Source organism: Oreochromis niloticus, linkage group LG12, assembly GCF_001858045.2.
Source record: "Oreochromis niloticus isolate F11D_XX linkage group LG12, O_niloticus_UMD_NMBU, whole genome shotgun sequence".
Taxonomy (NCBI): Eukaryota; Metazoa; Chordata; class Actinopteri; order Cichliformes; family Cichlidae; genus Oreochromis; species Oreochromis niloticus.
Window position 1 is genome coordinate 1,836,612 of NC_031977.2, and position 144,179 is coordinate 1,980,790.

General features: G+C 40.6%; 3 protein-coding genes across 7 annotated transcripts; 1 reads left to right on the forward strand and 2 right to left on the reverse strand.

Annotated features, from left to right (window-relative positions):
* The first annotated feature begins 21,640 nt into the window (after positions 1 to 21,640).
* On the forward strand, positions 21,641 to 94,579 carry adgrd2 (adhesion G protein-coupled receptor D2). Of its 3 annotated transcripts, XM_025896990.1 has the most exons (25): positions 21,641 to 22,097; positions 22,306 to 22,363; positions 22,455 to 22,679; positions 22,763 to 23,392; positions 24,932 to 25,054; positions 25,794 to 25,888; positions 26,929 to 27,219; positions 37,421 to 37,532; positions 44,254 to 44,388; positions 44,512 to 44,620; positions 62,984 to 63,089; positions 63,183 to 63,238; positions 63,387 to 63,513; positions 63,678 to 63,781; positions 64,010 to 64,112; positions 66,722 to 66,875; positions 72,343 to 72,476; positions 73,615 to 73,730; positions 75,698 to 75,818; positions 86,607 to 86,648; positions 86,767 to 86,820; positions 86,914 to 87,061; positions 89,249 to 89,307; positions 89,398 to 89,428; positions 91,699 to 94,579. In XM_025896990.1, the coding sequence occupies exons 1-25, from the start codon at positions 22,053 to 22,055 to the stop codon at positions 91,704 to 91,706; spliced, it is 3,186 nt and encodes a 1,061-aa protein (XP_025752775.1). In that variant the 5' UTR covers positions 21,641 to 22,052; the 3' UTR covers positions 91,707 to 94,579. The 3 variants fall into 3 exon arrangements, with proteins under 3 accessions (XP_025752775.1, XP_019221496.2, XP_025752774.1); XM_019365951.2 differs by lacking the exon at positions 91,699 to 94,579 and having other exon boundaries at positions 21,643 to 22,097; positions 89,398 to 91,068; XM_025896989.1 differs by lacking the exon at positions 91,699 to 94,579 and having other exon boundaries at positions 21,643 to 22,097; positions 24,935 to 25,054; positions 89,398 to 91,068.
* Positions 30,750 to 35,217, reverse strand: LOC109204599 (uncharacterized). 2 transcript variants are annotated; one of them, XR_002064104.2, is made up of 8 exons: positions 34,681 to 35,211; positions 33,780 to 33,975; positions 33,541 to 33,692; positions 32,972 to 33,059; positions 32,682 to 32,881; positions 32,220 to 32,426; positions 31,818 to 31,986; positions 30,750 to 31,656 (listed from the first exon to the last, which is right to left on the reverse strand). XR_002064104.2 is itself a non-coding variant. In XM_019365952.2 (8 exons), the coding sequence occupies exons 3-8, from the start codon at positions 33,558 to 33,560 to the stop codon at positions 31,565 to 31,567; spliced, it is 741 nt and encodes a 246-aa protein (XP_019221497.1). In that variant the 5' UTR covers positions 33,561 to 33,692; positions 33,780 to 33,975; positions 34,681 to 35,217; the 3' UTR covers positions 30,750 to 31,564. The 2 variants fall into 2 exon arrangements, 1 of the variants encoding a protein (XP_019221497.1); XM_019365952.2 differs by having other exon boundaries at positions 32,717 to 32,881; positions 34,681 to 35,217.
* A 1,291-nt stretch (positions 94,580 to 95,870) lies between the features above and the next one.
* Positions 95,871 to 112,781, reverse strand: nr5a1a (nuclear receptor subfamily 5, group A, member 1a). 2 transcript variants are annotated; one of them, XM_025911872.1, is made up of 8 exons: positions 112,518 to 112,781; positions 111,870 to 111,937; positions 110,936 to 111,054; positions 110,456 to 110,597; positions 109,274 to 109,929; positions 101,870 to 101,989; positions 100,825 to 100,972; positions 96,644 to 97,769 (listed from the first exon to the last, which is right to left on the reverse strand). In XM_025911872.1, the coding sequence occupies exons 2-8, from the start codon at positions 111,931 to 111,933 to the stop codon at positions 97,516 to 97,518; spliced, it is 1,503 nt and encodes a 500-aa protein (XP_025767657.1). In that variant the 5' UTR covers positions 111,934 to 111,937; positions 112,518 to 112,781; the 3' UTR covers positions 96,644 to 97,515. The 2 variants fall into 2 exon arrangements, with proteins under 2 accessions (NP_001266489.2, XP_025767657.1); NM_001279560.2 differs by lacking the exon at positions 111,870 to 111,937 and having other exon boundaries at positions 95,871 to 97,769; positions 112,518 to 112,761.
* Between the last annotated feature and the right edge of the window lie 31,398 nt (positions 112,782 to 144,179).

Here is a 144,179-nt window from a genome sequence, read left to right on the forward strand (position 1 = left end):
GGTCTCAGAATTTATCAGGGTAATGAAAGGTGATGCTTATTTTGCTTGAGCACGCCGTGATGAGCAGCAGATTTGACTCTGAGTTGTGTTTGTGATGATCAGTGCTTGTAGCTCTCTAGGTATGATGAGGACTTAATTAGCTGTTTGTGGATCTGGCTGCCACAGATTGCATTGTGAATTGCAGCGATGACGCTGGGGCAATGAGCAGGCTAAGTGCAAACCTCTGTTCTCATAATTGCACATCTGTTTTCCGTTGCTTGCTCCTGTAATTGCCTCCTCCTCAGTCATCTCTGCAGAGGCCGGCTGCAGGTGACTGCGGGTGAAACGAGACCAGGAAACCTGTCTGCTCTCTGATCAGCAGAGACAGGCAGGGAAAACTGGGATGGATGTTTTGACAGCTTCTCCTGGGCACAGACACACATACACAGAAACAGACACACACACACTGAGTGTGACTGGAGATGCTCAAGTCTTACACCAGAGCACCACCTAGTGGCTGATGGCTTTCCATCTATCCCTCTTGCCCTCTTTCTGACACACATACTCACCTTTCCTCCTCTCCTTTGTCTCGTTAACTCATTTTTCAGAATAAATTTCTGGCTTATATTTTGTGTACTAAAACAACATTGATAGAGCCAGTGATCCACTAAGAACATTTCTCTTCATAAATGTATTTTATCCATCCAGTTCCTGCCGTCGTTGGGGGAGAGGTGGGTAAACTTTGGATAGGCTGCCAGTCCACAACAGCAGAAACAATAGAAAACTGCAGAGTTCCTGATTCAGAGCTGTTCAGAACTGCAGTCATAATGTTGTATAGCATTTTATGAACTACTGCTGTACATCTTGTTATGATCTGAATGACTTTCTTTTAGTTGTTGTTTTAAAAGTTCTATTACAAAAAGCTTGTTTTTGGAAAACGGTCTTCACTTACATGCACAGTATATTGAAAATGTCCAGATATTTTTAAAAAACAATAAACAATACAAATACAGTTACAAAGATATGTGTAGGTATTTGCACAAAACTGTGTATAACTGATTCAATTATTAAATGCAAAAAAGCGTTAGAGCGAGAGACACAGATATTACATTAGATATGCAAATACACATTTTTACCTTGGTTTACCACATGGTGGCACTGTGGCAAAAAGAAACATTATCAACCTCATATAAGGACTGACACACACACACACACACACAGTTTGACAAGTTGATCAGTGTCCACTTTATGCATGACACTATTTTCAAAAAATGCTTCGACAAATGCATTAAATTTATATTTATTTTACTTTTAATTTGATATATGACAACTAATTTGATCAAAATCACATATTTTAAGTTGGCTGTGAAAGAAAATGAATTAATAATGATTTGAGTCAGTGGAGGCATACATGTGGATGTAAGACAATAAATAACACCACCTTTGGATATTCATTGCTGTGTCATTCATGATACAGCACTCTAATGTGTAAAAGTGTGATCAGAGAGATGCCAGCTCTGTTCTAGGATGCCCTCTGGACCCAGTGGAGGTGGTGAGTGACAGGAGAATGGGGGCTAAGCTGTCATCCCTGTTGGACAACATCTCCCACCCTATGCATGAGACTGTGACAGCACTGAGCAGCTCCTTCAGTGGGAGACTGCGGCACCCACGGTGTGGGACGGAGAGATTTCGCAGGTCTTTCCTCCCCACTGCTGTCAGACTCCACAATAAAGCATTTAACTGATCAATCACACACATCCACAAATGTGCAATAACACAATGTGCAATAATCTTTCTGGCAACCGTTGTATTTTTCACTCTGTTGTATATAACATTTGTATTCTATTTTTATCCTATTGTATATTTTACTCTATTTATTCTACTGTATATATTATTCTATTTTTATTCTATTCTGTACAGTTGTGTACTGTATTTATTCTTTTTTATTTTTTTTATTCTAATTGTCCTTCATAACTTTTGCACTGTCCACTTCCTGCTGTGACAAAACAAATTTCCCACGTGTGGGACTAATAAAGGTTATCTTATCTTATCTTATCTTATCTTAAACCGATGTGAACCTAAATGAAGGGAACAATGATTCATAAAAATACATCCTGATCACATAAAAAGAGACGTAAAGGTACAGCTGCTGTATTTCACAAAGAGAGAAGAATAAGCTTTCACTCACAGATGGAGAAAAATGTAAGAAAAGGCAGGAAAGGAGAGGAAGAAGAGAGGTTACATTTAAAGGTAAAGACTGCTCAGTCGCATGTGATAAACTGGAGATTTAAAGCTTACATGTAATGTGTTCATTTTTAATCAGATATTGGGTCTGTGTATGATGTAAAGTTGTGGTTTTTTTTAATAGTTGTGTATTTTTCATATTGTGAAAGGTTTGTGTTATTCAAAGTTGCCATTAAGATACACAACAGTTTAGTGCAGCATAACCATTTTAGCTTACTGTACTGTGGCGACTTTACAGTAAATCTGCGTTCATGGTCAGAGTTAGGCTAGATAAATGTTTATGCTATTTATTATACGTTATTATAAACAGTATACTCCAGTGAAGGGAATTAAAATCTGCCAAGATAACTTGTAATATATTCGGTTACATCCTGTTGAATACAATTGTGTAAATCCACGAAAACTCAGTAAAAACTGAGACCAGTTAAAGTCAGAACAGCACCAGCACAGGTCAGCTGATCAAAGTCAGTAACCACAGAAAATCTACAGAAGCTGACAGTAGAAATTACTGTGATCATTTCCCACCCTGAGCCACTACAACCCCCAGCTGTACTCACTGTTCTGTTTAGGTGTGGAGGAAAAGACAAAAGAGTTTTGTAATCCCATGTATTACAATTACTTCATTATTACAAGGTTCAGTTTGCACAAAATAGCTGGTAAACTGTCCTTTCTTTCTAACTTTAAGTACATTTAAAAGCACATTTTTGCTTTTACTTGAGTAAAAAAGCTGAATCACTACTTCAGCATAAAAAAACAATGTCTGTACTTTTGCCACCTCTGGTTATATTTCACACAGAGTGGATACAAAGCACCTATGATAGTTTGAAGCAACTTTCACTTGTTAAAAAAAAAAAAGCTTTTGATAACATTTTGTCACACATGTTTTGATGTGTTCTTAAAAAACATTTTTGCCAAATGAAACACACGTGATGATTTTACAGCAGTTTCCCCAGTGAAGCAAACATCCCTGGATAAGTCATACTTTTTTCTTTTTTTTTTACTTAAACAAATGTGGTATGTTTTTCACTTTGCACTTTAACTGCACTAAAACAAATATTGTAAAAACAAAGACATCTTGATTATCTGTTAACGTAACATTTTGTTGAATGTGTTTTGAGAGGCATTGTGAAATGAACGTATTGTTACTTTATCAATAAATGTGTTGTGATGGGGTATTGTCGTCACCCCATCAGCGTAGGGCTTTGTGGACATCTACGATAAAGGTAATGAATTGAGAACGAGGCAGCGTAGAAGCTTCAAATGGATACCACAGGTGCATCTACTCAAAATCTCAGACAGTTTCTAATCGCAGTGACCTCGACCCAAAGGTCAGAGTGTTTTTTTGAAAATCTTGTGAATGTGATAATAGACCTGTGCACGAGAAAATGCTAACTTCTTGTTTTACGACCGGATATAGGTTTGTACATTTCCCATAGCTTTATTTTGCTGTCAATCGCTACTGCAAAGGTGGACTCCAAAATCATGTCCAAAACACGAAAACGGAAAGATTACGTTAAGTTACAAAGAGCAGAAGGTGGGAACACTCACCATTACTGTGTCATAAAAAATCAAATGATCAATTTTGACATTTGAAGAGTGTAAATCGATTGGTTGTTTACATCACTCAACACAAGCAGAACTGCATTACAAAATCAGAAGACACATCGTCCACATTCAGAAGCACATCTCTGTATAGTGACAGTTCTTATGATTTAAACAGGCAAATGTTCAGCATTCAAACTACACGTGAACAATAGTCAAACCAGATGTTTCCCCAGTTATGTTGATATCAGCTAGCCAAGTACACACCTACACAGCATGTCAACAAACCATGAAAAAAAGCCACAGAAAAAAATAAATGAATGATTGCTGGTAAGTGACGTACCTTCAATATTACAGCGGTCCCTCGCTATGGCGCAGCTTTGCAGTTTTGTGGATTTTTTTTAGTGCACAAAAAGAGAAAAGTGTGAAAATGTTCATGTCTGTCTGAGAAAAGTGTATAAAGTATGTAGTGAGGGGTTTTACAGCCTTAAAACATCTAAAATAATTGTAAAAAATAAAGTTGGCTACTCACTACTTCGATTTCACCTATCGCTGGTTTTTTTAGATCATAACACCCGCGAATACTGAAAAATATAAGATTTGAATCCTTTCTCTCTTTTGCTCTGAGGCACGGGGGAAAAAATATTGACAAGACAATGAACAGATATATTCAGTAAATGCCCAAGACATCTTGAGAAATGTAAATCGCCACTTGATTCATCCATTTGGTTGACTTGTTTTGGAAAACCCGACCGTAAACAAGGAGCGAATATCACACCGGAAAACGAAGCGCTATACAGGAGTTTCCCCACCGGAAGTAGCATATGCTAAGGTGCACATAGGGGGTGTCCAAATTCATAGGCTGCATCCTCCTGAGGCCGCATTTGTAGACCGATTACGTCACAGCGATGCCACGCAGGCTGTCCAAATTCGTAGACTCCTCCGAATACAGCCAACAAATGCGTCCTCCTTTTCCCCGAATTTGGAGGATGGGTCGGCCGCTACTAAGTTTTAATATTACTCTTATTAGTCTTTCTAGGTCACAAAATAAACTATTAAGATATTTTCAGGTGAGAATTTAGCTGTGTAGGCTTCAAATATCTGCTCGGTTTATCAAGATTGCAAAAGTGCTCCCACATTTTCGGAGACGTCTGTTACCCACCAGCTCGATAGCTAGCCGAGAGCTCGAGGGTCACTGAAGCCGCCGAGAGCGGCACAACTCCCGGCACATCATTTTCAGATCACCGCGGACTTTCGCTCGCTCAGGTTAAACGTAATATATAAGTCACTTAGACAACCTAAAAATGTTACTGTTTGGCTTTTTTCAGTGTTTTATTTGTTCGTGAGTAAATCGGTTTGGCTGAGATTAAAGTTATTAGATCAGATTAGATAAAATAAAACTTTATTAATCGTCGGGTGGGTTCCTCCTTGGTTTTCACACAGCTAAATAAACGTCAAACAGAAAACTGATTAAACAGAAGTATGAGATGGTCGAGAATTTACACCAGTGTCCTGTTATATTTTAGATAGCAAGGATCAGACGGCCGAGTTTATTAAACTCCACCGAGACAGCGGTGACACAAATCTGAAGGCTAGACCGTCCAATTTCACAGCCGCTTGCTTACAGCCTACCCGACCTTCTGAGGACCCGGCCCACGTCGACCTTGAAGGACGGGTCCTCATCAGGATGCAGCCTATGAATTTGGACACCCCTATAGTCTATTTCAGAACAAGATGACGTAAGATTTTAAATTTTGTTAGTTTTCCTGGAATTGTCTAACTTATTTACTTTTTAGGACTCAGATACATCTCAAGTACCGTATTTTCTGCACTATAAGGCGCACTTAAAATCCTTTGATGTTCTCAAAAATCGACAATGCACCTTATAATCCAGTGCGCCTTATGTATGAATTCTGGTTGTGCTTACTGACCTCGAACCGATTTTATGTGGTACACAGCGCTCAAAAATCTCTCAAAAAATGTTTTAGTACGACTTTGGTAAACTACAAAGCCACACCGCTTGATGGATTGTCGGAGCATTACGGCTACCGTAGTCAGGAGCCTCACGGAGTAATATGGGTCGCACATGTCAGGTCCAGCCTTCAGGTCCCAAAGTCAAACAAACACTGCGGCATCACTGAGAGTTAAAAACTGTCTAAATTCTTTCATCTTTAATAAAATTATCAGCGTTGCTGCTATACTAGGTGTAATAATTAAATTTAACATCCAGGGATCCATGAAAACAGAATTTATTAAATTTAACGGAGTTAGAAGTTAGCAGGAAGTTAGCTCGCTAGCTTCCACCTAAACATGATCTCGCATGTTCTGACTGAGAGATTTCTGAATAATTTAAACGTAAAGCTCTGCTATCACTTCCAACATAAATGAAGACAGGAAACTAAACAGCAGTGACGTTTGTAGGGTTACTGAAGTTTGGCTAGCTATAATGATGTGCTACATGATCGCTAGCGACACAGCTATGTTAGCATAACATAAACACAGTGAAGCTGGAGGATGAACGCTAACTTTTTTCCCACTCGATAAAAGTTAACGTGAGGGTTCCCGATGGTTAAGGACAAATGCAATCTCATGGCAGGATGCTGTAAACGGACCAAACTTCAGTCAGGAGAACAACTGAGATAATCCATCCACAATACCAGGTTAGTCATTAATATACTGCAGCAACATGGGAATAGAGCAGCTGCGAGAGAATTCACCATTAATGAATCAATGATACAGAAGTGGAGGAAGCAAGAAGAATGAGTTGAGTAAAGTTTGACCTATCTGACTGTTTTGTTTTGCTTAATGTGCCTTATGGTCCGAAAAATATGGTATGTGGTTTAACATAATGAACATATAACTATACAGGTTAGTAAAATAAACTGATGGCTGTCTCTGGCAACACAATAAAAGGTGGGGTTTTTTCAACAGCATTTATTCATTTTTTTTATTTTTATTTATTTATTTTTGCAATGATTATGAGGTCATATCCTTGAAGAGTTTACATGATTTCTCCAGTGTGTTAAAAATGTTCATAGTTGTTCCCTTCATCAGCTTCCTCAGCCTATTTGTTGTCCCTCTCAGTAAACTGTTAATTGTGAGTCTCACAAAAAGTTATGTGGTACAAAGCAACTCGTCAACAACTTCCATAATCTACAACTTGTCTAGCTGATGGAAATAGCTTCATAAGCCAGGGCAGTAATGGTTAGGTTATGTCCCCCAGAATGACCAGTGGCACATCTATTTCCCCAAAATCCAACGTCCAGGGTCGTAACAGTCTGTTCTGCTCTTAGTCATAAAGTGACAACATTTATATACCAAAGCTTCATGTTATTATCTGCTAAACCTTATGAAATGACAGAAGTTGTGGCGGTGGTGGTGCAATAATTAGCACTGGTTCTTTCTGTGCAGACACTGCATGCTCTGCCCGTGTCTCTGTGGATTCTTTCTGGGTGATTCATCTCAGAGCCCAAAGATGTGGGGTTAGATTAACTGGTAATTGTTCATTCACTGCAACTTTATTGAGTAGGGTTAAATGCAAAGTTTTGATTTGGAATGATTTTCGATTTATTTTTAGGTTTATGTTAGTGTGTATTTGGTTCCTACTTTTGGAACTTGGCCTACAAAGCCAACTTCCAAACAGTTGTAATTCTAAGCAATCACAACTGTTCTAAGTTGCAATTGCTCAGAACAGTCATGTTCTAACACTATTTCTCAGATGCAAGATGAAAGTACATACTAATGTTTCATTTTGGCAAACTGATGTTACCAGTGTGGAGCTCACTTTCTTGTTCTGGGTGGATAGAGGTTGGTACAGCTCAGCATTGTCCCCTGTGAGCTGCAGTCCATTTCAGTCCAAAGACAACACAACTAACTCCAGAGTCGCTCATTCCTCTCTGCCTCTGTCATTCTTTTTGTATCTTGCCAACACCCTCTATCATTTATATGGCTGCTTTTAAAGACAGTCTCCGTGGCGACGGCGTGACCCCTGCTGCTGCTCATCAGTAGTGTGTCTGATTGATAGCCAGTGGGTGGCCATAAAGGCTATCTGCCGTTGCGAGATTAGCCCAGACAAACATGGCCACTAACCAGCCAGAACTGATTACTATGGAAAATTCCGCCATCTTCAGTCTGCAGATTTACGAATATGTGTCGCCTGAGCCTTACATGTGGTTTTATGCTGTTTCAGACTACGTTTCAGCTGTTTCATTTGAATAGAAGCACCATAAAGTACAAGCAGAAATCTCTTTTGGTTTTTTTGTAAAACGGTCTTCCCTTCACAGCCTGCTCTATTTTCACTCATTTTTCTTACAAGGTGCAGGTTTACATGCTGGAGTCATCTTCATCCCAGAGCAGGTGGATGAAATTAAAACAGAAGGAGCTTGAGGGGGTTGTCACAGCATTTCTGTCCTTCCTCTGCTGGGCCTGTTCTTCTGAGAACAGCCTTCATCTTCGCTCCATATGTAGGTCGTTGGTCTTTTGTGTGTGACATTGTGCGCCCACCAAGTGTTTGACGTTTCCATACCTCTCTTACATTCTGTGGGTTGTCATGGAAATGCACTGGGGGCAGCAGCAGCAAAGTTACAGTGGAGGAAAGAGTGAGCAGTGGGAGGAGGTCAATTAGTCCGGGCCTCTTTTGTGAGCCTCTGCTGGCCTGTTGATGAAGAGCGCTCTGACTAGAGATGTTGTTGGCTTCGGGAAAAAAGTAACTTGGAAAAACCCAAAAACTGGGGTTCAACTCTTAGAGACAGTCACAAGGTATGAAGACGTTAGATTTATGTGGCTTTACTAAAGCAGAACCCAAATAGCCCTTTCCTGAATGCTTCTCTATTGAAGTGCAGTTTCTTGGACTATTGTGTTGATTTGGCTCTGGTAAAAAGAGCTCTGAACAACTATTTACACACTAAGCTCATAGTGTAAAGAAAACACTCTGTATGCATAAACACACTAAGTGCTCTCACTCCAGCCTCCAGATAGGTTGCAATTATGTCTGCACATATGGTAGGAGAATATATATTTGAAAGGTTAAGTGTGATTGTGTCTTTTTGTGAAAAATAATCTTTTATTGTTGTAAAGTAGGTCAGGGTTGCTTTTATCATGTGGTATTGCTCTGGGATGCACAAAGATATGCCTTAGCATCTCTTGCTCTGCATTTCTGTAGACTGCCACTGGTTTTATGACCCAGTTTGCTGGATTGCAGCTGACCCACTCTCTGTTTTCGCCAGCTGCCAAGTTTACTAGGAATTTGCTACACTATAACTAGAGCTGAGGAATATAAAGAGTTTGCTTCTTTCCTGCTTTTTTCTAAAGCTTGGGTATTCTACTGTCTTAGACTTTCAGTCGTCAAATAATGTATTTTGTTGTTTTCTAACATTCAGACTCTTGTAGTTCTTTCTGTGAGCTACAGCAAACCAAAAGCATACAACCTAAAAAAAAAAACTGTGACAGTGAATGAAAACAATAAAGTTGTGGTCTTGGCAGCTAAACATAGAGCTAAATCTTAGGTTAAAGGCCTACTGGAAGTGGGAGGTTGTGTAATGAGTTTTATTTTTTTACTTTTTTAACCTTGTGAAATTGCACTATAACATGTGGTCTGAAAGAGACATTCAGCAGGAAAATATATGCAAATTAACATGTCAAACGCTACTTAGATTTCAGAAATAGGCTTCAGAACTTAACTTAGAGGCACCACTCTAAGTTTTTTAATATCATTAATAAATGTTCAGTTAAATGACATTAAGAAGCAATTAGTGGCTACACATGAACCAATGCAATATTTGACCCCTACATTGAGGGGATCAGGTGCCTCTATTGTTTTATGGTCAGCGTTTTCCTATCATGGTTTAAATCTGGGGAATAGTCACTGAAAATTAGTACAAAGTCTTTCTGAGAGGGTGCCTTTACAGTCTAATAAAACATTTCTTTCTAGATTTTTACCAGGGTCTATCCTGGGCCTTTATCTGCTCTGGAGCCTCCTCCCAGTAGGACATGCCCAAACCACCTCAACTGGGTCCCTTCAATGAGGACGACCAGGAGCTCCTTCTCGAATGACTGAATTCTTCCTCCTATCTCTAGCCAACCTTTGGAGAAAGCACGTATCCCTTGCTTGCATCTGTGATCTAATTACCACAAGTAAAGGTAGGAGCCAGTGAATCATCAGCTTTGCTTATCTCTCTTTACCACAACAAACTCTGAGATACTTAAAGATATCTACTCGTCCTTGACCTGGAGTGGGAATTCCATCCTTCGTGGCCTCAGACTTGGAGGTGCCAATTCTTATTCCCACAGTTTTACACGTGCCTGTGAACTGCTCCAGTAAGAACTTGAGACCACCGACTGATGAAGCTAAAAGAACCAAGTCATCGACAAAAATCAGAGAGGAGATTCTGAGGTTTTTACAGTGAAAGTCTTCCGCCCGCTGTTTCCACTTTATACGGTTGTCCTTAAAAATTATACATATGTATTATTGTAGGGTCTATCTTACAATATAAAACGTGATTGTTGTTGTAATTTGGCTCTGTATAAATAAAACTGAATTGAGTTGACTGAGACCAAGACAAATTATCAACATAATCTGTGACAAGGTGGAGCCCTGTCAAAGTCCAACATCAACTGATAGTAAATCTGATTTATTGCCAGCCATCCGAACCAAGCTGTTGCCGGGTCGTTGCAACAAGTCAGACACGCCATAGTCCCAAAGCACCTCCCACAGAATCCCCTGAGGGACATGAATGCTTTTTCAAGTCCACAAAGAACATGTAGACTGGCTATGCAAACTTCCATGCACACTCAATTATGCTTGAGAAGATAAAGAGCTGATCCAGTGTTTCACAACCAGGACCCCATTTTCCTCTTTAATCGAAGATCAACTAGTGGACATCCTCTCCAGCACCCTGGCATAGATCATCCCACAGAAGCTGATAAGTGTGACCCCCTTGTAGTTGGAGCACACTTTCGAGTCCCCCTTCTTAAAGACAAGAAGTACCACCCCAGTCTGCTAATCCAGAGGCACTGCCACAGATTTTCAGTTATTCTCTAATTATTTAAGGCCATGCAGTACATCAGTAAACTTTTTTTTTTAGCTTTCTTGGTCGCTCTGTAATTCCAGTGCATTAAAGTAAAAAATAAAAGATGTAAAACTTTTTTAAATTAATTTGGTCAGTTCCCAACGTGATTGGGTACAAAAAGAGAGAGGGAGTTCCTCAGAAGTAAGGTTAGACAGAGGTTCACCAATGTGCAATGGATAAATAAAATAAACATCTACAAACTTATTATGAATATCTCATTATGTACAGTACATAACACCATCAAATGATTGTGAGAATCTGGAGAAATCTCTCTGCATAAGGGACAGGGCTTAAAATCAGTATTAGATGTGTGTGATCTTCAGGCCTTCAGGTAGTACTGCATTAAAACAGTCACAGAAATCAATACATGGGCTCAGGAGCACTGCCAGAAAACACTGTCTGTGACCACAAGTGGTCGTGCAATCCACAAAAGCAGTTTAAAGATGTATCACACAAAGAAGGTGTAACAGGGCGGCCCTTAGCGGCTGGAAACACAGTGAGATGGACCAAGGCAAGTGTAGTGGAACAAAAAGTATTTATTTGCTGTACAGCTCTCCTTACAACAATTAACTGGTCGAGCTTCTTCACAGCACAATCAATCCTTTCTAATGGCAACTGGCAGCCTTAAATATGTTCAGCTGTCACAGACTAAACCATTCTTCCACTCTCAGGTAAATTCTTAAATCCCAACCTTCCACCACAGTATACAATATAGCAATTAGAATAAATAAACACAAATACATTTCACATTTTTATATTAATAAATATATCACACTTTAATTTTACACCAAACCCAATATTTTAAAAACCCAGAAACCCAAGCACAAAAAGATTCACCACACTCTCTTTACCAATGGTCTCTCCCGGAACCTTTAAATGGTGTCTGGACCGCCAGGGAAACATTTGCCCAAACACCTTGAAGAGGACACAGGCAAGAAAGGTGAGTAATCATTATCTTACAAACACTTATTTGCACCACTTTTATTCCTAGATTTCACACACACACACTTGCATTAGCTTTCCTTACTGGTCAGCCTTAATCACAATCTCAATCACCATTCTTTTTCCCTCACAGATAACCACCACATTCCTTGATGAGGAGCAGCTGTACAGGATCTGAAACAAGGCTACCAACTGATTTTGAAATTCCCAATAAATAGTCAATAAACATTTAAACTTCTTGTGTGCAAATGTTTTACTGTGCAAATCCATGCTTAAAGTGCAATGCTAAATAAAGTGCTTGATAAGGTGCTTTTAATAAAGTGAAAGGTGTGCTCTAAAGTGCTATACAGATACTATATTTATTTATATTATATTAAGGGAGTCCTCTTCCTTACAGAAGGTATGTGTGAACATGACACAGAAACGCCACCATCTTCTCTGAGCCAAAGCTCATTTGAAATGAATTGAGGGAGTATGGAAAACTGTTCTGTCATCAAACAAACTGATATTGGAAACTCATTTTGGGGCCACAGTTGGTTGACAGGCACAGCTGACTGTTTAACCTCATGCAGTAAATCAGTCAGCTTCAGACATCGTGTTTTTAACGTTCTCGTTTGGCACTGCATTCCTAGTGCACAATCCAAGTCTCCTAACAAAGGTAAAGACCATTTACAAGCCCAGAAAGCTTAAATGCTGTGTAAAACGTATTAAAAAGGATGCAATGATTTGCAAATTTCATAAACCCAACATATTACATTTTTAAACTGAGACATTTTATTTCATGAAAAATATTAGATCATTTTGAATTTATGGAGGAAAATTTAAATGCAGTAGCAACTATTAACCAAAGTAAATGGTACAATTACAAAGCAAATGGCACTAAAAACAAACAGCTTTTTGGTATTGCAACATAACTGGGTATTGAAGGGAGAAAAAAAAAAAAAAGGCAAAAGTGATACTTACTCAGAATATAGGCCGAGAGTCACCAATTAGGAAAAAATAGATACACAACATAAACATCACATTGGGCAGATTAACTGTAATTTTAAACATTTGATGTTTTCCATATTCTGTTATAAATAAAATATGTATTCATGATATTTGCAAATCTTTTTTTCGTCATTTTTTCATGTATATTTTACACAACCTTGGGTTTTTAGGTCTAACAATAATTATAAAGCTGAGAGACGACACAGAACCTGTTGTGTGGGGCTGAAGTTTAGTTCAAAGGGCAAAATGAGTCACTGAATATTTGTGACTTAAAATGAACTCGCTGTCACTGCTGTCACATTCCACCATCAGTCAAAGAGACATTTTATTTAGTCAGATGTTTGTCTTGAAGTTCCTTTGATGGTAACAAAGTTAGTATTTTCACATCGCTTCACTGGATTGGTTGATTGGATTATCCATGGAGACATATTATGTTTTTTAAAATACAGGTTTCAAATTTGCAAGAACAAACAGCAAACATGGCTTTAGTGTGTGTTGGTTTGTACAGTGATAGGCTGAAATGTTGTTGTTTGTTTGAACTACGCCAAATAAACACAAACATTCCTAGACCCGAGGTGTCCTAGCTATTGTCTAAGTATTTGAGTTACACCAGTGTCAGAAACGTTGATATGATTGAAAAATAAGGCTTTTGTTCAGTTCGATAAACAGGTGACAGGAAAAAAAAAAACATGAGTGAGAGCGATGTACAGGAGGAGACTTTGTTCCTGTGGACTTTTGTCCAGTTTTTCACACTGAGTTTGTACCTGTGTGGAATACTAATGGCTAGCCTTACTGTGGAAACTGCATACAGGGCATCAGGAATGTTCTGTCTTACATTTGAGCACATCAGTGTCTCTCTGTGAGTTTGTCTAGATAGGTGCATGTAAAGGCAAATTAGGCAAGATGATTGGGCAGGTAGTCTGGTTGTATCCACTATCTGTCATGTTATTGGTGACTGCAGTTCTGAATGACACAATGGCTACAAAGAAACCAGAATAGCTGAGAATCAAAGCAGCTAGGTTATAAACAAAAATCTGTCATATTTAAATTAGAAGTAAGTTCATGAGCCAGAGTATCCATTGCAAAAAGATCAAGCACTATTACAGTGGGGGAAATAATTATTTGATCCTCTGCTGAATCTGTATGTTTTCTTTCACAAAAAGAAATGAGCCGTCTCTTTTATGGTAGTTTCATTTTCACTGAGAGAGAGAATATCAACCAAAACCAAAAACACATGACATAAAAGTTATACACTGATTTGCATGTCAGTAAGTGAAATGAGTATTTGATGCCCAAGAAAATTATATGACTTAGTACTTGGTGGAGAAACACTTCTTAGCAAATATAGCAGTAAGGCACTTGTGGTTGGTCACCAGATTTAGACACGTCTCAGGAGGTATTCTAGCCGATTCCTCTTTACAAACACTGTCTACATCATTTAGGTTTCTTGGCTGCCACTTGGCATCTCAACAGTTCAGTTCCCTCCACAAATGTTTCAGAATCAGAATATTTTATTGATCCCTAGGGGAAATTATTTTTGGTTACAGCAAGGGCGTAGATTTGGTTTTGGCATTGGTGGGGACGGATGACTCAACCACCGAACCCTGCCCTGTTTCTGTTTTTTTTTTTCTTCCTTTTTGTCTTTACTTCTTGATTAAAAATAAAGGAGAAATATACTTGCCTACATATGCTATTCTACATGCCTTTAAACCATTTAAAATTACAATTCATAGTTTTATATGTGAATTATATGTTAAATTACTATTAAACAAATGACTAAGTATTTTAGACTTTAGTTTACTTCAGCCATATTCCATATAAATCAGGTATCATACAAAAAAAAAGCTTCAAATACAGTCATGACAATAAAAGGATATGACTTTAAGGACTTAACAACATTACTTCAGTTATAGTACACCAACATCTCTGATACATTAGCACTAAGGGAACACTGAATGACCTGCTGGTTTTTTTCCATAAAACTACTCATCTAAGATTACCACAAACTAAAAGATCTCGCAGCAACATTATGCAACATTTTAGGCACTCTTGCTCCGATCAAATCATTGAGCTGGGATTTTTTTTTCTAAACATGAACTACTGTTACAGCAACAGACATGGACTACTGGTGTCCCACACAACAACTCAATGTCCACTATGTGAAGGAGCCAAACACATGCCTTCTCCTCTCGTTAACTGAGATAAACTGCTGGCATATTGGTTTTACATCTATACTGTCCAGTCTCTCCTGGTGGACATACAGCAGCATTGTTTAATCTCATTTGAGTCATTGTTGACCATAGCCATGTTTTTAGTCTTCTGAGAGCACTGAAGCTTCTTTCAGTCTCAGTACCTGCGTTTTATCCTCAGATTAAAATTATTCTGTGCTTATCTATGTGCCTCACCTTTGGCCCTGGCTCTTCCCCTCTGACTGCACTAGGACATATTGCCACTTGATAAAATAACACATTGATTTGAGCCATATAAAAAGTGAGACATGTCAATTCAGATTCTTTGTCAAATGTACACTAATGAATCATTTTACATCAGCAGCCTAACAATTGTCATGATAATAAATACTAGTTAATCTATAGCACCAAATCATCAGTCAGTCACCTGTGACCTCGCCTCTTCACCTCTGTCCGAGCTACAACATGGCAGAGTTCGGTGTTTCTGTCACTTTGTGCAGATCTTGACTCATCAGTAATGTTTGTAGGGTGAGTGCATTTTTAAAACAATTTGTGCAAACTGCACTACAAGGTGGAATATTTGCAAAATCATGACTACCTCATGATATATTGTCTCAAAAATTAACCCTATGAATATGTCAGTGACATTAGGATGAAATTATTGTGTCACCAACATTTTAACGTTAGACATGTAATTTTAACAGCCTCTGTAAACTAATATCCTGGCTTGCTCGAGGCTGCCGTTTTCTCTGACAGTTACAATCAAAATTAGAAATGTTACTCTGAGACTGAGATAACTAACAGTGCTGCCTGTTGTTCAGTTAGTTTCCAAAACACGTTATTCATGGTTACATACAATTTTAGACTGATGTGGGCCAAAGCCTGACATAGCCTGTAACGTTATTAGGACAGACACATTTTATGAGTGAGCTTGACTTTAAGTGACTTACAGGTTTCTTTGAAAAATACTTTCTTATATCCAGGTTCTTCCTTTGTGCTGCCATCCTCCTCTCCTCCTTGCAGGCTTACCGCTGCTAAAACTAAACAGAGCTCCCTGAAAGGCACAGCCAATCACATTGGCCATATTTGTCACATGAGGTAGGACTCCAGTAGAGAACGTAATTTAACTCTTTCTGCACTGATGGGTGAATGAGACACTGACAGATCGGTTTTATTTCTTTCTATCGGGTTTGTTTTTCTTTACTCGGAGAGATCAAATTATTGGTGGGGACGATTCAATAATCGCTGGATATTGGTGGGGACATGTCCCTTCCGTCCATGCCAAATCTACGCCCATGGGTTACAGTGCTCCAGTATAAACAAACAGTAACAAAGACAGACAATACACTAAGTAAGAACAGCACAATATATACATACATATATATACATAAAAGTCACTTATTAATAAATAGCTGAAAAAGGAAGAACGTGCAAAAAGGATGTAGCTATTGCAGTAAACAGTGTGTTAAGTGGATGAGTTGTACAGAGAGATGGCCACAGGCAGGAATGATTTCCTGTGTCGTTCAGTGGTTGCTGAACAACACCGGACTTTAGCTGCTCCTTTGTTGTCGGTATGTTTTGGATTATCATCATCCTGGAATCAGAATCAGAGAAACTTTATTAATACCAGATGCAAATTGTGTTGTCATAGCAGCAAATATACAACAAACATCAGGCACTCATATTAAATGAGTATAGAAACAGATATTGATAGATAAATATTAAGATAAATATAGAGATATAAATATACAAATAAATATAGAAGGACAAGTATGTGTGCAAATATGTTGTGGTGTACAAAGTGACAGGGTGCACTGAGGTGTGATTAATTCTGTTCCACATGTGTGGATCTGACCCAAGTGGATGAATTAAAGAGTCTGATAGCAGCGGGAAGGAACAACCTCCTGTAACGTTCCCTCAGACAGCCAGGTTGAAAGAACCTGTTGCTGAAACTGCTCTTCAGATTGTCCAGTGTGTTGTGGAGGGTGGGAGTCATTGTCCATGATTGGCAGCATTCTGTCACTGATCACCTCTTCCAGGGTGGCGAGCTTCATGCCAACAACAGACTCGGCCTTCCTGATGACTTTGTTCAGTCTGTTTGCGTCCTTTGCTTTGCTGCCTGCACCCTAGCACGCCACAGCAAAGAAGATGGTGCTGGCAACAACAGACTGATAAAGCATATAGAGCAGCTGCTGCAGACACTGAAGGATCTGAGCCTTCGTAGGAAGTAAAGCTGGCTCAGACTCTCTTTGTAGGCAGCGTCCGTCTTGGCAGACCACTCCAGCTTGTGATCCAGTTTAACTCCCAGATACTTGTAGGATATGAATATTTCGACATCAGTCCCACCAATGCAGCCAGGGGAGGGTCGTGATCTTTTTCTGCCAAAGTCCACCACCAGCTCCTTTGTTTTGGTCACATTCAGCTGCAGGTGGTTCACCTCACACCAGCTCACGAAGCTATCAATCAGTCCTCTGTACGCCTCTTCCCTTCCCAACACTTCCAATAATGGCTGTGTCATCAGAGGATTTCTGGGGGAAACAAGTTTCCGTGATATACTTGAAGTCAGCCGTATCGATGGTGAAGAGGAAAGGGGACAGCACAGTTCCCTGGGGTACTCCTATGTTGCTGTTCAGACTCTCTGACACACAGCTCTGCAATCTCACAAACTGTTGTCTGCCCACCAGGTAGTCACTGATCCACTGCACCATTGGAGCCTCCATCTGCATGTCCTCCAACTTCTGCCTCAGCAGCCCGGGCTGGATCGTGTTAAGGCCGATAGAACTTATCCGAACTGTGGTTTTGGGTCTATTGAGTGAGGAATACACTCTCTGCAGCACATGTATCACTGCACCGTCCACCCCCAAGTCGGCTGGTATGCAAACAGGGTCTTGTGACTTTCTCACCAGGAGTCTGAGGTGTTCCAGGATAAGTCTCTCCATATCCTTCATAATATTAGAGGTCAGTGCTACAGGCCTGTAGTCATTTAGTGCCACTGGATGATTCTTCTTAGTCACTGGGACCAGGCACGATGTTTTCCATAGCACTGGGACTCTCTGGAGGTGCAGGCTCAGGTCTTATCCACAACCAATCTTTGTTGTTCTGGCCTAGGGAAGAAGGTTTAACATTTTATGCTACCTAGGACTTCTATTGACCCCATCGTTCCGTACGCTTAGCGGAAAAGCAGCCCAAAACTTAATGTTTCCACTGTGGGCATGGATGGACTGGTAATCTTGCACTACCAGGTCCACTACTGACGATGTGTCCCAAATCTTAATATGATAATCTAGATCAGTTCTCTAATCCCCCAAAAATGGCAGATTAGCCTGGGTAAAAGACCGAAAGATGAGGCACACAGCGATGTGTGCTGCTGGTAAAGTTTCTGGGCTGCCTTTCCTCATAACAGCCATCCCTCAAGATTCTCTCCATTTAAAGCAATGCATTATCAGGGACTATAACATCTAGTCCTTCTACTGAATCATACTGGGCATTAGCCTGGTGGGCTGACAGAAATTTGGGTTAATGAGTCAATTGAAGGGCCACTGTGCATCAGCCCTATAAGCGTTGACAGCAGTCCATTCATTTATTTTCATTACATTGTATTGCCCAGTCAAATCTCTTAATGCAACTGGCCCTTTGCCTAATTTCACTATCAGAGATGGGCAGTAACGCGTTACTGTAATCTGATTACTTTTTTCAAGTAACGAGTAATGTAAGGGATTACTATTGCAAAAACGGTAATTAGATTACCGTTACTTTCACGTAGGAACGCTGCGTTACTGCGTTACTAAAACCGTGATTTTTTGCGAGAATGTCTCATGACAGTGACGTAAGCGACTGCGACGTTCGTGACAACAGCTGTGTGCAGATCAACAATGGATAATATATCGAGTGCGGAGAGAGTATGAGCGTGCAGCGTTTAAAGCGTGGAAGTACTGACCTTATTTTGAGTTTGATTCCATAAAAAGTGACAAAAACATTAGTGTCCGTTGTGCGTGGGAAGAAAACTTCTTTTTACAGCGAAAAAAACCCCTAAACTTCCAAGCAAGCAGCGAGTGCGCTACAACGTAATGTGAAACTCACAGAGAAACTCGCGGATTCTTCCACTGACCGCTGCAGCACACCTGCACCAGGGTAAACCTCCGCCTACCCCAGTCCTGCTTTACAGGTGAAAATAGAGCAACAGGACCGCTGAGTCTTTGACTTTATTTATTTTCTGCTGTGTTTTACTTGCATCTATTTGAAAGAGTGAGTGTAAACACAAATAATTTTATTTTATGTGCTGGAATGTGCAGAAAATAGGTTTAAATGTTAAACACATTTCTTCCAGTCAGAGAATGTTGCATATAATTTAATTTTTGCTTGATGCATAAAGTTAAAAGATTAAAACTAATAAAACAAGTTTTAAAAAGAGACTTTTCCATTTGATTACATTTTGTATGATGGATTATGCAGAAAAAGTAGAACTGGGCTGAAAGATCTATCGCTTTATCACCTATTCAGGTTGTAAATCGTGTTTTTAAAAAGTAACTAAGTAACTAAGAAATTAGCTACTTTTGAAAATAAGTAATTAGTAAAGTAACGGGATTACTTTTGGGGGGAAGTAATCAGTAATTAGTAACTGATTACTTTTTTCAAGTAACTTGACCAACACTGTTCACTATACACTCACACACCTTGTAGAAAAGAGTTTAGTGTAGAAGAAAAGGTAGAGCTGACAAGCTAAGAGAGAAAAAGAAAGTAGTAATAGATGCAGCAAATCACGGTTGGCCACCTAGAACAAAAAATTCCAGGTCCGATTTTTTATCCTAGTCCAGCCCTGACTGGACTAGGATATTTTGGTTTCATTTGTTTTGGTTTCATTTGACCACAGAACGTTCTTTACAAGCCTCCTCTGAATCATTAAGATATCCATTGGCCAACTTAAAACAAGCTTGTACATGTGTCATCCTGACCTGGGGGACCTTGAGAGCGGTGAGAGATTTCGATCAATTACAGCATAGTGTGTTACCAATGGTGTCCTAGGTGACTGTGGTCACAACTGCACTTACCTGCCCAGACATTAACCAGCTTCTCCTTTTGGGCCATCATCTTTCTCATGGTTATCCTCACCCCATGAGGTAAGATCTTGTATGGTGCTCCAGACCAATGGCAAATTATGGTCATTTTATATGGTAAATGGTAAATGGCCTGTATATTTGTATATTTTATATATATTTTTTTCCATTTCCAAATAATTGTACCAAGAGTTGTCACTTTCTCACCAAGCTTCTCAAAGATGGATCCTTCCAGCCTTGTGCAGATCTACAGTCTTGTCTAGAATAGTAGAATTCTTTGACACCTTGTTCATTTCTCTATGTGCTTTCTGCATTTAATCATTAGCTGTTATTAACCTCTGGCTGTCTTCCACAGCCTGTCTTTTTTTCTGTCTTCCTCGCCTCAGCCCAACCAGTTGCTGTAGACGACTGCTCCTACCTGACAATTCTGGCTCAGGGATAAAATATTTATTTCACTCAGTGCCATGCAAATCAGTTAAAACATTTTATGAAGTGTGTTCTGACTGGTCGCTGAACTTGTAGTTGCTGTTGACTTTATTAGATCAAATGATATTTTGGCATTAGCAAACTGAATTACAGGTTCTTGTGAGGGGAAGGCATGTGGAATCACAAAGCTGTCGAACACATGAACACAGGAGTAACCAGAGTTTCTGCACCTTTGAGAACCTCACCTCAACTGTGCCTCTGACTGGAGGAAATAGCTTTAGCACAGTACTACTGCAGTATAAGACAATAATCGTAGTTTTTGGAAAATACTTTTACTACTCCATGTACTTAAAACTGTCAGACATAAAGTCGTTGTAATGTACGACTGCTGGCTGGATTTCTTGTTGTTGCTTAGTGATTTTAGCAACATTTGTTACACAAGCATCAGCTTGCAGGATGACACAATAGAAATAACTAATTTGGTTTTCTTTTAGGTTTTCTTCTGGGTACTCTGGCTGCCTCCAACAGTCCATGTGTGTCAGGTTAATTGTACCGGTACAGTAAATGTAGTGTTTGAAGAGTACACAGTGTGAATGGGTGAACGTGACTTGTAGTTTAATATGCTTTGAGCAGCCAACAAGACTAGAAAAGTGCTATATAAGTTCCAGTTTAACCAGTGGTTTGCTTACAACCTGTAAAATGTATCTATGTTTCTTGCCCTTTTTGCTGTTGTCACATAGTCAGTGCAATGCCACTGGATAAACCTCAGAGCAGAAGATGCCTGTTTGATGCAGGAAGTGTACTGTGAAGGTGAGGTATTGAGGAGATGCTTGATGCTTGTAAAAGCTCGCTTACATGATGCACAAAGCCACCTGATAAAATCTGGCTACAAAGACAAACTTTGTGGGTGGATTACATGAGTGGCACTAATCTTTTACTAACTTTGAAGTACAAGAATGAAACAGATGTCCCACTTAACACAAAGTGTTCTGTAGTAAACATAAATAAGGCCCATACAGTAAAAATGTCTGCCACCCTGCTGCTGTTGATGAACTCTCTCTGGCAAATGCTTGACACTGCTTACGTAAATAGGCTTCTTTTAAAAAATGGCTCTATTTGCATGACAAAGCCCAATGGTTTCAGGGTGGTAGGCAGAAAGGAGAGGGAGGAGTTTGAGTCTGTAGCAAAGAGGAGACAGGAGAGACTGGGATTGTTGGACAGACGCACTGGGATCGCCAGCTCTCTCCCAGTCAGGAGACCAGACTGCAGCATATATCGAATGCTGTTGTTGAGGTATTAGCAGTACTAGTCTGGATTTGGGTTCCATTATCCAGTGTAGGTGGATCTTGTTCCCATATTACCTCACACTACTTTTTGTACTGGTTGGAGGAAAGAAGGGATTTAACATCTGGCAGAGGACACCCATAAACTGGGGGAAAAATTGAATATTTGAGAACCAGCTGTTGAAGAGTGACACATGCTTGCCACCAGCATTGTCATGCACTACTCACAGCAACATCTGAAATGTTTATGTAAATGCTCATAATCAGTGACGTTTATCTAGATGTAGCAGAAATATAATTCATAATTGCACTGGTGACCTGAATGGTGGCTTAGAGATGATGGGAACCCTGCTTACTGGACTCATACTCTTCCTGTTTGAGGTAATAACCTTCTCATTTTTCCATAATGATTTAAATGGATACAAATTATTTGATGTGTGCTTTTTTTCATTGTTGTTACCTTTTTTATGTAAAAAAAAAAACAAAAACCCAAACAAACATTTAAAACGTGGAATTCCAAATTACTGATGATTATAGGTCATTTTTTTTAATTTGGTATTTTGGTAAACTGGTTTTCTTTGTCCTGTAGGTGGGATGTGAAAGTGAGCCAACACATGCTGTGCCAGAAAGAGTAGAGGGCTCAAATGGTGAGAATTCTGGCTTCTCCACTCAAGGCTAAATAAAATCTCTATATTATCCATGTTTAATGAAACTTCATATATATGTCTGACTTTCTAGGAGAAACACTGGTGTATCTAACACCACACTGGGCTTTCCAGCTGGTCAATGACTCGCTGTCCTTCTCTAGGGCCGACAGCTTCTGCAGAGGGCGGTTTAGCTCTCTCATCACCTCAGACCAGAAGGAAGTCTTGGAGCTGCTTCAGCAGGCTGGACTTCACTCATCCGTCTGGGTCAGGGATTCCAGCAGAGTAGCCTCCAAGCCTGTGGCACTCTCCCAGCAGTGTGAGTGAAAACGCAGTTTTAAGCTGCAGTTTTTTGTTTTGTTTTGTTTTTAAGTAAAACACCTTTTTGTTCTCGTCTTTCAGATTTGCAGTTCTCAGCTCTAAAGTTTCCAAAGGAGTCGCGTGAGGGCTTTGCACACGTCAACAAGTCCTTCCCAGCCCTCTCATCTGTCAGTGTTTGTGTTCGAGTTCAGTGGGACCCATGGTGGAGCGAGGTGTCGACCATATTTTCCTACGCTGCACCTGTCTTTACCAATGAGTTCCAGCTGCGAGGCCAAGCAGACATGCAGGGTCGCATTTTGCTGGCGCTCATCATCCATGGGAAGCACCTACCATACAAGGCATCCTTCCCAAATGATGGTGCGTGGCATCAAATCTGTGTCACATGGCAGCGGAGTGGTGGCCACTGGGCTATCTATGTGGACGGAGACAGGAAAGACACAGGCTCAGGCACAGACACTTCTAGGGATATCTACGGTGATGGGATTCTGATCCTGGGTCAGGACCAAGACTCTTTTGGCGGGAATTTTACAGAGCCTTTCTTTGGAAATATAACTGACCTAAATGTCTGGAACATGTCTTTAGAATCACGCCATGTCCGTCTCCTAAATGAATGTTCACCAGTCACCCAGGACCTACTTTTCAGTTGGAACCTTGAGCTCCTTAGTAGCCACCCTGTGGTCAAAGAGGTGCAGGCCCTTTTGTTTTGCCCGGGTAAGATGAAACCTTTTAAAATCTATAACTTAAATTTATTCTCTGCAAATAAGAGCTGTTGTTTGTTGGTATACTTTGTTGGCCTTGTCAGTCTTGCTTTGATGATTTTTGCCCTACTTTACGAAGGAGAAATACAAAGTAAAGCAGAGTAGCTTTTTTAAAAATATGCACATTGTCAGAGGGTTAAAGTCAAACTGCCTTGGAAAGCTAGCAGAGAAGTGTAATAATTAGACAGTGTTCAAATTTAAAAATGAATGACAACTAAAAAAAAAATTAAAAAAAAGAAATATAAAATAGTCAAGAAAAAGACATCCCAGGTAGCGCAAACTATCCAGTAAACTATAAAGATTTGATCTAAAACTGATAAATATTTAAAATTATTGTAGGTTTTAGTTAAAAGTAACAGATAAACGATTTTAAAATGTCACAGCTAAAACAGAATAACATGCAAGCAACTGAAAGATGAATAGATAATGAATAAATAGTTAAAAATGTTAAATAACTGTAATAGCTAAACAGCTGTGATGAGTAAGTAAATTTAAGGTTAACAGGACAGCTAAACGTAATCTATGCAATTTATTAAAGAACTGAAAAAGCTAAAATAAATGACTAAAAAGTAATGCTTCAAAATCCATATGTAAAGGTTAGAGCTGGCCACGTGTAACACACAAATATAACTTAATCCACTTGATTCAGCTTTATCTACTTAGTGCCAATTCACAACAAAAGTCAACCTGGTTTGGCCACCAGATGAACCAGGCTGATAGCCTAGCTTACAAGAACAAATAAACAGTTGAATTAGCTAACAGTAACCTATGAATACATGAGAAGAGAAATGTAAAAGGTAGTCAGTGGATAAAACAGTCAAGGGACTGAAATAGTTACTTTTTTAAGAATGCGACAAAAAAATACTTGGGTAAAATAACAGTAAACAGTTAAAATTTTATGATGTATAGTCATAAGTAAAATTAAACTATGAAAAATAATTACATCCTGTTATTCTAACTATGGAGGAACTGATTCTAACTGTACTGTCTACACAAAAAAGAAAATCTTTATGACGATTTCATGTGTTCTTGCACAAAGCATCACAGAAAAGCCTTTCTGTCACATTCTATAATTTATTTTTACTTTAGTATAAAATCATAGAATTACATTTATACAGAAAAAGTCTTAGATGCTTCTAGAACTAGCAGAAAGAAAGTGTGCAGGGAGGGCTGGATGACTGGAGGGGATTCCCAGAGCTCAGTCAGTGTGTGGGGGGGCGGCTTGGGAAAGAACAGCTCCTAGCAGTGCTGACTACTCCCCCATATTTCCTCTTACTAGATCTGAGCAGTTTTTTTTAATATCAGCACTAAGATAGGTTTCATTTGTGTTTGCACATTAACGAGATGCAGTTTGATATAATTTAAAACCATTATTCACTTTTCTGCTTTAATGAAATGTCATACCCTGTCCATTAATTCTCACCTAATAAGGCTTCAGATATTTTTTTCATTCTAACTCTTGTCTTGTGTGACCATTGGTACATGTTTGCAGCAGTACACCAGCAGGTGGAGCTACAGGGCTGCAGAACATTGCAGGGCTGGTCAGCTCAGCTTCCACAGTTGGGTCTGATGGACTGCTTCCATCTCCTGCCTTTCATCTGCAGGAGCAGCAGAGGTGAGCCTCACAGGCTGTACGCTGCAGTGGTCTGGTACATGATGTGACTTATTTAACCTCTTACCTTCCACCAGTTTAAGCCATTTAAATTTGAGTGTTGAAGTCAGGTCAGGGTCACATCTTTCCTGTTTGCATGCAATTTTCACCTGTATTGGAAATATTTTGACACATGAGCTGTAAAGATGGATTTGCTTTGTGAGTGGAGTTGGTGCTGTACTCCTTCAAAAAACAAAACAAAACCAATGCCTACCAAGATGACCATGAAAATGATCCTCTATGTTTTCTACACTGACTTCCTACACTGTAGTCACTTCTAATGAAATCTTCTGATTTCCCATTGCCCCTCCCACCTCCTGCCACCCCCTGGAGATGCTCCTGTTGTTCTCCATAGCTTCATTTTACTTCTTCTGTCAGTAGGAAACAGGAAGTCACAGATCTTTTCCCCCCCCAAGTTTCTTCTAAATGTTGATCAAAAGAATTGATCTATGGTAAAAATGGTTTCAAGGAGTTACAGTCCTCGACTGAGTATTAATACTGAGTAATAAAGTCTAAATTCTTTGCCTCCTGTAACTAAATCACACTATCTGAGCTTTAAGTAAGGGAGGTCACTTCTGATTTGAGTTTAGTGTTATACTCTAGGAGGCAGCAGGCTCAGGACTGAGTGATGATCTGTGAGCAGCAGTGCATGCTGCCCTTACTATATATCACCTACATTCATGTCATATTGTTTTTGGCACAGAGCGTTACCTGAAAATGAAGCAGATGAGTGACTCTCAGAGCTCTCAGCCCACTGCTTTTATGAGCCAGCTGATGAAGCTCTCCAACCAGAGCCAGGTACACTTCTACATGTCATACTACATGTTTTATATGTTTTATAACTGCACTTTATTTGTTTTTTTATATCTTTATTTAAATCTAGTAACATACTTTGCATTGAAAAATATCAGGAGACTGGTTCCAGAGCCCACGCCGTGGGTTGAGGTGGACTTTATCTAGCTGGTACCTTTCAACCGCACTAACTCAGGCTCCTTCCGCACCAGAGAGGTGACATTGCATGTAACAATTGCTAGTTTTGATAGACAAGGATCGGTCTGCCAGGGTCTCTGCCCCTAGCCACCCCTGGCCCAGAACACATTGCACCCAACCCCTAATGCGCCTCCTGAGGGTGGTGGGTCTACAGGAGGGTGGGCTCATGTCCCATTTTCAGGCTGTACCCAGACTAATGCCCGGCTACCAGACACACCCTACTTGTGCCTGCCTCTAGGGCAGGGCCCCGGTAACCCTACCCCAGGCAGGGTGAACAGTTCCCTTGATCTCTGCTCATAGTGGGTTTGAATCGCTCTTTGTCTGGTCCCCCCTGGTAGGGACCCTACCACAAACCCCTCCACCATGATAAGGGAGCGATTCACGGAGGGGTAACTGCAACATATAAAAATGAAATATTGATAGTGTGTCAGTGATATACAGATCATGCTATCATTAGGAAATCAGATTTTTTTTTCTTTTTGTATGCTTTTGTGCAGTTAGTGAATCCTGCCAACTACATGATTCTGCATTTTTTTTAAATTAAAACTAAATCAGAGATGAAGCTGACAAATAACATAACTATTATTTTTCACCTCCTAAACACATTGTGATTATATTGTTATTGTGCTATTTATGATAATTGTGACAATAATTGTATCCAGACTTTTTAAATTTTATTTCTTATTCTTTATTAGGCTTTTACCACTCAGGTGAAGTTTGTAATTTGGTGGCAGGAAAACAGGAAAACACCAATAAAAATGCATGAACTCAAATTACCTAATGTCATAGAATGTTATTAGTAAATATTAATCACACTAAAAACTCAGTGTCGCTGTCTCCTCTTCTAGCTGATGCTGGGCCCGGAGCCATCAGGGCTGAGCAGCCTGGCCCAGGCATCTGCCCTGCTTGACGTCTCTGTCCAAGCCCTGGAGGACACCCGGGACGAGGGACTGCAGCCAGCAGACATGATGTCCCTCATACAGCTTCTGTCTCTAACTGCAGACGTCCCCTCACAGCCATTTACCCACGACACTAACTACAGCCAGGACAGCATACAGGAGCTCAGCCAGCACTTCATCAGCTTGGCTGACAGCATCATCAGTGAAGAAGACACCTTAAAGTGGCAAGCCATCAAAGAGGTAGTTCATACTGAGTGACTCTGATACTGACTGTGTGTTTTTACCTGCAGTGTCACAATATCAGATTTTTTTACACAACCTCAACTTGTCATTCAGACTGTACCAGAAGTGCTTAGAGTTCCTTGTTTTCCTGCCCTGTGGCAGTCCTGGTCAGGGTGTACCCGGCCTCTCAGCCTGTGATAGCTGGGATAGGCAGCAGCAAGCCCACACTCCAGGATTAGGTGAACAGAAGGAAACTGATGGATAAATGGACTGATTCTTACATAGTACTTTTTTACTCTACTTGAGTACTCAAAGCTTCATTTACCCTGATTCACAAATAAACACAGTCATCATTCTCTTCAGCATCTTCTGTTTGAACAGTCAGCTCCGAAACCTCTAAAACCAAAAAATCTTTCTCTCTTTTTGTTATTAGAATAAACTTAAAAGTAGAAGCTGCCCAAATGATTACTTGCAGGATTGTTGGAAAGCACTACTTTTTCTAGTTTGCCAGAATCAGAATCAGAAAGACAAGGGGCAATTAAGATACAGCCAGGGAAAAATGGGATGTGTCTGGCCCAAACCATTGCCTACGACAGTTATTCTAAACATTAGGGATCATGTTCCATCTCTCAGGGAATTAAATGCATATTTTGTTTCCAAATGTGCGCAATGTATGACTCTACATCTGACCTGATTACTATTGTACAGTCAGATAGAAGAATGTAGCCTTGACCCACTCTTCCTTTAAGGATCCTCAGCTCAAGTAGTAGGAATAGATTTTCAAATAAATGGAATAATGGCAGCTTCTAAATTGAACACAAGTCTTTAAGGGTCATTATTCTTTTTATATGCTGAAGAAGTACTGTACATGCTTCTGCTGTAGCAACTGCACAAACTCCTGCTCTCTCTCTCTCTCTCGACGTGGCTAAAATGGACCGTCATCAAGGCAGGAAAAGTCTGCTTAACTCATCGTTGATTTTCTGTTTGTTTTGATGTTTAGTACACTCTATATTTGGAATTAAAACTTTGCTACATGTGTTTAAAGTAACTTGAGTTAAAGTAACTAACAACATAGTGGGTTCACTGGTGACCTGTATATTCACCGTGGGAGTGGATTTAAGAGTGTGTGTGGTTCTATATTCAAGAGCTGATCCTGATAAATTCAAAATACATTTAGAAACAAAAATGAATTCACTGTACTCTTCTATGATGCACACACAGCACACCAATGGGCTCTTTAAACATTTTTGTTTTGGACAGATTCCATTTATCGAATTCTGTTATTTCCTTTCTTTATAAGTATTTCAGGTATGAAGTACTAACCTTTAGAAAACACCAAAAGCACACAGACGTAACGCTTGTATCATCCACAGAAGTTGCATCCCTAAATATTAACAGTTAAATATAGATTTGCAAACCTTTTGTTAAGCCTATTGAAAATTTATTGAATTTTAAAGTTTATGCAATTAACATAAAATCAGTTTCAGGGATATAGTCCTGATGAGTACCTCAGATGATTAAAGGGCTTCAAATTCCCACCCAGGGTGCTCACGTCTACCCTTGCATCCTGAGTTGGAGCATCACCTCCTGGAAGTAGAAACACATCTGACGGAACCATTTGGTCCTCAGGAAGGTAGTTCAACCTCCTGAATCTGCAGGACAGACAGCAAACGTTGCACATCTGCGGCCAAGAGGACAGCAGGGGGACCAGCCACCTTAATAACAAACTGCCATGTGCTGGCTGCCAGGACAGAAAGAATGAGGAGGAAAGTTTACACTCAAGCCATAACGCTGCTAAATGGCACTGCAACTAGCTATTGTTCCAAAAAACAAAAACATGGAATTTTTCTTTATTCGTGTCTTCTTTTCATGGTACCTTGGGATTTTACTGTACTTATACATTATACATATATTATGTACTGTAAATCCCGGACTACAGAGTGCAGCTGATTAAAAGCCGCATGCTCGAATTGTAGAAAGAAAATCAATTCTGTACTTGCACCGGATTTTAAGCCATATGCGTTTCACTTGTAATATGAGATATTTACACAGAAATATTACATGTGAGGATTTTTAACGTTTAATTTAATCCGTAAGGTGAGATAAACGTTATGGTAACATACAAAAATACATACTGCAAATGCTTTTTTTCCTCGAACAGCGCCTGTAACATGGCTACCTTTAAGTATACATACGTATCGGTAACACACAAATTACGTTGCTTATGGTTTTTTTACGGAACAGTGCACAAACAACATTACAACGTCTCTTGACAACCGGTAAAAATATATACCGTATACATACTACTTATCAATTTTATTGGTCTACTGTTACTGTCAAGGGTCTGTGTGCAGGCGGATGGAGGGGAGGATCCAAATGCGAAACTCGGAGGCAGACGTGAACTCAGAATACACAGCTTTATTGCTGGAGAAGCCGAAACTAAACTAAACTGAGGATACAGAAATAAACTAAGCAAGCAGACAGGCAGACGGAACACACAGATAACGTGAGGGTGAACAGACATTAACAACGCGACAGTGAGCACAGGAAAACACAGGGCTTAAATACACTGAGGCAGTAATCAAGGGATGAGAGACAGGAGGGAAACACACCTGGGGAAAATCACAACTAACGAGGCAGGGGAAACGTAAACTGAACATACTCGCGTAAGACAAGGACCTTCAGAATAAAACAGGAAACTAAGAGACACAGGGCCAGACAAGACACCATGGACAGACAGAGGGACATACGGGCAGAGAAGACTAAGCACAAGCAAAACTAAACATGAGGGCAAGATAACAAAACCTAAACCAGAAATAATAACAACCATCATCATCATCATCATCATCATCATCAGATAGCTACAGAATCAGAACATAATTATAATCAAAACAGTATCACAAAGAAACAGCACATAACTAATAATCCCGAGAAAAACCATACACATAAGAATTAATCCCTCACCAAGAATAAGACATATTTATAATCACAATCAAAGCACCAGAGGATAAGGAACAATCCATAATGCAGAAAATAAACTAAAACATAAGAAACTCAAAATGCTGGGTCGAACCGACCCAGGACCGTGACAGTTACCAGGCAAAATGTTTTTGGCCGCATGAAAAAAAATATGCATTAGCCGCACGTCAGTATAAGCCGCGGTGCTCACAGTGTGGGAAAAAGTAGCGGCTCATGACCCGAGAACTACGGTAATTATGTGACAAAAATTTCAATTTAATTTAACTTTATTTATATACACTCTCAGAAATAGGGGTACCAAAGTGTACCAAAAAGGGTACAAATGCTTGTCGCTGGGGGTGTTCCTTTTTGAAGGACATTTCTGTACCCTTTAGGCGTGGTACATTTTTGTACCTTATGAAGTTGTACCATCTGAAGTACAATCATGTACTTTCCTAAGACATAAATGTTCCTTCAAACTATAGTACAGAAATGTTCCCTTGAAAAGGGTACAATAGGGTACCTATGAGGGTACCCCCCCAGCGACAACCTATTTCGTACCTAAAGAGACAAAAATGTACCCCCAATAGTCCAAAATATTTGGTTATTTAACCATTTATTTTCGATAATAGAATCACATCAAAGCATTTAAACAACCACAGGAATACATCCTTGATTACATTCTTATATTGCCATAGGACATGTCAAGAAAAATACATTCATTTAAAAAAAAGTAAACAATCACATAAAGACATTAAACACCTGAACACAATGTTTTTGACGGATCACAGAGATGGCATGTATTTAAAAAACTGTCCACACAAATGTTTTGCTCTACTTCAACAAGCCAGAATATATATATGTCATATATATAGACAAAGTGGAAAATGTGCTTGCAATCACGTCACACAGAATACCTCAAGGACACAAACAGCCTATCATCAACTAAATAGGTGTCTAGAGCTTGAAAGTCTAATTCATTTCCTGGATTGAACAGGATCCAGTCATTGTGAACTGCCACTTGGTAAGCATGGAAATGACATTCATAAGTGCAAGGAAGTAACAGTTTCCCACACAATACCCAACAAGTATCAACATTCAAAATATACTTGATTTTAAAGAATATAGGTATGGCTTCAGTGTGTACATGGCCAACTACAAAAACATCCTCAAGTTCATATTTGACACTGCTGACAGATATAGCAGACACACGCTGAAGCACTTTATCCTGAAAATGCACATCTGTAAAACTTTTGTTCATTTCCAGAGCATTCTGTAAGTCTGTGGATTAACAGCAGTGTTTCCCCTACATTAGCTTAGCTGTGATGCTGAACCGCAGCTGAATTCAGCTTCATGCCAACAAAACACCGAGAATGAAACTTGTGGCCAAAGGCTATGCATTGCATCATGCATTTACCTCTCCAAGGATGATGAAATCTTCTATCTTCTCCTTGAAGATGGATGGCAAGAGGAGAAGTGCCCCCTTGAAGTCAATTCCTAGGTCATACAGATGCAAATGCACTTCATTAGATTTTGATAGCATGCAAATTCCCATTAACATGCTCTTGACATGGCACTATGGTACATCAATTATCTTTGGAAGAGAGCGCAAATGAATTGTCACAAAATTTACTATTTGTATGAGGTCAAATTAGCACCTGTAATGTCTTCAGCCAGTGCATTCTCTCTTGCCTCCATGTAGACCTTCTTCAGTGGCAAATCCTTGGTCATTTGAAGAACATTTTGAAGAACAGCAGTGAAGTTCTCGCTAAAGCGGCAACAGATGTTGTCTTGGCAGGGATGCATTAAATTAACCTCATCACACAACTGGAAATGAAAAGACCAGAATAGACAAAAGAATGACATTTTACATTGAGGATTTAAACTTTTGACATGTTTAAAGACACAGACTGGAGATAAATGTAAAGTGCTTTAACCCTTGAACAAAAATTCTAAAGATAATAAACAGATTGATTAATCAGTTAGTACAGAAAATAATAATCAGATTTAGAGACAAAAAAATCATTAGCTGTTTCCCCAATCATCTTAACAATTCTTACCCCTGCAGATGTCCCCAGGAATGGATATCTCTTTAATAGGTCCACAGTACACATTCCTTCAGCTACCTCTCGACGTCTCCATGCAAAGGTTTTTGTCATGCGGTCTTTCACCAGTGCTGTGTCAGGATGTAGCGTCCTGTGCTGATCATTTAGCACCTTGATATGAGCATCAACGGAGGCTGCATCTTCCCCCACAAAGCACGAATCCTTTGTCAAAGCAGATATCAGTATTATCATAAGTAAAATCTGATAAGTTAATGTTACTTGAAATGCAGTAATTTGTACACCAAATGCTTTGAAAAAAATGCAAAAATGTTGAATAGGAATTGCAAGTTGAGCTGACTTTTGTTAAATCAACTGTGAAGTTCCTTTTTCTATGTTAATGTTATCTGTTAACATGTTTCTTTCAATTAATGTTTACTTTTAGCTTTACAGTGAACATAATAAGACTACATATGTTACCTTAGCTCTTAGAGGCTGAGGGTGTGAGGATTTACGAGAGAGGGCTTCAGTCTCTTCAGACAGGAGCTGCTGGATTCCTCTGTGGTCCGATGTTTCTGCGTGCGTCCAAACTTTTCTTTAACCCGGTTCACTTCTTCGTTGCTGATTAGGGGAGCCCGTTCTGCTTTGAACTTTCTCTTGAGTTGGCTGTGCCAGATGTCCTAGTTGTTTCAAATGTATATAAGTAGTTAATTATGCTTACTTTATATTAATATAATCTATAAAAGAAACAAAAAAGGAGAGGTACTCACATAACCATTTCCGTGTACATCTCTTAAGAAAGGATACTTCACAATCAGGGCTTTGATGACCTGGATGTAGTCTGAGTGGGTTGGGTACCTGTTTCAAACATAAGAAAAACAACACACAGTACACTGATTACTCTTATCCTTTCCTGGGGGCTTTTCTGTTCTTCAATTCTTCTACTCATATTGTTATTACCGTAAATAGTATGTTATAGACCAATGTCAAATCAATGTAGCTAAAGTTGATTTTAATTTTTTAAAAATGGGCGCGGACAAACAGCCACACCTCTCCCAAACTTCATTAATTAATTGACTGCAGTCCTGAATTATTAATTTACTCTTGAGCAAATTCGAAAATGAACACTTTGGATATCATAGTACAGACAAGGTCTGGAGACACAGGATGTATGGTTTTACCACTATTGCCAGTTCATTGGAACCGTGTGTCACGCCAGACTCGAACGCTGGTCTCCAGATTGGGAGGCAGATGGGCTAACCATTTGTTCTCTGCCTCTCGTACAACAGCAATATTAATATTAAGAAATTAATGTAATTATTCAGAAAGGAACCCTTACATTGTGTACTGTGACAGCATTTCATAAAGAGTCCCAATTATTTTGTTTCGGTACTTCTGTTCTTTCTGGACTGGTTCTTTGAGATCCAAGCGACTCTGGACATCTTGTGGGAATTTTGGAATGGAAATAACTGCAGGCAAGAAGGTATAGAACTGCAATACAGTAGGAAAACAGCATTAACTAGCCATTTTGCAAGCACTTAAATGCATATGCAAATTTAGACATTTATCACAACCTACCTCTGGTTTGCTTGGGACACTGGACCTTCAACTGTACCTTCAAATGGGTCGACCGGTTGTAAAGTGATGATGACTTCCTTGTAGCGGTTTGTGAAGTCTCTGAACTTCAGCTGCTTTTTGAAAGACTTGTCAAAAAGATATGCAACCATGGTCTCAGTGAGTCCACAGTCTACCGTCTCTCCATCTACATCGTTATCTGAAATATAAAGTACAGTATGAAATAAAAATAAAACCATTTTCAAATTTCTTTTGGGGGGGGAAATCCTTGCGCCGATTGCCTGTTGGCTGTAGGCATTATTCATTGCAACCAAAACAATAACCCGAGTTGTGGATAGAATAGAATCCTAGGCTATCTTGTCTGTTTTTGCTGCCCACAATTTGCCTCCTTGATTTTGGTTTATTTGAAATTATAAATCGATCCCTGATCGAGCAGCTAGCTGGCATCACAGGTGTTTGCAGACAGTGTCCCTGCGCAGAGCTTACAGCTCTCATATTCGAAAATCCCACTAAGTAGGTGGAATGGTACAAATGTGTACCTTCCATTGTTTAAAATCCCTTTGAGCGGGAAACAAGTTAGATGCGATAAATTTTGCTTAGAAAACGATTTTGTTAATAGCTATTTTTACATACTAGCATGTTTTGAGAAATTATTGATTTTTCTACATTGTTGTACACGGTTAGTCAATATTTATTGATAAAACACTCGAATACGGCGGGCAGACAGACGTTGAACATTCCACCAACAGTCTAAATAGTCCACATTTGTACCTTTCTTTGTTTAAAACTTAGCTAACTGCTAGCTTTCACCCATGTTAAATCTAGCTCTTCGGACTTTTGCTAACTCTACTGTAAAATTACACGTTGTAATTTTTATAAAAACACAAAATCACACCCGACTTACCTCTAAACCTTTGCGCCTCGTCGTCTGACACATCAATGCCTTCTTCCATCAACTTTTTAAGGAGCTCCTCCATCGATAACCCCCTGAGAGTCATTTTCTGCGTCAACGCTAGTCAGCGCGGAGGCGGAGCACTCATCGCTGCTGGCTTTTCAGCCTTTGGGATTAATGCGCGTTGCGAACTTGACACATGAAAATACAACATTGTGGTATTAATGCGCAGTTGTTTAGAAACCGTTATGCTGTCTTGGCGAACTATATTTGTAACTTACAAAATGTAGTCACCGTAACATAAAAATCTGCTTGACATTTTAACTTCCAAAGAACCTCGGTTTAACTTGATGTTGCAAATTCCATAAAAACCTCACAATTAATGAACAATTCTAGGATGTAGTAAAAGCGAAAAAGTAAATGGCCAAACATAACAGTAAAATGATTTCACGTTTTTGAAGGCTACAACCAAGATTTAAAACATTAAAAATTATAACTGGAACTTAATAAAATGGAAATGGACCAGTTTTTTTTAACATCATTTGGTTGTGCCTGCATGTCATTGTGTGTGTTTTTTTTAATATAATTTAACATAACTTACAAAGGTAGGTTACAGATATTCTTTGCATCATAGGATAATTTACGTACAGAGGAGAGGACCAACAGATTTGATTATAACATGTAGCTTTTATGAGCACACTCACATCTCATATGAATTTTACAATTAACCAGGCCCATCCAGATTTTCCCATGCTGACCCATTACCATATTCTGCCACTGTCACTGCAGTACAGGTCAAAATGGTACAGATTTGTACTTTATTTCAAATTGAACCTTTAAAGGGGCATTTCTGGACTTTTAAAGACCAGTATTGTACTTTTAAGGGAACATTTACAAAAAATGTACCTATAGGTACAAAAATGTTCTTCTCTCGTACCTCTATTTCTGAGAGTGTAGTAACCATTGTTCTCTTACAGTACTTTATTTAATATTGTAAGCTATGGATCCTACCATACAAACAGAGAAAACAAGAAGAAAAAAAACATCCACCAGACAACCTAGTAGGTCACATACTGATCTGAGGGTTGTTGGTTTGATCCCCATCTGCTCCATTCTACGTGCCAATTATCCTCGGTCAGAGTACTAACCTGATGCATCCATCAGAGTATAGAAAGGACTTGTGTAAAAAACAAGTGCTTATGTGAATGAGGCAGCTTTCATAAAATCTTTGAGTGCTCAGAGTAGAAACAACCCAGTCCATGTCACATGACCCAATCCCAGGTTCAGCGAGGGCCAGCTATCTGCCGAAACCAGTTGGGGATAATGGCAAGAAAAGAGAGTGCTTGTACCTGAAAACTGAAATGTACTAAAGACGTGTAGAAATTGTTCTAGATGTCACTATGGTTTGCTGAATCCCATAACTGTGAAAAATCTTTTGGTACACTTTCTATTATTTATGGTCATCATATTATATTTATATTGATGGTCCATGGCCCACACTTTCAGGACCCAGGTAATAAAACCTCACTGCTAGGTAAACACCTGTGACTACATTCCCTAATTTGCGATGCTGCTTTACGCTAAAATAACTTTTTAAACTTTGAGAACCAATTAATTCTACAAGTGGTTCCCTGCCTGTAGCACTTTCCAGAATGAGATAGCTGACTCTTCATTGATCCAGGATTGGTGATGTTTCTTTTCTTTGTCAGATGCTAAATAAAAGATGCCACATGTTAGATTGGCTTTAGAATTCTGTTTGGAGGTTCCAAACAGGCAAAGTGATGAACGTGAATTTTACCCAACCTTTATACATAACCCTACATACATATTAAATGACCTAATAGACCTTAAGATTATACCTCACAGAAACGTGTCAAAAATTCCGTTAGGTGACGAGAGCACTGGTCTAATCACTGCTCAGTATCAAAAGATGGGAAGTTTGAGGATCAACAGAAAAGGCTGTTGTCCCACTTACGCTCCAGTGAGTGGTTTTGGTAGGTAGGAAGGAAGGTAGGTGTTATTTTCCTTCAAATCCACCAGAGGACAGTATGCTTCTATGGTCTGTGTTATAAGAGCTCAACATCAGCTTCAGTGATGAAGAACAGAGCTGATGAATTTAAAGTCTGCCTCCAAGTCATTGCTTAGTCATCCAGAGTTTCCCAAATTTTCTCTAATTATTGAGTAAAAAAATCCGTGTAACCCTGTTCACACTCGCTCCACTGTGTTTTCCCTCATCTCTGTCACCAGGCTCTGTTATTTTTTCCTCCTCTGCTTCTGCACTATTGATGTGTATGGATCTGTATAAAGGTTGCCTTATGACAAGTGTTTCTCTCAGCACTTTGCCTCCCTTCCCCCTCAGGACTCTCAGTGCTCCAAGGCCAACTCAACGCAGACTCAATGATGAGCGATTTAAAAAAACTGTGCATGTGCTCATCCATAAACCTCCCTCCCTTGCTCTGCTCCCAGCTCTGTCTCCAAGGCTCAGTTCTTCAATGGGCAAATTGAAATCAGAATGCAGGTTTTCAATACAGACAACAGGAAATCTCTGATTGTACGCTGCATTATAGGCCTATCCACTGAGGTGTGTATGTGCCCTGTTCAGCTACAACAGTGTGGGAAAGAGTTAACGGGGATAAAAGTACTGTATGAATGGCCATTTTGAGATCTGCCTTCTTCGGTTTGATGACTGCCGTGAGCAGGCCATAGTGGGCACGTGTCACTGCTGCTAACCTGCTCGTGGTCTGTGTTTGAGGTGGTGAACGGCCCCATGGATGTGGTCAAAAGCATTGACCAAATGGTGACCAGCCTGAGCCCTCGCTTAATGGCAGAGACCAATCACCTAACCATCCGTAGCCCCAACATCAGTGAGTCTATCTCTCTCTCTGACACACACACACACACACACACACACACATTAGAATGGCTTAAATGTGAAAATAGAGCAGAGGAATTTGGACACAAAGGTATAACAGATTTGAGCCAGGCTCTGGCTTCATCATCAAGCAGTTTTAGAAAGCTTCTGAAAAAAATGCAATTATGTAACAAATGACCTTCAGAAAGATGAGATCTATTCAGCAGTGGTGACAAAAATACAATAACAGAACATAAAAAAGAGTTTTATACTGATAATCAAATACACGTTTAACAAAATGATATACTATGATTAACTGCAGAATGTATCTTAGCTTTAATTTTAAGATTGTAGACCTTTTTTCCAGCGTGTATTCATGAACATGGATCATAAGACACTGTTCAACAAAACTATTGAATTAGCTGTTTAGGAACTACAGCCAGTTCAGTTGACAAGTATCATTTGAACTATAAGGATGGTTTTTAATGAAATCCACTGTGGTGATGTTATTATTCAGACGCTTATGGATTAAACTGTATCCAAACGATGTTTAAACTGATCTGTTAGACACTTCCTTATTGCACTGCTCAAATGGTAAAATCTGCCATTTTCCTGTGGATTTTGATGTACTCAGTGCAAATATGACAATTAAAGCTGATTGGCTACTGCTTTAACAAATTCTCCGCAAACAAGCAATGCACACCTGTGTACCTGTGTTTATTTTAATCTTAAGTATATGCCTTCTCATCTGCTGATGGTCACTTTGTATAATAATTTTCACCTTTCTTCACTATGTGACACTAACTTAATATGACACAATATATGAGGAAACATAGCAGGGTTGTTCCACCTGAAATCACAAAACAGTTGAATTTATTTAGAGCCCAGTCTGCCCGGTCAAGTCAAAATACTTGGTGTCTAGGTGGGATGATAGAATAGAATAGAATAGAATAGAATTCAACTTTATTGTCATTGCACATGCACAAGTACAGGGCAACGAAATGCAGTTTGCATCCATCCAGAAGTGCTTTAGCCGTGATATAGATATATTACAATATATATTAGCAATAATATAGATATGTAAGTATATTACAGAAATGGGTCTATTATGGTATGTTATAATGTACACGGTGTGAAGTATGTTATGAATATTCTATAACTATAAGTATGTACAGGCTATGAACAGGATATAAATATGAAATAAAAACTATACAGAAATCTGAGATATACGGTTATACAGAAATGTGAACTATGCAAGTTATAAACAGTTGTAGGATTAAAAATTATTGTATGTACAGAATGATTATTTACACAGAACTATACAGTAGTGCAGTTAAGATAAGTGAGATATGTGGATAATTTCTACAGAGGCTGTATAAAGTGCTAGTGGTTGTGAGTGGTGGTTCAGTCCATGTTATTATTGTGTGTTTGAGGGTACAGTTGTCCATTGTGTGTGTGTGTGTGTGTGTGTGTGTGTGTGTGTGTGTGTGTGTAGGTGGTTGTGGGTGTGTGTATGTTCAGTCCATGAGTTTAACGTGGGTCAGATGTCAGGAGGCAGAGTTCAGGAGTCTGACAGCTGTGGGGAAGAAGCTGTTCCGGTACCTGGTGGTCTTAGTCCGGAGGCTCCTGTAGCGCCTCCCAGAGGGCAGGAGGGTGAAGAGTCCATGTGATGGGTGACTGGGGTCTCTGATGATTTTCCCAGCCCTTTTCAGACACCGCTTCCTGTAGATGTCCTTTATGGCAGGAAGTGGTGCTCCGGCGATGCGCTGGGCAGTTTTCACGACCCTCTGCAACGCCTTCCGGTCCGAGGCAGAGCAGTTCCCGTACCAGACTGTTATACAGTTGGTCAGGATGCTCTCGATGGTGCAGCGATAGAAGTTCACCAGGATGTCTGAGGACAGGTGGTTCTTCCTCAGAGTCCTCAAGAAGAAGAGGCGCTGGTGAGCCTTCTTGACCAGCTTGGAGCAGTTGGTCGTCCAGGTGAGATCCTCGGAGATGTGGACTCCCAGGAACTTGAAGCTGCTCACACGCTCCACAGCCGTCCCCTTAATGTGGATGGGTGGATGTGGGTCAGCATTCCTCCTGTAGTCCACGATGAGCTCCTTGGTCTTCTCGGTGTTAAGCAGCAGGTTGTTTGTGTCGCACCACTCAGCCAGACGATGCACCTCCTCCCTGTAGGCGGTCTCATCGTTGTCGCTGATGAGGCCAATCACCGTGGTGTCATCTGCAAACTTAATGATGGTGTTGGAACCATCAGCAGGTCTGCAGTCGTGGGTGAAGAGGGAGTAGAGGAACGGGCTCATCACACAGCCTTGTGGTACACCGGTGTTCATTGTGATTGTTGATGAGCAGCGGTTATCCAGTCGGACATGTTGAGGGCGGTTGGTCAGGAATGTCCAGTAACCATTTGCAGATGAGGGAACTGATGCCCAGGTCTGTCAGTTTCCTGATGAGTTGTGAGGGGTGGATTGTATTGAATGCTGAACTGAAGTCTATAAACAGCATTCTGGCGTAGGTGTTGTTGTTGTCCAGGTGTGAGAGGACAGAGTGCAGTGCGATGGAGACTGCATCCTCTGTGCTCCTGTTCTGGCGGTATGTGAATTGGTGGGGGTCCAGGGTTGGGGGAAGACAGGATTTGAAGTGTGCTAAGACCAGCTGCTCTAAGCACTTAGTGATGATGGGGGTGAGTGCTACTGGGCGGTAGTCATTGAGGCAAGATGGGTTGGAGTTTTTGGGTATCGGGACGATGGAGGTGGTTTTGAAGCAGGCCGGTACCACAGCGTGGGCCAAGGACAGGTTGAATATGTCTGTCAGGACTCCTGCAAGCTCCCCAGAACACGCTCTGAGAACACGCCCGGGGATACCATCAGGACCTGCAGCCTTGTGGACATTGATCCTGCTCAGCACCGCTCCTACATCGGTGGGGGAGAGAGTCAGAGGTTGGTGGTCTGGCGTCATGTCTGTTTTGGTTGTGGTTGTGGGGTTCCCTCGCTCAAAACGAGCATAAAAGTTGTTGAGCTCGTTGAGGAAGGAGACATCAGAGGATGCGGGGGAGGGTTTGATGGTCCTGTAGTCTGTAATGGTCTGGAGTCCTTGCCACATGCGTCGGGGGTTGGAGTTGGAGAAGTGTTCTTCTACCTTCTTTTTGTAGTGGTGTTTGGCTTTTTTGATGCCCTTCTTTAGATTAGCCCTGGCTGTACTGTAGGCGTGTGCATCTCCTGACCTAAAAGCAGTGTTGCGGGCCTTCAGGAGGAGACGAACATCCCGGTTCATCCAAGGCTTCTGGTTGGGGTACATGGTGATCCGTTTCTGGGTGGTGACACTGTCTGTGGTTTCGGAGATGTAATCCAGTACAGATGAGGCGTACTGGTCCAGGTCTGTGTTGGTGAACATATTCCAGTCTGTGTTTTTAAATCTGTCCTGGAGCACTGCGTCTGTCCCCTCTGGCCACACTTTAATTGTCCTCACAGTAGGTTTCACACGTTGGATGAGTGGTGAATACCTAGGTGTGAGGAACAGGGAGAGATGGTCCGATTGTCCAATGTGGGGAAGGGGTGTTGCTTTGTAGGCTCCAGCCAAGTTGGAATAAACATGGTCTAACACTGAGAAGTTTCAGTTGCATTTCCATTGCCCAGAATATTATGACGTGTATATATGTTGGGTGTATCACTTGGCTGATGTGTCTGTATCCATATAGATATTTAATTTATATTCTGTCTTTCTCCAATAAAATAACAGTACCAAAAAGTGCAAAGTTACATATTCATCATGGAATCAAATCATTATTTCCCCGCTGTAAAGCAACACCATCAAAACAAAGTCTTACAGTAAGTCCAAAGACAAGGATAAGACTGGATTAAGTCCCATACAGAGAAGCCTCCAACAATCAGATGACCCCCTATGAACAAGCACTGGCTGACAATGGAAAAGAAGAATATGAAGAATCACTGCAGATTGACATCATTTTAACACTCTCAGCCTGTTACAGCCTGTCCATTGCTATCATCTACTTTCATCAGATCACAACAATCTCCTCAAGACGCTTTATATTGTAAGGTCACTTTATATTAACAACCCTACAAAAATACTGAGAAAACCCCAACAATCAGGTGAAAAACAAGAAGAAAGAACTGGGTTCACGGAGGGGCAGCCATCTGCCACGATTGGTTTGGGATGAGGAGAAAGAGCAGGACAGAACACGGACTGTTAAAGAGAGCCAGGGATTAATTATAACAAACAATTAAATGCAAAGTGGTGGATAAACACAGAGAGCTAGTGAAAAGAGGTGAGTGAAGGAGAAACACTCGGTGCATCATGGGAAGCCCACAGCAGCCTAGGCTTATTGCACCATAACTAAGGAAGTATTCAAGGTCACCTGATCCAGGCATAACTAAAAATTATTTTTTTTTTTTTTAAAGGAAAATTTAAAGCCTAATCTTAAACGTAGAAAAATGGTCTGTCTCCTGAATCCAGATTGGGAATTGGTTCTACAAGACAGGGGTCCTGACAGCTGTTTCCTGTTCTCCTTTTAAAAACCCCAGGAACCACAAATAGGATGCAGCCTGAGGGGGAAGTGCTCTATTGGGGCGATAAGGTACTATGAGGTGTTTAAGATGTGATGGGGCATAATTATTCAAGACCTTGTATGTGAGGAGAAGAAATAAATTCAATTCTTCATTTGATTTAACCAACTGGGGATTAAACAGCGATGGAGACATGACAGACTGGGAAGACAAAGGACAAAGCACAGATCAGACAGATGGCAACAAGAGACGTTGAAGGCAGAACACAGAGACGGGACAAAGACAGACTGGACATGAAAAATGGAACAGACATGAATGCAAACAAGAACCAAAACTAGAAACATAAGTAACAAAACTCAGATGCTCTCAAACTGAATACAAGTATTTCCTTCCAAAATTTCACTTCCAAAGAATCAATAATTCTTGGGCTTGGGATAAAATAACATAGTATTTTTTAAATATATCCTGACTGGATGAACACATGAATGCAGCACTGGTAGTAGCAATTAAAAAACACGATGGAAAAACAATAGCCATGTAAACAATGCTCACTCTTAGCCTTGAAAAATAAAACATGGAGAAAATAAAAAAATAAAATATGAGAGTAAAGTCCAAACTTCATCGAGCCAAAGAAGATTAAAAAAAACTTTGACTGTTCACAGCCAAATGTAAACATGGTCACTAACAAATTCTCTGAACTTTATTAGCCACACCATGAAGCAGCTGACCCCCCAACCCAACAATCACATGACCCCCCAGTTTTTCCCTGTATGTATTATTGTTGGGTCTACCTTACAATATAAAGCACCTCAAGGCGGCTGTTGTGATTTGATGTTGTATAATTAATTGAATTGAATTGTAATTGAATTATAGAGAGTCTGAGACAAGACTACAAGACAACAAAACCTCAAAACACAAGGTAGTGTTCAATTTCTTGTTATATCACTTCAGAGTTCTGGTGGAAAAATTATTAAGAAAATGGCAACTATGTAGCTTCTGGGTGACATCTTTAGTTTGAACCTATCACTAATAATAACATTAATAATAACATAATATTTAATCTGAAAGTCACTGATACTAAAAGCAAAAGGCCGCAAATGTGATCTCCCACTCACAGATATGTAATAATTACAGTCTATTCTGTCTCATTTCTTTGTCTGGTTTATTTTATCTGCTTTCAGGACTTTTGTGAAGGTCTGATGATGTTTGAGTTACGTAAAAATACAAAATTTTAAAACTTATAAAGCTTAAAGCACCTCTGCAACAAGAAAGTGTCTATTATTAGATTAAAGTCCTGGTTTGGTGCAGTATAGAAATATACTAATGTTGCTACGAAAGATGTTCTATCTTAGCTGAGGTGGCAAAGGTACAGACATTTTTGTACTTATGTAGAAGTATAGATACTTGAGTTAAAAAATACTCCAGTAAAAGTTGCAGTACTGATTCTACTTCTTTACTCAAGTAAAAGTGAAAAGGTACAGTCTCTGAAATGTACTCAAAGAAAGAAAGCAAAACGTAGCTCCCTGAAGGACATCCATTATTATTCACAGGGAGAATGACCTTGTGTAATATTTTATTATAATATTATACTATATGTTATATTATATTATTGTATTAACTGTACACAAACAGTTTGTGTGTTTGCTGATGTTTGTTGGGCTGGGGGAAATTTGTACAAATGTTACGTTGTGTAGAAACATTGCTCATGTTTATTCCTCTAGAAGCTCGACTACAACATATGGACACGTGCACTCGGTCTGGCCCAATTTACCTGCTAAGTATAAACGCTTTAAAAATGATGCTGCTAAGCCTAAAGTAATGGGCCTGTTTTGAAAATGTAATGAGTAGAAAGTACAGATATGTGTGTTAAAAATGTTGGGAGTAAAGTAATAAGTTGTCAGAAAAATTAATATTCATGTAAGTACAGATAACTGAAAATTCTGCTGACATGCAGTAACAAAGTATTTGTACTTCATTACTTCCCACCTCTGTATCTTAGCTTTCTGCTAAGATGTTTTCAGTCCTCTTTGTAATTCACATTATTGTCATTGTTTTGAGACTTTGGTTTAAACCTGTTACTGAAAAAGTGTAAACATGTGTTACTAAATGAATATAACATGAGTAAATATTTTTCTCTTTTTTAGTATGTTATGTAATATAAGCATTAAAATGATAAATAATGTATCTAAAACTTTTTAAACCTGTTCGTAGAATTGGTGGTGCAGCAGCAGAAGCTGCAGGAAGTATCCAGAGGATCAAGTTTTTGTGGACCTGAAACAGAGAAGCCAACCATCCTAGACTGTATTTCAGTCCCACATCAGAAGATGCAGGATCTCCATAAGAATGGTAGGAGATTGCTACAAAAACCATCTTCCCTCTCTTGCTCTTCAAGCAAGCAAAAACAAAACGTATTCTTTTTCTTGGTTCAACCTGGCAAACTTTTGCCATCGTATTTTATCACATGTGCAGGTTTCCATAACCTCACGCTGGTCAACATATGGTATGGCTCTCTGCGGCCTTTTTTCAATCCTGAGGAGAACATCACCATGGAGCCCACCGTCACTGATGGCAGCCAAAGGTAAAAACCAGCCCAAGTTTAACCCATTGTCATGTGTTATCCATAAAGTTGTGACTGTGATGTAAGAAAGATGGGACTTTTCAGCAAACATTAACATTTGATAAAATGAAAATTTCAATATAATTTACAGCACTGCAGTTTATGTTCACGTTTATATGGAGGATTATTCTGGAGTTATGTGAGAGAAGTAACTCCCAGAGCAAAAGGCTTTTAAAACCTTATTTGTTTAAGTAATTCTTTTAGATGAATTTCAACTGGATATTTGGTGCATATAGTTTTTAATGAAATTGCAGTTAAGTTTAGACCATGTTTCAAAATAACTGTCCCAGTAAGCACCTGGATCAGTCATTCCCATTTAACACTCTGCATATCACTGGGTAGCATTAGCAGTTTACAGCCAACAGTCTGTATTGTTGATCATTTTTGGATAAGGTTTTAAAGAAAATACATGACTTTCTCTTATATTTTGATTAGTGTGAAGATTTAAGACAAAATCTAAGACTTTGGACAATATGCCACATATTTTCCTAAATGTTGATGACATACAGTTCACATCAAAGCATTAAAACACTATGGTTTTAAATGAGCCGCAGCACTCTTCACTATGAGAATGCCTAGATGCATTTCAGCATGACTGCTTAGTTACAGGACTTGTTTCTAGAAGGAGTCAATGATTTCAATCTAATATTATGATGCTTGCTAAAGTCCAATTTAATGATTTGAAAGCTTTATACTGACTAGGAGCTGAAGAACAGCCATCGTGGCTCATCAAATATCAGCTTATAAAAGGTATAATTTGTTCAGCTGAATAAAGAAGTAAAGCTCAGAATAGCAGCAGCAGCTCACCTAACCTGTGACTTATTAGTAGTTAAGGCATTTCCCCATGTTGCCCACAAAACCAGTATACAGGGTTCTCCACCTCCCATGCTTGAAAACTACCAAATTACAATCAGTTATTACTCAAGATTTTAGCTTTATCTGTCAAAATGAAAAATTACACCTATATATTTATATAAACTTTATCATGAAAACTAAAAATACAGTTATTGGCTTCAGAGTGAGAAGCTGGAGAAACCAGTGAACCTGTGCACTGTAAAATCTCTCCGTTTATTTCAGTACAGAAATGGTTATAGCTTAGTAAGTTAGCTTTTTGCTGAGGCTGTAAATTACTATTTTCCTATTTTAATAACCAATAACCAAATACTCATATTTTTTTAATGTTGGGAACCAAGACATCAAGGAATTTCAAAGTTATACAGCATACACTAATCCAGTGTGCTATAGACATTTTAATGCTCTAGTTGAAAAAAGAAAACCTGGCTGGTATTACATTATTGTATAAAAAATGTATTGCTAGACTGCATCAAGTTTTTTTTTTTTTTCATTTTAAGAATTTCACACTGTACACAGATGTAAAAATAATTATATCCCTTACAACAGTACACCATTTATCTTGATTCAAGTTTGACTGGTTCATTTATTATTATCATATAAAAATAGAGAGAACAGAGAGATAGAGAGATAGAGAGATTCTTCAAAATATCCACCCTTCGCTTTGCTCACTCTTGACATTCTCTCGATGAGCTTCATGAGGTTGTCATCTGAAATGTTTTCCAACAGTCTTGAAGGACTCAAATTCCCTTCTTGGTCAAATAGCACTTACACAGCCTGTTTGGGGTCATTGACCTTTTCAAAAATAAATGATGGTCCAACTAAACGCAAACCAGGATGGCATGTTGCTGCAAGATTTTGTGGTAGCCATGCTGGCTCAGTGTGCATTCATAACATCTTAACAACAGTCTTCCTCCTCCATGCTTCATGATGGGAACCATGCATGTAGAGACCACTTACTGTTTCTGCGTCGCACGAAGACATGGCGGGTGGAACCAAAGAGCTCAAATTTGGACTCATCAGACCAAAGCACAGATTCCCACTGGTCTAATGTCCATTTGTTGTGTTTCTTGGCCCAAACAAATCGCTTCTGCTTGTTGCTTTTCCTTAGTTGTAGTTTCTTAGCAGCTATTTGACCATAAAGGCCTGATTCACAGAGTCTCCTCTGAAAAGTTGGTGTAGAGATGTGTCTGCTACTGGAACTCTGTGTGGCATTAATCTGAGGTGCCGTTAACTTGCGATTTCTGAGGCTGGTGACTCAGATGAATTTATCCTCAGCAGCAGAGGTGATTCTTGGTCTTCCTTTCCTGGGCCGGTCTTCATGTGAGCCAGTTTTGTCATAGTGCTTGATGGTTTTTGCGACTGCACTTGGGGACATATTCAAAGTTCTAGCAATTTTTTGACTGACTGACCTTCAGTTCTTAAAGTGATGATGGAGTGTCCTTTTTTTACTTAGCTGATTGGTTCTTGCCGTAATATGAATTCTAACAGTTGTCAAATAGGGCTGTCACATTGTGTACTAACCTGACTTCTGCACAACACAACTGATGTTCCCAACTCCATTAAGAAGGCAACAACTAAACCCTCACAAGGCACACCCGTGAAGTGAAAACGATTTCAGGTGACTACATCATGAAGCCCATTGAAGCTCACAGGGTTTGTACCGCTGTCAGCAAAGCAAAGGGCAGCTACTTTCAGAAATCTAAAATATAAGACATATTTAGAGTTATTTATCATTTTTTTCTTTGCTACATAATTCCATATATCTTGCTTCATATATTTGATGTCTTTGGTATGTATCTACAATGTAGAAAGTAATACAAATAAAGAAAAAACAATAAATGAGAAAATATGTCCAAACTTTTGACTGGTGGTGCATAGAGATATCCATATATATCTATATAGATATCTCTATACGGATACCTTCTGGGTGTCAGGTTGCCACATTGTTTGATGGAAATGAAAATGATCAACATACAGAGGGGGGAATTCAAAGACAGCTGAAAAAAAAACAGGCTAGTCCATTAAGCTGAAATTTTATTGCATCAACTCCTACTGAGATGATTGATGGTATCCTGGGGGATCTCCTGCCAGATCTGGACCAGAGCATCACTGTGCTAATGGACAGTCTGAGATGCAACTTGGTGGTACTAGATGGGATCCCTGAAGTCTTCTATTGGATTTAGGACAGGAAAGCGTTGGCGCCATTCAAGTGGATCAATTCCTAAACTCTCCAGGAACTATCCACATACTCTCTACGTATAGCACTGGGCATTGTTGTGCACCAGGAGGAACCAAGGACCTACTGCACCTGCGTAGGGTTGGATAATAGGTCCAAGGATTTCATGGTTCCTCCTGGTGCACATGAAATCCTTGGACCTATTATCCAACCCTATGCAGGTACAGTAGGTCCTAACGGTTGTCAGGGTGCCATTGACTAGTATATAGACATCTGCACATGGCGTGACCCACCACCAAACCGGTCACTCTCAACAGTGTTACAGGTAGCATAATGTTCTCCACAGCTTCTCCAGGCCTTTGTCTGTTGCACTACCTGAAGGCAACAGACAAGGGTCTGTTACAGGTGAGAGCAGGTGAACCTGTGGGGAGACATCAAGCTGTATGCCAGGAGTGAATGAGACACTGATTCACTGATCCACACCACAAGGGTTTACAGCAACAGGATTGAGTGTCATTTTGACTGGGGAAGTATAGTCAGATGGTAACAAAGAGAGGGAAGGTACTGAGGGGATTGCACTACCAGAAGGCAACATTGCACACACTGAGGACAGCTACATGTACTTTGGAAACCCACAGGCAACCATGAAGAGGCCGCTAGGAAAACAGCAACTAGCTGCAGAGAGTAACACAAGTACAGATGTACTTGTGTTATGTATGTTATGCTATGTACAGAAGTCTTTTTGTTTAACTTAAAAAGGCAGTTGCCCAAGTATGATGTCATATAACCTAAGTCCTTATAACATATATGGGTTTTTAAAAGTTAATTTGTCCTTCGTTATTGCCAGATCCATAATAAACTCAGAGGAAGCTACTGCTCAAACCCAATATTTCATCGGTTTGTTGTACTGATGCTTCTACTGAAACAAAGACAAAGACAAATTTCTCCTGATATTATCATATTCCATGGTGTCTGTTAATGCCAGTGCCATTTCTGAATCATGAGGCACCACTTCATGCTTTAAGTTCTGAGAAATTATTCAATTATTATTTTACACAAATAATACATGTTAGTGTCATATTAGCTAATTAATCCCGTCACCCACACCCAAATGGGTGCCACTACTTGAGCCTGGTTCTGCCAGAGGTTTCTTCCTCTTAAAAGGAAGTTTTTACTTGGTAAAGTAAAAACATCCGTAGCCAGTTTTCTGAATGATCTCATTGAGGGGGTTCAGGCCTATGCAGAATGGTAGTGGGGGCAGTTGGCTTGAAGTTGGTCTCTGGTGTTATTCGCTATATCCCCACTGAATTCCTGATGATGATCAAGGATCCCCAGAAGGGACCGGTCCCACCCAACTACCAGCTAATAACCTGTTTCGGCATGGAAGCTCCTGTCAGGCATCATAGCGGTTAAGATGAACTGGCACAAGGGTCAATACATTAATACTGTATTGGGTTGTTTCTGCCAATTCTGGTGGCAGAAACACCAGAGGGAATAAAACACCAGCTACTGATAGATATAGCAATCACTCAAGACTGTTAGACCAGACTAACAAACCTGTGCACCGCCTGGATTGACTACAAGAATGTCTATGATTCAGATCTTGGAATGCCTAGAACCATACAAAATCAGCAGAATGAAGAGCCTTTATCAGGACTTCAGTGGGGATGTTGCAAACAATACAACAGGCCAACTTCAAGTCAATTGTACACGTCGCCCACAGAGAGTAAAGCAAGTTCTGAGGAATCAGCTGGATGGGAAGAACAAGAGCCGAGCAACCAACACGCATGCCCTCCAAGTCATCAGATACCCTGCAAAGGTAATAAGCTGGCAAAGGAGGAGATAAAATAAAAAACCTCTGACATCATGACAAGAAAGCTCTTTACTATGCTCAGAGGTTTCTACCTAAAATCCAGCATGAGACTGAAGGAAGAAAGCTGATGACTAGTGAGTGTCAAAAGTACTATTCAGGATGAAACAACAAAGATTCATGAGTGTATCAGGAACATGACTACATCTGATCATTTGCTTAGTGAATACCTTAGTCAGTAAAAACCTGAGAAAGGAGGTGAGGAAGAAGAAGAATCATGGAATAACAGGCACCTGCAGGGTATGTAGCACCGGCAGATAGAAGAAGTGATTGATACTGAGAAATCATACAAATCTCAAAGCTGGACTGAAGACACCACAGAGGTACTAATCATGGCAGCATAGAAGCAAGCACAAGATCGATAGAGGCTTAGGGTCTGCCACACCAGGCAAGACCCAGCAGATTCTTTTTTTTTTTCTTCCCTCTGTCCCGTTTGGTTCTTTTGCCATCAGAATTATTGTCTGAAAGCCAAGAAAGATGCCCAACGGATTTACTATACCAAGTGGACCATCCCGGCCTTGCCGTATTGGTCCATTTGATTGACCTTTGTTTTTATTGTTTATTTTATTTTCAGTTGTTACATACGCGACAGACTTGACTGGGGGAAACGAAAGGGAGAAAGAAAGAGAGGGAGGGAAAGAAAAACAGCGGGGAAGAGGATCGGTGATAAAGGGCCCAAAAAAAAAAGAAAGAAAGGTGGGGGTCAAAAAATACATAAATATATATCAATCACCTGGGTCATCTGTTGAGGAAAAAAAAGAGAAAACAAGCAAAAAAGAGAGCAATATAATAAACAACATCATCGCAATAATCTATGTGTATATAACAGTGCTGAATATTATTGTGCAGCACATAAGCTCGACAGCGCACAGTGTGCTTTGAGGCAGAAGCCAAAAAGGGTGTAGTTTGTGTGTGTGAGCACCCGTGTGTACACCTGTGAGCGTGAGCGCGCTTGTATTTAAAAGGTTCCTTCATGTAATGATCTGCTAGAGGGTGTGGGGAGCCACAGCCCCGTCCTCCAGGGCATGAAGCAGGTATGGAGGAGATCCAGGCTCTAGACATCCAGAGACCCCCAGAGCGCAAGAGTCCAAGGAAGACCAACAGAGGGGCAACCGTGGCACTCTCCCGGAAAGAGCTTAGACCCGACCGAGCCACAGGCGCCAGGCCCCAACAAGCAGCCACCAGGAGTGAGCCAGTGCGTACCTGAACGCCCAGCCCTGGACACCAAGAACCACCAACGCACCGATGTCTGAGGGCGTCAGCCACAAACTGCACCCAGACCCAGGAGGTGTTACCCTTTTCCCTGGGGTGGAGACAAGCAGACCGCCCCCGACTCTGCAGTAGCAGGGAGGCCCCACATTCCAGACCCCAAACGGACGGCCAGCTCCTCCTCCCAGCCCCTCGCCCAAACGGGCAACAGAAGAACAGGGGTGTGTGAAGACTCCAAACCTCCCTCCGCCCGCTCATATTTAGTGTTAATGCATGTGTGTTCTAAGGTGCATTTAAAACCCAGGAGGGCATGGAGCTACCTGCCAGAGAGCAGTACGTTAGCATATAGCCCCTCCCAAGAACCCTCAATGTCTACATGTATTTAAAATTGAGAGGTGGGCATCGGTGCCAGAGGTGAGGTTGTATACACAGACAGTCTTCTGGATCCCATGTAGCGTGCCCATCCCCAAGGTCCTATATGTATGTGTTATGAGAGTGTGAGTAATGTGGATGGTAAATGGTAAATGTATTTGTAGAGAGCTTTACTAGTCCCTAAGGACCCCAAAGCGCTTTACACATCCAGTCATCCACCCATTCACACACACATTCACACAGGATTGGCAAGCTACATTGTAGCCACAGCCACCCTGGGGCGCACTGACAGAGGCGAGGCTGCCGGACACTGGCGCCACCGGGCCCTCTGACCACCACCAGTAGGCAACGGGTGAAGTGTCTTGCCCAAGGACACAACGACCGAGAGTGTCCAAGCCGGGGCTCGAACCGGCAACCTTCCGATTACAAGGTCTAAATGAGACATGCCCCCAAAGGTGGTTGAGAATGGCCAAGCTAGGATCCTGTGGGACTTCCAGATACAGATAGACAAACTGCTGATGGCTAACCAACCAGACATAGTAGTAGTGGACAAGCTGAGGAAGAACCCCATAGTAGTAGATCAAGCTTTACCAAGTGATGGCAACATCAGGAAAAGGAAACACAAGAAGCTCAAGCAAACGGAGCCAGAGAAGATGTGGAAGCTAAATGCAACAGTGGTAGCTGTGGAATCAGGAACTACGAAGACACTGCACAGGACCCACATGTATACACTACCAGTCAAAAGTTTTAGAACACCCCAATTTTTCCATTTTTTAATGGAAAATTATGCAGTTTAATGTCTCATTGCAGTCTGAAAGGAAAGCAAATAAGCAATTAGAGTTTAAAAAAGAAATCATGGAATTAATTTATAGACCAAAATGTATTCTAAAGTCATCAAAGTAGCAACCTTTGGCAGATATGACAGCTCAACACACCTGTGGCATTCTTTCTACAACACAAATCCAATACTCTTCAGAAAGTTCTTACCATATTTGTTGCAGAAGTTTCCATAAATGTGGACCTTGTAGGTTGCTTTGCTTTCACTCTTATGTCCAGTTCATCCCAAACCACCTGATGGGGTTTAAGTCTGGAGACTGTGCTGGACACTCCATGCTCACCATCTTGTACTTTTTCCTGAGGTAGTTCTGACAGAGCTTGGATTTATGTTTTGGGTCATTATCTTGCAGTGTGATGAACCCCTGACCAACTAGGTGCATACCAGAGGGTACTGCATGGATTGCTGTGGTAGCTGTTTTGGTTCAGGGTTCCTCTCACTCTGTACAAGTCACCGACCCTGGATCCAGCAAAATAGCCCCAGACCATCACACTTCCTTCGGCATGTTTGACACACACTGTGGAAGTCAAGTCAAGTCATCTTTATTTATATAGCCCATTTAAAGGACATCAAGTGTTGCCCAAAGTGCTGAATGGAAGGATAGTATAATCAAACAAAAAGAGTTAAAATAGATAAGATGAAAACATTATAGAAAACATTGTGAGACTTGTAAAAATATATGTGTACATGCAAATATGCACATACATATAAAAAAGTGTACACATTCACACACAAGCACACATACGTGAACATAAAATACATATATACGTATACACATGCATAGATCATCCAATGAGATAAAAGATGAGAATAGCTAAAACAGAATAAAAGTGGTGTCAGAGAGATCCAAAGGCCTTGGAAAATAGGCAGGTCTTTAGATTTGAACCAACCATTAGAACCATCCTTTCGCCTACTCCAAGGCATACAAAGATCCTGCGTGATAAACCGAAGATTTCACATTTAGTTATGGTCCATAATACCTTCTTCCAGTCTTCAGTAGTCCAGTGGTGGTGTTTCATGGCCCATCGAAGCCTCTTTGTCTTATTCTGACATCTTAGCAATGGCAGCTCGAAGTCTTCTCTTCACAGTTGAAACTGAGACTTGCTTACTACGACCACTATTAAGCTGCTTGAAGCTGTTGTCCTGTTTTCACACAAACTGTTAACTCTCAGAAATTTGTCCTCTGATTAAGTTGTGTCTTTGTTTCTGAGAGCCTTTTGATGGTGAAGGAAACTGTACTCACTGACACCTTGATTTTCTTTGAAATTTCTCTGCAGGACAGACCAACATTTTTAAATGTTAAATGCCTGTCTCTCTTTCATTGTTAATTGCCTTTTTCCCACCATTTTTGTAGCAACACTCTATTTTCTCCGTTACAATACTGTTCAACTGATGCTCACAACTGTATGGTACCACAGTGTGTTCCAACACTGCTTTTATGCAGACAGAGAGGGAAGTAAACCAGAAAGTTGGAACATCTGTAGGAATTAGTAGCACCAGATTTGTTGAGAGCGCTGCAAACTCTCGGACCTTCTCTTAATGAGCTTCATTATGTAGTCACCTGAAATGGTTCTCACTTCACAGGTGTGCCCTATCATGGTTAATTTGTGGAATTTCTTAACTTCATAATGCGCTTGGGACCATCAGTTGTGTTGTGCAGAAGTCAGCCAGGTACACAGGTGACACCCCTATTTGACAACTGTTAGAATTCATATTATGGCAAGAACCAGTCAGCTACTTAAAAAAAGGACACTCCATCATCACTTTAAGAACTGAAGGTCAGTCAGTCAGAAAATTGATAAAACTTTGAATATGTCCCCAAAAACCATTAGCGCTATGATGAAACTGGCTCAGATGAGGACCGCCCCAGGAAAGGAAGACCAAGAGTCACCTCTGCTGCTGAGGATAAATTCTTCCGAGTCACCAGCCTCAGAAATCACAAGTTAACAGTAGCTCAGATTAGAGCCCAGATGGATGCCACACAGAGTTCCAGTGTGAATCAGGCTTTTATGGACAAATAGCTGCTGAGAAACCACGACTAAGCAAAAGCAACAGGCAGAAGAGATTTGTTTGGGCCCAGAGCTGGTTCTTCTGGGTCTTGGTTGTGCTGGGAGAGCCAAAGCTCTGTGCTGGCTGCTTTGGCTTCCATTGGTAGGTGCTCCACCACCGACGGAACATTACTGGCCCATTGCCTAATCTCGAATTCCCCTTTAGCGAGTAACTCCCGCATCCGATTTATAAGTGTCTTAGCCTCCTCTGCCGATTGGAGGCTATGCAAACAGTTATCGACATAGAAGGCCCTCTCCACCGTGTCCAAGATATCTTCATTACCCTGGCGGTTGTCCCTGACATGTCTTTGGAGGGCATAGGTGGCACAACAAGGACTGCACGTTGTACCAAAAGGCAGAACCTGCCACTCGTACATGCTTGGCTCCTCATCCTTCCTCATAGATCTCCATAGGAAGTGGAGCAGAGGTCTGTCCTCGGGCAGCAACCGAATTTGGTGGAACGTTGCCTTGATTTCACCACTTATGGCCACAGTATGCTCCCTGAAGCGGAGGAGGACCCCAAGCAGTGAAGGTCCCAGAATTGGAACTGGAAGCAACTGGCTGTTGAGGCTTAGCCCGATGTATTGGTATGAGCAGTTGAATACAAGTCTAGCCTTGTTGTTGTGGTGAACTACATGGTGGGGTAGATACCATGACTCGCTCGAACAGTCCACCTTCTCAGGCGATAGCTTCTCAACATAGCCTACCACCTCCAGTTTATGCACTTCCTGACAATAGGTTTCAGCCTGCCCTGGGTCTCTCGCTATCCGACATTCAGTACTCCGTAGCTGTGGTAGCAAGGCCAGCCTGGGTGCCCAGAGACGAGGACTGTCATTGCGACGGAGGAGGGGCGTTGCATATCTTGTCACTCCCTCCACCTGCACTCTGGTTGTGCGCTGCTCAAGAGCTTCAAGTGCTTTCTGGTCTTCCTTAGAACGTGTCGCGGTCTTCACATTTGTGTATGGGAGTACATCCGCCTTCCACAATCGTTCTGCATGTTGAAGGAGATCATTGCTTGGGGACCCAGTAAAGAGACACTGTTGCTCTTCCACAGCGAACTGGGCTAAGTTAGCTGGACCCTGCAGAGCCCATCCAAGGCGGGTACAGACTGCCAATGGACCCCCAGGAGGGCCAGACCGTACAGGTTTCGTTGGGACAAGCAGATGAGGGAAGTCTGAGCCAATAAGGACTAAAGGCTGCACCCTGTCGACAGGGGAAAGTGGGAGTCCCTGCAGTTGCGCATATTTTTGCATGAGTGCCTTAACTGGATAACTGTGCTCAGAGAGGCCCAGTTTGTCAGCAGTGAAGGCATGATGGATGTGGTATCTCACTTTAGGATCATGGGCAGGGGAAATCTCAAAGGAGACCGAGGCCCCTTGCAGGTGAATCACATCCTGACGAACAGTTCTTAATGGAAGCGTCTTGGCTTCCTTCCCTAGATTGAGGTGCTGCACAGCTGGTGGTAGGATGATGGATCGTTCAGAACCATTATCTAGTACAGCAAAGGTCTCTAATGAATACTCAGCATTGTACAGACACACCTTCACAACTTTTAGCAGGACCTTATGAGGACGGTTTGGGTGATCAATGTAGATGGTGGACGTATCTGGGGCAGTGCCAACCATCAGGACTTTCCTAGGCTCCTGTCGGCAAACCTCATGGAGCACGGTAAGATGTTGCTGTTTGCACACTTTACAGGGTGCCTTAAGGGTGCACACATCAGGTGCGTGATTCCGTCCACAACGCCAACAACCTTTATCTTTGATCCACTCTGCAATTTGGGTGGTGGACAGTGTCTTAAATTTGGGGCAAAGATTAAGGTAGTGCTCACGTGTGTCACAGTATGGACAGTAAGGTTTTGGCTTAATCTTCCCTTTGATGGGAGGTGTCCGATGACCTGGTTCCAGATGAGCTCCATCCCCCTTCCTGTTGTCTGTGTTGTAATACACAGTGGAAGGATACCTTTGGCTTTTCCTGCCTTTCTGACCTTGTTTGGTCTGGTCCTGAAACATGTCGGCTGCCCTACTGGATATGCACTTGGCCTGCGATTTCACTTGGAGCCAGGCCGAAAAATCTGGCAGGGTATATGTCTTGTCAGTTCCAGTTCTCAGTATCCCACGACTGAGGCTATACTCAACAAACCCATCTCTGTAGCTTGCTGGGAGCTTGCTCAGTAACTTATCAACATGAGAGCCACATCGCAGTTCATAGCCGTTTTCACCTTCCAGTGATCGAAGCATACCTACTAAAGCCTGCACATCCAGAGCAAAATTGTCGAAGGCTTCTGGGTCCCCCACCCGGATTTGGGGAGAGTTCAGGATAGATCCAAGCTCACTCTGTACGAGCTGGCAGGATTGACCATATTTGTCTTGGAGAGCCTGGAGTGCTGTAGTATATGGCAGGGGATCATGCATATATGCTTGTGCTAGTTTGTAAGCACTTGGTATCTCCAAAAGTTGAATCTGTTCATCTGGACGTAGCGTTTTGTGGGAGAAACGTTTCGTCACTCATCCAAGTGACTTCTTCAGTCTTCTTCAGATAAGCACTTGGTAGTTTTAACTGCTCCAGAAGGATTTGATATTTGGACTGCTCTGTGAGATGAATATGGCTGCCAAGCAGACTGTCCAGAGCCATTTTAAGAAGCGCAAAATCACTTTCCTTACCACTGGCGAAAGAAGGTAGTGCTGGCTTGGGGATCCCATACGAGCTGGCAATTAGCAGTTCCATCAAGTTGTTGCCCTTGCTGTCAGTAGGTGGCAACGGTATCTCTGACTGTAAAGACGGCGCCGTGGGCCCACAGCCAGTTGGTCCGACTTTATCCCGCAGGCGGGACTGTAAATCAGGAAGCGGTAGAAACTGACTGGGTGTTGAGTATGGCACTGGAGGAAGCCATCCCTGATGTTTCACCTTTCCAGGAGGCTGTGATTGTCTGCTAGGGATATTAGAGCTGTCCTCTGCTGCAGGTCGGAGAGCCGGAGTTGAGTAGGTGGTAGGGGGGTGATTTACACCTAGCTGCAGAACATACTGATGACCAGCTGAGGGAGTAGCCATAGCAGGATGGATATGCTGCGTTGGACACCCATGGAGAGGTTCAGATACCGGCTCAGGGTCAGCCGAGGAGCTGGTGGGATGTAAAGGCTGCGTATCTGGTACTGATGCATCCACTGGCAAGATCGAAGGTGGGAGAGCATTCGCATAGCTGGTCACATTACATCCCTGTCTGTTATGTGCTGGCTGCTCCGACAGATTCACTTGTGAGTTTACACCACTGCTGCAAGCCTGAAGCCCCGAGTCATACTAACAGTTATTTAGAGGTCTAGATGATGGCAACCCATCTTCTTGATCACGAAGGAAAGCAGCAATGAGGGAAGCTTTCTTTAGCTCCATCTCCTTCTCTTTGAGTCGACGCGGCATTGATAGACGTCTGGTAATAGATTCTCTGGTGTTGTGAGCAGTACGTGCCTCTTCGTCTAATTGACGTCTCTGCCTTTCTTGCTGCATGAATAGTTCTTCCTTCTTACTGAGGGCTTCCCGGGCCTGACCATCCAAGATTAAACACTGTTCCTCAGCTAGACTCTCTTCCATCATCTGCCGCTGCAATTCTGCTAGCTCCATGCCCTTCATCTTCTCCTCCAACATTGCTGTCTGCAAATCAGTTAGCCCTGCAATGATAGAGCCTCCCGAAGGTGAGTGTCCACTAGCCTGGGATCTAGGTTTGCTGCATTGAGAACCTGAGGCATGTGATCGTGAAGAGGTCGAGCGCGGCTTGGCAGAGCGCTGATCTATAGTCATCCCTGCCTCTGTGCCTGCTGTTGGTTTATCAGTTGATGTAGCTGATTTGGGTTGATATTCAACTTCATAATCATCAAAGTAAGCCGGGAGATGTCTCTCTCGCTGAGTTTTGCGTTGCACAGATATGTCAGGGATATCCTGTTGCTTAAATTCCATGTCGTCCTCAGTGTAGCTATCTATCCGGCTCAAAGGACCACTTGTTAGAGAGTTATCTCTGGGATGCTGGGATGATAGCTCCTTCAGGACTTAAACTCCGGTCAGAGAGTGGGGCACAGAGAATGATGTCCGGATATACTTTAATGGAAGTTAACAGCAGCTCAACAGTACAGCAGTAGGCATACTTAACAAGTGTGGGAGGGGTGGACAGACGTGTGGTTCTGAATAACAAGAAACAAGGAGAAACAATTATCACATGTAAATATAACAATCGTCACTTCCCAGCATCATGCCAATATAATGAACTGTAACACAAATAATCAGCTGAATGCTCTGACATAAGAAAGTCCCACAATCCCATTAGAACAGGCAGGAAAAAGACCTAATGCCCCCAAATTAGGAAAGGTCAGCAATTACATGGTCTTCAGTGCCCTCTAGTGGCTAAATAACCCAACTGCGGTAAACAGATCCAACCCGCAACAAAGGCTACGGTGGTAAGTCACATGCCTCTACCAATCTCGATAAATCTCCTAGCATAAACCCCCTGTAATTAACGTCAAAGTACAACCCGTGTTATAAGTGGAAATGGACTCGTAGAACTGGAGGGATTCTGACTCACATTTGCGCAGGAACGCACACGGCTGGAGATCGCTATTCCCCCGCACTCATGGGTGGTGTCCAAATTCATGGGCTGCATCCTCCTGAGGCCGCATTTGTAGACCGATTACGTCACAGCGACGCACCGAAGGCTGTCCAAATTCGTAGACTCCTCCGAATGCAGCCGACAAATGCGTCCTCCTTTTCCCCGAATTGGAAGGATGGGTCGGGTGTGTCCTTCGTGGCCCACCATATCCCAGAATTCATAGCACGGCCCAGCCACACTCCAGTTTCCGGCAATGGCAGCCGCTACTAATTTTTAAAATTACTTTTATTAATCTTTCTGGGTCACAAAATAAACTTTTAACATATTTTCAGGCGAGAATGTAGCTGTGTAAACTTCAAATATCTGCTCGGTTTATCAAGGTATTGCATATTTGCAAAAGTGTCACGGGGTGCCGAGGCAGGCCGTGTGATGATTAGTAATGGATCCTAGATGCAGACTGCTTAAGTGGAGGGTGAGCTTTATTAACCAATAGTGGAATACAACACAACAGAAAGGGGGGCGAGGAAAATAACAGATAATACGCTAAACTGGGAAAACTAAAACTAACACAAAACCAGAACACGAACGAGGGTACCTTGCAGGGAGAAAGACCAGGAGCACGGAGAGAAATACACAGAACGATGGAGGGGAAGCACACAGACGAACCAGCAACGAGGACGAGGTAACACACACTATAAATACACACGCCAGGAATCAGGGGAAGGGAAACAGGAGGGGAACACACCTGGAAGACATCACAACTGACGAGGCAGGGGAAAACGTAAACAGAACACACTGACATAAGACACAGACCTTCACAATAAAACAGGAACTACACATACAAGGACACACACGGGCCGAACAGTGTAAACACTAAACAGAGGAAGAACAGAACCAAAATCACACTAAATAGAAAAACACAAAACGCTGGGTCAAACGGACCCAGGATCATGACAAAAAGTGCTTCGACGTTTTCGGAGACATCTGTTACCCACCAGCTTGATAGCTAACCGATAGCTAACGGAGAGCTCGAGGGTCACTGAAGCCGCCGAGAACGGCACAACTCCCGGCACATCATTTTCAGATCACCGCGGACTTTCGCTACTCAGGTTAAACGTAATATATAAGTCACTTAGACAACATAAAAATGATATTGTTTGGCTTTTTTCAGTGTTTTATTTGTTCGTGAGTAAATCGGTTTGGCTGAGATTAAAGAGATTAGATTAGGTTAGATAAAATAAAACTTTATTAATCCCCCGGGTGGTTTTCACACAGCTGAATAAACGTCAAACAGAAAACCGATTAAACAGAAGTGTGAGATGGTCGAGAATTTACGCCACTGTCCTGTTATATTTTAGATAGCAAGGAGCAGACGGCTGTTTATTAAACTCCACCGAGACAGCGGTGACGTTAATCAGAAGGCTAGACCATCCAATTTCACAGCCGTTTACTTCCAGCCTACCCGACCTTCTGAGGACCCGGCCCACGTAGACCGCGAAGGCCGGGTCCTCAGGAGGATGCAGCCCATGAATTTGGACACGACCATGGAGAAAAACATGCCTAGTGCTCCTCGGACTCGTGATACGGCAGGACCGTCGTAAAAGCATGTGACGTCATCACCGCAGCAAACAGTAAGAACAAAGTGGAACTTATCGGTAGAAATTAACATTGCACTTATAGCGATGCGATTGAAATATAAGGGGACTTTCGGACAGGAACAGTGAATGACCTGGTGGTTTTTGTCCATAAAACTACTCATCTAAGATTACCGCAAACTAAAAGATCTCGCAGCAACATTATGCAACATTTTAGGCACTATTGCTCCAATCAAATCATTGAGCTGGGATTTTTTTTTCTAAACATGAACTACTGTTACAGCAACAGACATGGACTACTGGTGTCCCACACAACAACTCAATGTCCACTATGTGAAGGAGCCAAACACATGCCTTCTCCTCTCGTTAACTGAGATAAACTGCTGGCATATTGGTTTTACATCTATACTGTCCAGTCTCTCCTGGTGGACATACAGCAGCATTGTCTAATCTCATTTGAGTCATTGGGCCCGGTGGCGCCAGTGTCCGGCAGCCTCGCCTCTGTCAGTGCGCCCCAGGGTGGCTGTGGCTACAACGTAGCTTGCCATCACCAGTGTGTGAATGTGTGCATGAATGGGTGGATGACTGGATGTGTAAAGCGCTTTGGGGTCCTTAGGGACTAGTAAAGCGCTATACAAATACAGGCCATTTACCATTTACCATTGTTGACCTTAGCCATGTTTTTAGTCTTCTGAGAGCACTGAAGCTTCTTTCAGTCTCAGTACCTGCGTTTTATCCTCAGATTAAAATTATTCTGTGCTTATCTATGTGCCTCACCTTTGGCCCTGGCTCTTCCCCTCTGACTGCACTAGGACATATTGCCACTTGATAAAATAACACATTGATTTGAGCCATATAAAAAGTGAGACATGTCAATTCAGATTCTTTGTCAAATGTACACTAATGAATCATTTTACATCAGCAGCCTAACAATTGTCATGATAATAAATACTAGTTAATCTATAGCACCAAATCATCAGTCAGTCACCTGTGACCTCGCCTCTTCACCTCTGTCTGAGCTACAACATGGCAGAGCTGCCTCTGTCACCTGATAATTAACAGTGAGACATTCCAAATACATGCAGCCACACATGTGCTTCAAATACAGTAATGAACCAACAAGTCATCATCCAATTTCACCTGTGATCTTGTGTCACCATTACTCTCTGAGCTTTGTGTTGGTTCTTCTGTCACCTGACAAATAGGACATACATGACAATAAGAATAAAATGTGTAGCTGCTTCGGTGTTTCTGTCACTTTGTGCAGATCTTGACTCATCAGTAATGTTTGTAGGGTGAGTGCATTTTTAAAACAATTTGCGCAAACTGCACTACAAGGTGGAATATTTGCAAAATCATGACTACCTCATGATATATTGTCTCAAAAATTAACCCTATGAATATGTCAGTGCCATTAGGATGAAATTATTGTGTCACCAACATTTTAACGTTAGACATATAATTTTAACATCCTCTGTAAACTAATATCCTGGCTTGCTCGAGGCTGCCGTTTTCTCTGACAGTTACAATCAAAATTAGAAATGTTACTCTGAGACTGAGATAACTAACAGTGCTGCCTGTTGTTCAGTTAGTTTCCAAAACACGTTATTCATGGTTACATACAATTTTAGACTGATGTGGGCCAAAGCCTGACATAGCCTGTAACGTTATTAGGACGGACACATTTTATGAGTGAGCTTGACTTTAAGTGACTTACAGGTTTCTTTGAAAAATACTTTCTTATATCCAGGTTCTTCCTTTTTGCTGCCATCCTCCTCTCCTCCTTGCAGGTCCTCGCAGCGCAGGCTTACCGCTGCTAAAACTAAACAGAGCTCCCTGAAAGGCACAGCCAATCACATTGGCCATATTTGTCACATGAGGTAGGACTCCAGTAGAGAACATAATTTAAATCTTTCTGCACCGATGGGTGAATGAGACGATGACAGATCGGTTTTTTTTTCTTTCTATCGGGTTTGTTTTTCTTTACTCGAAGAGATCAAATTATTGGTGGGGACAATTCAATAATCGCTGGATATTGGTGGGGACATGCCCCTTCCGTCCATGCCAAATCTACACCCATGCACCTGACCTAATTCCAATGGAGATGGTTTGGGATGAGATGAAGCACAGAGTGAAGGCAAAAGGACTGTTGGAAACCAGTTCAGGTGACGACCTCATGAAGCTCATTGAGAGAATGCAAAGCACTAGTCAAAGCAACAGGGTGGCTATTTTGAAGAATCTAAAATATAAAACATGTTTTTTCATGTTATTTCACACTTTTTGTTTAATACATACATATGTGTTCATTCATAGTTTTGATGCCTTCAGTTAGAATCTAAAATGTAAGTAGTCATGATAGTCAAAAACAGAAAAAACAGAATATTAAAAGGTGTAGCTCTCTCTTTATAGTTAACAAGACCAGAAAATCTATATGAAATAATCTGTATAATAATATATAATACACTTTTAAAAATGCGCTGCATTCAGAAGCATTTCAACAGTAACATTCCCATAGTAACTGACAGAACATGGCAACATTTCTACATACTGTACTGTTGAAATTTCATCCTCAGGTTATTTAATTCTGGGTTTTTTTGTACAGCGCCAAATCACAACAACAGTAGCTTTATCTTGTAAGGTAAAGACCTTACAAACGTGCAAAGATTCATCAGTACTTTTTTCAGATAAAAGGTTTTGTTGCCCTGTTCTTTATACTTGGCTCTACCTTGTGTGCTTTCACTGTGAGAATTCACAATCTTTTGTGCCAAACCAGGTATTTAGGCACCATCTTGGGTTCTTCAGTCATTTCTACCACAGTACTGGGAGATGACCAACCAGTTAGCATGGCAGTTCGCTTCCAGCTCCAACATAGAGTACAGGTTAACAAAATATCTCTATTTTCTCCTAACTGTACATGTCTACCATTTTTATAACTATATTCATATTTCTCATATGTTCTACATTTGTAATAGAATCCAGATGGTACTGTGTATGATCCAGTGTGTGCCTTCTGGGATTTTAATCTAACGTAAGTAAGAATAAAGGGTTTTTTTTAAGGATTTGTATTTTGAATTTTTTTAAAATCCCCATAAAACCAGAATAAATGTATTTTTTCCATCAAAAATGGGGATGTACATATGTAAATTGTGTTTGTTGAATAAATTGTGTCTTATTAGCCCAGAAGCTGGTGGGTGGTGGAATACCAAGGGCTGTGAAATAGTGTCCAAACCATATGGATATACTGTGTGCTACTGCAACCATACCACCAATTTTGCATTACTGCTGCAGGTGTATGAAGCCCAGGTAATATTCCTCTACTCAGTTATCACAGCTATGTTACTATGGATTTTATTTGTGCTTTCATCTTCACTATGAACTATTAATACAACATTTGCTCTGTGTGTGTGTGTGTGTGTGTGTGTGTGTGTGTGTGTGTGTGTGTGTATAAATGTGTGTTACTGTGTCAGAGGAGCCCAGAGAATGAAAAAGCTCTGCAGGTGCTGACGTTCATTGGCTGTGGAGTGTCTCTGTGTGGCCTCCTCTTCACCTTCATCCTCTTCATCTCCGTGGGGTGAGTCACAAACGTCACAGAGTACACTCTGTAAAGCATCAAGGGTGAAAAGCATTTCATATAACCCTGCTAGATTCCCATCAATAAATGGAGAGGAAAAAAGCAGAACATTGTGCTCTGTAGATGTGTGAACAGCATCGCAGTAAAACTTTTTAATCCTGAGAACTGCTGTAAGAGCTTTGCTCACATATGTATACTGTGTGTTCTTGCATGTGTGTGTTTTTACAGTGTCCCTAAATCAGACCGCACAACTGTCCATAAGAACCTTATAGTTGCTCTGGGAGTGGCTGAGCTGTTGTTGATGTGCAGCAGTTGGGCTTCTGAAAATGAGGTGAGTCTTTGCATATAATTGAACACTTCAAGTGTTTTAAAAATAAAAATACATGAAATTAAATCAAGCAATTTTTAAATCCTGAGAACTTTATGTTCTTAATATTTACTGGCAAACCCAGCTGGGGTTTAAGGTAGAGCAAATTAATATCCCCCATTTAAAAACAAAGAAAAATCCTGTTTTGACACCCAAGTGGAAAATATCTGAATTTTTATAGGTCATTTAGACTGATATCAGCATCAGTGTTGATCCTAATCCTACGCTATCAGAATGTGAATTTTGTAAAAAGCTTTTTGCTCTTAATAAATTGATAATTTATTATTAATTGTTTATTGATAATTGCTTTATCTGAAACATTTAAGTGTGAAGAATATGCAAATAACTATGATTTTTTTCACTACATTTCATATTTAAATGAATAAAATTATGTTTCTCATCGGGTTATGTTTCAGTTTGTGAGCTTATTTGTATTCCTTTTATGTCATAGTCTAAAAGAGTCAAGACTCAAACGCAGACTCAGAATGAAGTTTGGTGAACTTATTTACAGTGGCTGGAAACGGTGGGCTTGAGCTGAGAGACATGGAACAATGGATGCACATGTTCCACGACTGCTACAAACAAACAGTGACAGGGTTAATTAGAGAGTCGATCTCAAATCTTCCAATGTAATTAGGGCAGAGTTTGCGGGATTCAGTCTGTAACAGAACACGCTTGCTGGAAAGCTAAACCTTTTGACCAGGTGAGTAATGAGGTTCAAGTGTCCTACAGCGATCGACACATTGTTTATTCTGCTCTTTTGTCCAGAGCAAGGCTGCTTGTGTCGCCCTCCTGAGTTGCCAGCACCTGCCGAGATGGTGTTGAACAGGTGGTACCAAACACTCACCTTCCACAGAGGGCAACAAGGATCACTGATAGCCTAAAAAGGCCTCAAACAGCGGCAGCCCAGTCGCTGTGGATGTCAGGGAGTTATGCGCATACTCAACCCAGGCCAACCTGGAGTTCCACCTGGGAACTCCAGGTTGGGCACAGAGCCTGCAGCTCCTGATTTGTCCTTTCCACCTGAGCTTTAGTCTCTGGGTGAAATCCAGAAGAAAGACTAACCTGGGCTCCCAGTATGGAGCAGAACTCTTCCCTCACCTGCGAGGCAAACTGAGAGCCACAGTCTGACACGATGTCCACCAGGATCCCGTGCAGCTGGAGCCCATCATCAGTCATTAGCTGGGCCATCTCCAGTGCGGATGGCACTTTGGGTGATAAAATGGGCTTTTTTAGAAAAGTGGTCAACAATAGTGAGGATAATTAAGTTACCTGCTGAGGGAGGAAGGCCGGTGATGAAGTCCAGGGACATGTGGGACCAATGCTGCTGCCCAGGCAGGCTTGGTCCTCTGGCGCCCAGTAGGAAGAGGTCGGAGGAATCCTGCGGGCATGGAACTGGAAGCCTTACTTTGGACACACACCTGACAAGCTGACACATACTCCTGGACATCCTTCTTGATTGAAGACCACCAAAACAAACATTGCAGGAAAATTATCATGCAGTCCAAGTCTGGATAGCATGTGAACCTGGCCGTATGCCATCAATGGATGACCTGGGATCAAAATGAGAATGGTTCATTACCTGGATCAGGGAACCCGGGACTCGTTCTACCACATCAGAAACCCAGCGATACAGCCGGTGATAATATAACGGTCTCCTCTGCGGAGGCATCCGAGGGCAAGAACTGACGGAAAAGGGCATCGGGTCTGACGTTCCAAGAGTTGGGTCTGTGAGTAAAAACACAGTTAAACAACGCCAAGAAAAGGGCCTACATGGGAATTCAGATGTTTGGCCACTTTGAGATAAGCAAGGTTTTTTAGTCAGTCCAGATGATAAATGGATGCTTGGCTCCCTCCAGTCAGTGGCGACATTCCTCCAAAGCCATTGCCACTGCCAGCAACCTCCAGTTCTGCGGGGGAAAGGCGTTGAGAAAAGAAAACCCATGGATGGATTTTTCCTTCTTTACTTTGAGAGAGGATATCTGAAGCATCCCCAGTATCTGATCCGAAGCATCTGCCTCTGCAATGAATTGCTGAGTTGTGTTGGGTGAATGAGTACTGCTGCTGCAGCAAACGATTCTTTGAGAGCTGTCAAGGCTTTCTCCACCACTTCATTCCACTGGTATACAGTCTTGGAAAGGTTCGTCAGGTTAGTTAGGCAGGGCAAGTTTTCCAAAGATACGAAGGGAAGTGCTGGAGCTGCTTCAAGATCATATGTGCGGGACAGTTTATTACTACCTGGATCTGCCTGGATCTATTTATAATCTGATCAGTGACTCAGCAAAAGCCTAAGAGAAAGTGCACTGCAGTAAATGATATAAGTGCATGTTATGACTTCACGCTATGAGTAGTCTGTGAGCATAGCAGAAATATAGAGCCATGTGTCATCAGCATAATTTTTAAGTAAGTATAACCATTAACTAGTAATTAATGGCTATGTTTTACGAAAATCTCCAAAGACATGACCGACATCAAAATCGCTTTCATCCATGATGATGTCATTAAGGGATGTAATTAATAATGCAGCTCAGCCCACAGCTCACCTTTGCTTTTGTATTCCTTAAATCCTGCAGGCAGCATGCTTCCTGGTGACTGCACTACTTCATCTCTTATTCATGGCTTCTTTTTCCTGGATGCTGGTGGAGGGCTTGCTACTGTGGAGTAAAGTCGTGTCTGTCAATATCAGCGAGGACCGCAGGATGAAAGTCTACTATGTCATTGGCTGGGGTAAACTCTAATCTCACTTAAGTAGCTTGTCAAGTTTCAGTCTGGTTTATGACATTCAGAAAGAAACATATTCATTCTAAAATATCAGATTAGATATCTGATATTTGTCAGATATCAAATACTTAATATCAGATTAGAAACTGTTGCCATTTTATAGTGGTAAGAAGTCCAACAAGGATTAATTCCATTTCATCATCTTTAAATACAATCTTTTCAAATCAACTTTACAATATCACAATACTTTATAACAGTTAATTTTCAAAGAAACTCCTGATAATGGCAGAAAGACTCTTCATCTTCCTAAATCTTCAAATATTTACTAGTTATGGGAAGTTTGGTTCTTTTCAGAGAGCCGGCTCTTGTGGCACGACTCCCAAAGAAGAGCTGGCTCTTTTGGCTTCCAAATGGCTCTTAATTTGTTATCATCTGTAGCCTCATATTTAAACTTTATTCGGCAAATATGAATGCTTTGTGTGTTGATAACTCTTTTGCATTTAGTGTTTGTATGAGAAGCCTTATAATTGCCTAATTTTGTGTATTTGTTCTGTTACAAAAGCAGGCATTCTTACTTTAGTTTAATATTTTAATCAAACTTTTTATTTTTTATTTTTTTTAATTCAACACAAAAACAAAACACTGCAAACAAATCCACAGAACAGAAACAAACAAACTCAGCAGTCTGTCCTCAGTGCAGGTCGACATTCAGAAAACTCAGATGCCTGAGCTTGGATGGCCTGATGCGATTTCTCCTCTTAGTATCTGCTTCTTTAAACTGCAGCCAGATGCTGCTTCATTTACTGGTGTCAGTTATATGTATGTGTTTCTGCGATGCACTCGCACTCTCCTCCTCACCGCTGTCCTCGTCTCACTCACTGACTGAGGGGTAGTGATGTGAGGAGCGATCCTGAAATATTGATACTTCCGTTACCAGCGTTTAATGTTTCAGGATCAATTCCCATATGAAAATGTCAATATCTAATTTGATTAAATTTGTTCTTAATCATAAATATGACATCCAGACAAAAGTAAACGCGGCAATTAGCGGAATAGTCGGAAACACCCTGTTAATAGGAACTACAATCGCCTTCCGCCTCTCATTCATGTGCGTGCTACGCCTCCGCAAGAGTGGGAGCCAATGAGAAACCCGAGGCACAAAACATTAGACCACAAAACACACAATCTTGACTTTGTTCACAGATCATAACTGCGTTTACGTTCAGCATAGAAATGATGCTGTGTGTGATGAATGTGGGAAGACAGTTAAATACTGTGGCAGCACAAAACATCCTCCTTTAAAAAAGGAGCCGGCTCTTCTGACTCACTACAAAGAGCCGATGCTTTTGTGCACGACACATCACTAATATTCACCAAAGTGGCCTCAATGATAGTAAAGAAAGGACACATTTTGAGTGTTCACTTTGTTGAGTAGGCTCAGTGTAGCATAAACAACATTTAGCAGCATAAATACAACAAGAATAGTTGTCTATTTTAAACTGCCAGTTAGTTTTGGTTTGGTTGGCTCTCCTTAAAAGCTCACCTTTTGGGCTATTTGTGCGTTATTTAAATGTAATAACTGCAAAGTATGTCAGAATCTTTCAGCAGTCTGAATAAAATTTTGACAAAATTTGTATTAACAACAAAAATAGGTACAGCTGCCAGCTTTAACAACAGTGTCAAATTATTCTGTCTATAAAGTGGTTCCTCAAAGGATACAGCTACTCTCAAAAAAATCTGTTGGATGAACACAATTTAATCATGGCACCTATTTCCACATGATTGAACCAAGTACAATAACACATTTTTGACCATGTCAAACCAACACATTTGGCATTTGATGGTTTATTGTAATCAGATTATGTTGGATCAACGTAATATACTTACATTGACTTGAAGTGATTTATTGACGTATGTAGAGTGAAATTTGTTTTAATTCATTCTACACAAGTTAAAAACTTTAGGAAAACACAATCAAATCTTGTTGTTTGAACAACTACTTTGTTAATCCAGGCAATTACTGCTAGTCTTGCTTAATGAACCAATATGGGGGTTGATTTCATAGAGACAAACAACCACCAATTAACTCTAATTACACACTGCAAACCAGCCAGATTGTGGATTTGAACCCAGGCTCTTCTTGCTGTGAGGCAACAGCACTAACCATCACGCCACCAAGCTGTCAATCCAGGCTTACCAAAACTGGGAAAGCTATGATTGCAAGGCTTGATGCAGAATTTTCTGTACGTTTTTGTCCTTGGCAGGTTAAACCACAATAAATAGCATACACGTGGTGTGGGTGTAGTTGTCTGCCTCTTAAAACTCCAGCGATTTTCCTGCAGTTTGACATCTAATGTGATCTTGTGAATTTCATGAGTCCAGGCAACTAACCACTCTTACTACATTGGGGTGGCTGTGGCTCAGGTGGTAGAGCAGATCAGCTACTGATCGGAAGGTTGGTGGTTCGATCCTTGGCTTCCCCAGTCTGCAGGCCAAATATCCTTGGGCAAGATACTAACCCCGAGTTGCTCTCCGATGCGTTCATCGGAGTATGAATGTAGTTTACGTTGCACTTGAGTTTAGAAGTGCTTGTGTGAATGAGGCATGTTGTATGGAGCGCTTTGAGTACTCCAGGAGAGTAGAAAAGCGCTATATAAGAATCAGTCCGTTTACGTTGTATCATGTCATCTTAACAAGAACAAATTAAGTTGCTGAATTTCATGCAGATGATTTAATTACGTTCACCATAGAAACATGAAATTATTTAGTTCAAATTACAAGTTTGAATCTTGTACATGTAACAACCACCAAATTTCATTTTTTTTAATGTATAATCTAACCAAAGAGAGAGAGTACATGTTTATTGTTACTGTGTGTTCACAAATCCCTGACAAGGTCACTTATAAAGCTACATTACGTACTTCAGCTGCTACAAAGTAAGACAATGATTGTGAAGAAGACTGAGTTAACTAGCTTTACTTGTCTTTGACTTCTTGGGAATAAAGTCTAGAGAAGATGCTGCAACATTAAAAGTGTAAAATGTAGAAGTCACTGTAGCACATATTGGCCACTAAGTAGTTCTACTTATGTTTCTTAGTCCAACTTTCATTCCTTTCAAACATGTGTTCATGTCTGCTGTCACTAAACATCATTACAACACAGAAGTCATCCAACAAGCAAACTGTGTTTTGATCTGTAGCTTGGCAGTGTCAGTTGCCTGGTACTGGTGACCAGGGAAGGAACTGTGAAAGATGTGCAACGCGCATTATTTAAATGAGTTCCCATTTAATATGCAATTTTATTAAAAACTGGACTTGGACTACCCTTTTCCTTTTAACAATGTCACTTGTCCTCTAAATCTAGCACAGCCTTCTACTAACAGGACTTTTGCTGATTGAGTCTGTCTTGGATCTACTGATGGTGTTCAGTAGATCCACAGTTCTGGCACCTTTTCTGGTTTTGGAACCAACACAAGTTTCCACAGTGTTTTCAGAGCTCAGGGTCCTGGCCCACTTGTAAACCTTTAACAATGAGATGACACTGAGGAGACCTTTGGGTTCAGAATAACAATCTGACATCTAATCCATGTTTACTACTATTACCTTTGTCAGCGGTCTTCAGTTCAAATCTTGAAGCACAAACATTTCACATGATTAGTTCATTACCAGGCCTCTGGAGAACTTCAAGACATGTTGAGGAGGTCATTTAGCCATTTGAATCAGCTGTGTTGGACCAAGGACACATCTAAAACCTGCAGGACACCAGCCCTCGAGACCTGGAATTGGAGACCCCTGATATAGAGAACATCCATCCATCCATCTTCTTCCTCTTATCCGGCTCACGAGGCACCAGCCTAAGCAGAGAAGCCCAGACCTCCCTCTCCCCAGCCACCTCCTCCAGCTTCTCCGAGGGAACACCAAGGTGTTCTCAGGCCAGCCGACAGATATAATCTCTCCAGCGTGTCGTGGGTCTGCCCCGGAGTCTCCTCCCGGTGGGACATGCCCAGAACGCCTCACCCTGGAGGTGCCCAGGAGGCATCCTTGTCAGATGCCCGAACCACGTCGGCTGGCTCCTTTTGATGTGGAGGAGCAGCGGCTCTACTCTGAGCCCCTCCCGGATGACCGCACTTCTCATCTCTAAGGGAGAGGCCAGCCACCCTTCAGAGGAACCCCATTTCCACCACTTGTATCCGTGATCTTGTTCTTTCAGTCACTAACCACAGCTCGCAACCATAGGTGAGGGTAGGGACGTAGATCAACCGGTAAATTGAGAGCTTTGCTTTTACGCTCAGCTCTGTCTTCACCATGACAGACCGGTACAGCGTCCACATCACTGCAGCCACAGCACCAAACCGTCTGTCAATCTCCCGGCCCCTTCTCTCGTCACTCAGACCCCGAGATACTTAAACTCTTCCACTTGGGGCAGGAACTTGTCCCTGACCCGGAGTGGGCTCTCCACCCTTTTCTGGCTGAGGACCATGGCCTCAGATATGGAGGTGCTGATTCTCATTCCCACAGCTTCACACTTGGCTGCGATTCGTTCCAGTGTGAGCTGGAGGCCATCACCTGATGAAGCCAACAGAATCACATCATCTGCAAAAAGCAGAATGATGGCGAGCCCTGATGTTTTCTAAAGCCACATGTTACACATGCTTACAGTAGTTAATCAGTCAAAATTGCAGATGAACTCTTTCTATATTCTAGACATGATTCCTACTTGCAACCTTACCCAGTTAAAAATAAATAGCCAAACAAACCAAACAAAACAAGTTTCCTGCAGCTGTGCCTGACTTTCAAAATTCCCAGATCCATCTGTAAGTCTGCGTGTTTTGTCATATGATGAGAAGTGAAGCACAAACAGTTTTCAGGTGTTCCTCTCATCTCTGCATGTAGATGTGCAGAGTGTTACCCTTCAGACGAGATATTCAGTGGGACAGGCTTCATAGCGCTCCTCTGTTGAAGTAACGTGTCTTTAAACGTGTCGCCTCTGCCTTTGTTGTTGTGACACCAGCACACCAAGGCTCGTATAGTTCAGCACAATAAACTAAAAACTACAAATAAAAACACAACTTTAGAAACAAAACTTTCATATTGTGGAATTACAAAAGTAAATAATTTAAAATTAGGGGAAATATCTTTGGATTTGGTCTTTGTTTAAAGAACTGGCATGACAGACGTGACTGGCGTTGGTGCATATTGAGGATGAGACGTGACGTCTGTTGTGTCTTTTATAACTTCTTATAAAATTTATTTGAAAAATGCACACATTATAATAAAAATGATGTCTTTAAAAACCAAACACTAACATACTAATAATATAATATACCACACCAAACTGAGACAAAAATCCAAAAACCAATTTAATAAGCACAAAAAACTGTAAATGAAGTAAAAATATATAACTATAATAATATGATAATATAACACATAGTATTACGTGATATGCAATTGTTCTGTTATTAAACTGTTTTCAGGTGTGCCTGTTCTGGTTGTTGGAGTAACACTGGTGATATCCATGGACAAATACAAAGCAGACGATCATTGCTGGCTCAATGTGAAGACCGATACAATCTGGGCCTTTGTGGGACCTGTGATATTTGTCTTGACAGTATGTAATCTTATTTTTGCTGTATCTGTCCTTGATTTTCATTCTATTCAGTATCTTTATTGGCCAAGCAAACAAAATTTCATGTCGCACATTTTGTTCCAAATTTCATGAAAGTTTATAGATGATGTAATAAATCTGTGTCTATAGACATAATCTGACAGAATGCTGTTGTCATAATTAAGCCCCAACAGTAACCGCATAATTAACTGTCCTTATACTAAAAAATTAGAGATCATCTATTGTTACTAACACAGTCAGTTTTAACAGTAGAACGTTTAAGTTATGTGTGACAAATGTGAGATTGAAAAGAAAGTTTACAAAAAATAACATTTTTATTCGTAGCCACTTATATCCTGATGAAGAGACTTTACACTTTGCGTATCTTATGTATGTGTTTTTATGTTTTTTTAAGAACATTTAAATGTGTTACATAGCAGTTCCCATTCTTTTCAATCACTTCATATTATAAGGTTAAAACACCGCCATATTAGAAGAGAATATTATAATCCAAAAGATCAAATGATTCCCTATGAGGAGTACTTGGAGACAGTGGGAAGGAAGAACCCATTTTTAACGGGAAGACTTCAACAGATCCAGGCTCAGGGAGGGAAACACAGAGTCACCAATCCAAACACAAACTAGAGAGTAGACAAAAATGACATCACGATGCATCAACAAGCAGCTGGAAAGAACCTGCTACTCAAATGTGGGGGCAAAAAATGCAAATTTTATATTTTTAAAAGGTTATTAAAAATGCTTTATGACAAAATGCATTCATTTGGTTTGCTTATTCATACGGTAAATTTTACTAATAAAAATACAAATATATAAACAAATATCTGGATTTCTTAATGAGAGTATCAGGTCATTCTGGATTTGTTGCAGAATCATAACAGTGAGTGTTTCCTTTATTTGTATATTCTGTTGCCTCCACCCGACAGAGGCCAGGAGCTGTGCAAACTGAAATAACGTACACTGCATTCACTGAATGCTGTTTGCTGTGATTTGATTTCCTGCAGCCTGAGCAGAAGGGGAACATCTCCCTCCTCCTCATGTGAGCTGGAGGCCAAGTGGTTCTGCAGTGGCACGTCTTGTGTTTGCTGGAGGCCGTGTTGATGCTGTTGTCCTCTGCCTGCAGGTCAATGCGGTTGTGCTGTGTCGGGTTGTCATGGTGACTGTTTCCAGCGCTCGTCGTCGTGCTAAGATGCTCAGTCCAAGCTCAGCATCAAAGATGCAGACCTATGACCTTACCTGGTGAGATACAATAAAGTTTGTAGCACTCTCTGTCACTCCCTCTCCTCCTGCTTTTTCTGTGCTCTCCTGCGATTTTTTTCTTCTGTTGTCTGGCCAAACTCGCTCTCCCTCTCTCTCTCTTTCCCTCTCGTATGCCTCTCTCTCTCTTCACACAGATACACACAAGCTTACTATTTTCTTTTTGGTTGAGCAACCTATGATGAATAGAGACAGTGTGAGAGACTGGGAGTTTACTGTGGGAGTTGTAAGTGCTTATCAGCTTAACACCTGGGCCCTGCACAATTGTTTCTTTGTGTGTGCGTGTGTGTGTGTGTGTGCGTGCGCGCGCACGCGTGTGGTTGCTACAACTGTTATTCTTTAAAGCACTTTCCTCCAAATACTTTAGAATTTCTTCTCACATTAAAGGACAAGATTGTTCCCTTCTCCCATTTAGCATTTCTGTTTCTATCAAGTCATCTTAAGATTAGGATACCTGAAAAAATGAGTTCCCTACCAGAATTGGGAAGAGGCACAGAGGAAGAGGAGAGCTAATGTTTCAAACGCTCTCTGTAGATGTTGTACAGTACAGTGTTTGTTCATTTTATGCAACAGTCATTGTTGCCCTTAAAGTTGTGGCAGAAACAACAAAATGTTGTTGTCCTGCTACACTAACTCTTAATTTAACTTTCCATACATGTAAAAATGTATTAGTGCCTTCCAAATGCTGAGCAGCAAACACAAATTCCACCAAAGTAATAATGTATCAGTTCTGTATGTAGTGCTACAGTTAAACTTAGTAGCCCTGCCACGATATGTTTTTTTCTTTTCCTCGTAAAATGGAGATCTTTTTGTTGTTTTTTACATAAATATTATTTCAGACACAGTCGAGTTCTCATTTTCTGGACACAATGAATCCAAACAATTTGATGTTTACTCCCTTAATATCCACTCTTTCATCATCGACCAGTTTAAGGTGTGCCTTTTGTTTTAGGCCAAAATAAATGTTACTTTTATAAACAGTGCAAATATATTTCACATTACATCCTATAAATGTTAGTTTTCTGTCAAAAGCTTTCAGTCCAGGTTTCAATCCAAATAAGCAGATATTCTTTAAAAAGTGGTTAAGATGTTAAATTAATTACAGGCAAGGACGAAATTATCATTTGATGTACATTTACATATATATATATATATGTATATAATTTCTGTGTAGAATGTGTGGGCATTCTTCAGTAATGTGCTTGTCAGAGGGTAATGCACAAGTCAAAATACTAAAATTAGAAAGTCTTGCTGTCTTTTACCTGATAATTTCAGATTCAGGTAAACAAAGTGCTTCAACCCAGCATCAAGCAGCTCTCTTCCTTTTTATCTCAGCCCGATGGTAATGCCACAAAGCTGTTCCCCCTCTCGCTCTCGCTGTCTCTTCATTCCCTCACAAACAGACTGAAAGTCTGTGCCAGTGTTACGTCAATTGAGGAGATTAGAGGGAAAACGACTTTCAAAAATAAAAGGGAAGAGAGTGTTGGCTTTGTCCTTGCAGACACAGTGTAGTCTGAAAACTCAATCTCTCTACCCAGGTGCAGCAGTGTGACAACAATAGTGGTTTGAACAAAGGCAACCTTTTCTGCCTTGCCCCATGAAATGGTTATTGGCCGTATAAGCACCGGGATCATTGAAAGAAAGATTGCAAAGGAACAGGAGCACGACTGTGGTAGGCGGTAAAATCTTTAGCTATGGAGAGATCTTTGATGAGAATTCAAGGAGGAAATATCTGAGAAGAAAATGTCATCAAAATAACTTGAAAACTCCACTTTGCTCGTTCCTTCTGTCTGTCTGTCCTCAAGTTTTATAACAGGATTAACAAAGAGAAAGAAAGGTACTCAGGAATCAACACAAGGTGAAGTTTTCTTTCATAGGTGTGAGACCTCGAGCTCATGTTTGCACACACCCTGTGTTCATCGATGTTTCATGTACATGTGTGCTTGCAGGGCTGTGACCCGCCCAGTTCTGATCCTGCTGCCTGTCCTAGGTCTGACCTGGCTGTGTGGCGTGCTTGTCCATCTGTCTGTGGTAGTTGCCTATATTTTCATTGCTCTCAACTCCTTCCAGGTAAGCAAAGCCCCAGCTCTTTGGATATTGCTGTAATATTAGTGGTTACTTGCAAAGGAAACAAAACAGCAGCTGAATTGTATTCATTTAGACAATGTGTCAATGTGATATATAATCTTTCTTCTTGATTTTCTCGGAGAGGGGACCTGTGCTTTCTTAACTGTGTGCTCAAATGAAATCATTCATTTAGACTTTTGATGCCAAAAGCCACACTTCTGGCTTTATGACGTGCACATTTCATCTACAGGATAAGCTCTTAAATTAGTAAATGGCATACATAAACATATAATACACAAGCTCTGCGTGGTGACACATTAATAAAACACACCACAGAGGTGTTTGGACCAAACAGTACTGAGGACGCCCTGAAGGTAACTGCCCAATGAGATGCTCTCAGATAACTGCATACTCCAAATGATACAAGAAAAAGACAATAGCAAGTATTGGTTGTTTTGTGATAACAATATGGTTAGAAAGCAGAGGTGTGAATGTAGACTGTCTTGTGAAAAGTAACATTTGTGCTTCATTAATCATAATTAATGCAACATTACAGTTGCTTATGTATTGGGGTTATCTACCAACTGGAATGTCGGTGCTTTGAACATCGGCTTCTCCAATCCGAGTTTTCAAGGGAACAATTCTATACTGAGAGTAGCTCCAGGTGCATCAGTCAGTGAGTGGGTGTGATTAAAAAAGAATGTTTAAAAAGTGCAATATGGATGTGTTTGTGAACTGCTGAAAGTGTTGTGTAGTGTGGAAAGTCTTTGAACGCCCAATAAATGTTTAAGAATCTCCCACTGGCTCATTCAGGCAGCCTTTTAACTGTAATGGGTTGAATTAGGTATTCAAGCAATCAATTACTTGGTTACTTTTGTCAAAAAGGTTTACTGTTAAAATGTTTAAATGTATTAAAAAAAGGTTTAAAGCATTTTTTTGTTTCTTTTGCTGTAAAGAGGGAAACAAAGATATGATCTGCATAGCCATGAAAATGTATGCAATCTTTTTAACACTATTCCCAAAGACAGCATACGTATATAATGTCAGAAGTATTATGTAATGTGAAATCACATTACAATCACATTATTGATACAGTGATGTCCTTATAGATACATTCTTCAGTCATCTAGACAATATACATATAACCTAACACACAGTTTGTAGCAATAAAAAGCAGTACGGCCTTAAAACTGAGTGTATGCCAACCAAAGCCAACAGGTACCTGAAACAGAGATGAGCAATCAGGCTGCCTTTCAGTTCAAGCCCATTCATGACAGTGGCTCAACAAAATTAGAGGGAAACACCAACAATAAGATAATTACCTATGAGCAAGCACCAGGAAAAAACATCCAGCAGAACCAGGCTAAGGGAGGAGCAGCCATCTGCCTCAAGTTAGGAGTAAAGGGAAGAGAAGGGAAAAGAGAAGAAGGTTGTAAGGAGACAGAAAACATCCACACTACAGGAAAAAGAAGAAAAAATAGCATTGCAGGCTCCATTTCTTCATTACTGCTACAGGGACTTTTATCTAATAAGATTAACCCCAGTTATACCTCAAATATCAGCTTTCATAAGAGAATGCAGCCACAGATACATCTCCAGCACAGGCCTTTACAGAATTTAAAGCATCTGCAGCGTAGTTTCACAGAGTAGTTTCACAGAGTAGTTTCACAGAGTAGTTTCACAGAGTACTTTCAAGATAGTGCATGGAAAAAATAAATACATAAAAACAGTGCATACAGGATCATGGTGCCACTGAGTTGCTATATTTTAATCTTTCAGCATTCACCAGGTCACAATGAACAACTTTCTCTCAGTAGTCATTAGTATCAGTATTTTAGTAGTAATATGATTTTTTATTTTTTGCTGTGAAATCTGCTGTTGTTTTTACTGTGTGTGTGTGCGTGTGTGTGTGTGTGTGTGTGATGCTGGAGACACCTCATATACTGAACTTCAACAAGTAGTTGGTTTGAAGAACTTTTGGCAGATGTTTATATATCTGCTGCCAGAAGACAAGTTTTGTTTATCTGATAGAATCACGACGATGCAGGAAGTGACATCACTGACTTGAGCTCTAAAAGTGCACCACTAGTATTTCAAGCTGCACCAGCTCACCACAAAATACTTTAATATGTCTTGGTGTTCTGTTTATGTGTGTGTGTGTGTGTGTGTGTGTGTGTGTGCGTGCGTGCGTGCGTGCGTGCGTGCGTGCGTGGGAGGTGGCAGTCAGTACTTTGAACAACAGGTCATACCACATCTACCTCGAGCTCTGATAACACAGAACTCACTTCCTCTCTCACATTCATCCTTTACTTCCCACTTTCCATACACTGTCTCTGTACATCTCCCTCTCTGCCTCCTTCCTTCTTCTCTTGTCCTTTCCTAAACCTCCCACCCCTCTTTGCCCTTCCCAGGTCTTTACTTAATCAAAATGAGCTAGCCCCTGGGTGACCCTCAGAGAGCTGCTAGTTAATTTAGATTTACTGCCAGTGTCCAGCTGAGGGCAGATAACACTACAGTAGGAGTTTTTCCTCATGTAGGTAGGAGGAGGATGCTGGGCCAGCCCGTCTTCTTCTTCTTTCCACAAAAAGAAAAAACAAGGGTGTAGAGAGAAAGAATAATAACATAACATTTGAGGTTAGACATACTGCAGGTTATGGTGGAGAAGGGTACAGTAGCTATAGTACAGCAGTATATATTTCTATCTCTGTGTATTTACATGAGCATTTATGAGACTGCATGTCTTCTGCACCTTCAGCAAAGTCTGAAATTAAAATTGTTATTCCAGGAAAAGACACAACACATGTTTAATGGGGCTGGGTATCGTCACTGATTTCTAGAATCCATTCCTTTCCGATTCACAAGGTCCCGAATCGATTCGATCCACGATTCGATTCGATTCGATTAAATTCGATTTGAATCTGGGAAATTTTGACAGTCAGAAATATTATAATTCAGATCAGTACATTGACATATTTTTGTATCTATAAAAAGGAAGCTGACACACGCAAGACTTTATCAAAGGTGTGAGCGTCACAGCAGATGCTTTTGTGTCAAAGTAGCTGAGGATAAAACACAGAAAAACATGAAGGTGGTTTTCCTGGCCTGGATTTTATAAAAATATCCTGCAGTACATCAAAAACGAAAGAAAACCATTAATCAACATATGAACATTACCTCTGACGTTACAGCGGTTTTATTAGAGACACGGCTAAGCGTTTTACAGTTTGCATAATTTTAAAAAGTTTACATTTGTTCAGTATTGAACGGCAGAAATTAGGTTTTCTTTTCGGAAGTATTTAAAACAAAAGCAAAAAACAGCGGCCGACAGCGCTGTAAACAACGGTAGAGTTGTGCGCAACAAGCAAGCGAATAATGCAGAAAACAGTACAGAGAGGGAGAGAGCTGTGCATGAAGTGTGATTTTATCGTGGTGGAAGCAAAACAGTAAAAGTCAGAGTGATTTCATGACGATGTTTATGTGAAGCGTAGTTTGGATCTTCTTTTGCTGCTGGTTCAGTCAATATTGTTTGGAGAGAGATCAAACTAACAGCTTCAGAATCAGCGCAAAAAGGGCGTGAACACAAAGCGCGGACCCGCCGAAACATCAGAATCAGCGAGCTGTCGGCTTTCAGCCCCGACCGTGAGAAAGGCGACATCTCACTGATTCTGATCCGCGTGTCGCGCTGTGTGTTTACGTCCTTGTGCAGAATCCTTGTACCTGCTCTCATTTACTGTCTTAGCTGTTTGGTGGTTGTTGAAATTTTGTGAGGTTTCACCTGAGATTCTGGCGTTTCGGGCAAAATAAATTTATATTAAAAAATCGATTCAGGATTTTAATGAATCGATTTCACGTTCTCCAAGCCAGAATCGATTTTAATCGATGAATCGATTATTATAACCCACCCCTAATGTTTAACATCACACCACTGTGGATTTCTTTTGTTTCTAGATCATTTTTAAACATTGGAAAACAAATAACTGTTTACTTATTAATCATACAATGAACTGACTGCAGTATTTAACTGTTTCACGACATCTCAGTCTACATTTATCATTCATTTTATACACTGTAGTTTTTAACTATGACCTGAGAACAAAAGTAACTTAATAATGCAAAAATTTTTTTTTTCATTTTTAGTAAAATTACATTTGTTTTCATAATCAAAAAAATTAAGAACTAAAGACATGTTGGACATATGTACTTAAAATACTATTAAGAACACAAAGGTTTTCCTAAGAGCTATTTTTTTCAACAAATGCACACAGAACATGCTTATTTTTACACACAAAGGCAATAATTTAACAAGAAAAAATTATTAACAATAATAAAGACCTAGCATAACAGAAGCCAGCCATGGGCAGTGTTGGGGAGTAACGGAGTACATGTACCGCCGTTACGTATTTAAAATACAAAATATGGGTAACTGTATTCCATTACAGTTACCGTTTAAAAAGGTGGTATTCAGAATACAGTTACTTTGTTGAAAGCACAGAAAATACCGCCATTTACACGGCGGTATTTTCCTGTTTAGGCTATGCCCTCTCTATTTTTAGTTTCCACACGGAAACCCAAACAAAACACGCATTAAGAGGCTCTAATGCCTGTGTCTCAATCTCGCAGCCCATGTCACCCCTACTTGCGGCCCGCATAATGACGTGAAGAAATATTTTTAAAAAATTATTCACAAAAAATATTTAATATGAAGGCAATAGGCAGAGTGTTACAGGCATAGCCCTGAAGAATGTGGCCTCATGGGCAGTGTAGTCCGTGCTGCGTTATGTGTCTGTGAGCGAGGGAGGGAGAAAGAGTTGAAAAGTAGGAGCTGTGACCGAGCAGAAACGGGAGCTGGAAGCATGTAAATATAATAATAACCACTGCAGCCAAAAAGAGTGCCTGACGAGCCCAGTTGTAAATAAGCTATTAAGACTCGACTGTACGCTGTGTTCGTGTTTTCCTCCAAAACAATAAGCTCCGTTGGAGCAGCCTTTCAACCCCTCTCTCTGTCTCTCGCTAGCAAAGTTGACCCAGACAACAAAGTAAAGCTAGTTTTCAGCTACGAGCCCGACACGAACCCGACGTATTAGCCAGAGGTCCCTTTACTACGGTTCAGAGCCGCGGACCTGTTTTATATACTCGCGGAACAGTTTTCTATACGAGATCGCTGCAAAAAGTGCAGCCTTACCTAATGTCCACCTACTGTTACCCATTTATATTAAGATTTAAACATCTAGTTGGTATTGGTATGGTGAGTAGCCTTCAGTAATAGTAATAAATCACACAGCAATAGTACATTCATGTAGTTGTAAAAAGCTTGAAAATATATTAAGTAATCCAAAGTATTCAGAATACGTTACTCTCATTGAGTAACTTAACAGAATAGGTTACAAAATACATTTTGGGGCATGTATTCTGTAATCAATCCGAGAAAATGTATCATTTTAAAGGAAAAATATGTTGATTCAAAATTTCACGGTGTCAACAAATCCCAAAAAAGTTGGGACAAGTAGCAATAAGAGGCTGGAAAAAGTAAATTTGAGCATAACGAAGAGCTGGAAGACCAATTAACACTAATTAGGTTAATTGGCAACATGATTGGGTATAAAAAGAGCTTCTCAGAGTGGCAGTGTCTCTCAGAAGCCAAGATGGGTAGAGGATCACCAATTCCCACAATGTTGCGCAGAAAGATAGTGGAGCAATATCAGAAAGGTGTTACCCAGCGAAAAATTGCAAAGACTTTGCAGTTATCACCATCAACTGTGCATAACATCATCCGAAGATTCAGAGAATCTGGAACAATCTCTGTGCGTAAGGGTCAAGGGCGTAAACCCATACTGGACGCCGTGATCTCCGGGCCCTTAAACGACACTGCACCACAAACAGGAATGCTACTGTAAAGGAAATCACAGAATGGGCTCAGGAATACTTCCAGAAACCATTGTCAGTGAACACAATCCACCGTGCCATCCGCCGTTGCCAGCTGAAACTCTACAGTGCAAAGAAGAAGCCATTTCTAAGCAAGATCCACAAGCTCAGGCGTTTTCACTGGGCCAGGGATCATGTAAAATGGAGTGTGGCAAAATGGAAGACTGTTCTGTGGTCAGACGAGTCACGATTCGAAGTTCTTTTTGGAAATGTGGGACGGCATGTCATCCGGACCAAAGAGGACAAGGACAACCCAAGTTGTTATCAACGCTCAGTTCAGAAGCCTGCGTCTCTGATGGTATGGGGTTGCATGAGTGCGTGTGGCATGGGCAGCTTGCATGTCTGGAAAGGCACCATCAATGCAGAAAAATATATTCAGGTTCTAGAACAACATATGCTCCCATCCAGACGTCATCTCTTTCAGGGAAGACCCTGCATTTTTCAACAAGATAATGCCAGACCACATTCTGCATAATCACAACATCATGGCTGCGTAGGAGAAGGATCCGGGTACTGAAATGGCCAGTCTGAAGTCCAGATCTTTAACCTATAGAGAACATTTGACGCATCATAAAGAGGAAGGTGCGACAAAGAAGGCCCAAGACAATTGAACAGTTAGAGGCCTGTATTAGACACGAATGGGAGAGCATTCCTATTGCTAAACTTGAGAAACTGGTCTCCTCGGTCCCCAGACGTCTGTTGAGTGTTGTAAGAAGAAGGGGAGATGCCACACAGTGGTGAAAATGGCCTTGTCCCAACTTTTTGGGGATTTGTTGACACCATGACATTTTGAATCACCATATTTTTCCCTTCAGGTGATAAATTTTCGCAGTTTCAACTTTTGTTCCGTGATTTATGTTCTATTCTGAATAAAATGTTGACATTTGCCATCTCCACATCATTGCATTCAGTTCGGAATCCGGTTTGTAAGAGAGGAGGAAGGTGCCCACAGGTGTACTAATCCTGTGCAAAAGGTGCAGGAGACTGCAAGGTGGTATCAGCACAGTCTTTAGTGTACCTTTAGGATTAAAGAAGAAGCAGCAAGTGAGGGCAAAGATTAAATGCTGCTGGACAAGCTGACAGTCGAGGTGAGGCAGGAGACTCTTTGGACTATGATGTTATTAAACAACACTGATCTGCAGTGAGAGGAGGGAGCAGGCGGGGAAAACCTGGAAATGTGGAGGTATGCTCTGTAGAGAAGGGGAATGTATGTCGGGAGCAGAAGACAGAATATATATGTGTGAATGGGAAGGCAACAGGTGTAACGGTGAAGATGCAAGAAGCAGAGGTAATGAAGGTGGAGGAAGAATGCAAGGAGAGCTTCACAACATGCTAGTGAGATCAGTCAACATCTGGTTTAGACAGAGTTGCACAACAAAAAGATGGGAGATGCTAACATTGTCTTTGGGAGTAATAAGGAGAGACACAATTAGAAATGAGTCTGTCAGCTCAGGTTGGAGACAGTATATGGATATTTGAAGAGGAGTGGTGGTGGATGTGTTGTACACAGGATGGATAAAGAATGCTTACATTGGAAATGCTTATAAAATGGAGTTATTATGAAGAAGAGGAATTCTTTGCTGAGTATTTTATTTCTGATTTGGGCGTCTGACAGCCTCATTCTGACAGAATTCAAAATCTGTGAATCCAGCCTGTTGAGTTCTCACATCACGTCAATAATTCTCTGCTATAGTGGATGTGATACTAATACTGGTTACTGCTTGGCAGTGGTTTCTGGAGGGTGCTGTCTTTTGCTGGGTGAAAGCGGTTGCAAGGTGCTGCAGTAAAAACCTCCTAGGTATTGTTTTGATTGCTGGCTCATTCCCCAAAGTTGCATGTTTGTCTGCAAATACTTGTTGAGCAGCAATGCAACTGAAAAAATGTGACACAGACTGGAGATGGAGAAGGTTTGCCTTTAAAGTGAAACTTGTGCCTCAGTGCTACAGCAGGCATTTTTCAGAAGGTACAGCTTTTACTTTGAAGGCAATTAATCTCCATTTCCAGTTTGTGTCACATTTAGACGAATGTCACCGAGCAGTGACTAAGTTTGTGGTCAAAGGCTTGCACCCATGTGCCACAGCAGATGCCCCTGATTTTCGGTAAGTGAATGTGTTTAATTGTAGGCAGGGACATTACTGGATATTCTTGTGTAATTGCTACAGAATAATTTATGTTATACTTTGTTATTGCTACAGAAGAATATTTATTTCATTATTTTACATTTACAATTTTTTTTCCTGGGGACCCTGTGACACCCCATTGAAGAGCCGTAGGCTGTGGATCTCTTAAGATCTCACTGTTGGGTTTGTAAGGCCATGTTACTCCTAAATTTCTGTCTTGTTCAAAGAGAAGATATAAAACAAAGTTCTAAGCTAATCGACCTTAGTTAGAGCTGGGCGATAAAACGATAACGATATGTATTGCGAAATAACTTTTTCTCGATAGAAAAATGAAACTATTGCGATAGACCTCATCTCTCTCTTCCTGTCTTATAAAAAAACCCAATAGCCAATAAAAATTAAGTAGCGCAGAGCCGAACCAATCACAGCCGCAGCGTCACGTCACGTAACTTGTTACGTACAGCACAAGTGCCAAGGCGCACGTGTGTATTTGTTTGAGAAGCAGCCAGCCGCCGTGCCGGGTTTTTGGTGACCAGAATACCGAAGGGAACACAGATGACGGTTCCAATGTCGGAGAGATTGTCAAAAGGAAAGGCCAGAGAAGTTCCGTAGTGTGAAGGTATTTTGGCTATTTGAAGTCTGACAAAAAACAGCGTAACGCGCACTGTAAATTGTGCCGAAAGCATGTTCCCACAAAGTCTGGAAATACAACAAACCTTTTTTATGACCTGAAGCAGTGCCACCCACTGGAGCACGCTCAATCTCTGACTGAAAGTGCTAATTCGTCATCGAAAACAACCAGGGGAATCCCTGTGAAGCAGCAACAGTCAATTGAGTCGGCTTTCACCAGCGTCTTACCATATGACAAAAAAGGTAAGAGCCATAGCAACATAACGAATGCCATAGCTTACTGTCTTGCTAAAGACATGCTACCAATAAACACGGTCGAAAATGAAGGATTCAAGCAGCTAATTAAGGTAATGGATCCTCGTTACCGACTCCCTGGACATAAGCATTTCTCTCAGACAGCGCTTCCAAAGCAATATTATGTAAGTTGGTCAATTTTGTCTCTTTTTCTGTAAAATAAACTAAGATTTATTTTTAGAATTAATATTTTGTTTCTAAGTGGAACTGACAATTTAGTAGTCTGTTTTGTTTGTTCTATTTTGAAACTTAAACGCTTTAGCGGCTGCCTTTTGTGTAGATTGTAATATTTGCCTTTATTTTGCATAAAACTGGTGGTGGTCAGAGGGCCCGGTGGCGCCAGTGTCCGGCAGCCTCGCCTCTGTCAGTGCGCCCCAGGGCAGCTGTGGCTACAACGTAGCTTGCCATTGCCAGTGTGTGAATGTGTGCGTGAATGGGTGAATGACTGAATGTAGTGTAAAGCGCTTTGGGGTCCTTAGGGACTGAGTAAAGCGCTATACAAATACAGGCCATTTACCATTTTTACCATAAAACTGAAGCCTCATTTTAAGTACATCTGCCCTGTTGAACTTATTATGGAAAATGAATATTTAAATCAAAACAAGCTGCTGATTATTTCACATTTTATTTGTGAGCAACATCACATTTAAATCTTACATATATAGTTATTTGGCTTATATCGTGATCTATATCGTTATCGCCTGAAATGAAAAAAGCATATCGTGATATGAAAAAATCTTATATCGCCCAGCTCTAACCTTAGTGTTCTCCTTTTTTAAAAAGAATCGATAAAGAATCGAATCGTTAAACAGAATCGAAAATGGAATCGGAATCGTGAAAAGCTTATCAATACCCATCCCTACAAAGTGTTACACAGAGAGACGCGGTGAGGGAAACAGACTTCACTCTGTCTTAACTGAAGTAATTGCTTTATTGCCTCTTGCCAATATCATGCACATACAGACAGCAACGTCTCAAAATGGCCCCCAACCCATTTCCTGCTCCCTTTAAATACTCTAAAGACCACGCCTTCTCAATTCAGACTGGCCTATAAAAGAGCTGCAATTGAGGCAGGCCTCCTCTTTACTGGGAAAACAAGATGGCCACCACAGAGGTAACCTGCAAAACACTTTGTTACATGAATGCTTCCCAACACAAAGCGATCACAAAAAGGGTTGTGCCAACTGGGTAAGACACATTTTACCCAGCGACAGGTGGTCACCAGCTGTCACTGACAATTCTAGGCTTGTGTGACTGGGGTCACTTGGACAAGTTAATATATGATATAGTTAGTGGTCACATGTCTCAGTAAGTATTTCTATACATTTATTTCAGTATTTTACATGTAATTATTATATTTTACCCTATTGTTACATTATAAGCAAAACATCTGATTACTTTCCACAATGTTGTGTTGCAGCCCAACTCTGTGTGAATGGTACTCATGGGCACTGATCAATGGTCAGTGCTCTGTTTATCAGGTTGAGGAAACCTGTAGCTGAGACTGAAGAAGTCTCTTGGATGAGTGACGAAACGTTTCTCCCACTGAAAACGTCCAGATGAACAGAATCAGCTTTTGGGAGCCATGAAATGCAGTTCTAAAATTTGTGGTGTTGCATTCAGTTGAGCTGAAAGCTGAAATTTGCTGACTGTAACTGCAGCTCTTGTCAGGAGTAGAAAACCACATCGAATGACGGTACCACAGTATGAAAGCTTTGTTTGAGCGAGGTTACAAAACAGAGCAGTGAAATCCATATTGTCAGATGGAGATGATTCTTCCCTGTCTTCATACGTGCTTCTTAGTGCACCTCTCTTCTCTCCACAGGGTCTGTACATCTTCTTAGTCTATGCTGTTTACAACAGTGAGGTAAAAATGCATTCAGTCCAGCTTTTGTCCTGCAAAATCAGAGCACATCCTTGTGCATTATGCGAGGCTGCCAGCCTTTTGGACCAATCAGTGGTTGTAAAGACTGCTTCTCATTTAGGTGAGGAATGCCATAAAGAGGATCAAAGAAAAGAGAAAGGCCTTATCTTTCACGGTGAGTGAGCAGAAGGATCCATCAGAACAGAAAATAAATTCCCTCTTCAGAAAAGTGGACTGAAATATGGACTGGGTTATGATGTTTTGGCAGAACTGCTCCCAGCCAACCAGCTTCCTACCTTCTCAGAGGACTCCGATCACTTCCTGGGGCCACAGCCTACCGACGACCTCCAGCCCCGAGACCAGTGAGACGTCTGCACCTGCCGGCACTACTTCCACATCCATGGTCATCAAGAACGGTGAGCTGACGTGATGTGCTCATCACTCAAATATCGCACATTTTGTTAAGAACACTGATTGGAGTTTATTGATCATGTGTCTGCTGTTAGAAGATGTCAGATTCAGCCAAATGCTGCAGCACTGGTCAGATGTACAGTGCAATAAGTAATGACCCAAAGCATACTGCAAGAAAGTGTTTCTCAAGCCAAAGAAACGGGTGTTTTTAGATGGCCCAGTCTGCTCTCACCTCAACACAGTTTCAGATACTGAGAACAAAACTGAATAAAGAGGTGGGTGGAGCAATCTCAAAAAAGCTTTTTGCAAACTCCGTGAAACAGACAGTGATTATTAGCATCTACATGTTTTCAGGCTCTGTAGCCCTGGTTATCTAAATATGTACAGACCTACCTGTATATTGGCCTCACCTCACCTCACCTCAGTGCCAGACAGTTTGCCATAATTGTCTTATTGTTTGGCTTTGGCTGGTTAAAAACCAAAGTTAGATAACTTTTTTTGTGATAATGTTTGATCACACTTTATACATTTATGACTCAACAGGTTTATCGACCAATGCATAACACAAAATTAATCTGATTATGACCCTATCTGGTGAAGCAATCCCGCTGCAGTATAGCTGAATGATATTTCTGTGAACACCGTGACTACACAGCGGCTGCCTCCTCTGGAGACAGAAAGAAAACATCACCTTGATCCAGCTTCAGTGTTATGAGTCTTTGTGAGTTACAAAATCAGTGAAAGAACTTAAAAACTGTTATTGTGGGAAATATAATAAATCGCCCATCCTTCAGACTTATCAGATGCTGTGGATGTGATGCATCCACCATCAACTGACTTTTGGCCATTGTGAATATTATCATAAGAAAACAGTGAATGAAGTATTATTGTGGTGCAGTTATATTTAGCTGCAAATCCTTCAGTTAAACTAAAGACATGTTTTGAAGACAAAACGTCCTGCACGAGTTATTTTTCACTTCTAGAAGAATAGTGAGAACCATAGAACCAGGATATGTACTTTAATGCACACATTAAGCAAACTTGTAGGACTGCCGTAGAAGGTTAGTTAGGTGAGTTTCTTCAGTATTTGGACGAAGGCACAAACTCAGTAACAACACTGTGACCTTTAGAAACATTTAATCTCAAAATGATTCTGGAAAACTCGTCCAGGCGTGAATGTGAATATGAGTGAGTTTGTTATCATAAAACTTATTGTTAGGGGACCATCAACCTGTAGAAGCATGATAACTTCCTCATGTGCTTGGTTCCAGTGGAGGCCTCTTCCTGTGAAAAGGAGTTCTTCCTCCCTGCTATCACCAAGTGTTTACTGACAGTAAAGAATTAGAAATTCTTTACTCTAATATATATAAAGTGCCTGGAGATGATTCTTGTTGTGAAATTGAGCTATATAAATAAAAACTAAATTGATTTAAGGTCAAGAAAAAGAGCATGTTTGCTTCCAATATGCTATTAGAGATGACGAGCTGTCTGTGATGTGAGTCAGGTCTACTGAGATGAGTCTCTTGCCCAGATTGTTACGTCGATGTTTGTGAAGGACACCTCAGCAGCGTATTTAAACGCACTGAGTCAGCATCATTTATGAACATGTTGGGTTAAAAGACGACTGCTCACATTGCTGTGATTGCTGCATCACTATATCAGTGCCAAATAATGTGTTCTGTAATGTTTGTGATGTAAATTCTCTAAAACAACATTTTCAAACAGTCCTGACAGGGATGCTGGACCAACCTTCAGCAGGTCATTAAAACCACAACAAAAATCTATTCTCCATATTTCAGGTCACTGAAAGGTCGTCGTCTCTGAACAAGCCTTCCCTCAGAAGTCATTAGCCGTGATGATTAAATGAATGATATGTTATAATAGTGTGCTTCAGACTCGGCTCTTTTCATAGATGAGTTGATCCCATCTGTCCTGCTGACATAAGGCGGTGATTAAACGCTTCATTGTTAATAAACAGAGGCAGAAACAAAAGGAAAAAAGTTGCCCATGAAAATTCTCATAATGCTCTTTTGTCATTCAGATTGTTTGCATTTTTCATTCTGTGTTTTATAAAGCTTCCTTTGTACTGTGATGTGCTTATATGACTGCTTTGACCTTGCATAAGTAACTGTGTGTGTCCTCAAAGACAAATGCAAACTTTAAATACAATTAGGTGTATTTTGTGCTTGCAGAGAGTTTCAGAAAGGAGAGCTTTGTGAGTTTCTTTTTGAACCAAGGATCCGGAAACCAAGTAAGTCATGTGTATGCATTATCAATACGAAATGTTTTCTATTACATCTGCTGACTAATTATGAATGTATCGTGTTTTTGTCGTTAACAGGTGGTACAGCTGACGGGGTTCAAGCCATCGGGTACAAAGCTAAAATCCCCTGATACTGTGTTTGAGTTGGTTGGAAATGTGTTGCTTTATGTTCACAGCACAAGTTCAACAGCAGAACAGACAAAATAATGTAAAGAGAACTTGTGAGGAAAAGAAGAAAGTATCAAACATGATGAGCTGAAATAGTGGCACAGAGCAGAAAGTCAGAAATAAGGAGAAGCAGCGATAAATAATTACAAACTGACAGCAAACACAGCAATGCAGGGCAGAAGGTGAACAGTGAAGTGGAACGACTGAATTAAAGGCCATGAGCTGTTTTGGTCTGATGTGAGCAGCAGTGACTGAACTGCACAGTAAACAGCAGCAGGAGCTCTTCTTCACACAGAGACACCCTCTCTGAAAAAACAAACAGCAGTTGTTGAAAATAATGAATATTTTTGAGTTGAATTGATTTGAAGTCTGTTGCTGAATCATTTAAACTGTATGTCCACATAGTCAGTTCAGTCGGGCAACTCAAACTTGATTACTATATTACAGAAGAGGAATACAGTGGGCTTGGCATCTACGTTCAAACACACACAAGTGTAGGAGCATTGAAGCACCAGGCCCAGGTAGCTTAAATAGTTTGCCAGACAGGGAGGATATATTTGGTATATGACACGAGGAGTGGGGCATGTGAGTGTAAGTGATGTATGCCTGAACTCGCTCACAGGCTTCACTTGGTGCACTCCATTTCATACAGGCAAACTGGATGTATCACGGTGTGCAAAAATCAGACCATCACAAGATTTCAGGGGGTCATAAAATAAATGAAATCTGTGAAATCCTATCAGCTCGTTGCCGGCGTCAATACCAGAGAAGTAAAGTGCATTGTTGACCACTTAATATCCAGTTGTTGTCTAGTAGCCAACAAGTGTCCTTGTGGCTTAGAATTATGGACAGCTGTGGCTCATGAGTTGGTTCAGGTTGTCCCTGCACTACCTGATGTGGGGACAACCTGCCCCTTGTTCCTCCAGTGTGCAGTTTTAAGTGTCCTTGGGCAAGATACTGAACCCCGTAGATGAACTGTAAGTGGTGTGTAAAGTTAAAGCAGCGTAAGTGGTCGGTACAAATCTACCTACCATTACACTGACCGGATGTATAGAACGAGTGTGTAATTAAACCCTTCTTTCTATGTGCATATGAAACCTTAACCCTGGCCTGATGGTGGGTGCTCCATACTGAAGCAGACTTCTGTGATCTTTCTGATCAGAGAACCTCTGATGGCAGACCTGTGTTTATTCACTCTTTGTGAGATGACTTTGGTCAATGCCATCACCTATAGGTTTCTGAAAATGACTGCGTGCTGTTGGCTGCCTCTACCTTTGTAAATCCCAATATCCATCTGTGGCCTCTGCGCCTTCACAGCTTCCAGTTTTAGGAGTGCTTTGAGTCCTACCTGTTTCTTCTTTATCTGCCTTCAAATCACACTACATGGCGTATTCAAAAAAGCCTTGAGAACAAAATAGAAATAAGCATCTGCAATTATGCTCATTCAAATTCCTCATTTGACATTTGAGTTGGCTGAATGAAGTGACTCATATACTTCAGTGGGCTTTTGTTGATATTGTCTTTTAATAGTCTAAGAGCTCTATAATGCTGTTAGAATGTGGAATGCTGTTTTTAGAGTAATTTCAATGCTTGTTGCACAGAAAGCAGAAGAAAACATAGTAGCTATAATTTTTCACTCAGGGTGATGAGATTCCTTCCAATGGTGTGAAGAAAATCCACATTTAATAGAGAGAGAGCTGAGGTGCAAAAATTAAGGAGGGGCAGGTTACCTTTTCTCCCATTGTCTCTATTTCCTGCTTAGCGTGTAGCATTAGGCTGCATAGCTGTCTTTCATAAAGATGAATGTGCAGACACACACAACAGATGGTCCCCATATTTCCAGAGGGCTAAGTTGTCTTCAATGGCTCCAAATTGGCCGCCGGTAGAGAGAAGGAAGTTTGGAATAGATTCATTAAATGTTTAGGCGTCTAGGAGGATGGTTTGGAGTGCTGCTGGGCGTTCATTGTTGACAGCAGAGACAAAGCAGAAGTTCATTCCCTTAATCAGAAAAATTCAGCGCTGGCCATTCATGCTGTCAGCCATTAACCACTCCAGCACCTGCTCTCTCTCGCTCAGCCTTTCATTCCTCTCTGTCCCTCTCTTCTCTTTTGTACACAAACATGCTCTCACTCCCGTAACACAGACAGCATTAAATGTCAGACGGAGCCGGGAGTCATAGCTAATGCCTTTCACTTTGCTATTTCAACGCAGGTTGTTGAACTACAAATGGAGTGGAACCTATACTCAGTATCTACACATGCATCTTCATCATTGTCATCACGCTGAAAGAGGACCGCGCACTGCAGGAGGAGAAAAATGGATGAAGATGAAGCGCCGATGCCGTCACTGTCCTCTTCTCAGATCTCATCAGAATCCGTCTGACAATTTACTCATTTGATATCTGGCAAACTTTGGACTAAAGAGGCTTTTAAATCCCAGGACACGCAGTCCACACGCAAAAATGTGCTCTGGTTTGTCACTGTTGTTGCTTCAGACCGCTCCAGAACAATGTGTCCATGTTTTTCAGTTCAAAGTGCAAAGTCAGAAGCAGGTTTTACGACCTCACACTTAACTTTGAGCGAATCCAATGTCCGACAGGTGACCCGCAGCGCTGCGATAGATTCTATCATTCCATCTTTTGTTAATGAGAGAAAAGGGCACAAGTGTGATGTCAGGAATTTTTATCAAGGTAATTGAACTTTTTTCTTTTTCTTTTTTTTTAATTAAAAAATAATCCAAGCAGAATAGAGACTGCAGTCTCTCCACGTGACGTTTGAGGCAGGCTCCAAATCGGTCCCCGGAAACTCGACAGCATTAAAAACCATGTTTACAGCCTGATGCTGCTTTTACTGACAGGCACCTGTAACCAACTGGTGTTTGCTAACTCCTCCACCATCAGCGTTATCTGACAAATACTGTGTGGGGCAGTGTGCTCCATTTTGGTCTGCATTTATTAGTCTGTCTTCAGCTAAGCACTAATTAGCACATATCTGTGGATCGGGCCTGCACAGAACACCAGCACGATTCCACCCAAAACATCAACATTAAGGCTGCAAAATACTGAGTCCAGAAAACACGAGGAAACTTGTGTGTCCATCTTTTATGTACAGGTACATATAATCAGACACACATTAGTGATGTTTCATTTTTGACCTTTGAGTTTGTGGCCACTTGTTTAAATGTCTGTAGACAAATATAATTTTGTCACTGTAACCTTCACCCTCACTTCACCCAAATAACATCAGCTCTGAGGTGTTTCGCGGTGCTCCTGTCGTCAGTTAGAGCTGTTTCCAGGTTTCTGTGACTGCAGATCTAAAGTACCTCCTTGAAAACTGTTCCAGGGAATTCTGCATCATATTGAGGAAACAACTGGAAGCTGCTGCCATAATGGAACAATATTACAAAAGAATTTCTAATACAACCATGTGCAAGTGTCTTTGTATATGGGATGGTTATCTAATCATATTTCCCATTTAGACATGTTGCTCTCTCATTCATTTAAATTTCAGGCACAGTAAATGCTAGGCTTCATTCTGCTTCCTCCTGTCCACAAGTTCAGTGGAAAAAGCTCCAATTCCAGCTTAGCATTAAAGATGAGAAAAAGGAACAAATTCAGTGTGCCACCCAGATTATTAATGTGGGTTTAATGTTCATAAAGTAAGACTGTAGACATGCAGTGGAGTGTAAAAAACAGATTTGTACTGACCAGATCTCCACAAACAAGTGGAGCAATGAGTATGTTTGTGTGGTAGAATGTCTGAAATCGGATGTATCTGTCTTGTGTTATTTGCCACAGTAACTGTATGCTCGTGTATTACCTTATGTTCTACAGCAATAACGGTCTCAGTATGTGGAGGGGGAAAAATGATCAAAATACTGTGCAGGCCCACGAAACATGGGACACTTGGTCAAAAAGATCAAAAGAACTTAAAAGCTTCCCTAACCTACATGCTACGTGTGCAGCCTGTTTGGTACGGTCTAGATGAGGTGCTACACGCCAGCCGTTTCGATGCTCCCCATCGTTGCTAGAGCGATATGTGCTGTAGGCTGTTTGTGCTGATATGCTGTATGTCTGTGGGGACTCCAACCTGCCTGAAGCTGCAGCAGCTGATTCAGATATCAAAGTAAGAAGTTAACATGTTTTTATAGATCATGCATGTTTAGAGATTATGTAGTTGGACAGTAGAGGAAGACCATTTCTGTTCTGGCATCCTTAATCGCTTAATATCCACCAGATCATTGGTGACCTGTCTGTGATTAAATTAACATCTACACCTTTAAATAGAATTTTATTTGAAACGCCAATAGGAGAAGCTTTAGACAGAAACATGTTGTTTGTCAGACATCTAGTCTGCCTGTTTAGCATGTGGCTAACAAACAAACCTTAGACAGGTCACTGATCACCTGGTAGATGTTGGGAGGTTAAAAATATTTTTTAAATGCATAAATAAAAACATCTTTAAAAGACATGTTACCCTTTGGAAGAACTGTCAGTATAATTGCTGTATATTTCAAACTGCTGACATTCCTGTCAGGATGTCACTCATGTTTTACAACATAACATAACTGATGGGAATATTTCCACGGTGAGACAAGGCTCTGTGTCATTTGTGCAAAGCTGATGAATGTTGTGTAAAAAAAGCCAACACACCAATCGAGCTTTACGTCATTGTTTTTTTTTTTTTTATTGGTTTGATGCTGTTACAATAAAATATATTTAAAAAACAAAAAAAGATTTTGGTCACTCTCTCTTTGGGGAGAAAAGCACTTCAGTTTAAGACAGGACAGACGCTCAACTCACAGGAAAAAAAAGAGTGAACCAAGACCAGAACAAAGAAAGTGAAAACAAGAGAATCAGTTCCACAATAGTAGCAATTTGACCTCAACATAAAGCAGAGAACTTTTTTTGTGCTGAAATGTATCTTTAGCTTGCAGCAGATATTCACTTCACAACATAAATATACTATACAGAGTGATTACACATAACTATCTCAATTGGAACACTAAGTGTGTGTGTGTGTGTGTGCAGGTGGTGTGACAGTAAAGGTAAGGCTGGAGGAGTGATTGTCTTGGTAGACGCTCACATCAGTGGACCAATAACAAATGATCTTAAACAGCTGCACAACATTAAAACATTTGACTCTGTTTTTAACTCTCCCTGTCACTCCGACTGTGTGGGACAGAACACACAAGTGTTACTTTTCAACAAAGGAAGTGCCACAGATGATGCTACAAACACAGACTTCAGGGTTGCGATGCAGTGGATGCCAGACTGCCTCGGTTTAAAGCACACTGTCATTATTTTTTGTGGTACAAAGTTTCTCTGATGGCTCCACGTGTCGTTGCACACATTGCTCTTTCACATAGTGCTCACTAAATCTGTATCTACGGAAAAGAGAAATGCCCACTAAGCAACACGTCAACAACAACAGGTCAGCTGCACAGGTTGTTGTAAACTAGCTTTGTCTCGCTGCTCTGGTTGACACCACTGCAGCTTCGCTGTCACACAGTGATGATGTCATCAGAATGGATACATGACTGAGTAGTGGGTGGAAAATGAAGATAAATAACTTCTTCTAACACTCTTAAGGCTGAATGAACAAATTAACTATTTATCCTGGAAATTGGAGGTCAAATTTCAACAAATGAGAATAACATCTGATTTTTGTTTATATACATAATTTTAAAAACAAACAAACAAGTAAATGCATTAGCAAAGTCATCAGATATCTCTAAATATTGCCGTCACTTAAAGGGAATCTATAGTGGAGTTCCTAATTTTATATTTTGTCTTGTATCCTGTTACAGTCGTGAATGTTCATATTAAACATTCAAATGATGAAGTCAAATAAAGAGAAATCCCTGTGAGCCTATTTTATTTATATAAATCAAGGTGCTTTATACTGTACGGTAAAGACGCAACAATAATACAATATTATACTTTTCACTGTTTTGTTTTGTTTTTAGAAGCTGCCAATAATTCAGTTATTAATAAGTTTGAAGGTGTGCATCCCAAACATGGTCACCTGGCTGTGACCACAGAAGCTCCACCCGTGTGCTGTTCAACCCTTTTGTTTGTGTGTGTTTGTGACCAATAAGAAGAAAGCTGATTTAAAGGGAGGGGGGGGGGGCTAAACGAGCTTGTTTCAGATCGATAACGAAGTGAGTGTGTCCAAATGGTAAATGGACTGATTCTTATATAGCGCTTTTCTACTCTCCCGGACTCAAAGCGCTCTATACAACATGCCTCTTTCACCCATTCATACAAGCACTTCTAAACTCAAGTGCAAACTAAACTACATTCACACTCCGATGAACGCATCGGAGAGTAACTTGGGGTTAGTATCTTGCCCAAGGATATTTGGCATGCAGACTGGGGAAGCCAAGGATCAAACCACCAACCTTCCGATCAGTAGCTGATCTGCTCTACCACCTGAGCCACAGCCACCCCAGTAGTGTGATGTATATTAACCATTACTTGTAACTGTAATTAAAGCTACTCTCTAAGTGAACAGCATAGGTCCCCTTTAAGCGTGACACAGGACAGAAAAGTGTGAATAACTTAAGCAAAGTCAGGACACAGTCCCCTGTCCTGCTACCGTCCACCACATGGACAAATGGTGGCTGAAAATAGTCCTCACAAATTTGTTTTGTCTGTTTGCTTAAATCATGGTTTTTCAAGGAAAATTGAAACTATTTAAATGACTTCTATAAAGATTTATATCTCAGTGCAGAAGCACAAAGCAGTCAAGGGCTACTGAGATGTGGGTTTTCACCTCCTTTTGTGATTTTCTGAAAACAAAGGAACTTACTGAAGGCAGTAAGTTTTGATGATCTGATCAAAATCCGTGTGAGACGCATCGCTCCTTCATGGCGTGTACCTCGGTGTGTTGAAAAGTGACACCAATGTGAATGAATGGATGAACGGAGTTTTACCAAGAAACCACATGTGACCAGATGCACCTTTTAGGGATGCTGCATCATTAAGGACTGAGCCGAAGGACAAACATTACAGACGCCTCCTTCTGCTTCTGTTTGCTGTCATTGTCATTACCAAGTGCACATTGATGTGTCTATTGTAGCTCCCCCGTCGGCTCTGCTCCGCTCCAAAGCTTTGCTGTGTACAGTTTCTCTCTTTTATCTCCTGCTTTGTTTGTCTCTCTCTTCTCTGCCTTTCTCTCTCATTTTCTGTTCTTGTTGTTTGATAAAACACTTAATGTGTTTTTCTCAAGACTGCCTTCGCTTTATCAATATATTAACATCTAGATAGATTTAAACTAAACTTTATTTATGTCTGTTGGGTTTCTCTAGCAGTGCTACTCTAGTCTGACGACATGACATCATCAAAATAATAAAGATAATCTAGGACAAGCATCTAGGATGTAGCATCAGATACTGCGATCAAAAACGTCTCATTCAGGTATTAAAATATTACTTTGAAAAGACAAAGCAAATATTTGCTGTACAAAGTAAACATTTGCTCATGCAGCAAATACCTTCATCCAGTGATGTGACGGCAAATTTCAAAGTTTGGTAGCGATATGACAAAGATATTTTGGGTGTGAATGTTACAGATTGAAAAAGGTGGCAATGAATGGCATGTATCTAAAGAGTAACTGTTTGATGGGCAGCTCTGTGGAATGTAGAAAATCTTGTCTGGGATTCATGTTATATTTGCTCAAAATAGATAGAATGTAACTCTATACGCAGGTCGAACTTTAGATGCTTGAAAACAAGTTAGAAAATCCAGTTTATAAAGGTCACATTAACGTAGCTCTGCAGGACATGAAAACATTAATATTCAAAATCTCCAAACTACCGGTGAGCACACACGTAGCTTTATAATTCCAAACTTTAAGGAACTTTTTTTTTCCATCCAACGCAAAACATAAAAATGTGTCACAAAGGTGACCCGGGGGAATCTGTCTAGTGTCATTCAACATTTTTGTCACTCGCTCTTTTCCGTCCACACACACACTCTCACCTAGACAAATAATATATGGTGGCAGAGCGTCCTGCTCACGCTCCTCACACACACGCCCTCTTAGCGTGCAGCATCTCGATCAGCAGGTTGTTGCAGGGCACCTCTCCACTCACGTGCATGTAGCATAGGTAGTCCTCGGCCTGCGTGCTGAGGGAGCGCAGCTCCGGCAACCGTACCAACAGCTGGCTGAACTTCTCTTGGAACTGAGGGTAGGCAGACAGGGTGTACTCCAGCAGAGCAGCATTCACCTGCTCCTGGACGCCCTCCACAAACGCCTGGTTCTCCAGCAATTTTACATCTAAAAAGAGCAAAATTGGTTCAGGTTAATGTGTGAGCAATTACAAACCGGCTGACGAGTGGAGAAAGAAATCATTCATTCATATTAATATACGCCACATCATCGGTGAGCTGACCAAGGTCGATTTGGTTAATACTGGGTTTGAAGTCATATGTAAACAGACACATTTTTGCAGTGGAAATGTGGCTTTTCTAGCAGATGTTGTGTAAAGTCTGTCTCATATATAAAATTTGACATTGGCAGCCTGTTCAGACTATGCAAAAATTCTATAAAGAATGTTAAACCCTACCCATAACCCTGAATGGCTTGTCAGACATGGAGGATGTTATGTATAAAATGCATATCGCCAAACTCAGTCACTCAATCAGTGTACAAAAAATATAAATTCAAGCCTACAAACATCAAAAGCTATTTAAATTTTTTGTGAACTTTGGCAGCTATAAGTGGGAATGAAGCACATCAGTACAGTGTAGAGCTGGAACAAGACGGATGTTTCCTTTTTCCAAAACTTGAAAAAAATCTACCAGTTAACAAATACATCTTTTTATGTTTGTGGCTTAACAAACAACCACGCCCTAGACTAAACCTTACATGGGTCACCACAGTGATGAGCATTGACTCAGCACCATTTAGCCATTTGAAGTAAAATAACTTACATTTTTGATTTGTTCCTCACATTTCTGTCTGCTTGAGACTAAAGTTTTATTATCAAAAGCTAACTATGGACCAGTGAGGACTGGGAGATGCTTCAGAAAAGATTTGTATGTATGTTTTTCACACCAATGTGAAAATTAGTTACCTCTTTAAAGACTTATGGAGCGATTTACATTCACACTGATCATAGCCGGCAGAGCTCTGTGTTAAAGAAGACCATTTTCATTTAGAAACATTTCTTCAGTATCTAACTATTATTGTGTTATGTAAGTTAACCTTGGCTTTACATGTATATATATATATATATATATATATATACAGGGTTTTTTCATCTTCACCACAGCTGCACATTTTCACCTTGAAGTTGCAGTTGTACCAATGGCATCAGAAACACAAACAGACACAGCCAGAGTCATATCGTGCAGACCCAAAGGAAACAATCCTGTTAACTCGAAGGGCGGGGCCTGGTTGTCATGAGCACAAAACGATGAATGAACAGTATTATTAGCTGTTTGATGATGCTGAAGGTTCATTTCAGCCCAGTTTGAAGGCTGCATTATCATTAACATGAACAGCTCGTTATGCCACAGGTATGAAGGTTCTGGAAGCTTTGTGGTTGGTGTTTGTAATCTGTTCCCACCCAGCAAAAATATGTTAAAAAGACACTTTTGACAACAACGAACGTTTCCTCTGGTACAAAGGAAGAGCGCTGAACACGTGTGCACTCCTCAAACACACAGCAGATTTGAATCCATCCAGACCTTTCTCCCTATCAGTGCTAACCACTGCACTGCCAAGTATAACTGTTTTATTTATATAGCAGCAATTCAGCCCAACATTTTAAACTGTGATGGTGGGGAGGAATAAAGTCCTTTTAACAGGAAGAGACCTCCGGCAGACCCAGGCACAGGTAGGGGCCATTATCGGCCATGGATGGGTGGAGGTTGGGAAGGGATGGCAAAAAAGTAGCATAAAAAGACCAAAACGTGTGTTACAAGTGATTTGAGGGCCATACAAGTTCAACATGCCACACACAATGACCTGTCTGATCACAACCAGTGATCAGGGTCTGATCTATATTCAATTTTAATTTATTTTTTTTAATTATGAAAAGTCGGCTTCACTTTTCAGCCAAATTTGGACGTAAAGGTTACCTTTGGAAAAGGCCATTACTGACCAACCAGAACTGGCCAAGAAAAGAAAATTTTTTCCCTCTCAGAGCAAAAGGTGTAGCAGGACTTGGCTTGATTTCAAAATCGGTTTAAAAGCGCTCATAAATCATTCATTTTAGGGATAAATACTACGTACTAGGCTTTATGTGTATGATGTACCTATACTTTATGTATTTAGTAAGGTGACTGCATGTGGGTGGCTGCGTGTGTGTTTTTATGTGTGCGCGGTGCATGTGAGACAATAGCCGAGCCCTCTGGTGGACTGGCATTCAGCATCAGCTGAGCCCATCGTTGAGAATCCATTCACGCAGTAATTAAATGTTTTGAATCAATGTTCTGAATCATCTTTTCAAACTGCTTAAGGGCAATTAAATTACCCCTGACAAACCTGACTCTGAAGATGAGGGAAAGCAACAGAGCAAGCAAAGGAGCCACTGCCAAAGGCAGCAAATATTTTCTGCCTATGACAAGTGCTCTCCTCATTCAAAAAGCTCTTTGTTCCCTGCTTTGCCAGCGCTAAACAGCAAACACTTCAGGGAATCTGTTCGAGCCACATTTATGCTCTCTCCATCTGCACAAGCCGCTACATGAATGCCGGTCCTGCTATCAAATGATAGACCCATCCATTACGCTTCTTTTGAATGCCATTAGTGGACAATGGAGGAGGATGTCTTTGTTAATAACAGCTTTTGTCAAGCCTAGAAATTTAATTAAGTGAATTTATTGGAGGGAAAAAGGCCAGTTTGGAAAACACTTGTAACCTCATAGATAAAAAGGCTCCTGCAGATTATCTGCAATTGTGACATTTTTTTTTCATTAGGATGTCAGTGTTGCTATTCACAATCTGAGAAAAGACAGCATCAGTATGGCCGTGCAGCTCCATGAAGTTGATTGATTTTTGCATCTGCTAGCCTTTGAAAAATACGTGATTTACAGACCACACACATAAGTCCACACTTTTCAAAACAGTTTTATTTGCAAAAAAGGTCAAAAGGTTCCCTCTTACTGTACTTAAATAATCATTTTTAGAAGAAGAGACTTTCTATCTGAAATGTCTGTATTGTGTCTCCTCCTTCAGCCTCTAAGCTGATAAACTTATCAGCAGTTTGTGAAAAACATTGTAGTAAGCTGATGGAAGCTACGATAACAGTGTCGGATGGTAGTTATTTGCTGTCATAATGCATCCCCTCATTGTATCGCAGCAATGATGCACAAACAAGATGACTCACTTGGGTTGAAAAGGAGGAGGAATTTCAGACAGGCGATCTCTCTGCGGTCGACCTGCAGCACCCGCAGCCTCGCTGCCAGCTCCTGACCTCTTTGGACCAGACTGGAGAGTGTCCCCTCAGCCTGAGACAGGATGGATGACAGCTCCACCTGCAACACGGGCTACTGGTCATTTCCTTTGCCCCTTATATTCATGAGACTTTAGCAAAAGACAAATATCCCCCGGGTTAGCGCGTTGGAGGATTTTTTGCCTATCAAAGGATTAAAGCATTTGCCTGTTTAGCACGTGGCTAACAAATCCACTCCCCCCTGGACGGGGCAGCAGTGAGCCAGTGGACACGATTACATTCAAAACCCAAAGGCTAGGATCACCTCTGAGTACATAGGTGTGACATTTTATTCTTTTCCACAGTGTCATGTTAAGTATTTGACTTTCCAAACACTAAAGCTTACTTGTTCCCCAAGGTTAATTACGCCCATTTTGTAGAGAATATCGATCCCAGGGGAAATTCCAGATTCCCTGCACCTCACAATAATGAGAGCCTAACCACCAGAATTATATATGCCTGCAAACACTGATGTACGAGTAAGATGAATTAAATAAAGACAAAGAAACATAAATTGCAGGATCCACGATTTGAAAGCCTAAAACATAAGTCTTAACACTAAACTGGACTTTGAGAGATTAATTGGTTAAACAGCCTTTCCACAGGTTCCCTTTTTTCTATATGTCTGTTAAGTTTAATGAATTTCACTAATCATTGTTGGCAAATTAAAAAAAAACTACATGTTTTTTTGATGAGATACATATGTCTCTCTATATATATATTTAGTTTAGAGCATGGGGATTTTGCATTAGAATTTCAACTACTGTTAGGATCAGTAAGAATATGTTAGTACAGATATCAACAGCCGGTGAAAAATAAATGAATACTACTAAACATAGTGTATATATATTTTTATACAAAAACAGTTTTAAAAAAAACTCCTCTGGATGGAGCACACTGGGTGGTGTGCTGATGGGAAGTTGTGCGAGGGAGTTGTTACCTCCTGGCCGGTCACCAGCAGAATGCTGTCTTCCTTTGCGTGTTGCACTTGTCTGAAAATGTGATCCAGGACCAGCAGTTCAGACCAGCAGTTATGAAGCAGCTTCATTTGATCTCCCACCTTCAGGAAAAGCAGACAGACAGACGGAAGAACAAAGATGAACTCAGTGGAAAACAAAAGCATACAGGGACATCTCATATTGTTTGATAATCTCGCTCTCACATTAAGCTCGTTTCTGACCAGAAAGACGAAAAATATTTACACCACTGTCACCAGTTTGGTTAAAAAAAAAAAAAAAAAAAAAAAAAAGGATTATGGGGGAAAAAATTAGGCTTTTAATAGCAAAAACAGCATCTGTGTGTGTGTGTGTGTGTGTGTGTGTGTGTGTGTGTGTGTGTGTGTGTGTGTGTGTGTGTGTACTTTCCTTTCATACTGGCCCAGCAACACCTAAGACCTCTCCAGCCTTCTCACCTCTCCCAGCACCCCCACCTTTCCCTTTTCTGCTCTGCTCTGGGGGATGGGTGCATATGTGTTTTCCCCCTACCCAACTGTATCACACCCATAATCCTTCTGCCACAATATTGTCTGTAAAGTGAAGGACACAGCAGTCAGTAATTTTGCGGTCGCAGCTGCTAATAGGCCCAGACCCCATTCATCTGACATGGAGCTGACAGAATTACAGTCCATCTGAATGAAGCTATATATCAGTCACAGAGGTTGCAATCTTGCCACAACACTCATCTGCACCGGTGCAGTGGTGGGGGTCTGGGCGTGCAGTGATAAAGGAAGGGGTTAAGGAAGCAAGAGGTCTCGGCGACCTCCTTTGCTTCCTCTCCAAGAGAAGTTGGACACTCAGCTGCAGCCTACAAAAAAAAGCTCAGAAATAGCAGGCTGAGTGTAGAAGGAAGGCATTTATTTCATTTGCCACATGGAGTCTTAATGTTTCTGTCTCTGCTGGGTTGAAACTGATATGTCAGGTATATACCTGTCAAGTGTCATATTTTACCTGTGAGGGCCATATTTTATGAAATGACAGGAAACTGTAAATGTTGTCTGTCATAGTCTGCTGCCTTTACTGACATCGCAACCGTACGCTGATACTGTCCCTGTCCCTCTGCAAAGCAGCCAACCATATTGGCTGATATGATATTTTCCAAGCGATATCTGTGTTGCATATGGAAAAGGTCATGAAATAGGGCAGGGCTGGAAGTTCAGGAATTTTTAAAAATCATCACCTATATGGTTAAAAAAGCTATAAGCAAAATTAGAAACAAAAATTTTCTAGATTCTGAATGTAGCAACAGCAAAACCAAACCCTAATTCTATTTCTATACTTTGTTGTGTTAGCAGTAACCTAACAGATCACTTCTTGCTCGGACATTAGAGTCATTTGGTTTTCACATTGATAAAATAAAGTGTTTAACTTGGTTAAACTGTTCATATTAAGCAGTAACACTTGTAATACTACTTTCTTCTTATTGGACAGCCACAGTTATATGATTCAAGTTTGCTTTTATGTAACGACAACAACAGAAAAGAACAGGGTTACAAAAAAATCTAAATCATTATTGATTATATCTCAGAACACTTTAACTTGATTCCAGCTATCAGCTTGAACCCTTGTTTTAACTGTTAAGGGTTCCAAAAGCGTTCCAGCAACTATACCGGCCCAAGTACTGCAAGGCAGAATGATCTGATATGAACACAGCTTTATTCTCGAGGTAGAGAATCATGAATGTACTTCACCATTCCTTCTAGGTCTGTTTCCAGCCTTGATCTTCCAAAGACAGCCATTACATTCTGAGTTGCAGAGACTTGGCCCTGCCAGCTAACAAATATGGTGTTAGTGACTTTGAAGAAAATATATTAGTTTAGACAGTTCTGGTCAAAGTGGCAACTTTGGAACAGGAATTTGCATGCAATCCCGGTGCACACATGGGAATATAGTACCAGAGCTTCTTGCATGCCAATCAGTCAGTTATTTATCTTCTGAGCTTTGATAGAGAAGTGATATGACAGTTTTTCAACCAAACCTGGGGATTGTTTGCTTTCTAGCTGTGCACCTGTGTTTAGTAAGTAGTGAAACACTTGGAGTACTGCAGTAACACTCTGAGTGCCAGGATGCAGTGCAGGCAGAGAAGCACCGTTGTGTTCAGTCACAAATATAGAAGAACTGTTTGAACACAAAAAACCTGTGCATAGGGAGATGCTAGTTCACTAATATATCACACACTCTGGGGAGCAAAGAAAGCAAAAAGCAGTACAAGACTGAAACAATAATTCATCACCAGAAAGCAACATTCAACTAATCCAAAGTTTCTGATTTAATATTTAGATGTGATATTTAATAAGTTTGACCCTGCAGTCATTCCAAAATGCAGTTTTTGCCTTCTGTCCATATTTTCATGAATAACATGTATTTTAAGTAAAATTTCCGGCCTTTAGTAGCGTTTGTGTTCATTGTGTGCATCTCAGCGACGTTTTCCATCATCACCAGGTGAGTAGAAGGTCAAACATATGACAGACAAAGGCCACCTCTGGGGAAATTGCAGCAATCGATAGCTTTCATTCTGCAAATAATTTAGTAACAATGTAAGCAAGCGCAGAGAAGAGCTGCGGTGGAGAGCTGACATTCCCCCGTTATCGTCTGCATGGAATGTAATTATCCAGCCCAGGGAAACGGCTCTTTCAGCGGGAGGCTTTCTTGGCAAAATATGCACAGCTTTGTTCTCACTGTCCATGTTGGCTGTCCACTGTGCATAAAAATGGTGTAACTGTCAACACAAGTACATTGGATGTGTATAAAAGGAGACTCCTGGCAGGGAAATTAAACTTGTGAGAAAAGCTGTCACTTCAAAATAAGGATATAAGAAGAAAACCAGAATTATTCATCTTTTTCCGTATTTTGGTACATGGCCTGACAAAACATTTATGGATGGGGAATTAGACATTAACCCTGGAGAAACCATGGGGTCAAATTTGACCCCATGGTTTCTCCAGGGTTAATGCAAATTAGAACATATTTCAAATCTGAAGCGATATAATTATGTTTTGAAAGCTGTTGTCTAGAGTCTGACATCTAAAATTAAACATTTCATGAAATCCATGAGAACCAAACCAGTCCAACGTAAATATTCAGTCTGTTGTTTGTCAGATTTATATAGCCAGCAATATTTCCTTGAAAATATCTTACTAAGAATGTTATATAAATCAGATATTATAATACCATCACATTGGGTTAAAAAAGAACCACACTTATTTATTATTGTTTTTTATTGTTCTGTCATGATTAATTATATCTGTTTGCCAATGTCCAAGCAGGAAAAATAATTGTGCAGCATGTACTAGCAGTCCTGCTACTACTACTATGACTACTACTAATTATAATAATGTGCTTTTTTAAATTAAATCTACAAATTAGATGCTGTGTAATTACAACTATTTCTAAGTCTGATTAAAATGTTTTATATTAAATAACAAAGCCTAAGGTTACAGAAGGCTGAGGTTAGCTCTCATTGATTTCCTGCTGCCGGGTTATATATATGAGTAAATAATTTGATATTAGCAAAAAGAAATCATCTTTGTAACGTATATTCAGTTTTTAATTAGTTTGCATTATTTGAAGACTAACATGAATTATTTGCATAACCCATGCTAATCTTCAGAGGTGTATTTTCAGCAGTCGTATAAAACAAACCACAGATTCAGCCAAACTGGAAAGCGCTAATAGGTATGATATGTGAGTCCTGAGTAGTTGTTGTCTTGGTGCTGTATTCTGCACCAACAGGACACTGGCTAAGCAGGAGCAGCAGTTAAAGTTCCTGATGATTGAATGACAGTAAAGATTTGATTTTGGGGGGAAATATCTTCGATGAAGGAAACGAGACTGGATGAGCTTAGCAAGCTTAGTGAGCTTAGTCAGATTCAATATTTAGATGTTGGTCAAAGATGATCCCAAGCAGATGATTTGATGTTACTGGTGAGGAGGCCAAGGTCCTGACCTCCTTAGAGGAGCTGTCAGGACCAAACACTAGAACATCCTTTTAACTAAAACTGAGAGGATATTTATCCCATTTAACAAAAAAAATTGCATTACTTTATTTGAAATTATAAATTGTTTGTATTGCTTGATTAAAATTTTGTACTGTGCTTTTAACCATAATTGTGTCAACTGTATACCAACACACACGTTGTACATTATCAGTAGTTTTGTTTTAACTCGTGACTTTTCTGTCAAGAAAGAATTAAATGTCTGCAGCTGGATTAAAATGATCAAATATTCAAATTCACTGTATATTCTGATGATATTTGTTGATAACAAAATACGATGAGCTGCTGTGTGTTCCTCCTGTGCTGCTGAGACTGAGGAGCAGTTTGGCCCTCACACAGGCACAGACGCAGTATAAAGATACCTCGTTGTGTTAGTGTGAGAAGATGCAACCAAAAAAACCATCATCCCCACAATGGGAGCTTTGTCTCTGAGACAATAAACATACAAAGTAACAATAAAATAAATTCATCAGCATGCATCGATGTTCTCAGAAACAAATAATCATTTTTAGTCCATTCAGTTCATACTTTGAGTTGCTATTTAAGCAGGACAGTGAGCTCGAATAAAATGTTATAAAAGCTGGGAGGCTGTGAGTTACACTTACTCAATAAAGCTTTCCAAACACACACACACACACACACACACACACACACACACGCACACACACACACACACACACACACGCACACACACACACATGCACACACACGCACACACACACACACACACACACACACACACACACACACACACACACACACACACACACACACACACACACACACGCACACACACACACATGCACACACACACACAAAGAGCTTACAAAATCGTACAAAAACATCAGAGGGCCCAATACTGTGTTTAATGTTTGAAACTAATAAGATGTTACGTCTATTTATTTTGTGCAATGTTGCAAAAGATTAAATGCTGTCTTTACTTGTCAGAATTAATCCTTTTGATTAGCAGCATTTAGTCAAGCATGCCAAGATCAAAATTAAACATGAAGGTAGATCAGTACTGTACCCACTGACAGTGAACCAGAGCAAAACCCATGAAGGATGTTGGAAAAACATTCTTATTTCCTCAGTTTAACATTTTAAAAAACATAACTGTTTGGCCTCTGACAATGGGGGAGAGAGGGGTGGGGGTGAGTGTTTGTCACTGGAGAAAGAAAAACCGAGTTCAATGGAAAGAACTGTTACAATTCAAATTCCATTTCCCTGCATGCAGGTTGGAGTCAGAGATGGGTTTATCTGGTCATCATTCTTGTCTTTCTTGTGTTTTCTTTTTTTGGTAATTTTGCATGATTAGTTTTTGACTTGACTGTATAAAGTGCTGTATGCATGATCTTTTTGCTGCAAGCAGTAAATCCAGTCATAAGGAAACCACTCAATGCTTTTCACATGCAAGAATATGAACCACTGGCTCCTTACATCCAAGCCTGTGGCAGGCCCAGGAGTAAATATCTAGACGTGACTGCGTGTGAAGCAGGAAAGGAGCAGAACTGCTCTGACTGTACCTAAGTAAATAAACTGCATCTGATGAAAAGACACCAAGGACCAAATCTCACCAAGGACAGCATCAACCTTTTGTTGCTAGTTAAACTGTTTAATTGGTAGAATCCCTTTGGCCATGGCTGGTTGACAGGTGATTGTTCGTCAGCACAGACACATCATATCATGACTTATTGAAGAAGGTGATATTTTCTTCTTTGTTGTGTTACCTGTCTGATTTGTCAGGAAAGAATAATAATTCTCCATTTTCACTCAGAATACGAGGTGTGCGTGCAGCAGTGCCATCAGCGCAGTAAATTCTGTCTTCATTCTGACTGCGCTGCTAAAGCTTACAGCTTACACAGCCGGGTCGGCACACAGATAGATGTTTGATCATTATTCTCTGAGGTGTGTGTGATATTATCACCTACCAGGAGGAAATACAAGGCTGAAAGTACTCTGTTACACAGCTAAACACATCAGACTCACCCTTCATTACTCCAACTCCAGCTTATTACAGCTGTACAGTGTTGTAAATAACAGTTCAATATCAGGAACACTGATTTTTCAAGAAAATCTTATTGAAGGCAGTGACTGTAACAGGACATAATATGATGTAATAATGGGGATGGGTGACAAATTAAAGGAAAAGCATCAATTCCTTAGGTTGACTCTGTTATGCTTTGTGAGGCACTTTGCTGCCATGGTTTAGGTTCGCTTATCCCCATCCACAGGGCACGATCATCAGGTTTATGCACTGGCCTTCACACACACCAGATCTCAGCCCAATCACACACCTGTGTGATGTGTCACCAGCATACTCGACCCAATAAGAGAAGATTTTTGTCAGAATGGTGTTTCTCCCTTCAGCAGATTTAGAGAGATTTGAAGAATTAAAGCTGTTCTGGTAGCTCAACACCTTAGAAAGACCCTTATTTTTGCTTTAATCTGTCATTACTGTCGTACATCATAATTATTGAAGTTTAATATAGCACTTCTTTCTGTTTGTTTAGAGGAAAAAAAACATATTTTAAGAGTTACGAAAAAGAAATTCTCCTCTGCAGTAAAAATTAACGGGACATTTGAGAAGTGTGAAATCAGAAATAGCATTCACATGAATTGAAGGAAGCGAGACCCCGGCCTCTATGAGAACGTGATAACAGCAGCAGTTGTGCTGTGAACACTTTCTGAATGGACTGCATGGATTGTGAGTCAGCCGTGGGCGCCAGATTCATCAAATTTGAATTGCATTCATGTATTTGTTGGGCCTGAAAGCCTGTGAACTTATTAATAAAGACTTAAAACAAGCCCTCGTCTTAATCCTTTTCAGAAAGAGTAACATTGCAGCACCAAAGTTCCGTTTTTCTGACAAAAAGCAAACAGAAACAAAGGAAGAATGGATCCAGCTGTCCTTGTAAAAAGCTTTTATGAGCGTGATGAACTTTTATTTTTTCACTTCTGCATATTTTAGACATAACCATAAAAGATCTTCAGAAATGTTCGGCTTTTACTAATGATTGGTACTGTCTTGATTGTCACTGGATCAATATGTGTTTTCTTTTGTATCTTTTATTTCAGTTTTTATTTGTGAATTCTTGGAAAACCAAATGTGGGATTCAAGCGGCTGAGTCAGAGAAAATATCCCTCAAATATAAACAAACAGATTCTTTTTGGGTGAATGCGCACATGAAAAATTTAATTTTGGGTTATGAAGCATTTTCTAGTAGATCTCAGGTTTACTAAAATACTGCATGGAGTCTGTATGTACATGTATTGTGTCTTTGTCACATGTTTTGCAAGTGAAACCATGTGCAGCTCATTTCAAACACTCGACACGGTAAAGAGTTTGCTACTCACCCTCAGCTCCTTAAAGAAGATGCAGCTCCGAGCCCACTCCACTATGGAGAACAGAGTCTGGTCTGCCATGCGACACATGAGGCTGAAGGTGCTGGGCTTTTCCAGCCGACCCCGGCCGTTTTGCTCCTGTTGCAGGTGAGTCACAATCTTGTTCTGGACGACCAGCTCGTCCGGGTCACAGCGCAGCAGCTCCAGAACCAGCGGCGGCAGGCTGGGGGGTTGCGGCGAGGCTGAGGGGTACATGTCTGGGTAAGGGTATCCTGTAAGAGTCTCAGGGGAGCTGGTGTAGTCGGGGCACTCGGCTTTAATTGCCCTTCCGGGAAAGGCTGTGTACTGGTACTGGGTGGTGAGGGGCACGTGTGACTGCATGGCCATACCCAAAGACGGGGGTCCGTAGAGATTAGCCTCGTAGTCTGTGGGAGTGATGGAGCTCGGGGTGGATGGGAGCAGGCTTTTAGAGATGGTGGGAAGGGTGTGCAAGGTGCCAGTGAAGCCGTAGTCTGCCTGCAGAGGAGAGGCTGGCGGAGGAGCCGTGCTCTCCAACTTGAAACCGTTGGATCGTATCAAAGCTTTCTTCTGCTGTTTCAAGGCCCTGTCTCTCTTGTACATGGGGCCAAATTTATTCCTACCCCCACGCATGCGGTCTGCACGCACCGCTGTCACACATGAGACAAAAGGAGAAAACAGGTTTACATACCCAAAAATCATCTACTGTCTGTTACACTGTGCAGACGTGCTGAGCTTCATGAACACTAAACTCTTGTTCACAGTATTCCTACAAAGTAAATAACAGCCTTGTTGGTCTTTTTTTTTTTTTGTTTTGCTTCCCTTTTTAGGGCTGAGAAGAATCCCCGAGGAGTCTGTGCAGCTTTACTCCTTCTCCCCCGGGAAGTCTCCAGAATTTTATCAGCAAGACAAGAATGTGTCGTTTTTCTGCTACGGAAGCAGGTGCTTTCCTTTGCATTGCTGTCTGGGAATTAATCCCATCCCATGTGTGCAGGAAACACTGCATGACAGCCAGCACCATCGCATGAAGAAGTGGACTCAGATAGACTTTAATATTATTTATTATATTTATTTTATCATAATAAAATAAATGGTGGCAACTCACAGGCAAAATGTCCCTGTTTCATTATTATTATTATTATTATTATTATTATTATTATTATTGTAATAGTTTACCTTCCAGCCGCATCCCGACATTGAGGCATTTCTGGAACCGACAGAAGGGACATCTTTTCCTCTGGGTCTTGTCTATTTTACACTCCTGGTTTTCCGCACACGTGTACCTCTTGTTGTTCTGCACTGTCCTCTTGAAGAAGCCCTGAATACGAGCGACACACTGGTATCAAACGACTGGTTTTAGATTTCAAAATAAAAGGTCGACAGCGACTGCCGTTTTTGTATTTATATTTAATTATTTTGAAGGATATTTAATTAACATTAAAATCTCCACACGTTAGCTAAATTGGGATAACATAACTGCCCATTTTTCCCTGCATTTATGTTTCACGGAAATCAAATTCAGACAAAGTTCAACAGTTATTTCTAACAGCTGGAGAAGAAAGAATTAGCAGCAGGTTTTGGCGTCTGCGGTTTGCGGTAATTTTCAAATAAAAATAAAAAAAAACAAGTCCTCGCGCATGGCTACAGTTTGCGTACCTTGCAGCTCTCACAGGTGAGCAGGCCGTAGTGATATCCAGACACTTTGTCTCCGCACACAGGACACAGCTCTTCCAGGTCCTCGTCGTATGTGTACTCCATCACCTTTAAAGTCACACCTGCCACACACACGCACAGTAAGTCTACCATGCAAAGAGCCTCTGATAATTATTTCTGCCGTGTGTTTTAAAGAATTATCAATTATAAAAACGAATAAAATAAAATACAGATTCGCGTAATATTATGCATTATTCCAACAAACGTGACTTTTTACTTTTCGAATGAAATGACGGCACTTTCTCATTTTCCTACAATTTATTGTAGTTTCATCTCGAACTTTGACAGTTTGTTTTCATGTGAATCTGATATGAAATGAAGATAATATGATTTTTTCTAAAATTTACATACATAAATTGCAATAAATCATTTAATTATTTTACACGCATTTCTGGATGTAAATTATGAATTGTGTTTCCATCATACAATTAAATAAATGTTATGTAGGAGTGGAATTATTGGGTTATATAAAATTTTAAATAAATAAATTATATTTTTAAATACATAAAAATAAAAAATAAATAAAAAACAAATAAAATAAATACAAATAAATTAGCTGAAAAACACAGGAGCGGATGTATTCATCCAAAGTGAGGACTTTTGCCTCAAAGGTTATTTAAGTAAACTGAAGTTTTAATTTTGTTTGTTGTTAGAGAAGCACATCTCTACGAAGGCACACCGTCAAAAAAACGTTATACGCATATCTACCTGTTTTTTTATTTATTTATTTTAAATTAAGCAAAGTAAAATAAAAAAATCTACATACAGCCACTATCGGCATCAATGAGACTCTCTGTTACATTATTTAATAACTGACAAACTATTCTTAACAATGAAATGTGTTTATAGTTTGTTGTTGTGGTTTTGTTGCTTTCACCTGATCTGACTCGCTGCTGAGTCTCATCTGGTTCAGTCACTTTGCGTAAGCTGACGTCGTTCATGAACCTACAGACACATACGGCGGTTGAGTGATTTATTATCCTGCGATATGTTTACTTTTAGATTTTTATTTTTACCATTTTTGTTTTTGGGTTGTTTTTGTTTTGTTTTTTGACGTTTCTGTAGAAACTGTCTGCACACACTGAAGTGAATCGGTGGTAAAACGAAAATGAAGGCCGCTGAAGTGTGGAGGACTCGCACTTTTACAGGTAGTATTATTATTATTAGATCATAACCAATATCATAGTTTTTCTTTATTTTTCACAGAGCAGCAATATTTCAAGATTTTAAAAGAATGTAAAAAAAATTACAGATGTTTTCCTGGATTGATGATTGTTTCAGTTAATTGAAATTTGCAATGAGAAAAAAATGCTGCCGTCTTATTTTCAAACAGTCTTAATTAACTTAATAATTAAACGACGCGTTGTCGCTCTTTGGAGCTTCTGCATTTCTTTTAATATTTTTCTGACTGCATGTCGCTGATTTTTGTTTCTTGACAAGAATTTAAGAAAAATAAAAAGTCACAGCTCTGAAGGTGACAAAAGCTGGAATGTAGAAGGCCATGTAGGAAAACGGAGGCACTTACCGTGAGCCTTGTCTCCCAACATTTGAGCAGCAGACAGCAGGCAGGCAGTGATGATTGTCTGATGATTAAAACCTGGATGTAGGTGTTGCAGCAGCCTTGCATGGGCTGCAGAGGAGAACAAAATAAAAAAGAAAGAAAGGCCAACAGAATTCCGGGTGAGTGCTGTCTATATCGGGGATGCTTTAGGAGCCAGAAGGGCCAATAGAAAGTGTAGTACGATGATGACCATTCAAGAGCTCAGAGTGAAACTCCTTTCCTTCGCTCGCTCTTTACTGCGATTCCCTTATCGCCAAAGTTAGGCTGCCACGCTGCTATTGGTGGATGTCGAGTCATGTGACAGATGCTCTCTGCAGCCACAGAAAAATGCCTGGACAGAAGAGCCGAGCCGATGGAGGAGACGCACCAGACGTGCAAGTGAATGAACAAATTGTCAGAGAAGATTAGAAAAGCGCTCAGCTTCAGACGTTTAGCGAATAAAACACGAGTGTTTTCTTTCTCTCTTTCTTTTCTTCTTTCATTATTTGAATGATCCACATTGTTGCACTACAGTAAAAAAGGATTGTTTCAACTCTGGTAGGCCTAAAGCAATTTAGCGTTAATAATAATAATAACTAGAAAAAAAGAAACAGGCTACGATAACATGGTGTTTTAGTGTTTTAGGGTATTTCTGTACGATTACTCTAAAATATATTGTTACTGTAGTTTTGTTAGTTTTTATGTGAGTGTGTTGCACATTTTATGTAATCAGAAGTGATAAAAATGAGTTTATGTTTAATCTTATAAGCCTAAAAACCCTTAACCTAATTATGCTACAGGCTAACTCCTTATAGGCCTACATGTAGGTCTATCAGCGTATTGACTATTGAGACCATGTTTGCTACTTCATGAGGCAGATTGCTATATTTATCTGCACTTGCTGATTGATTACATACTACGGAGTGGTGCCAGCACATAAGAGGGTGTTTCAGCAAAACGATACACATCGCCATTAATAATAATTGACTCTGACAAGTCATTTCGCTTGGTAAGCGCAAAGAAAAAGTCCAACTGCCTATTGTTAGCTGATGCAGGAAGCCGTGGGTGGCTCCTGAAGCTCCGTCAGGGCGCTGAGGGTCACTGTGAGACGGACAAAGCTGAGAGTCGTCAACTGTTAGGCCCCCAGTGTGATTTTTAAAGACCGGATGAACACAATGGTAACTGCAGTTGTACTGCAAAACTCTCACATTCATTCATATCAGAACAGTTTTACAGACCGCTGACTGTCCTTGAGGAGGTGGGCCTGTTTGTTTTGTTTTTCTTCAGTTTACAAGAAAACAGGTCCAGTGATGTAATGAAGACAGTATTACCAAAGGACAAAATCCAGAGCGGAAAAATGAAGTTCCACAAACTGCAGCATTTACAGCCTGGGATGAAAAACACTTTTGACCTCTTTGGATAGTTTCCCTGGTGCAGCATTTCTGCCATGCTTTGCTTTTGGTGCCTTTACCAACATTTCTAATGGATTATCAGAGTAAAAGTATATTATGTTATGACCTACAACGACTTTTTACTTCAGTTTTGGTAAAATGAAATTTCAGTGTCGGCTGCTTAGCACGCTTCGTCTGGGTTCTTGTCTTATTTGCCACCACAGCAGAGCATCTGTTTCCATTTTATTTATTTATCTAACCTTCATTACCTTCAGCCCACTGAGACTCAAGGTCTCATTTACATGAGACACCTGTTCCATAATAAAACTGCAACAAAACAGTTCCAAACAGTTACAGTTTCATCCGATCCCTGGGATCCTCCTCTGTCACAGCCACCCTTTGAATATCCACCTTAATGAACCTCCTCTGAGCTCTTCCTTGTTTCCTTCTGCCTGGAGGCTCCATATTGAATGTACTTTGTCCAGTCTATCCCCTAACCCTCCTCTGCACATGTCAGGTATTTATTTTTGTTTGTTTCCACCTGTTTCCCTCTCATTCACACACATGTATTCTGTTTTGCTTCTACTGATTTTCATTCGTCTTCTCTCCAGTGTATACCTTCAGCTATCCCGGCTCTCTTCCACCTGACCACCTCCCCACTCTCACTCACAGTAATGTGTGCAAACATCATAACTTAGGAAACCTCCTACCTGAGCTCATCTGTCCATCTCCACTACAAACAAGAAAAGGCTCAGAGCTCCCTGATGTAATCCCACCTCCACCTTGAACCCATCTTGTAATGCATTTCCTGCACCACTGTCATGTACTTCTCTGTCACTTTCTCCTACAGCACCACAGTTCTTCTCTTGGATGCAGTGAGATTCTTATTGACCTTCTAGTTTCTACAGTTCCTCACATCACCCTTGTTCTTGAAAATCAGTACCAGTGCACTTCTCCATTCTCCAGCATTGGAGAATCCCGTCTGGCACTTTGTTTATCTCCACAGTGCTGTTCATATACTTTTACATACTACTGCTCCACTTCTTTTCGTGTCTACACCATAGTTAAAGAGCTTGATTGCACCTTCAGTGCTCCTGGCTTTGTTTTTTCCTCAGTATGTGTGTTGCAGCAGTTTAAGATATCCAGACAAAAAGAAAAACAACAGCTGTGGTTTTCTGAGAATGGTAAACCTGATGACAAAAAAATACATAACTTGATGAGATTTCAAAGGCAGTGTATTGATTTGGAGTCCTTTAAATTTGGCACCCCCTAGTGGTAACATGGGAACATAAGAAAACTGGTTATCTGCGTTTTCTACATCATAAATCTGATTTCACACAGTTTTAGTGCAGATATTGAATTTTACACGTTTAAAATGTTTTTGTAATGTTTAGTTTTCCTCATGGCTGCGAGGCACACTGTAGCAGCACATTGTGCCTGTAGCTGGCCTTGACGTGGCATCAAAATAAATAGTCATGGATATTTTATAAGCGTCATGGTAACATACACACTAAGGGTCCCCTTTTCATTTTCCCTTTATTGGTACAATGAGAAAATATAAAACTGAGGTTTTAACTTTACAGTGTACTCAGGATGTCGGGATATTTAAACATATAGATTTAATATACCATTAATCATTGCTGCCCTTTCCCTAGTTTGTTGGTGGACATTGATGAGTTATGTCTGTTTCTAACTGCTTAATGCAAAGATCATTAAGCTAACCACAGCACATATCTACCACTCGAGTGTTTGCTCAGGGAGACTGCTTCTATCGATCATTGTGCTTCCCTTCTGACCTCACAACAAGGTCCTGCCTTGGCCTATATCTGCAGCTCCGATTATTAGGGAGCTCAGGGCACCTATCCAGACAAGCTGGCAGGAGGAGACCCCCATCCCAGCACCTCACCCCACCCTTCTGTCACAGGGACCAAGAAATATGGCCTATCTCCTGTTTGTCTCTGGCATGATTTTGTTTTGCAAGTGTGCTGTGGCTACAGGTCAGTGAGCTAAGCATCAGACAACTCTGTCTCTGTCTCCCAGATATATTTGTACAACAAATAAATGAGAAGAGCTACGGCCTGGCTGCTGTTTTGACTTCACCCTTTTATTTGTTCATCTACCCCCCCCCACACACACACACAGCTGTTTTGTGCTACAGTTGCAGGATCTTTGTGGATAAAAAGCTGATTGCTTTGCAATCACTGTGGGTGAAAGTGACAGCAGGATGTTTTTCTTTGTTTGGAAAATTTAAAGATAATTTGTAAGATTTCAGATTGTCAGCTTATTGATTCTCTTTTACAGGAGTTGGCTGTTGTTAAAAAAAATAATTAAAGCAAAATAATCTGAACTATGATGAATGGGCCTCTGTGTATGTCACTCACAAGTATACATTACACAACAATATTAAAAACTGAAATGGGTTCAATTCTTGGAAAAATTTCTCAGCTGCCATGCTTTCAAGGCTACCTTCCATCCCATATTTGTAGTTTTACTCTACCATCATGTATTTGAAGAATTTAATGCAACTTTGCTGCAAGTGTGAAAGAAAATCAGACTGTGGGTCTGACTGCGATTGCTTAAGAAGAAATCCTGGAGAGGTAGTCTGCTATCGTCCGCTGTCGACTGGTCTGGGATTAAGATTAGGGTTGGTTTTAGTTTTAGTTACATACATTTTCAGAAATTAGAGGAAATGACACATCTGAAATGAAGGCTCACACATGTTAGCATGAAGAACAGTTTTTCTGGTAAAATTATTTCCAAAAGTTCTAAGGAAAAGAAACACAACCCTAAATCAGAGTCACCAGTAGATTATTAAAGGTGAAATACTGGCTCTCTGTAATCCCTTTTTCCAGTCATGTAGTGCTGGTGTGGTCTGTGTGCTTTCACAGAAAAGAAAAGAAAAGAAAAGAAAAGAAAAGAAAAGAAAAGAAAAGAAAAAAGGCCCTAAATCTTAAACAGTCAGAAGTTGGGATTACCATGTTCACAGATTCTCTACAGATGCAGCTCCACCATTTTTTCCTGTGTTCCTATGTGCACTTCATGACACTTTGACAAAACTTTCCTATCCTATATATATCTATTTCAGCAAGGACAGCACTTTTGAATGACTTGAACATGTTTTATTAAGATATTCAATGTGATGATTAGACTCCAATGACCCATCAAAGCAGAATGAAATCCCAGCGCTGACAGGAATCAGACCCATCTGTGATGAAGATAAAGATGCAGAAAAGCAGGCAGATTACAATTCTCCTTATTTCTGAACAAATGTTAAACTTGGCTTGAACTATCTTACTCCACACTGAAAAAAAGGGATTGGTCATCTCTTGGATTTATGTAAGCATCTTATGTTTATTCAACACAGTTGCCTCATGCTTTAAAGTTAAGTGTAACTATATAGTGCAGAAACTACATGATATGCAGAGAGGCTAGATTAAATTGTTCATATCATGTTCCAGTGAGGTAAGTCAATAATATAGCAATGTTAAATCCTGCGACACTGCACATGATTTCATCTCGCACACTTTGGATCGTGGTTTGAGGAAAGCATCCATCTCGGTCAGCCGCCTATACTTTTTTCAGTATACCGGAAAAAGGACATTGGGTGGTTGTTACATTTACAAAAGTCTAACTTGTAATTTGAACAAAATAATTTCATGTTTCTATGGTGAACGTAATTAAATCATGTAGGATCTGTATGAAATTCAACAACTTAGTTTGTTGTTGTTGAGATGACCTGATACAATCTAGTAAGAGTGGTTAGCTGCTGGACTCATGAAATTCACATGATCACATGAGATGTCAAACTGCAGGAAAATCACTGGAGTTTTAAGAGGCAGACAACTACACACACACCACGTGTATGCTATCGCTATTTATTGTGGTTGAACCTGTCAAGGACAAAAACGTACAGAAAATTCTGCATCAAGCCTTGAAATCATAGCTTTCCTGCTTTTGTTAATCCTGGATTGGTGCCGTGGTGGTTAATGCTGTTGCCTCCCAGCAAGAAGATCCTAGATTCAAATCCACAACCTGGCGAGTTTGCAGCGGGTTCTCTCTGGGTATTCTGGTTTCCTCACACAGTTAAAAGTCATGCAATTAGAGTTGGGTTAGTTGGTGATCCTGAATGTCCCACGAATGTGATTGCAAATGGTTGTTTGTCTGTATGTGACTGGTGAGCTGTCCAGGGTGTACCCTGCTGCCTCTTAACCTATCGTTTTGGGGTTATGCCCCGGCCCCCCTGCAACCCGGATAAAGATAGGAGGATGGTAGTCTTACAATGACTACCATCCATTCAATTTTTATGTAAACCAGACTTTGTTGAACATTATGTAATATGAAGACAACATGTAGTATTTAAGTGACCAAGTAGTATTGGGGTAAAAGTTATAGAATAGTGTTGGAATAAAATGACAAAATTGTGAAGGATTAAAATATTCCAAGAGCTCAACTTACTTCATCTAAACATGTTTCAATCGCGTTTTATGAACACAAAACGCACAGGTTTATTGAATATGAATAAGTTGTGTTGATTTAACTCAGTTGTTTAAGTTTCTGCCAAAGCAAAACAATTGTGTGCAACCGATGTCCACTGTTGAATTAAGTAAATCAAACATGGTCTTTTTTTCAGTGCATTCTGCAAGTGTTGGTGGTCTGAGCCTGACTTCCTTCTACCAACATGTCAAAATAATGCTTAGTGTCAAACATTACAGGTATTTAGATCATTTTAACCCTCGCACAAACCTCAACCTATACTTTGGGGAAACTTTGGCCATTTTTATATTTAAATTTTTGGGGGGTGTTTATCAGTTAGAACAATTATTTCTTTGTTTCACTGACTGCCAAAACAAAAGTTGGGTTTTTTTTAAATGGCCTGCATTTGTATAGCGCTTTACTCAGTCCCTAAGGACCCCAAAGCGCTTTACACTACATTCACCCATTCACGCACACATTCACACACTGGCAAAGGCAAGCTACGTTGTAGCCACAGCTGCCCTGGGGCGCACTGACAGAGGCGAGGCTGCCGGACACTGGCGCCACCGGGCCCTCTGACCACCACCAGTAGGCAAACATGGGGTTAGTATCTTGCCCAAGGATATTTGGCATGCAGCCAGGAGGCAGCCTGGGATCGAACCACCGACCTTCTGATTAGTGGCTGACCTGCTCTACCACCTGAGCTACAGCCACCCAATGACATGTTCTGGTTGCCTAGGGTTACGACTGGGGTTGGTTCATTTTGTTTAAGCTAACATTATCTTCGTCATTGGGGGAGGGACTGTAAACACGTTAGACATGTTATACAAACTGAAGCACAGTTTACAAATTTAACAGCTACTGAATGAAGAAGTTAAACTATTGATCAGGAAACATTCGTTTTGTCAGGTGCTGCTCTGTCAGGACAATATGCCAAGTGTGTCCAAATATGTATCTGTGTTAGTGGGATCTGGAAAGTTGGAAACAAAACGAGTAAGATTGGGTTTATGTAAATACCAGTGAGGGGATTTTGTTTTCCCTGCATCACTACGTGATAATCCAGTGAGCTGAAGCGGTTGTAATCACTATGTCAGAATAGCTTCAAGGTTTTTAGATTAGCAATATAAACAGTACTTGAGCACTGAGAGTTGTGTTGGCTATGATCCCCAGAACTGAAACTATTACTGTGATGATGAATAGCTCAGTTGCTCTGATTCATTCTGTATCATCGTCACGAGAAATGTTACACGTTCCCATAACCAGCAGTCCACAGACTATTTGGAAGGAACTCAAAGGGATGGATAGGGATAGTTTCTGTATTGGAAAGACATTTTACTTCCAACTTCAGATGTCTTTAACATGCTGCCACAGTGCGGGCAGCAGGTGGTAGACTCTGCCTCTGTTTTCTACATATTACTATGTAATTCAATACTACTCAACTCATTAAGATATGTCAGTCATTTACTTCTAAAAGACGTTTTTATTCATTAACTCTGCAGATCAAACACATTTCACTGCAACCTAACTTTGGTTGTTTTAATGAGGCATCCGTGTGTGCTGTGACATGGGCACTCCTCAGTATGCTCAACACTGATGGCAGGCAAAAACACACTGTAAGTAGATAGCCAGTCAGTTTGACGTGTTAAATAACAAACTTAATCTTTTTACCTTTCACAGAGTCACCTGTGACCTGTTTGGGTTTGATTAACATCCACCTCTCCTGTTTGTACGACCCAAATAGGAAAGCTCTTAATGGAAACACTATAAAGCCAGAATGTCGATAACTTTATTGAAAAGGTCATTTTTCTTATTTTTTGTGCATTTTAAGCATCATGTGTCTAACCCTGGACAATTTGCCAGGGACACGATGGATCTTAGTGGATGTTGGGATCTTTTTACATTCTTTGTCCACATGAGGAAAAACAAACTGTTGCCTTGAGGTGACTGTTTCTGTAATGAGGCGCTGAATAAATAAAACTGAATTGAAGTTTGTTAGCGCTCTAGCATCCACAGTTTTCAACATTTCATTTTCAAATTGTGTGTGAAACCAATGACAGATTTAATTTTAGTGGACGTTGGCACTTTCTTTGTTTGAGCTCATTATTTTTTCTATACAACATTATATGACATCACAGTGACGCAAAAAGATTACTATACTACACTACAGTTCCATTTTACCACTGCTGACATCACAAAACATCAACATTTTAGTACAGCTCTCGCTCTTCGGGGGCAGAAAGAGCCCCTTCTAGCATCAACATCAATGTTCAGTTTGAAAAACTTTTTGGAGTATTTGGTGTTTTTGTGTACCACCTTGGTGTTAGATGGAAAGTTTTTACTGCACTTACTTCAATATTTTTTAACAAGTTGTCTTTAAATGAAGCAGCCTAATGTTTTCTTCACTTCATCTGTCTCTCTTCTGCTTTTATCTATGTGCACAGTAACATACATGGCAAAAATAAATCAGCAGCATTCAGGAGAAAAAAGGGTTTTAAATGACAGCAAACAGCAGGCAGTCATGGGACAAAATGTGAAAGACTTTTGATGTGTATATCTTAGAATCATGTCCTTTACTTTGTCCTCTTATTTCCAAGATTTTGAAGAGTAATTTTTAAGCAAAAATTACCAATTCACAGGGTTAGCATACGTGTTAAGGTCATTACTGATGCACAATTACTGAAAAACAAAAAAGATTTGAGGGGAACCACTGAATTTGTTTCCTGTTATGGACACGATGTGACAGTATTTACAATTACTGACTGCTGCAGTTTGACCCGCAAACGTCTTTTCTTTTTGGAAATATGGAACGTTTTGCATGTCATTTACAGACACTACAGTCTCCAACATGCTGCACAAACTCAGGAATATCACATGCATGGGATATATAGAATATATGAATAACAAGAAAGCACTGTGAGAGTGCAAACCCGCATCAATGCAATACAACACTTCAATACGTCAATGCAATGCCGTACTCTCTCAGCAGTATTTACTTTTAAGGGAACTGAATTTTGTTTGTATTAAAGTTGTTTTGTTTTTCTTTTTAAACATACTGAAGAAAAAATCATGTGTTTTGGGGTCAACTTGAAGTATCGGTCTGAAATGTAAAATTAAGATCAGAGGTCAAATGTGACAATGCTAAATCTTTCTAAACGCTGACCATACGTACCACACTTATAAGACTCACAGTTTCTCAGTTATAAGGCTTCGAGACCTTGGTGGATATAAGCCAAACTGTATTATCGGATTGTTAATATGACCCCATTCTAGACCTCTACAGATTTTCATGAGAATTCATGCTGTTGTGTTCACAGACTCACACATGCAAACACAACAAAACAACATAAACTCCTTGGTGGAGATAATTCAATAAAGTATTGTTTATATATTCTATTGCATCATTTTGCCTTAGTTCTAGTTTGTTTGCATCACTGTTGGTTATTTATTTATTTACCTATAACCTATATTTATCATCTGCACTCAAAAATGTTGCTGTAAGCATCAGGGTGTGCTTAGTAGATGATCAGCTACTGCACCAGTGCAGCTCGACTTCTGTGTGGGCCAAATATTTATTTTATTTTTTCTGTTAGACTGGAAGGATGATATTTGAAAGTATATACAATTTAACAGACAGTACTTTTCTTTGCTAATGGCCCATTACCACAAGAAAATCAAACATTTTATCAAAGTCAGAGAACCCAGGAGTGTCAACAGCAGCACAGTCTTCAGACTGTCCTTCACATAGTATAAACATTCCCTACAAGAGCAGACGTTCTGTTTTTATGTAACGCTTTTACAGTGAAACTTTCAGCTATTCAATGGATTTGTCCAAAGGTCATGAGAGGCCAGGTCCTCATCCCGCACTCTTATGAATCCATGTGCTTTGCTTTTAAAGCACACATGGACACAAAATTCCTTGTGACTGTTAATTTGACTGCTCAGTATTCACAAGAAGTCTTATTACCATTCATTCTTCCATGCTGTAAATCGGGGCTATTTTTTAGGAAGTGACTAAATCTGCCTGCATAGACTGATCGACAATAAAAGGTGCTTCAGCTGAAATCATACACTGTTTATAAAACTGTTATAGTTAGGCACTAAGTTAGCTTCAAAAATTGGCTTTTGATACAAATTTATCCCTCAAGTTTTCACAGATTTTTTTTTTCTTTTGACAATATTCCTCTTCCATACAGATGACCTGGTCTTACAGAGCACCTTACCAAATAATATTAATCTGATCACTGGAATTAGAAATACTGAAATCCTCAGCAGGAGGTCTCTGGTGACACACAGCCTTTTCATATAATCCAATTCATATAACTAAATTGGGTAATCTATAGCTGAGTTGAGAGCTTTGTGAACAGGTGAGAGCATCGGGGCTTCGTGCTGCATGATAAGAAAAGACGGAGAGTGAGATTTTGTGCTAAACAGCCCACATTCAGTGTCCTCATGTTTGTCCTTGACCAAGTCGGGGCACAACCACAACAAGCCACTTAGAAAAGGGAAATTAAATAGAATGACTACAATAGCATGGAAAGAAAGCAAACTTGGCAGGGTTTTTCCGCAGTGTTGTCCTACAAGGTCAAAACAAAAAGCCCTAATTTATCTCTGTGCTCCATACAATAAACCACAGTGCTTCTTTAAATTTACTCCAGATTCACCTGCACAAATGTTGCATTAAATGGTTTGTTTATTAAAAAGGAAAATAGTGATTGCTTGCTAATAGTTACTGACTTGTCTGGCTGACGTGTGCCCCCTGTTGGTTTATTTTCACCACTGCCTGATAAGTGGTTAAAATTATACATAAGCATAATTTTAAGAACCTAATAATTGAATTCTGCTTGATTTAAAGGGACCCCAAATAATACATCTATCAGTTAATAATACATCTATCCAGAGTTACAAACAGCCTGAAGCCACAATACTACGTGTATATTCCCACCAAAAAATAAACATGAGTGGACTCAGTGCAGTCCAACTCAGAGTTCCCATTGTTGTTACACTACTTTTGTGTAAAATGTCTGATTCTTAGATAAAGCTTTGCTTCTCTCCCAGAGTACTCAAAGCGCTCTATACAACATGCCACATTCACTATCTTCTGTGCTTTTTTAAATGCTCACTAACTACCATTCACACTCTTGAGGTTAATATCTTGCCCAAGGATATTTGGCATGCAGTCTGGGGGAGTCAGGGATTGAGCCACCAACCTTCCGATCAGTAGCTGACCTGCTCTACCTCCTGAGCTACACCCCTGACGTAGGCCTGATGCCTGAAAGAACAGAGCATTTGAATTTTTTTGGCTTTTGTTCCTTTTTTCTTAATGAGGTACTCTTCACCTGGATCAGGAGAACTACAGGTTACAAAGATAGAGTTAGGTATTGCACAAATCATATGGGGGACCACATGCAAAATGTGTATGAGCTAGAAAAACCCTTTAATGTGGCACTAAGTCATTACTGATGGTCTCTAGATAAATAATGCGGTATGCGTATATTTGAGCATAAAATAATTGGCTATGCCAGTTAGCTATGGTAAAGTGCACCGATGCATTAACAGCAGCGACGGCACCAACCCATCTGTCAGTTTCCCTCTCTCTTCTCCCCTCACTCACGAACAGTTTCTAACTTGGGACAGTAACTTCTCCCTGACCCAAAGCAGGCACTCCATCCTTTTGCAGCTGAGAACCATAGCCTCAGACTTGGGGGTTTTGATTGTCATTCCCACCACTTCACACTCAGCAGTGAATCACTAAAGTTCAAGCTGGAGGCCACCACCCGATGAAGCCAACAGAACTGCATCAGCTGCAAAAAGCAAAATAGATTCTGGGGAAGTAGGAGTCACCTGGCCACACCTAGATATTCTGTCCATAAAAACTATGAACAGAATTGGTGACAAAGGGCAGCCGAGTCCAGCCGAGTCCAGCATGCACCGTGAGTTACTTGTATTTAGTGCCAGCAAGCTCCTGCAATGGTTATACAGGAACAGAATAGCTCGCAAGAACCGACCTAGACTCTGACACACCTTCAGATATGCTTGAGAGGATAAAGAGCTGATCCAATGTTCTGCTTTTGTTGACTCAGTCAATGGAATATCTGATTAAGACTGTAAAAACATCAGTTATTTGATTGTCATAGGTACAAGAGTCCAATAGAACAATCAGGTGTAATAGCCGATATTGGATCCCATTCATCCTTTACAGAATTTGGCAACATATGAATGCCACAGGATGGGATAGTGATGCAGTTTGACTGGTGAACTGTGCAGGATGTACCCTGATCTTTGACAGTTGGATTGGCTCCACCACACCATGATCCTGAACTGGATGGAGTCCACATCATAGAGAACAATTGTGAGTCTGGGTAAGAATCAGTCAAGAAGAAGATAAAATATCAGCACAGCTCAGTTAGACTGACGTGTTACTGGGTTATCCTCTGAACTGGTAGATTCAGGGAATGTTCACAGATCATTTTTCCAGAAGACTTAATGTTAGCTGCAGCTTTTCATTTTAAACTGAGCTTGTTTAACACACACTCATCCAATGATTTGTTTTTTGTTTTTTTTAATAAATTACCAGGTATGTTATGCTATGTTAGAGGATTGATTGACTAGTGTGTGAACATAGAAACTGTAGCCAGTTGTTGTCTGTTAGGCCATTTTGGTGCCACGGTGGAAGCATCTGAAATGTAATTATTTAATAAATAGTATGGCGTACTGTATGTTGTGGTGGTCATGTGCTTCACATTTGGTTGGGAATTTTTTTTTAAACAATTTTACTTTCCTGTTGTTGTTTATTATGGTCACCTCTGCCTCTACAATCAGTCACAGCCTGGAAACCAAAGGGTCCGCTTCACAAATGTAACCATGTATGTGTCACGATCCCTCTGTGCTCGCCACATGACTCAACACTTTCTGTCTCTCTCGTAAGCCCTCTCCTCTGTCTTTCTTATATAGGTGTGTGTGTGTGTGTGTGTGTGTGTGTGTGTGTGTGTGTGTTCTGGTAGAAATGGGGCTTGTCTTCTGCTTCCACACACCTGAAGCACCCTTGACCCTGATGTGCTTGTTTGTGGTGACTTTGTTAGTTGACAGCCTGATGGGCCAAGCTGTCTCTCAGTCTCCTTCCCAATGGCAGCAAGTACACTGAACTTGATTTTGTGATTTTAATGTTTAAAATGTAAAGTGTTTCACCACTAACTACCAGAAAACAAAGTTTTTTCTCTTTGTGTCAACTTGTAATAATTTGCAGCTGAGTGGTTCATCACATCACGATCAAGCATTCAGAGCATTCACAACAGCAAATCACTGTTTCAAATGTATGGCTTTAATTAGCTTTCAAAACCTAGATAAGTCAGTGGGGTTTATAGACACATAAGCAAGAATTTATATGAAAATGTGAAATCATTTTTACTGTGGCAAAACTTTGACTGTAATTTCATTGCAATAAATTATTCTATGAAGAATTGTTTAAATGTTTTTGAAAGGTAAAATTCTAACTCACTTTTTTCCACAGCCACATGGGAAAACAGCCCAATAACATCATCTCAGTGTTGTACGTTCTACGTTTGGCACAAGATACAAAGACTGAGGTTTCTATGCATGTGTCTGTGTGTTTTTGGAGGGGGGATGGGGGGATAGTAAATCACCACTTTTTGCCCTTGATAAGGTTCCTGATTTTGAAAAGGTCCTATTCTTAGCCGTGCTTCTCTGTGAAGTTGGCTTTTGTGTTCTGTTAACAATAGAAAAACATTGTTAGTTAAGACTGAACTCAACTGCAACCTTGATTGCACTTAAATATATCTCCTGTATAGTAATCCATCACAGCTGGCAGAAACTGTATAATGAACCACTTCCTTGAATTCCTATGTGAAGCAGTTGGAAATGGTGTTATTTAAAATGAACCCACTAATGGGGGAATTTATGTAAAACATCCATTCATCCTTATTCTTAACCAACTAATTCAGACTCATGTAGGTACAGGAGCCTATTGGGCGAAATGTGGAGAACACTCTGGATACGTTGCCAGTCCATTTCTGAGCTTTATGGAACATAGTCATATAATATACAAATAGTTATCAATATAATATTTAAATGAATACACAATAGTTTTGTTAGGAGACAGAACCAGACCTCTGCTAATTGGAAGGTTAGTTGTTCGATCCCTGGCTGCTTCAGTCTGTATGCCAAAGCATTCTTGGGCGAGTCATTGAACCCTGAGCTGCTCCTGATGTGTTCGTTGGAGTGTGAATGTGCATGAAATGTTAGACAGAAAGCACTTAGCTGTAGAAAAAAGTCCTGTTTGAATGGGTGAATGAGGCATGTTGTATAAAGTAGAAAAGCTCTATATAAGATATATATAAGAATTGTTCGGCATCAAATAAACTACAAATGGTGGCCATGTTACCAACAGACAATTTAGCAATAAAGCTAAACCCATCATACTAACAGGTATGTAAGAAATGACTTTCTTTAATACAATAGCACTCCATCAGGCCAAGCAAGGAAAACCATCTTTGTCAAGGGAAAACTAAAAATAAACACCAATTAAAATGTTGTTTTTTCATCTTAAACAGCATAAAGCTGTTATCAAGCTTTACATCAGTCCTTCAAATCACTGTGTCACTATCACTGCTTGGCTCTATTTCCACTGGAATCTGCAGCACGTCTTATTGACAAAGACAGCTAATGAGGAAAGAAACATTTACCTATGAAGCAAATGTAATTACTAATAATCTAATAATATTACTGTTACCCAGGCATTTTACTTTGTTTGAGGGTAAATCGACTAATGGGGAGAAAACAGTTTATATAGTAATACAGACTCAAATCATAACTTTCAAAGGATTTATTGATGAGCAAATATAAGCTGCTGTGGCTCAATAGAAAACGCACAATAAGACAAACGGACACAAAAACAGTACATCACATGTGAATGTGTGTGTGAATGTGTGTGTGAATGGGTGTGTGACTGGTTGTGTAAAGTGCTTTGGGGTCCTAGGGACTAGTAAAGCGCTATATAAATACAGGCCATTTACCATTCTTTCACATCCTGACCACATGGCTCTTCACCTTATATACGTTTTACTTACAAAACACTTCAGAAAGTGAATGAGAGGTTATATTAATGATAACATTCATTTATTAATAATTCTACACTGCTGAATCAATGATTTATGATTCAACTTGATGTTCAGTCAAACAAACATTACTAATCTGCATCTCATCACTGTACAGCACTGCTTTAATATCACTTTTCACACACATTAAAATATTGTAACCCAAACACAGAACAGAAAATGATTTGAATGCAGTCACAGTTTTCCACATTAAACTGATGCTTACATGGACACTCTGGAAGCTACAGCGTAGAAGACATAACTGAATAAACTGTTAATCATGAATAATCCTGACCATCACTTACTGAACAGGTAGGCTCACAGAACTGCACAGGTGTGGGGTAAAGAAAGCATTTCTCATCATTATCTCATGTGGTGTTGTGTGTACGTTGTACGATCAACATATGATACATGATCATTTCTCTCTGTGCAACTCCTCCATCTAACACGTTGTATATAGCTACACCCTTTTCGCACACGCTCCTCTTCTTCTTCTCATTCAGCTATTTATCAATATGTGATTTATATGTATATGTAGATATCTATATGCATGTATATACATTGTATATATTGTGTCTATTTCTTACTTAGTGTAGTGTCTGTCTTTGTTACTGTTAAACTGGAGCACTGTAACCAAAATAATTTCCCCTGGGGATCAATAAAGTATTCTGATTCTGATGAATATATCATTAAGGCAGATGGGAAAGAAAGGCACCTCACAAACTAAAGGAGAGATCACTCTGTCCTCTTTGACTTTCAGCTTGTGCTGGTTTTACTGGGTTTAAGCACCAAAACTACTCGCTCAGTATGATAATGGGTTGAATCCAATGTGAAAATATTGATTTTAATCTATCTATGTATCTATTGAGCATTATAAACACGACTATCAACGACATAAATGCTTATGTAGTTCCAGAAAAGCTGCACACCTAGATGAGCCCGGTGTTCTGGTCTGTTATGACTGCTGGCAACAAATTACATGAAATTCCAAATTGTGCATATCTCGTAGTACTTTCCAGCATTTGACCTTGTCTGTGACACTGTCTTCCTGCTCTGTTTGTTCTTACTGACAGCAGTGGACTGGCCATGTGAAGAAAAGGCAGGCAGCGGGACTCTGATACTCTATAAATGATTTGATCAGTTTCTCGCTTTTCTTCACTCATTCTCACAACAAAATATTTTGTTTGTGTGATTTGACTCAACCTCCCATTTCAGGGGTGCTGGAGTCTATCCCAGCAACTATGGGGCATTTTGTAATAATAGTCATTTATCATCATAGTAATTTATCATTTTAATCATTAGTTATTAATATTACCTGGCTCTCTTCCACAGTGTGTCTTTTGTCCCGTCTCCCTCCTCTCACCTACAGATGATTGCGCCCGATGGCCGTCCTCCCTGATCCTATTTCTGCTGGAGGTTTGTTCATCACAGCAACGTGATTGCTCACAGGGGCTCATTTAGCTGTTAGGTTCTCTGTATTATTGTTGGGTCTTTATACATAAAGGACTTTGAGGTGAGTGTTGTTGTGATTTGGTGCTTAATAAATAAAACTCAATTAACTTAAATTGAAATTAAACTGAGCTGGAAATGATTTGCAGCACTTTAGGCTCATTAAGGATCAAGATGGAACTAACGGATGAAAAGAGTGTATTGCCCAAATGAAGGAAATGAAAGACAAGAAGGAAGTAAGTGAATCAGGAAGTGCCGAGGATTTATAAGGAGGAAGTGAGGGCAGCTAAGCGAGAGAGTGAGAGAGGAAGCCTGAGGAACAAAGGTGATGGTTAGTACTGTAGAAACTCCAGGGGGATCGCGTTGATGAGTCATACTATGAAGATATGAGGAAGAAGATATGCTGAAACTAGGTTAAAAAAAGAGGTGAAGACCATCAGTTCAGCTTCATGCCAAGAAACATGTTTGCTTTGAGCGTGCAGTGGTGTGTTTGCCCCCGTCCTCATTTTCTGTTTCTACTTCACATAGAAACTGCCTTTTGTGTTTACTTGTGTTATCTTTTTATAATATTTACACTTGTTTAAGTGTGACAAACAAAAAATAGGATATTAGGAAGTGGGAGAACACTTCCTAATACATGATAGCACGCCAAAAGAGGAACTGTGGCACTGCATGAGGAAGTCAGGAGTGGAAGACAAGTATATAAGCGTGGTGCAAGACATGTATGAGGACAGCAAGACAGTGGTGAGATGTGCAGTAGGAGTGATAGGCTGATTCAAGGTGGGAATGGGATTACATTAGGGATCTGCTCTGAGCAGCAGTCTCAGTGCAAGTATGATGTTTGGGGATCACATTGTGATCTGTAGTGAGAGGAGGGAGCGGTGAACAGTAAACTGCAGCTTGCAACATGACATGTTGCAAGCTGCAACATGTCACGTCCATTTAGACAAATTCAACTACAGAAAAAAGTAGAACAACAAAAACTAACACCAAAACAAAAAAACACACTTGTGAACAATGCACGGGGATGCAAGATTAAATGCAATGTGAGGGTCACAATGTTCTACGTGTAAGAGATGAGCCTTTGCAAACCTGGCCTCTGCTGTTCACCACAGGAGAAGTTTCCTCTACGGTTAACCTCAGACCCTGACCTTTCATTCGACCATGTTAACTGTCATTAAAAACCATATGTAACACTGTGAAACCATATCAATCAGCCAAATAGATATACAAGTGTACTAATGTCAGTGTGTTCCACACACATCACAGTAACACACGAGTCTGCCCTGTATGAAAGGAACACACGGTTACTGTGCTGTCAAAGATTTGTAGGCATTCACAGAAACAGTATGCGTACCTTTGAATGTACTCACTGACAGCATAATTACTCAGGGGCATCTGGACCATCACATGCCCCTGAGCGGCATTGGAACTAACAACGAAAGCGACTCCATTGATTTTAATTGAGTTCACATTTTGCCACTCTGTTTTGTAAGTAAGTGCATTCAGAACTGCCTTTCTCGCTTCAGTGTTTTGCTTGTTCTTGAGTCTGATGTCCATGGTTTTGCAGAAGCATCTTTTATGGCGGCTAATTACCAACCACCCTGTCACAGCCTTGAAAATGAATGTAATTCTGGATAAATCTACACTTGAACATCTGGTGTCCAGATAATAACATTTCTCTGCACTGCTCTCATGCTGCAATAAAAAAATAATGTTTAGCATTAGCGATGCTGGAAATGGTGATTATGTGGTGAGGAGGACAGATTTTAAAGGGATCAAACCCAATAGGCATCATCTTCAATTTGCAGTTGATTATATCCATAAATATATATCAAAAAACAACGAACAAAAAACACTCTCGCTCCAGAAAGGGAGTACGTTAAAGGGGAGAGAGCCTGAAGGGCATTTTAAAAATGTTAGGAATAGTTCATAGAGACCGGCTGTAAACATTCTTATAGAGAGGAGCTGAAGAAGCTCCTGCACACGGTCAGCAGTTTGGCTTACTTGGTGGATCCCTCCCTTTGAGCCATACGTGCTCCAAGGATTAATATGGTTAAGTAGTTTTGTTGTCCAAATAAAAAGTCTTTTATCCTGTAAAGCTCTTTAACATTTCAGATAATGTAAGAAATGTTAACAAATGTTAAAAAAAAAACTGCAGTGAGTGGCTACGTTTGCTTTTCTTTACATATGCATGTGGAGTGTTGATAAAACATTTGATAATAAATGGCAGGTTGTGTGAACTCCTGTGATGCATGTTTTATTTTACTTATTGTACTTTAATGCAAAGCAGCTCACATGAAGGTTGGTTCATTGGTGAATGTAAATTGGTCATAATTGTGTGTTTGAGTTTAAATGATTATTAGCTCTATGATGACAGGATCGTGGGTACTTCTCTCCCTCCAGGACATCTACTACACCCTCCCTCTGCATTACAGGTGACTCATCCATGCTCTGTCCCTCTTGACTCTCTCACACACCAACTCTTCCCTTTGAACACCCCCCACCCCACAGACATGCAAAACCCTGAACCTCCACCATCGCCCTTTCACTGACTCCCCCACCTTACTTGCCCACAAGCACTCAGATTGTGTTGGACACTCTTGTTTATATAAGATTGTACTGTGTTGTGCCATTTAGTCAAAACCACTGGAATACCAGAGATGCAAGGTGTCTTTTAGTGGTGTTTCTCTGATGCACTTTATGTAACTGGTCTCACAGTTTCTGTTCCTAAACCAAACTAAAGCAAACTGCTGTTGAAAGTAAAAGTGAAAAACTAAACACGAAACTATGAGTGAAACAAAACCAAACTGAGATCCCTAATCAGTCATTTCTTAACAGTAAATAACTATTAGACCTTGTCTAATTAACTATCATATTACCTTTTAACTATTTATTAAATACTAAATGGTGTATAAAAACATCAAGAGTCAAAAGAGGTGAGCGAAGAAGAAACACTCTCCATCAGCCTAGACTGATTGCTAAGGGAGGATTCAGGCTCACCTAATGCAACACTAACTATCAGGGGTTAGCAAAAAGGAAAAACTGCAGCCCATTCTTAAAAACAGAGAGAGGGTCTGTGTGCTGAATGCAAACTGGTTACTGGTTCCAAAGAAGAGAGCCAGTCAATACAGTGAAAGTCCTTGTCTTCTTCCTCAGTGTCAGCCTCACATACAACTCACTGTAAACCTTTTCCTTTGCCACTCCTCTCTCTGACGTATGTTTTCTATCACAGTAACTCTGTCTTCAGTATATTTACTTTGCTTCTCTCCATCATACCAGCCAGCTCTCTTTACCAGTCTTTACCCCACAGTCCTGCCTCTCCTTCTCTCAGACTGTCTGTGTGTGTGTTTAAATTAAATTTGCCTCCATGTTAAATATATATTTTCCCAGTGGTGAATGCATTATAGAAACCACATTTTACGTTTTTTTTCCACTTCACTACACATTATTGCATTTTTTCTTCACAAATTGAATATGAAAAACGGTATGCTAATATAAACATTCTACGATTTGGTTTTGATTAGAGCAAAACTATGTTGAACTTTCTTGGAAATGTCCTTGTATTTGACAGCACACTTCACTGAGGTGGAAGATGGCACATGGAGTGCAGCATGTGACAATGAAAAGGAAAAATACTAATGAATACATTTGAAGAATCTTTACAACTTCACTAAAAAGATGAAGAACTCTAAAACTTTAACCGGCTTTCCTCCAAATAGAGTCTTCATTGTGAGTCTGTGTATTATCGGTGAATAACAACAATACTATTTAAGAACCTCCTCAGCAGATGTGGGAGAAAAAAATCAGTTTTCTTTGAAACTGAGAAAGCAGTTTAGCCATATAGGAATGTATGACAGTGGAGATCGAGTCTATTATAGTTAACTAAAGCAAAGATAAAAGTGTGAAAAGACATTTACATGAACCCTCTTAGGTCTGGCACTTTTACGCTTACCATTCATCTCCTGTCAGTCAGAGCCATGTCATGAAACTGAAGTCACAAGTTCTGGTGCAGGCCGATGTTTGGGTGCTGTTTCTGCTGGTCGTGCAAGGCTCCATTTTTGTAATCTGGCACATTGTGTCGCTTCCACCGCCGCTAGGTTGACAACACTAGTGCTTGATCATGTCAGTTTTTACAGACATGTTAATGAAATATCAGTACAGAGGCTCAGACATTCATATATTACACTGAGGGAAATGGTGCAATGGTTTGAAAAATGGAGACTTTCTATAGATGTCCAGAATTGGCCAAGTACTGAAAGACAAAATATAGACATGATCTGCACGTCTATCCTATGCCCAGTGTTTAGTAGGACAAAACCAACTAAAGCTAATAAGTTTTACACAATATAAAGTAGACTGAAACATACAGAGCCCCGCAAGGGAGATTAGAGAAAAAAAAATTGAAGATGAACTTTTGTGAGATCTCGCAGAACAGGCCGCATCCTTCGGAGGCCGCCAGCTCAAAGCTGACCAGGAGGTTGAGGCACGATGTGCCGGGAGTGCGGTGTTCCCCCCGGCTCTAGTGGGCCTCGACCTCCCGGTCAGCTTTGAGCTGGTGGGTAACAGACGTCTCCGAACTTTTACAAATATGTGATGTCTTGATAAACCGGGCAGATATTTTAAGTTTACACAGCTTCATTCACACCTGAAAATATCTTAAAAGTTTATTTTGTGACTCATAAAGACTAATATTAAAACTAAGTAGCTGCCTCCATTGTAGGATACTGGGCCGCGCTTTGAACTCTGGGATAGGTTGGGCCACGAAGGATCGATTCGGCCTGTCACTACCTGATCCGTACAGCGCATGTGCAAATCTTACGTCACTTCTTCTCTTTGCTTGCCAACATTGCGACAGTTAATATATTTGAATGACACGGTTAGCGCCCAGTTAGCTCCTAGGATTCCTCGACAGCTCTGCCTCCTTTTCGACGGCCCGGGAAATTTAAACAATGGATACCTCCGTATACAAACAAATTCATGCTTTTCTCCTCAACGGAGATCTTCCCCCGATTGAACAACAGTGCTGTAAAATAAGAAGAATGGCACCTAATTACAGACTTAACAATACAGACTTAGTAATGTGTCACGTGAAGATTCATCAGCCATATTAAGTGTTTACTGACAATTGACAGTGATAGCGGACATCATCATCTGTCACAGCCAGGAGGATCAGCTGGACGCTGATCAGAGGTTTCGATCTTTCTCTCTCACTTTCACTCTCTCTCTCCTCCTTTCTGTCGCCGGGGCAGAACTCATTGTGGGTTCACGCCCTCGGCCCACGCCCTCGGAGAAAGGAAACACCTGAGCCTAATCAAGGAGATCAGCATTTAAGCCAGGAGGTGACTGAGGTGACTGCTGTTCTTCGCTGGATTGTTGTCTGCCACGCGTCAGTGAAAGTCAAGCCACAGCAAGTTAAGTCGAGTGTTTCTTTGTGCTTTGTATTTAACCATGTCTCCCTGTCTACAGACTTCCTGGATTCTTCCCCGTGTGATTCCAGAGTGGCGAGTGTTGGAGTGAGAACCTGCTATCGTGTGTGTGCATTGTTTGGAGAGCACGTGCCTTCCCCCTGGATTTCCCTGGAGGCCCGTCCCTCACCCTGTTGTACAAAGCACTTCCCCTGCACCTTTTTGTATATACACTTGGTGGACTTGTAAATAAAACTCTCTCATTTGTATCTGATTGAGTCCTCTACGTCAAACTGTAACATCATCAACTATTCCAATCAATCCTCTCCACACAGACAAGCATAAACAAACTCGACGATCACTAAATCAAATTTAACGCATACACAAACACGATTTGTAATGACACAAATTCAGTTTACAATAGGGCTCATTCGCTCGGTCTTTTTTTTTGTTTTTGTGTACATTATACTGAAATGTTTCATTGCTTTAAGAGATACTTATTATTGTTAACATCTTAACACATCTTAATACTCTGACCCGTAACTATCATAAAATGCTTCGAGCTGAAGTAGACGCCTTTCGCACATGCGTGGTACAGATCGGATAGTGACACTGCCTTCAAATGCGACCTGCGAAGCATGCGCCCTATGTTGCGCAAAACGTCTGTCTCCTATCTCGCAAAACTTTTGCAAGATCTTGCAAAAGTTCTTCATTTTTTTCTCCAATGTCCCTTGCGGCGCTCCGTAATTTTCCAATTCCAAGTTAAAAAAAACAGATTTTCAACATATATGGGTTTAACATGAAGCTAGAAAATGATAATTTATTTTTGAAGATTGAAAAGAAAATGGCTGGTTAAATAAATTTCCAAATGCCAAATTATTTTATATTATATATTTATTTATATATATTTATATTATATATTAATATATTAATATATTAATATATTATATGTTATATTATATTATACATTTCCTCCAGGACATTCGAATAGAATTAATACTACATTGAAAGCTGTTAAGCTCATAGACATTTGGACATTCCTGACCAACCGCCCTCAACATGTCCGACTGGATAACCGCTGCTCATCAACAATCACAATGAACACCGGTGTACCACAAGGCTGTGTGATGAGCCCGTTCCTCTACTCCCTCTTCACCCACGACTGCAGACCTGCTGATGGTTCTAACACCATCATTAAGTTTGCAGATGACACCACGGTGATTGGCCTCATCAGCGACAACGATGAGACCGCCTACAGGGAGGAGGTGGATCGTCTGGCTGAGTGGTGCAACAGAAACAACCTGCTGCTTAACACCGAGAAGACTAAGGAGCTCATCGTGGACTACAGGAGGAATGCTGACCCACATCCACCCATCCACATTAAGGGGACGGCTGTGGAGCGTGTGAGCAGCTTCAAGTTCCTGGGAGTCCACATCTCCGAGGATCTCATCTGGACGACCAACTGCTCCAAGCTGGTCAAGAAGGCTCACCAGCGCCTCTTCTTCTTGAGGACTCTGAGGAAGAACCACCTGTCCTCAGACATCCTGGTGAACTTCTATCGCTGCACCATCGAGAGCATCCTGACCAACTGTATAACAGTCTGGTACGGGAACTGCTCTGCCTCGGACCGGAAGGCGTTGCAGAGGGTCATGAAAACTGGCCAGTGCATCACCGGAGCACCACTTCCTGCCATAAAGGACATCTACAGGAAGCGGTGTCTGAAAAGGGCTGGGAAAATCATCAGAGACCCCAGTCACCCATCACATGGACTCTTCACCCTCCTGCCCTCTGGGAGGCGCTACAGGAGCCTCCAGACTAAGACCACCAGGTACCGGAACAGCTTCTTCCCCACAGCTGTCAGACTCCTGAACTCTGCCTCCTGACATCTGACCCACGTTAAACTCATGGACTGAACATACACACACCCACAACCACTAGCACTTTATCACTATCACAATTATCCTAACTGCACTACTGTATAGTTCTGTGTGAATATCATTCTGTACATATGATAATTTTTAATCCTACAACTGTTTATAACTTGCATAGTTCACATTTCTGTATAACTGTATATCTCAGATTTCTGTATAGTTTTTATTTCATATTTATATCCTGTTCATAGCCTGTACATAGCTTGTACTCACTACAGCCTGTACATATTTATAGTTATAGAATATTCATAACATACTTCACACCGTGTACATTATAACATACCATAATAGACCCATTTCTGTAATATACTTACATATCTATATTATTGCTAATATATATTGTAATATATCCATATCACGGCTAAAGCACTTTCTGGATGGATGCAAACTGCATTTCGTTGCCCTGTACCTGTGACATGTGCAATGACAATAAAGTTGAATTCTATTCTATTCTATTCTATTAAAATATCCTCATACCAAAATGTTTACTTGGTGCAACAACTCCAACTCGAGACATTCAAGGACAGACTTTTGGTTAGTTTCGGAATGTTTTGATAGCGACAGCATAGATGTAGGTGCATGGCCTTCTCCAGCAACAGATCATAAAGCCATATATTAAAAATATATATAGTGGTTTTGTCCTAATAACTTCCTTCCCTAAATCTTCTGTTGTTAAATCTACATATTAGAAACTCAACAGCTCATTATTATAGAAAGACGACGTGAAAAAGGATTTTAAAGAACTGATCTCAAACTATTGGTTTATGGCTCAAAAAAATTTACAGTTTGGAAATAACTGGGAATTACTAAAATTTTAAATTGGCAAATATTTAAGGAAGGTTGGCAGCCTTAATGCGAAATCAAAAAGATTAGAGGAAGAAAATACAATCTCTCAAATTACACAGTTATCTAATAAACAAATTGACACTTTAACTGAAGAGGATACATTGAACCTTGCTATATTACAAGATAAATTAGATTGTTTATACTCAGACAAAGCAAAAGGAGCCTTTATCAGATCCAGATCTAAATGGCTTGAAGAAGGTGAGCGTAATTCTCATTATTTCTTCAGCTTAGAAAAGAAACACTCAAGCATAAGTAATATTAGCAAATTAAAGACAAATGGGGTTATAACAGAGGATTACAGATTAATCTCTAAACACTGTAGTCATTTCTATAAGGAACTTTATAGCTCTACATTTTCTCAGGAAGCTTCAGATCACCTCTTAGAATCACTGAATGTTAAATCTATCAGCCAACAAGATTCTATATTATGTGATCAACCCATCTCACTAGAAGAAGTCAAAGATGCAATTGGGCTATTAAAAAATAATAAATCTCCAGGCACAGATGGTCTTACTGCAGAATTATATCAACCTTTTTCCGAAGAGTTGTCTCCCTTTCTTCTTGAGGTTTTTACAGAAAGTATAGGAAACCAACAACTTCCCAGTACGATGAATCAAGGTTTGACCACTGTTATGATTTAATGTTGTCAGTGTTTTGTTTTATGTCATGTTTAAGGATTTGTTCTCGGTTGTATCTCACGTTTAGTTTAGTTCAGGTTCCATGTGTCATTCTGTCTGTCTGTCTCTCAGTGTCAGGTCTGCGTTTTGGTGTAGTGTTCTCGTTTCCTGGTTTATTGTGAAGGTCTGCGTCTCATGTGAGTGTGTTCAGTTTTACCTCTGTCTCGTCTGGTTGATTATCCCCAGCTGTGTTCCCCACCTGTGTGTAATCTCCCTGTGTTTCTCTGTGTGTATTTAAGTTGCGTCTTCTGTCTTTGTGGTTGCTGGTCCGTCTGTGTATCCACCATGTTCCACTCGTGTGTCTGGTGTTAGAATCTTAGGTTGTAAATAGTGGTAAATAGTCTTGTCAAGTTGCACTCGTGTATTTTGTTCACCTTGTACATATTCTTCACTGCAGCAGCCTAGTAGGTGTGAGAAGCCATTTTTGTTGATTAAGTTTTCTCCTGTTTTTTTGTTAGAAAGTTAGGTAAGTGGATTGTCTTTTGGTTGGTTTTTATTTTGTGTAGGAAAGCACAGGGACCAGTAGGGAGTTTTGTTTGTTATTTTTGGCACTGCTCACAGCTGAAGCAAAATAAATGGCTGCCTAGCACTTTTAGAAGATATTGTTGTTTGTGTATTTACTTGGGTGGTGTGTGAGTGGGCCAACTCCTTGTTGCGTTCATACACGCCTAGGCAAGAACGTAACACCACGTTGATTTCAAAGCCTAATAAGTACCTATTAATGATTGATAATTGAAGACCAATTAGCTTATTAAATAATGATTATAAAGTATTTGCTCTAATTTTAGCTAACAGACATAAGATGGTTCTTGACTTGGTTATTGATGAAACACAATCTGGCTTTATGGACCCTCTGATTGGTTGGACTGACACAGGCTGCTGGCTGCCTGGGTTTGCTACACTGTTTGCACTGCTAAGAATTGTATGTTTGCTTGTACAAAGGCCGTTCAGCCTCGGGATTTACACTCTGCCCGACACGGATATGTGACGAATGAAGAGGCTCTGCAGTGAAACGTAGAGCTGGACCTCCCAGTGTGCACCTGGGGACTCAGCCTGACCACCTGTTGAAGGTAACGCGCTAACATGGCTAACACTAGCATCACCGCACGTAGCCCCGTTAGTTTAACCTCTTAAGCCCCAAAGGGGTTTCTGAGCTTCCTGCTCGAAAATGAAATGGCCCAAATTAATTGATTATTTCTCTGCAATTAAAACTCTGTGTAAACAATCTTGGTATCAAAATAAAGCTAACATTTGTGAAACTTCATCAGAGGTGTAAATATTGACGCAGATATCAAAGTTGTCAAAGTTACTGAGACTGGAACACAGAAAAAGTAAGTAGATTTTATCCTCGCAAATTTTTTTTTATTTATTAGCATATAGCCCTTTTAAAAATATGCCCCAGTTCACATTTCATTCCAGAAATTCAGTAACCACCATATAAACATCTTCTGTGCAAAGATTTATGTAAAGTGAAACAGTGAAAAATTGCCATTACATGAATATCCAGACGTTGTACAAAAATGTCCAATTTTGGCACACATTGGACACCATGCCAGTTGAATTTTTTAAGTATTAAAGAGCAGAAATTAATAAATTTTATTAACAGGCCTAAAAATGCTTTTTTTTTTTTAAATATATTTTTGAAGAATTAACCGCGCATTTACATGGTAATGGCCCTTTTCTGCTGTGCGCGTGGAGAATTTAATTGGCCTCTGGACCTTTAAACTCTGAGGGGCTGTAACTTTGGTTTCTTTTGGTCAATTTGCATGATTGACACCTCTTTTTAATCGTTTGAGCCAATAGGATCACAGAAACGATGTCAGTTCACGTCACTTCAACCAATCAGAAGTTCCATCCATCCATCCATCTTCATCTGCTTTATCCGAGGCCGGGTCGCGGGGGCAGCAGCCTAAGCAGAGAAGCCCAGACCTCCCTCTCCCCAGCCACCTCCTCCAGCTTATCCGGGGGAACACCAAGGCGTTCCCAGGCCAGCCGAGAGATATAATCTCTCCAGCGTGTCCTGGGTCTGCCCCGGAGCCTCCTCCCGGTGGGACATGCCCGGAACACCTCACCCAGGAGGCGCCCAGGAGGCATCCTTGTCAGATGCCCGAACCACCTCAACTGGCTCCTTTCGATGTGGAGGAGCAGCGGCTCTACTCTGAGCCCCTCCCGGATGGCCAAACTTCTCACTCTATCTCTAAGGGAGAGGCCAGCCACCCTTCGGAGGAAGCTCATTTCTGCCGCTTGTATCCGCGATCTCGTTCTTTCGGTCACTACCCACAGCTCGTGGCCATAGGTGAGGGTAGGGACGTAGATCGACCGGTAAATTGAGAGCTTCGCTTTTACACTCCTGAGACCCCAGCTGTAAAACTCAGAAACCAGTCTTACTTGTTATCATCTATCGTCCACCTGGGCCTTACACAGAGTTTCTCTCTGATTTCTCAGACTTTTTATCTGATTTAGTGCTCAGCTCAGATAAAATAATTATTGTGGGTGATTTTAACATCCATGTAGATGCTAAAAATGACAGCCTCAACATCGCATTTAATCTGTTATTAGACTCAATTGGCTTCTCTCAAAATGTAAAAGAACCCACCCACCACTTTAATCACACTCTAGATCTTGTTTTAACATATGGCATAGAAACTGAATATTTAACAGTGTTTCCTGAAAACCCTCTGCTGTCTGATCATTTCCTGATAACATTTACATTTACAATAATTGATTACACAGCAGTGGAGAGTAGACTTTATCAAAGTAGATGTCTTTCTGAAAGTGCTGTAACTAAGTTTAAGAATATAATCCACCCACTGTTATCATCTTCAATGCCCTGTACCAACATAGAGCAGAGCAGCTATCTGAACGCTACTCCAACAGAGGTCGATTATCTTGTTAATAATTTTACCTCCTCACTACGTACGACTCTGGATACTGTAGCTCCTGTGAAAACTAAGGCCTCAAATCCAAAGTCCCTGACTCCGTGGTATAATTCTCAAACACGTAGCCTAAAGCAGATAACTCGTAAGCTGGAGAGGAAATGGCGTGTCACAAATTTAGAGGATCATCATTTAGCCTGGAGAAAGAGTTTGCTACTTTATAAGAAAGCCCTCCGCAAAGCCAGAACATCTTACTATTCGTCACTGATTGAAGAAAATAAGAACAACCCCAGGTTTCTCTTCAGCACTGTAGCCAGGCTGACAAAAAGTCAGAGCTCTACTGAGCCAACAATCCCTTTAACGTTAACTAGTAATGACTTCATGAACTTCTTCACAAATAAAATTTTTATCATTAGAGAAAAAATTACCAATAATCATCCCACAGATGTAATATTATCTACAGCTACTCTTAGTACCATCAATGTTAAGTTAGACTCTTTTTCTCCAATTGATCTTTCTGAGTTAACTTCAATAATTAATTCCTCCAAACCATCAACGTGTCTTTTAGACCCCATTCCTACAAAACTGCTCAAAGAAGTCCTGCCATTAATTAATTCTTCGATCTTAATTATGATCAACCTATCTCTAATAATCGGCTATGTACCACAGGCCTTCAAGGTGGCTGTAGTTAAACCTTTACTTAAAAAGCCATCTCTAGACCCAGCTGTCTTAGCTAATTATAGGCCAATCTCCAACCTTCCTTTCATATCAAAAATCCTTGAAAGAGTAGTTGTCAAACAGTTAACTGATCATCTGCAGAGGAATGGCTTATTTGAAGCGTTTCAGTCAGGTTTCAGAGCTCATCACAGCACAGAAACAGCTTTAGTGAAGGTTACAAATGATCTTCTTATGGCCTCTGACAGTGGACTCATCTCTGTGCTTGTCCTGCTAGACCTCAGTGCTGCGTTCGATACTGTTGACCATAATATCCTATTAGAGCGATTAGAACATGCTGTAGGTATTACAGGTACTGCACTGCAGTGGTTTGTATCATATCTATCTAATAGACTCCAGTTTGTACATGTAAATGGAGAGTCCTCTTCAGACACTAAGGTCAATTATGGTGTTCCACAGGGTTCAGTGCTAGGACCAATTCTATTTACATTATACATGCTTCCCCTAGGCAGCATCATTAGAAGACATAGCATAAATTTTCACTGCTATGCAGATGACACGCAGCTCTATCTATCCATGAAGCCAGGTAACACACACCAATTAGTTAAACTGCAGGAATGTCTTAAAGACATAAAGACCTGGATGGCCGCTAACTTTCTGCTTCTTAATTCAGATAAAACTGAGGTTATTGTACTCGGCCCTGAGAATCTTAGAAATATGGTATCTAAGCAGATTCTTACTCTGGATGGCATTACCTTGGCCTCCAGTAACACTGTGAGAAACCTTGGAGTCATTTTTGACCAGGACATATCCTTCAATGCACATATTAAACAAATATGTAAGACTGCTTTCTTCCATTTGCGCAACATCTCTAAAATTAGAAATATCCTGTCTCAGAGTGATACTGAAAAACTAGTTCATGCATTTATTACTTCCAGGCTGGACTACTGTAATTCACTATTATCAGGAAGTCCTAAAAACTCGCTGAGAAGCCTTCAGCTAATCCAAAATGCTGCAGCAAGAGTACTGACAGGGACTAGAAAGAGAGAGCATATTTCTCCTGTTTTGGCTTCCCTTCATTGGCTTCCTGTTAAATCCAGAATTGAATTCAAAATCCTGCTCCTCACATACAAGGTCTTAAATAATCAGGCCCCATCTTATCTTAATGACCTTGTAGTACCATATCACCCTATTAGAGCACTTCGCTCTTGCACTGCAGGCCTACTTGTTGTTCCTAGAGTATTTAAAAGTAGAATGGGAGGCAGAGCCTTCAGTTTTCAGGCCCCTCTTCTGTGGAACCAACTTCCAGTTTGGATTCGGGAGACAGACACTATCTCTACTTTCAAGATTAGGCTTAAAACTTTCCTTTTTGCTAAAGCATATAGTTAGGGCTGGACCAGGTGACCCTGAATCCTCCCTTAGTTATGCTGCAATAGACGTAGGCTGCCGGGGATTCCCATGATGCATTGAGTTTTTCCCTTCCAGTCACCTTTCTCACTCACTATGTGCTAATAGACCTCTGTGCATCGAATCATATCTGTTATTAATCTCTGTCTCTCTTCCACAGCATGTCTTTCATCCTGTTTTCCTTCTTTCACCCCAACCGGTCGCAGCAGATGGCCGCCCCTCCCTGAGCCTGGTTCTGCCGGAGGTTTCTTCCTGTTAAAAGGGAGTTTTTCCTTCCCACTGTCGCCAAAGTGCTTGCTCATAGGGGTCATATGATTGTTGGGTTTTTCTCTGTATTTATTATTGTGCTATCTACTGTACAATATAAAGCGCCTTGAGGCGACTTTTGTTGTGATTTGGCGCTATATAAATAAAATTGAATTGAATTGAATTGAATCTCCCTCTTCACCACGACGGACCGGTGCAGCATCCGCATCACTGCAGCCGCAGCACCAATCCGTCTGTCGATCTCCGGCTCCCTTCTCCCATCACTCGCGAACAAGACCCCGAGATACTTGAACTCCTCCACTTGGGGCAGGAACTCATCCCCGACCCGGAGTGGGCACTCCACCCTTTTCCGGCTGAGAACCATGGCCTCAGATTTGGAGGTGCTGATCCTCATTCCCGCTGCTTCACACTTGGCTGCGAACCGTTCCAGTGCGAGCTGAAGGCCTTCACCTGATGAAGCCAACAGAACCACATCATCCGCAAAAAGCAGAGATGAGATTCTGAGGCCACCGAAGCAAAAGCCCTCCGCCACTTGGCTGCGCCTAGAATTCCTGTCCATAAAAATTATGAACAGAACCGGTGACAAAGGGCAGCCCTGGCGGAGCCCATCACCCACCGGGAACGAGTCCGACTTATTGCCGGCAATGCGAACCAAACTCTTGCAACGGTTGTATAGGGATCGAATGGCCCGTAGCAATGGGCCAGACACCCCATACTCCCACAACACCTCCCACAGGACACCCCGAGGGACACGGTCAAATGCCTTCTCCAAGTCCACAAAACACATGTAGACTGGTTGGGCAAACTCCCATGCACCCTCAAGTATCCTTGAGAGGATAAAGAGCTGGTCCAGTGTTCCGCGACCAGGACGAAAACCGCATTGTTCCTCCTGTATCCGAGGTTCGACTAGCGGACGAACTCTCCTTTCCAGCACCCTGGCATAGACTTTCCCAGGGAGGCTGAGGAGTGTGATCCCCCTGTAGTTGGAACACACCCTCCGGTCTCCCTTCTTAAAGATGGGGACCACCACCCCGGTCTGCCAATCCAGGGGTACTGCCCCTGATCTCCACGCAACATTGTAGAGGCGTGTCAACCAGGACAGCCCTACAACGTCCAGAGCCTTCAGGAACTCGGGGC

Excerpts from the sequence above, each read along its gene's own strand:
- nr5a1a (XM_025911872.1), bottom strand. The coding sequence starts at position 111,933 with ATGAACGACGTCAGCTTACGCAAAGTGACTGAACCAGATGAGACTCAG. Across the intron at positions 111,055-111,869 it reads TCAGCAGCGAGTCAGATCAG|GTGTGACTTTAAAGGTGATG; the intron begins GTGAAAGCAACA and ends TGTGTGTGGCAG. Across the intron at positions 109,930-110,455 it reads TGTCGGGATGCGGCTGGAAG|CGGTGCGTGCAGACCGCATG; the intron begins GTAAACTATTAC and ends CATGTGTGACAG.
- LOC109204599 (XM_019365952.2), bottom strand. The coding sequence starts at position 33,560 with ATGCTGTCACAGTACACAAT. Across the intron at positions 32,882-32,971 it reads ATGTACACGGAAATGGTTAT|GACATCTGGCACAGCCAACT; the intron begins GTGAGTACCTCT and ends TGAAACAACTAG. Across the intron at positions 32,427-32,716 it reads AGAGACTGAAGCCCTCTCTC|GATTCGTGCTTTGTGGGGGA; the intron begins GTAAATCCTCAC and ends GCTTTGACAAAG.
- adgrd2 (XM_019365951.2), top strand. The coding sequence starts at position 22,053 with ATGATGGGAACCCTGCTTACTGGACTCATACTCTTCCTGTTTGAG. Across the intron at positions 25,055-25,793 it reads CATCTGCAGGAGCAGCAGAG|AGCGTTACCTGAAAATGAAG; the intron begins GTGAGCCTCACA and ends TTTTTGGCACAG. Across the intron at positions 75,819-86,606 it reads TTGCTCTCAACTCCTTCCAG|GGTCTGTACATCTTCTTAGT; the intron begins GTAAGCAAAGCC and ends TTCTCTCCACAG.